Raw genomic sequence first — 144179 nt, 5'->3', positions numbered from 1 at the left:
CCTTGTTCACTCATGCTGGGCCTTGCTTATATCCACTTCTTAGCACAATATCACTAGAAGAGCACATATTTAATTTTTAGATTTAAATAAGTCCAAAGACTTTGTTCTTGGACAGACTATAGAGAGGAAATTGTCTTTCAACAATATTTTTCAGGTTAAATTGGTTAAAGAATATTAAAACAACTGAAGGAGTAGAGACCTTCTGGATACACTGCAGCAAAAAGCACATTTCAAAAATTCCACTGTAAAACTCTTTCAATATTTTTAAAAATATAACTTTCAGATTATTTCTCACATAAAAGTAAAATTGAAAGAAAACAAAAATCCACCCTGAATCTCTTAAAATATTTTCTCTATTTCATGCTGTCATATTTTCCACAACTAAATATTGGCAAATTCCCTGTGGGGAATTTTATCCAAACATTTTTCCAGGATATTAGAGATTTACTAGAATAATGTCATGGTGCTTGTGCATGAAATAGTCTTATAAACAACTTAAAAATATTACCAGATAATAAAAATTCTACTTAGATTACTTAGTGCCATGACATGTAGAGCTATTAATTCAGGTTCCTGGACTGGGCGGTGAGGGGATGGAGAAAAGACAAAAAAGACAAATAGAGAAAAAGCTGAGTCTCAGTGATTGACTTCTCCTTGGTAGAGAGGTAGTGACACACAACAAGCTTATCATATTTATTATATAGGTATAGACAACATAAAAAAATAAAAATAAAAAAATAAAAAATAAAAAAATAAAAAATAAACAACAAAAAGATTTATTGTGAGAAAGTTTCTTCAAAGTAAGCAGAACCAAGGTCACAAGTATGTGCCATCTAATTATGATTATCAGCTTACACCCATAATTTTCTACCTTCAAGCAGCTCGCATCTGAACTTCAAGATCAAGAACTTAATAGCTCCATGGGTGGCACAGAACCTCCTATTGAACAGGACATCACCATAGCAACTGGGCAGTCTCATATTTATGCCTTCTCACCAAGAGTTCCCAAGAGAGGCCTCCCCTCTGTCACAGGACAGTTCAAGACCCATAATTCAGTCAATACTCCTAACATTTTGGAAATCTAAAGACTGCAAAGGAAACAAAAGGAGACAGAAAGCAAAGTGCAGAGGCAAAGTAAAGCCTACTTAAGCTGCCAGCTTTATTTATATCAATAGGATACATTAGGTCATTGGCATCATTAGTACATATTGTTCATTGTATCACTGGGCAGGTCACAGAGTTAGCAAAATTATGCAGCTTATTCCTCAGTTACATACCAAATTACAATGTGCAATATTTGGAGCTTTGTATAGCTCTCAAGAAAGTCCACTGTTTAAAGTTACTGTTACGTGGACAGGTTTAGGCTCAGTGAAACATTGTGGTTGTCTTAACAAGAGAGTTCCTCTATTCCCAGGAGCTAAGTGTCTGAGATTAAGGTCCAGGCTCATAAGACTCTAGCACAGAGCCTCCTCATGAAGGGCATTACCACAGCAGCTAGACAGCTTAGGGATAGCTACCATAGTGTAATTTTGAGTGAAATTGCTTAGTTTAGGTTCATTTCTACCAGCAATTCTAATGGTATCTTAAGGATATACTTACGTTCATTTAAAGAAACTAAGACACATATCAGATACATTTCATTTAAGATTAGTATTTCAACTGAATCCAAATTCAAATTCACTCTTGGAATTTTGACCAAAAAAAATGTTTATCCCTTGTAGCAAATCTTAAGGTGCAATTACCTTGGAGATATTGTTTGTAGATTTGGTTCCAGATAATGGCAATACAGTGAGTATCATAATAAAGTGAGTGTGCAATAGCATTATGTCTAAAAATTCACATACCTTAATTAAAAAAAAAAGTATTGCTCCAGAAATGCTAATGTTCATCTGAGACTCCAGCAAGTAGTAATAATTTTTCTGGTGAGGGATCTTGCCTCAATATTGATACCTGCCAATTGATTAGCATGGTTGTTGCTAAAGACTGAGGAGGCTGTAGCAATTTATCAAAAATAACATAATGGGGCTGGATATGTGACTCAAGCAGTGGCGCGCTTGCCTGGCATGTGTGGGGCACTGGGTTCGATCCTCAGCACTACATAAAAATAAAATAAAGATGTTGTGTCTGCAGAGAACTAAAAAATAAATATTGAAAAATTCTCTCTCTTTCTCTCTCTAAAAAAATAAAATAACATAATGAATATTGCCACATTGATTGATTTTTTTTCTTTCACGAGAGTTTTCTGTAGCATGCCATTTGGTGTGACAGCATTTTACCTGCAATAGAAATTCTTTCAAATTAGAATCAGTCCTCTAATTCCCTTTGACCACTTTACCAACTAATTTTATGTGATATTCTAAATTCTGTGTTATCATATCAGCAATACTCCTAGCATGTTGACAAGGAGTAGAGTACACTGCAAGAAACCACTCTCTTTATTCATCCATGAGAAGGAACTCTCCATCCACTTAAATTTTATCAAGCAATTTCAGCAATTCAGCCACATCTTGAAATTCCGCTTCTAATTCTGGTTCTCTTCCTATTCCACCATATCTGCAGTTACTTTTTCCACTCAAGTCTTGAACCCCTCAAAGTCATCCATGAGAATTGGTATCAACTTCTTTCAAAATCCTGTTAATGTTGCTATTTTGACGTCTTCCAATGAATCATATATATTCTTTGTGGCATCTGATATGGTGAATCTTTGCAGAAGTTTTGAATTTGCTTTGCTAAGATCCATCAGAGAAGTCACTCTCTTTTGCAGCTATAGTCTATTTCTTAAATAATTAGGCTTGCAATGATAAGGTTGGGAATGTAGCTCAATGGTACAGCATCTATCTGCCTAGGATGCATGAAATCCTAGGTTTGATACCCCAGCACTACAAGAAGGAAAAATAAATTAAAAATAAAAAGACCTCAAAGAAAAATTATGCCTTGATTCATGGGCTGCATAATTGATGTGTTAGCAGGCATAAAAATATCAATTTCCTTATGTGTATCTGTCAAAGCTTCTGCATGACCAAGTACATTGGCAATAAACAGTCATATTTTAAGATTCCTGTTTTCTAAATAGCAAGTCTCAATGGGGGAGGGGGGTGTTAAAATATTCAGTAAGGCATGTGATAAAGAAAGGTGTTGTCCAGGCTTTTCTGTTTCCTTTATAGAGTACAGCAAAGTAGATTTAGTGGACCTTAATGCACCAGGGTTTTTCAGAATGGAACATGAGCAATGACTTTAAAGTCACTGGCTGCATCATCCACTAGTAAGAATTATCTTGTCCTCTGAAGCTGTAAAGCTGGACACTGAGATTTTCTAGCTATGCAAGTTCCAGATGGTATATTATAATATAATGCAGCTTCATCTAAATGGAGAAATCTGCTGTTTAGCATAGTCACCTTTATCAATTATCCTAGCTAGATCTTCTAGATAATTCACTGCAAATTCTTTATCAGCCCTTGCTGCTCTTCCTTACACTTTTATGTTATGGAGGTGTCTTCTTTCCAAAAACCTCAGGAACCAACTTCTGTCAGCTTCAAACTTTCCTCTGTAACTTTTTCAACTCACTCAGACTTCATAGAATTGAGCAGACTAAGGGTCTTGCTCTTAGGGTCTATGGTTGGCATAAGGTAATGCTGTGGCTGGTTCGATGTTCTATTAAAAGAACACTAAAATTTTCCCCATATCAGCAATAAGGCTATTTCACTTTCTTATTATTAATGTTTTCACAAGAGTAGCACTTTTAATTTCCTTCAAGAATTTTTCTTAACCAGGAATGGTGACACATACTTGTCATTCTGACAATTTGGGGGGATGGGGGAGGAGGATCACAAGTTTGAGGCCAGCCTTATCCTGTCTAATATAAAATAAACTCAAATTTAATTTAATTTAAAAATTAAATTATTAAATTAAATTAAACATTAAATTAAATTAAACATTAAGTTAAACATAAAATGGACTGGGGATGTGGTAAAGCACTCTGGGTTCCATCCTTAGTATTGAGAAAAGAAAAAAAAAAAAGAAAAACTTTTGCATTCACAATCTGGCTATGCAAGAGCCTGCCTGTCAGTTGATGTCTTCCTCACTTATAAGCTCAACTGTTTTTTCCTTTTTATTTAAAGTAAGAGGCCTACAATTCTTTGTCACTTGAATACTTAGTGGCCATTAGAGGGTTTTTCATTAGCTTATTTATGGTGTTGCTATGTCTCAGAGAATATAGAGGCCTGAGGAACAGGAGAGTAATAGAAAAACAGCCGGCAGTCGGAACAAAACATTTATCAATTAAGTTCACCGTCTTATATGGGCATGGTTTACAGTGCCCTCAAAACAATTATAATAATAACATTGAAGATTCTGAATCACAGATCACCAAAGCAGATATAATGGTAATGAAAAAGTTTTAAATATTGTGAGAATTATCAAAATGTGACACAGAGTGAGCACATGCTGTTAGAAAATGATTGCAATGGACTTGATCAGTGCAGTGTTATCACAAATCTTCAATTTGTAAGACACGTAATATCTGCAAAGCACAATAAAACAAAGTTCAATAATATTGGGTATGCCTACATTATTCTCAGATCTTTGTACAGTGCCAGTGACTGTGTGCACTTCAGTGTTTTCCTTAAAACTCCTGCGTCCATCTGTTGGATAAGCTTATAGGAGCTGTTCTAACGATTTGCTGGAGTAGCTATGTTCAGAATACTCAAAACTTTGTCAGTCCTTTTGATACCATGGAATACCTGCAGATTTTTTTTCTAATTAATGATTTTATCTCAATTAACATCCTTCAATTCCCCAAGAATAAGAGACCTTGACCACCTCCCAATCTCCCACCCCTCTCCTCCCATGGAGTACCATTGCCTTCTTTCTCTCTCTTGCCAGAGTCCCTTTGAGTCTTCCTGGATGGAATCTTTCTGTCCCTATGTTCAACCCCCACTCTACTACCATGTTTTGCTGTTCAGTTATATTCTGCCTTTGGGGAACTGAGATCTGCCTTTCTCTAAAAGCTACTCATTTGTCCTAGCTTTGTCCTCAGAAATGACACAGAATAAAATTTATCTTTCTTTCCTAGGGTGGCTCTTTAAACACCATTAACGTTCCTTTAAATATTCCTTTTCAAATAATGCTCCTTCATCAAGGGTCAGTATAATATGAGCTACATACTGTACCTTCCCAAGCATGTTTGCATTTGTCAGTGGTTGTCTTTAAATCTGGTCCACAAAAATGAGTATAATCTAGTGGCTGCATAACCGATAGAGAATACAGTAGAATATTCTCTTTTTGATCTAATGTAATCCTTTTAAGATTGTATTCTAATAATTTCTAATAAACACAGTTTTGTCTTTGAGATTCCACTAAGTCAATTCAGCTTTTTTCTGCTTTTTTCTTTCTCATATTCCCCCAGATTTACGTGTAAACATAGTTCATCTATTTAATTAAAGATATAGAGCCTTTCCTAAAAGTAAATGATAAATTGGCTTCCATAGCATTGCACTTTGTAGAAGCAAAGTTCTTTTTATTTTTCTGCCATGGATTTAGACTCTTTTCCAGCACTTATGATTATTATACTTATGATAAAACACATTTGTTGCTTTAAGTATTTATTAAATTCAATAAATACTTTCTAAGAATCACCTTGCAACAGGTACCGTGTTGCACGTTCTCAAAATAAAAGACCAATAAAAAAGGATCCACATTTTCTTAGATTTACATAGAGACAAATACATAATCCAAAATAATGTAGGCATTGCTATAAGATCATATAAGGACTTCCTAAAACTTCTGGTAGATCATGAAATTCTCCTAAAAGGAGATATTTTAGCTGAATTTAACAACTAAACAATATTAAGCTGTCTAATGTATTTATTTAATTAAGTGAATAGAGGACTAAGAGAAAAATATGCACACAATAAAATTAGTATATGAGCATATACCTGTTTGCAGAATTGCAATCACTTAAGCAGAAAAGGTTGAAGGAATTGTGGAGGATGAAGCAGGAAACCTAGATTGGGCTTTTGTTAAGCTGATTGAGAAAATAACACAAAGAGGGAGAAACATGACACAATTAAATATATATTTGGTGATTAATTACCAAATATTTTCTAAAATTATCTGTCGTCATAACATTAAACATTATTATTGATTCTAGTGAAGAAGGTAAAATATATGACAAAGTATGACCCTTACCTACAATCTTGATAAAATATATGAAATGTTAGTGGACAAAGCTAGTCGGGATAAAGTTGGAAAGTATACTTGTTGTAGGCCTTCTACAATAAAAACACATCAAGAAGAAACAGCTGTCTTGCAATGGTCTAGAAAGGCAAATTAGAATACTGGTTTAAAACAGGTGCATTGGAGTCAGCAACCTGCACTGAAATTCTGTTGTGCAATTGCCTACATGAACTTAAGTAAATTAAACTCTGCAAGTCCCCATGTACATCAAGACTTGTACATAAACATAATCAATGTAAAGCATTTAGCACAGTTCCTAGCACATTGTAAGTTTGTGAGGAAAAAAAATGATGATCTGTTGTTAAAGAAGCTAGTCCTTGATGGTAAGAGAATTTGAATAGGTAGTTGAGTAAAGGCTGGAATTTCGGATGAGAGGAATTCACAACTAGAAAGCCTGTACTACAAAACATACTCAACAAAATATTTCATGAAGAAGAAATGAAAAATAAAACTGAAAATCAGCAAAGGGAAGAACTACACTAAAAGAATATTCAATCAAAGGAAAAACTAATTCAAATTAAAAACCAGAAATAAGTCAAACAGACATTATATTATGTATTTATTTGCTTACTCTTTGTCTCTTCTCTCTTAATATAAGATACCAGTATAGAGTATAGTAGAACATTACATTTTTGATCTAAAGCAATCCTCTTAAGATTGTATTCTAAGAATTTATAAGAACTTTGCTGTATTTACCACCATCATTCTGGCAACTAGCACAGTGTCTACATGTGGTAGACCTGCAGTAAATACTTCTGAATAAATAAAAAATTCCACAAAACACTACTTTTAAAGGCATGCTCTAAGTTATATTATATGTAGCCATTTTTACATTATCAATGAATAATTCAAATTACAAGAGCATTAGAACTGGGCATGGTGGCTCACATCTGTAATCCCAGAGGCTTGGGAGGCTGAGGCAGGAGGATTGCTAGTTGAAAAACTAGCAAAAGTGAGGCACTAAGCAACTCAGTGAAACCCAGTCTCTTTGGTTGTGGCTCAGTGCCCTTGAGTTCAATCCCTTCCCCTCCCACCCCCCAAAAAAGCATCAGAAGACTTTTTACTTCCTTTTTATTGTCACTGTTTGTGGCTCTTCTCCTGAAGGAGAAATTCTTATTGGTAAGTGAGATACTACAGAAAAATTTGCTAGTTACACTAAAACATATGAAAGACTCTTTGATCTAAAACATGCAGCTTAAACCTGTAAAGAAGCATTGCTTTTTAGATACAAATACATGGCATAACTGTTCATCTTGGGGGTCAAATGATAAAGATATTAATCAGAACATCCTTCAATATCAAATAGTTAAACCTCTAACATGCTATTTATGATTAGATAATGTGTGCTGCCACTTGGATGCCTACACATTTTGAACTTTTACAACCTCAGCCACAAGATAAAGTATACATCATGAGATTACTTATGTATAATAGAAATAAGATCTATTATTATGTGTTAATCATTCATCAAACCATATATTTAGCATTTGATCAGAAATTTGATATGACTGAAAGTACTATATATATATATATATATATATATATATATTCATTACACACACACACATACACAAGCATAAGGAACAGAGACTATCTGAATTTTTACTATCAATGTCACATTACTTGAACCCTTGTCATGTTGGGTTCCCTGTCCTTTATCCTGACACCTGCATTCTCAAATCAATTGATTATCACTAATGGCAAGGCAATAATTGATAGAATTGCTAAAAGTATTTTATGTGTCTTAACTTGCTTCTATCAAGAATTTGATAGGATAATGTTTTCACCCTATTCTCTCCCTATGAGAGAAAAGTAGTGTGCATACTATGCTCTTTTTCCTCTAATTTTATCTATTACTATTTAAATACAGTACATTGGCAAATTTGCTTTGGATATTTTGTAATGAATGCATAGTATGCAGTGATATAAATCACAATAGCAAGCAAACGATTACATGTGGGATAATCTGTTTATCTATATTGACCTATTGCTAAATCGGAGTTATTTCTGACATGTCTATTTCTTAAAAATCCTAAGCTCCACCTCTTGCAAATCAGGGAAAATATTTTCAGTGCCAGTGACTTGAATAGTTGCATGTGTAATTTCCTTCCACCCACCATGCTGTCTCTTACATACAAAGTGCCCAAGTAGAGTCAGAAAATTCCATATGGTTCTTCTAGTGAGATAACCTTCTATACTTTTTTGAAGCTTAATTAGCATGGTTTTCATTTCTGTTCCCTTTTTGTCTTTCAGTCAATTAAGTCTAAAAAGATTGCCTTCTTATAATTTACAGCTGTTATCAATTCTTTTTAATAAGACAATACAATTTGATTCTAGGAAAAGAGACTGGTTTATCTTAGGATCACAATTATCTTCATTTGATTTCCTAGAAAAAAGACCCTGAGGCAAACAACAACCACCACTTATTTTTTTTTTTTAAGATAAGCAATTCTAGGGAAGGACTGAAAAAGAGATGGAGATCAAATGTAAATAGTAAAATACCAACCTCCCTAGAGCTTTAAATCAGGCCAGTGGGATATCGTTGGAGAGACTGTTGGATCTGCTGTGTTTATGCAGGGATAGAAAGACAGGCACATTCATTTATGTCCTCTTAAACTGCCATTGGAAAAAGTTCATCTTATAAACTTTTGATAGAACTATGACATAATTCAGGGTTGTACCACTTGGCTCTTCTTGCAGTAATGAGGAGACTAGATCTCAAAACAGCAGAGAAAACAACCACAGTAGCAGCCATACAGCATAGAGTGAGCTAGTAAATGGAAACAGGTCAGTGACACTTGACATCTGTCATGTACTCTGTAGCTTCAGACCAGTTGGTCAAGTCAATGCATCTCCACAGTGTCTTAAAGGCAGCAGGAAAACATCAGGTGGGAGGCAAGAAATGGAGCATAAAAAGTGAGGCATGATTATTGTTAAGTCTTATTTGAGACATCTCATGAGGAACTGAGAACAGTTACCTCCTAAGAAATTAGCTGGAAGAGTATTATGAAAACAGAGTCCCCACTGTTAATACCCCATTGAAGGTATCAACAAGCTTTCCCCAGCAAAGTGTGAAATTGCTCCTATATCATCTACCCTTCTGTGGTAAGTATTGTTAATCTTCTGGAGTACCATCAGGAGCATTCTACAAAAAGTATAGAATCCAAAGAATGCATAAAATCTGGGTTCAGCCAGTGACCTAGCAAAACTGGAATTGCATGAGCCCATAATGAAGGATTTAGTTGTTGTAAGAAAGAACTGCTTCTGGAAATTGAGCTTGTAAAGGAAGCAGGAGAATAAACTGTTCTTGCTTAAATTAACCTTTAAAAATGTATCAATCATTTTGCATTTTTCATCAAAGCAAAGGAATGTTAACCAAACCAAGTAAATAGTACCTGAACCAAGGGAAATGTGAGGCACTGAGAGGCATGAAGAGAACTATTTGGAAGTATAAAAACTGGATTCCAATCCCAATTATTTTACTCATATTATGAACTGATAAATATACTAATTTCCTGAATCCAGTTTGGTCTTAGGTCAACAGTGATAATAGTGTACTCTTCACATCACTGCAAGAATTAAGGAAATGAGATTCTGAAAGTGCTCTGTACAACAACAGAAAATCAGCAAATTTAATTAAATCAAACCTACTCTTGTGTCACACTTCTTCAGACATTTTTATATCTCAAATATTTGATTTCATGTGCAAATATTATGCAAGTCTTTTCCACCAACTACATAATTCCTATTATTTGCATATTTAAGTGATTTTTCTGTGAAATAATTAAAAATCTACATATGTGTTAAGAATATTTTCTGAAGAATGATGGTTCTTGGGCTGGAAATGTGGCTCAAGAGGTAGCACGCTCGCCTGGCATGCGTGCGGCCCGGGTTCGATCCTCAGCACCACATACAAACAAAGATATTGTGTCCGCCGAAAACTAAAAAATAAATATTAAAAAATTCTCTCTCTCGCTCTCTCTCTCTTAAAAAAAAAGAATGATGGTTCTTGAGTATTACTATCTGGCCACTGTAAATAACTCACTAATAATAGCATTTATCAAGCACTTAAGTAACAGAAGGATTAGCTAAGGGTTAAACATGGATGATTTTATCTAACTTTCCATTAGCTTATTAGGTAATAACAGACCAGTTACCTAACTTAGAGTCTAATGAAAAATGAAAATGCAAAGCTCCCTGCCTCTACAGGATGCATTCTGCATTTCCATTAAGTCAAACATGAGCTCATAAGGACTTTCTCTAAGTCTAACCATTGCCACATGGGACATTCTAGTCTTAAAATTTTTGAGCATTTGTAATTTGAAAAAGCCCTATTACTTTCTCAAAATTTAACCAAAACTTTTACTGGAAATGCTACTGGAGATGTTAAATGTACTTTATCAAACCTGACAACATTAGGGAAAATTTCTCATAAAGTATTTCAAAATATACATTGTAGTACATCAAGAATAAATTGTTCTCATAGAACAATTTTTCTAAAAAGGTTTAACTTTCATAAAATCAGTTTTGTGCAAGACTAAGAGCAGTAGAGCGCTTGCCTCACATATGCAAAGCCCTGGGTTTGATCCTCAGCACCACATAAAAATAAATAAATAAATAAATAAATTAATTAATTAATTAAAGTTCTATAAAAAAAAGCTTCACATGAAAGTAATATTCTTTTCCATCAAATGTGATAATTGTTAAATGTAATTTCTGTTTTTAAGCCTGTGGATATTTACTTTTTAAAGTTTCAGAACTTTTTAAAAAAACCAGAGATCCTAACCGCTTTGGAGAATTTTAATAACTTCCTGATAGGCCTCATTAAAATGCCCATTGGAATGTGATAGACATCATTATCCAAAGTACATGTATGAAGACATGAATTAATGTGAACATACTTATATAAAAACAGAGGTGTGAAAAATTGTTCTATATGTGTAATAATAATTAAATACATTCCACTGTCATGTATTTAAAAAATAAAAGCAATAAACAAAAATTTAAAAAATGCCCAGATGTATGCTTTTATCTTGTAATAATTTATCAGTCAAGTTTATTGACGAATGGTAATAGTCCCTATGCCAATATTCAGACTGGAGAGTTAATATTTGTGCAGGCACTGAAGGGACAGTTCTAGGGATGAGCTGATCTTCTATAGGTCATTTCAGCCCTGTTTTTATGTGGAGATCTGCATCTTTCTTGGGTCACTGTTAACTAACTGCTGCTGCTACCTCTGTTGCTATTGCTACCGTTGGTATGATCCATCTGGGCTTAATCTCATTCTGGCAGCTGCTCAGGTCTATAGTATCCTGAACTGCCCCAGGTATTCAAGTTCACAGAGGACAACCAGGCCCACAGCTTGCTGCCTCCTGTGCACATTGTACTCAGGACATGAGCCAACACATATGGACACTGCTGTGTGACCACACCATATGCTAATGCTATCGTCCATATATTGCCTTTATTCTATGCATGTTGAAAGATAAGATCATTATGCATTTCAGAATAGCAATAGAAGAACATCAAAACAAATAAGGGTCCTTCTGGTGGGAGGTGCTCTGGGAGATTACATGAGTTGTACTCCTCTGAAGTCCTCTCTGTGGTAGGGACTCATTAATCCCATTAAAAATTTTGGGGTTGGTGTTGTGGCTCTATGGCAGAGAACTTGCCTAGCATGGGTGTGGCATTGGGTTCGATCCTCAGCATGACACAAAAAAAATAAATAAAATAAAGACATGCTGACCATCCACAACTGTAAAACAAAATTAAATTTGTTAACTGATTCAAAAAGTCGACTGCCTAAAATTGTAATTAGTAATAACAGAGCTGGGAATTAAATATCAGCATATCCAGTTGAGAAATTAAGCTCTTAGTTGTGGTACTATGTCATATGGAAAACTCATTCCTAAAAGATTTTTTCTTAAACCTCTGGTTAATCACACAAACTGCGGATGCTTATTCTAATGAAGCAATAGCACTGTTTTCCTACAGGAAATGACTTGCTCCTATCACTAAGAACAAAATGAGAAAACAAAAAAAGAGGTATGTGGTACTTGCATCCGTTTTTTTCTCTTTTTAATTAACTAATTTACTTATTTGTTCAAATTTGTTATATATGACAGAAAAATGTATTTTGATTCATAGTACACAAATGGAGCACAACTTTTCATTTCTCTGGTTTACACAAAGTAGAATCATACCATTTGTATCTTCATACATGTGCCTAAGGTAATGATGTCCATCTCATTCCACCATCTTTTCTACCTCCATGGCCCCTCCCTCTCACTTCCTCCCCTTGCCCTATCCAATATTTCTCCATTCCTCCAATTCTCCATGCCCCCTGCACCCCCATTATGGATCAGCATCCATCTATCATATAAGAGTACAATTCATAATACCTAAATTGTAGAACCATGTAGACGCCATTCAATAGATGAATGGATAAAGAAACTGTGATATATATATATACACACACACACACACAATGGAATATTACTCAACATTAAAAGAGAATAAAATCATGGCATTTTCAGGTAAATGGATGGAGTTGGAGAATATCATGCTAAGTGAAGTAAGCCAATCTCCAAAAAACAAAGGCAAATGTTTTCTCTGGTACTTGTATCTTTAGCAAATACTTTTAGAATGAACAAATGGATGTGAATAAAGCTCATTCTCTCAATGAAAGCTTTGGAGAAGCTGTGTAGTACATACACCAGTCCTAAATCCCAGCTGGGCTGCTTACTTGGTGGGTAGTCTTGGAAAAGTTGCTTAATTTCTCTTCTTCTATCTGTAAAATGATAGAAAAAGTAGTACCTACCTCATTGGGTTCTTACTGAGGACATGGTAAGGTCATTCACAAAAATCACTTTAGTAAATTGCCTGGCATATCTTAAGTAATAATTCTAACATTTATATAGCTTTAAAATTTCATAACCATTTTATATTTGTGGATATGAGAAACAGAGTTAAGAAAAATTTGGGTAAAACCCAAAATTTTAAATGGTGAGATTTTAAAAAAGATTATACTTCATATTCTTACTTATTTTCTAAATCATACATGGACTGATGACAATATAAACTCAGAAAAATATAAACATATATCAATCTATCAATCATGCACTTTGAGTAAAATTTCCATATTAATATATATTATATGTATACATAAACATGTATAAGTAATGCTCACTTCCCCCACTATTTTTAACTTTATCTCTGATAAAGTTAAATGGGAGAAATTTCTTTCAAATATTTAAAGTGAGGTGTGAGTGAAATTTTAAAAAGCTATACATATTTAATGTATGCATCTTGATAAGTTCAAAGACAAATTTCCACCATGAAACCATTACCATAAAGCCACAAATGTAGATATCAGTAGCTCAATATTATTCCACAAAATAAAGCAAAATTCTCAAAGATTAAAACACATAATTCTGCTCACCCTCCAGCCCCAACCTCTTGTTCTATGATACACACTCAGGAAGTCATATGCTCAGGAATATTCCCCCCTTTCCCACCACACCTCTTTCTTTTCACCATCATAATGACCCATTGTCTCCATTATTTCTTGCGGTCCATAATATTTTTTCTAAGGGAGTAAGAAAACATAGCTAAAACATAATACTACGGAAGTAAAGTAAAATAGTTTGAATCAGAGTAACATATCCTGTTCTTCCTGTCCACTTGTGTTTGAGCTATCTCCAATTACCGTGTGAGTCATGAACCATGGTCCTTCCTCTGCTTTGTTGAATCATCAATGATAGTTCTTGGGCAAATGCTCTGGTATCAGTTGTACTGACAAAAGACTTTTTTTTTCTTTCAGAGTCAAGTTGAACTTGAGCTGATTCTTATATTCTTTATCTATCTGTTTTTTTCTTTATTCAGAATTTTCATTGGTTTCTTTTCAGCTGAAGGATCACCCTATTTGGGTATCAAGAGTTGCAACTTATTCTTGCTGTTCGTACTATTTATTTTAGGTTGTAGTTCCTTTAAAACTGGTCAAGAGATATTTGCCATTTGAGCTTCTCACCTGACTCTTAATCTCACCTATCACATCACATTTTTTAGACAAAAGTCATTAGATATATATTTTTTTAAATTAACTTTCAAAAAATAGTGGTGGAGCCAAGAATGAGTTAAATCTCTTCATCTGAGAATCAGCCTTGTATATCTGGAGAAGTCTCATATTTACCATCTTTGATTTAACAGTTCTTAGACCTGTGGAATTGGAGACAGAAGTGAGATATTGATAGTTACTGATACTCCACAGCCATTGTTTAACTTTTGGAAAGGAGACATATAGAAAATTTTAGAACAGAAGAAAGATCAACATATATTAATATCCCTCTCCAAATTAATAAATAAAATAATATAATAGAAAAAGTAAATATTTGCAATGTAAAATCTTCACCCTACTGTTTATTAGCTGTATGACTTCTAGTTTGTTCTTTGAGCCTTGGTTTCTTTATATTTTAAAGAGTATAAAACTTTGTGTGTGTTCTTCTGTGAATTAAAGGTGGTATAATGTGGTACATGGCACATGATAGAAACTAAATAGTTCTAATCTTGGTATTGTTCTCTCCTAATTGAAAATTCAAGGTTAAATATTTTTAATAAAATATTTTCTTGAATAAGCAAAACTATTATTCCAACTGTGAATTTTAGCTTTCCTAGTGATTTGATTATGTCCAAAAAAATTGACTTATGAGAAAATGAGGGAAGCAATGATGTTTCCTTTAGCTATTCTGATAAGGCCATATGTCATATATAATTTCATCACAAGAGAACTCCTTTGAATACACAGTGAATAATTTTGCAGTGTTACTTAAGATCCTAGTTAGGGAAAAACCCAGAGGTATTGTAAATGTCAGTCTTGTTTCTTTTTCTTTTTCTTCTTTCTTCTTTCATTCTCTCTTTCCCTATTCTTACTTGTAGCCTAACCAAGGTAGAAATTAATCACATCCATATTATGGTGGTACCTCATACCATAATCTTTGAAGGCATTTTAGGCATTTGGTTTTTAATAATGTACACCATTGCATTTTAAGAGAGAGAGAAAAAAGACATCAGATGATTTGAGAAAAAAATTCAGAGAGTTCCAGAATATAAGATATTTAAATTGATACCCTTTACTTCCTGTAAATTTCTTAATTGGAAGTCCTAGGACTATAGAAATAGGTTAAAAGATAAACCATAATTGATCACAGAAGCCTATATCCAAGTAAGTCAATAAGGATATAAAAGTATTTCCTTTGAAAACAGGAACAAGACAAAAATACCCATTTTCACCACTCCTATACAGTATAGTCCTTGAAACTCTAGCAAGAGCAATCAGGCAAATAGAAGGAAATTAAAAAGATACAAATAGGAAAAGAAGAGCTCAAATTATTCTGCTTGCTAATGATATGACCCTATATTTAGAATATCCAAAAAATTCCACCAGAAAACTTCTAGAGAGTAAAAATGAATTCAGCAAGATAGCAAGACACAAGAGCTACATAAATCAATCATGTTCCTATACTCCAATAATAAATTTGCTGAAAAGAAACTAGGAAAACTATCCCATTCATAATAGTCTAGTAAAAACAAACAACAACAAAAAAGAACCAAAAAAGAATCAATCTAACAAAATAGGTGGAATACATCTACAATGAAAACTATATAACACTAAAGAAAGAAATTGAAGACCTTAGAAGATGGAAAGAACTCTAATGTTCTTGGATAGGCAGAATTAATATCATCAAAATAGCCATACTATTAAAAGCACTATACAACTTCAATGGAATTCCCTTCAAAATTCCAATCATGTTCTTCAAAGAACTAGAAAAAGCAGATCTGGAATTCATTTGGAAAGATAAGAGACCCAGAATAGCCAAAGTAAACCTTAGCAAAAAAGAGCCATACTGGATGCATCACTATACCAGACCTCAAATTGTACTATAGAGCTATAGTAATAAAATAAGCATGGTACTCACACCAAAACAGGCACCAAGACCAATGGAATGAATAGAAGATACAGAGAAAAACCCAAATAAATAAAGTTATCAGATACTAGACAAAGGTGGCAAAAACATACAATTGAGAAAAGAGAGCTTTTTAACCAATGATGCTGGGAAAACTGGAAATTCATATGTAGAAGAATAAAATTTGACCCTCTCTCACCCTGCACAAAATTCAATCCAAAGTGGATCAAAGTCCTAGCAATAAAACTTACACCTCGTAACTGTTAGAAGAAAATGTAGGCCTGACACTCCAACACATTGACACAAGAACTGAATTCCTTAACAAGACTCCTAAAGTGCAAGTAATACAATAAAAATCAATCAATCAATGAGATGGAATCAAATTAAAAGACTTCTGCATAGCAAAGGAAACAAGAGCAGTAAGAGAGCCTCCAGAATGCGAGAAGATTTTTGCCGACCGCCCCAGGAAAGTTCGTTCATATCCAGAATAAACAAAGAACTCAAAAAACTTAACACCAAAAAACCCCAAATAACACAATTAATAAATAGGCAAAATAACTAAACAGATACTTTTCAAGAGAAGAAATACAAATTATCAACAAATATATGAAAAAAATATTCAACATCTCTAGCAATTAGGAAAAAACTACATGGAGATTTCATATCATTTTATTATAATGGCAATTATCAAGAATATACATAATAAAAAAGGTTGGTGAGAATGAAGAGAAAAAAGGTATATTCATACATTGCTGGTGGAACTGCAAATTAGTGCAACCACTTTGGAAAACAGTATGGACATGCTTCAAAAAACTAGGAATGGAACCACCATCTGACCCAGAAATCCCACTCCTCAGTATATATACAATGATATTTAAATCATCATACTACAACGATGCAGACAATTCACAATAGCCAAGCTATGGAACCCACGGAGGTGCTCTTCAACAGATGAATAGATAAGGAAAATGTGGTATATATACACAGTGGAGTACTACTGATCCACAAAGAAGAATGAAATTATGGCATTTGCCAGTAAATGGATGGAACTGGAGACTACTAAAATAAGCCAGTCCTCAAAGTCAAAGATAGAATGTTTTCTGAGATATATGCAGCTAATCCAAATTAAGAAAGTGGTAGTGGAGAAAGAGAGAATGAAAAAAAAATAAAAGGAAAGGGAATTTCACCAAAATAGAGGACAAATCAGTGGAGTAGAGGAAGGGGACTGAGAGGGAGATGAGGGATGGGATAAGGGAAGAACGATGGAATGTAAACTTTTGTATGTTTTATACATGAATATACCATCTATATTCATAAAATATATACATCTCTCTATATATTTCACACAGTGAATCTCAATATCAATCTCAAGCCAAGTATACCTTGACTCAATATCAATATCAAGTATACCTACAAGACACTATTTATTAAAAAAAACAATAAATAAATTGCAGAAAGATCAGTAAAGTAAAGAGAAGAGACCAGGAAGGGAAGAGGGGTGAGAGGAAAAGTGCTGGGGACTGAATTGGAGCAAATTATGTTTCATGCTTTTGTGATTATGTCAGAATGTAGCCTAATGCTATTTATAACTAGAAAGAATCAATTAAAAAATACAGAAAACCAAAGAGATAATATGACGAAATCAATACTAAACAAGATTTTCAAACTTGCAGATACAAGTTCTAAAAATCTAGTAAAGTTCCACAATTCAATATAAGTAGATATTTATCTGCAACATTACCATAACCAGAATTATCTAAGATGATTGAGTGGACTAGTAAACATCAAATCGTGCCAACTCTTGTTAAGAATTAAATCTTTCTTTGATTTTCATGAACTTGATACCTTGGAAACCATAAGCCACCTATTTTGCAGGATATTTGTCAGTTTGATATTTCATATTTTGACAGAAACATCACAAAAATAATGCTATTTTTTCCCTGTTATATTCTCTCAGAACACAATTTCAATTTTCCCCATTATAGGTGATGTTAACATTGAGCACTTGATTAAGAAGATGTTTTTCAGAATGTTCCATTGTCATGTTTTTTTGTAATTAATAAGTATTTTGTGGGGGATATGTTTAATCTATGCAAATTGTCTATTCTTCTTCAACCTTTTTCTTACTATATATAGCACCATTTGTGTTTGAATCAACCACTGTTAGGCGGCAATCAAAAGGTGATTTTTATAATTCCATTATTATTTTTACATTTATTGATAGAAGTCTTCCTATTTAAATACCTCTTTGCCCATTTCTTGGTTCACTTACTTATTTATAACAACATTGTTTTTCAGTTTATTGTTATATTTAATAAATTGCAGTACTATTATCATTTATTTTGATTTTAAAATGGTCCCAAATTTGGTCAGTGGGAACCCCTTCATACTGGATTTTGCCCTTTTTGACATGTCCCTACACACTTGAGTAACCCCATGCTTTCTGGATGAACAAAATGTTCCAAACTCATTTTGTAATTTCTATGACTCAACCTTAGAATCAGCTATTTCTCCAAAGAACTCCGGTTCCTTTGATGAAGCATAGGATTTAAAAACTAAGACTGGAATGCTGGGTGTGATCACCACTTTTGAGGTATTGCTGCTTCTCAGACCTCTTAGTGGACCTTTAAATAATCATCTATCTAAATGGAATTCTAGGTTCTGTTATTTCCTATTAATCTTTGAAAATATTATTATATTATTCTAGCTTTATTGAAAGCTCAGTGTTTTTCCCCAATGCCAATACAATACTGAGAACAATTTTTTTTTTTAAAGAGAGAGTGAGAGAGAGAGAATTTTTAATATTTATTTATTTTTTTTAGTTCTCGGCGGACACAACATCTTTGTTGGTATGTGGTGCTGAGGATCGAACCTGGGCCGCACGCATGCTAGGCGAGCGCGCTACCGCTTGAGCCACATCCCCAGCCCCTGAGAACAATTTTTTGAAAGAAAAAAAAAGAAAGAAAAAAAGAGAAATTTTATCGCTTTGCTAGCAAAGAAGAAACAAGGGGCTTGTGTCCCAAATGTTATGATTCTAACCATTAGGGGGAACAGAGGACTTTTATGGAAGTGATTCAAAGGCTACATTCCAGTTGTGCCTTGTCAGGGATCATAATTCACTTGAAGGCTTGAGAGGTAATTATTTCTTAGATCTTCTTGTACCATTGTAATCCGAATTAGCTCATTTCTATGGAGTGTATGCTCGTTCAATATAGATAACTCAGCCTAAGATGGAGAGGTTAACCTTGCTTCTCCCAAGGTTAGGGGATGGAAGAGGGAGAAGAGAAAACAAAACAAAACAAAACAAAAAAACCCACCCATCTCAGTTTTAAAATAAGCCACTGTGGAAGAGCAGCAAGGGTTATGTTCAAAGCATGAAGTAGACCCCTGTTACAGTTTCCCACTGTCAATTTCTACCTTCAATTTCTATGGAAAAATGGGTGATAACATCAACAAGCTGCTTCCTGCTGAAACCTGGTGATGACGGGAGTCTTAGAATGGAAGATTTTTACCTGTTGTCATTTTCTTCTTTTCAACTTTTACCGGAAGGGATGAAAAGGTGACTCCAACCTTGGTGGGGACCTGGAAGAAGCACACTCCTGTACAGTAATTGATATTTGATAGTTTTACATACCATTTTAATCTAGTTTCTTTCACAATAGTCAGATTTTCCCCTCTCCCCAGGGTACCAAAATGGGTCTCTAATATACTATTTATTTCAAGGTAAGCCTACTTCTGGAGATACCTTTATTAAGGAGAGAAATTGGCCACAATTTATCCCATTGCAGGTAGTTTTTTTGGGTACAGTATGTCTCCCAATGTCTATAAGAGAACTTTAAGAGTTGTATCTTGTTATCCATTCATAGAGTCTGAACTTCTTTTGTAAGTCAGATTGGCCTAGAATTGAGGCTATCATAAGGTTTTGTTTTAAATTCTCAAAGGCAGTTTATCATTCTGGGGTCCAAATCAAGTTATATTTATGTTCTATTTAAAGACTCTCATGAAGATTTAGCAATTAATCCAAAATTAGGGACACATATATGGCAGAATTTTGATATTCCCAGGAGCCCATATAACTGTCTCTGATTCCTGGCTTCTCTAAGGCTCAAGATGGCTTGCTTTCAGTCTGACATTCTGGTTTGCTGGTTAATCTGGAATCCCAGATTGTGACTTGTTTTCCCAAACCGAGTCTTTTTAATGGATACCTCATATCTACAAGAGGCAAGAAAGTTTAATACAACAAAAGACAGTGATCATGGTTGGAGCTGGCTAAAAGTGAATCGCCTACATATTGCAATGGCATTCTTTGATCCATCTGTAATTACATAGGTCTTTTGTTAGACTCTCATTTTACAGAGTAGGGGAGGTTTTAAATCCCTAAGGTAGGATAGTACAATAATACTTATTATTTTGGTATCAGGGTTCTGCCAATCAAAAGAAAACAGTAATGAGCATTACTGAAAGCTTGGTTCTTGTCCCAAATGACAATTTCATGATGAGGACATGAATTTGAGAAAAAGGATAAGGTTTTATTGCTTTGCAAGCAGAGAAGCACAGGGCACTCCTGTCCCAAAGGCTGGGATTCTGCCCATCAGAATCCTTTTAAAAGAGGGTTCAAAAGCTACATTCCAGATGTGCCCTGATGGTAGGTTAAATTTTACTTGCTAATTTGGGAGATACTTATTTCCTAGATCTTCTGGTGCCATCTCCTTCCTGTGGTGGGTGTGTGTTTAAGGATAGATAACTAAGTCTAGGCTGGGGAAGAAAAGATAATCCTGTCTCCCCAGTTCTATTAGGGAAGAGGAGGAGAGACAGAGAGAAGAAAGAAAAGGAAAAAAAAATGTTCTTTTAAAATAAGCCTCAGAGCAGCAAAGTCTATATCCCAAAGGTGACTCAGACCACTGTTAGTCAGGACTTTCCAGGGGAATGGAAAAGAATGCCTCCTTTAAATATAGCACTGTGAATCCACCACTCACAGTCAGTAGAGTATAGTCTTGGTACTGTGGGTTGAATATCCTAAATGAAATAATTTTTTTTAGTTCTCAGTGGACCTTTATTTTATTTATTTATATGCGGTGCTGAGAATAGAACCCAATGCCTCACACATGCTAGGCAAGTGCTCTGCCTCTGAGCCACAACCCTAACCCCCTAAACAATATATTTTTTTTATAGTTCTCAAGTCTTACAAATTAGTATTCATCAATGTAAGGTTTTTTAACAGTTAGAATAGACACATTGTAGGTTATCTGGTGAAGCCAAATGTTTTATAATTTTTAAAAATTTGTCCCAAAGCAGTTGGATCTCTATCAATACTTCTCTCTTAAAGGGGATATTGTTTTTTTTCCTGGGGTGAGTTACCTCCTCCTTAAACAAAATCTTGGTTATGATAAATTCATCTCCCTTGCCAGGGTCCCTTCAGTTACTTGACCTGCAGAAGACTTAAGTTTCCTTTTCCTTTCTCAAGTGAGAGCTAGAACCACAGCATGTATTCTAGTGACTCTTGCAAATGGAGCTGTTGCTTTTTTGGATGAGATTATGAGTATTTAATTTACACAATCAATTTAGTCTCAGGGGAGGGATCAGACAATCTGACATATATAAAATCGAACAAACAAAAATGAAAATAATCTTGAGCCTTAATCATTTTTTCCTCAGTTGCATTCAAGAGGTTGGAGGACAGAATATGTTAAGCTTGACTTGTCACTCAACATTGCCACAATGCCATCAATTTTAAATGAGTTCCCCACTGTCAATTGTACCCAGAGGGTCTTGTTGAGCCTTTTATTTACAGTGGGTATATTGATATTCAATGAAGGGAAGCCGTTTCCTTCCTTTTTGTTTTAGGCTTCCTTGAAGATCCGTTGCAGGGACTGCCAATAAAACATGAGTTGTCTGGGCTGGGGCTGTAGCTCAGTGGTAGGGCACTTGCCTAATATGCGTGAAGCACTGGGTTGGATCCTCAGCACCACATAAAAATAAACAAATAAAATAAAGGCATTTTGTCCATTTACAAAAAACAAAACAAAACAAAACATGAGTTGTTGTGTTTGTTTCTGTTCCTTCCAGGCATTATGCACCAGAAGGCATTAATCAACTAACTATGAGGGACTTAGGTCAGTTTGCACCCACCACCCACTGAAGCCTTCCTTCTCCTTCTTTTGTGCAGTGAACTCTGTCCAATGAAGTTTACATTGACTATGGAGAGAATTTTTAAGAACTTCTCTCTGCAGAAACCATCAGAGTCAAGAGGCAGGTGCCTGCGTACTTAGGGACTTCAGGAGGTCCTGGTATCGCAGCTCTGTGGGCAGTAGGTACGGGTCCACTCAGAAGTGTTTGCTGGTAGGTGAAAGAGCTCAGTGACTGGTTCAGAGCATACAAGGTAGGGGAGTATGTACAGGGGGCCTTACTTCTCCTGGGCTGCTTTGCCCTCAGGTTATAGTCAGGACCTGAGGGTTTTTGACCCTGGTGGTGAGGCCAGACAGGTGGCTCCTCTTTATGTGAGTGTGGCACCCCTACCTGTTGTTTGTGGGATAGCCACAGTATAGCCAGAGCAGTCTAGGGTCTTTAATTTTGTCATTGTTGTTGTTGTTGTTATTTTTGGTGGACTTTAGGACACTGTCCTTACTGGGCTCAATTTTCATAACTATTTAAATTGTCCAGAGCTCAAGAGTTTGCAGTTTTTTTCTCTACTCTAGCCATTTGCTTTTGAGCCATAGCTGTTTCTTTTCTTTTTCATTTTCTGCATACAGTTATTTTTCCTGCCTGTATCCTTGTGAATTTAGGTTGATGAAATATTTTCCTAGCAAGAATTGCTCTGCCCAAGTGATGGGTAATCCCTGACCAAGTGTGTTATCCTGTCAGATTTTGAAAGGGAAGACTATTCCTGTTCCCATATCAGAATCTAGCAAAGCTGGTGCTCATTGCCACATGCTTTTTGGCCAGCCACCTTTACTCTGTTCCCCATGGGCAAAAGGGATGGGAAGGCAGGGCAGAGGCCAAGTCCTCTTTGCCCATTTTTCTACAGCCAGGAAGCTTTTTTGGGATTTTCCCTTAGCCCAGGGCTGGTGTTCCTGACTCACAACGGGCTAATCTATAGGGCAAGGCTAAGAAGCAGTGCCAGGTCTACCAGCACTGCATTGAAAGGATTTAAATCTTTGTTAACCTTTTCTTCTGATGTCCTGCTATATTTGCACACTAGAGGCAGTAACTTTTTGCACAATCAATTTAGTTTCTGTTTTTTCCCAGACCTCTGACAGGCCAACCCCAACTACTAAATTATATAATTCAGAAAAACATCAAATGACCAGATTGTGTTACAATATAACATCATCATTTTCTTAGATAGGCTTATACCTAGAGGTGGCCCTTTTAGCCAAAATCTTTCCCAAGAGACTACCAGGAGGATCGCGGAAGCATTGCCCATGTCTTAAGAGCCAATAACAGATACAAACAAAAACACAGAGATATACAACCAAAGGAGATGCCTCAAACCATACCTCACAGACAGAAACCTTCAAAACAGATGGGGGATTCTACCACGCGGCCTGCGCAGTGGTTTCATTAATGAGGTTCTAGGCATAAAGTTAGTTAGAAGAGATGGAAATAAAACACACAGACAGTTACCTTATTTATATTGCTAGGTCGGAGACGGCTCCCCTCTCTGGTTCCCTCCTCTAACTGCCCAGCAGGGCAGCAAGGATTACTAAGGGCTAGCAGAAGAGAGAGAGAGCGAACACGCCTGGGAGTAGCCCTTTATTGGGGAACAAGAGATTCAGGGGAGAATTCCATCCAATGAAGGTTGAGGGGGGGCTGCACTCCAAGGTCAGGGTCAGTGATTGGGTCCCCGGGGTCAGTGGTCAGGCACACCCCCACACGGATGGGCTCTCTCATCAGGAAAGGGTCGGGAAAGCTTTGACAGAGCCAAAGCGCCTCAGGCCCTTAACGGGAGTCACCCAATCACGGGTTAGAATGGCTTCCCACAGGGGATCCCCTAAATTTCTACTCCTACTCACTTATGACTCCCACTCCAGTGGTGGAACAGATGTTCCCACAGAGGGGCCAGATGTTCCTACAAAGAGGAACCAGATATCCCTGTGAAGGTCATATGTGTGGCATCAAGGGGCTCTGCATGCATGCTGGGGGAACTTACCAGATGGCCAAGGTGTCATGACTTCAGTGAGCTCAGTTTTCTTTTTATCAAAGTAGTTTAAATGGTGGAGCAACCCATACCATTCAGGAAGAAAATATGAGAGTTCCCCAAAGGAATAGGAACCTTGGCAGCTACTAGGACTATCCTCAGTCCCTCTTTTACTTAAAGGAATATCTCCTCTGTTCCCTGTCTTCTATTCTCCAGCCATGAGCTCTCAACTAGCTTACAAGCCACCTTGTATCCTCAACATGGTAGGGGGATGCTCAGACTGCTAGACTTGCCCAAGAAGTCTGGAGTGGGGATTCTTCTCAGGCTCCACTTTAGGTGCCAATTTGTTACCAAAAGCTTGGTCCTTGTCCCCAGTGCCCATACAGTAATGAGAGTAAACTTTTGAGAAAAGGGAAGATGAAGCATTATTGTTTTGCTACAAAGGAGAAGCAAAGGAAACTCTTAACCCAGAGTTGGATTCTGATCAAGGGGAATGGAGAGCTTTAAAGCAATAATTCAAAGGCTTGATCACAGCTGTGCCTTTTCAGAGGTCATAATTCACTTGTGAACTTGAGAGATAGCTATTTCTTAGGTCTTCTGCCACCATCCCAAAGTCTGAATTACTTCACTCCTGTGCTGTGAGTGGTCATTGACAGACGACATAGCCTTAGGATGGGATAAATGTTAGGGAAGGGGAGAGGGAGAAGAGAAAGAGGGAGGGCATGTCAGTTTTAAAATAAGCTGCAGTGACTGAGTAGCAACGGTTATGTTCAAAGCATGAAGTGGACTCCTGTTGCAATTTCTTTCTTTTCCATGCTGTTTTTAATATTAAGCTGTTTTACTTTCTAAATTTTTTTTCTTAGTCATTAGTATTCCTAAAGTCTCCTGAAACATTTTATGGACGAGGGCTTAAGACATTTGTTCTAATTAAAATTCTTGGTGTCCTCTGATCTGCAAATTTACACCATTATTTCTTAGAAATCTCTTCAAACATTGTTTCATCTCCACTGTTTCCTTATATAATGCCAACGAAATATGTTTTTCATATTATTGGTTTCTTTATGGATATTTTAGCTTAATATCCTTGCCATTTTAAATAAAAAATTCTTGGACCTAGCATATTAACTCTTGCTATTAAATTAATGTATTCGTTCTAGATATTTATTTTTAATTAATTTTTAAATTTATATATGAAAGTGGAATGCATAACAATTCCTATTACACATATAGAGCACAATTTTTTATATCTCTGGTTGTATACAAAGTATATTCATACCAATTCTTGTCTTCATACATGTACTTTGGATAATAATGTCCATCACATTCCACCATAATTTCTAACCCTATGCTCTCTCTCTTCCTTTCCCAACACTCTGCCCTATCTGGGGTTTGTCTATTCCTCCCATGCTCCCTCTCCCTACCCCATTATGAATCAGCCTCCTTATATCAAAGCTAGATATTTATTCATAGTAATACTTGGAGGTGTTTTTTAACTCAAGATTTTAAAGACAACAAAAATATCTAATGAGACACTTTTAAAGTATTATTATAAAAGCAAAATATTTAAAAAGTGTATGTCATCAATTGTACATAGCTTATTAAATATTTATCTAGCAAGTGTATACAATAGAAAGTATACAAAAATAGGTCATTTAGAAAATGGAACTCTGACCCATCACCTGCAGCAACTAGCTCAGAGAGCCCATCCAATATCTGCAACAACTACTCCAGGAGGCCAAAACCCAACTTTCATAGCAATTGCCCCCAAATGTCTAGGGCTTTAGATTATACTTGGCAAAGATGGTGAGAAGCAGTCAGATTTGAAAATACATTTTGAAGGTAGATACTCTAGAATTTTTCTTTTTATTAATAAGAGGCTTTTCCCCCCACATTTTTATGAGAACTTCCCCCACCTTTGTTTTCCTTTTTTCCTCTCTAGCTTCCACATATGAACGAAAAGATATGACCTTTAACCTTCTGAGTTTGACTTATTTCACTTAACATAATGGTCTCTGGTTCCATCGATTTCCCTGAAAATGACATAATTTTATTTTTATTTATGGCTTTATATTCACAAAGCTCCGTTGTGAATATATACCACGTTTTCTTTATCCATTCATCCACTGGTAGACACCTAGGCTCCATAGTTTGGCTATTTTGAACTGTGCTGCTATAAACATGGGTATGTATGTATCACTGTACTATGATGACTTTAATTCTTTAGGATAAATATCCAGGAGTAATATAGCTGGATCATATGGTGGTTCCATTCCCATTCTTTTGAGGAACCACCACACTGATTCCCATGGTGTTTGTACCAACTTACAATCCCACTAAAAGTGTAAAAGTGTTCTTTTTTTCTCCACATTCTTTTCAACATTTATGATTATTTGTATTCTTGATGATTGCCATTCTGACTGGCATGAAATGAAACCTCAGTGTAGTTTTGATTTGCATTTCCCTAATTGCTAGTGATGTTGAACATTTTTCCATATATTCCTTGGCCACTTGTATTTCTTCTTTTGGGAAGTATCTGTTTAATTCATTTGCCAATTTATTAAATGGGTTATTTGATTTTGGGGGGGGGGTAAAGTTTTTTTGAGATCTTCATATGTTCTAGATATTACTTCTCTGTCAGAGAGTACTCTCAAAGACTTTATCCCATTCTGTAGGTTCTGTCCTCATATTCCTAATACTTAGCTTTTCTACGAAGAAGATTTTAATTTGATTCCTTCCCTTTTATAAACCCTTGACATTATTTCCTGAGCTTTAGGGGTCCTATTGAGAAAGTCGTTGCCTGTGCCGATATGTGGAGTGTTGACCCTACGTTTTCTTCTGGGAGTTGCCTAGTATTGTCAAATTTCTAGGTCTTTCATTCATTTTGAGTTGATTTTTGTGTAGGGTGAGAGAGAAGGATCTAGTTTCATTCTTCTACATATGGCTATATAGTTTTCCTAGCACCATTTGTTAAGAAGGATGTCTTAGGTTTTTGGCAACTTTGTCAAGGATCAGTTGACTGGGGATATGTGTCTTCTATTCTGCACCATTGGACTATGTGTCTTTTTTTTTATACCAGAACCATGCAATCTTTGTTACTATAGCTCTGTAATATAATTTGAAGTCAGATATTGTGAGGCCTTCAGCATTGCTTTTTTGGCCTAGATTGCTTTGTCTATTCTGGGTCTTTTATTCTTCTGAATGAATTTTAGGACTGCTTTTTTCTAGTTCCATGAAGAATGTCATTAGTATTTTCATGGGGATTGCATTGAATCTGTATTGTATTGAATCTGCTTTTGGTAGTAGAGCCTTTTTAATAATTATAATTCTGCCTACCCATCATCATGGGAAGTCTTGTGTCTTCACTTTCAATTCTTTTCTTTAATGTTCTATATTTTTCATTGTAGAGGTCTTTCACTTTCTTGGTTAGATTTATTGCTAGAGATTTTGTTTGTTTGTTTGAAGCTATTGTGAATGCAGTTGTTTTCCTGATTTCTTTCTCAGCAGACTCATTGTTGGTACATAGGAAAGCTATTGATTTTTTATGTTGATTTTGTAACCCACTACTTTGCCAAATTTATTAACTCTAGCAATCTTTTTGTGGTTAAGAGTAAATGTGATAGAAAAGATATGTGACAGCTGAGCCTGAGAATTTGAAAGACTTAGTGGCTGGAAAGCAGTAGAGGATTCATCAAAAAGTTACACTGTAATAAGCAGTTGTTAAGGAGGCTTATAACTCTTAGTTGTTTCATCTTTCAAGTATTAGATACAATCTACTACTGACAAAGTTACGCTAATAGCATAGTATGTGGTTGTTTAAACATACTGTCTTTGTTAATTAGCAATAATTTACAGCCAAAATGTAGCTCTAATTATTTTCTTGAGATGGTTGCTCAATAGCCTTTTGAACTAGAGCTCAAATCAAACACTAACAGTATTGTGAAAATTTATGTAATACTAATATCACTCGATCCTTCAACTCTTCTTTATTGTCTTAGTGCAGCTTGTGTCTTTATAATAAAATAAAGCTTACTGGGTAATTAGTAAAAAAAAAAAAAAAAAAAGAAAAGAAACTCAATTGGCTCACAGTTGTGGAGAATGGAGAGTCTAATATCAAGGAAGTCCCTTGCTGGCATCTGGTAAGGGACATCTTTCATCATCTCATGGTGGAAGGTACCAGAGAGAAAGAGAGAGAGAGGTGAAAAGAAAAGGTAGAACTCACTTTTATAACAAGCCCATTCTCAGGATGACAATGCTATTTCCATTATAGCAACATTAATCCATTCATGAGCACAGTGCCTTTATTACCTAAGTACCTCTAGAGGCTGTTGTATTAACAGTTGTTTTCAACACATGAACGTTAGAGGACACATTCAAACTATTTAAGTGACTAAAAGCACATTTTGCAATAGTAGGAACCGAATAAATGTTAGTTTTATGAGGGCATGTTTCATCAGCAGACATTTAATTACTGTAAAATCATTTTATGTACTAGCAGAAACACTCCAAAAATTATTATTGTAGAGATTACTTCTCATTCATTTTCTTTAGGAGCACAAAAGCATACAGATGAGAAACAAAAAGATATTTCTTGAAATAAAGATCCCATATCCACAGGGCCAAGGTTGTGGCTCAGTGGTAGAGTGCTTGCCTAGCATTTGTAAGGCACTGGGTTCGATCCCTGGCATCACATAAAAATAAAAGGTATTGTGTCCATCTACAACTAAAAAAAATTTTTTTTATAAAAAGATCCCATATCTAAGGTCTTTGATTGATATTTTTTTTTGCCTTTGAGATTCTATGAGATTTTGATCAAATTTTTTGACCCTTGTATAAAATGAACACAGTAATATTTCTTTCTACATTTTGGAAGCAGTAAGACCTGATGGAATATATGCTGTCCTCAGATCTTTCTGGAAGAGAGCCACAGATAATGACAGATCATTAGATGATGTCTTAATTGAGTGGTTGTTGTTTTTAGCATGGCTCTATGATTGGCTAAGCAAAGATGGCATGTGACTTGCTTCAGTTAGATAAGAACACTTTTGAATCTGTAGCCCATGGCTGAGTCAGGCTTAAAGGATTAAGTCCTGGAAGAAGGAGGGTGACTACATGTCATTCTTCTATTTTGGATCTCAGGGGTAAGATTCTAGACTTTTCATTCCAGGACATTTTTCAACTGCTACCAGCTTTAAAAAAAAAAGCAAATTCTATCTGATGTTGGAACTATTTCAAGATTATAAACTGCAAGGTATGGAAAACAATTAATACATTATTTAAAAATCTGTTTGTATTCCTTCCCTCTGCTCTGTTAAGTTTCTTCTCGTGGGTTTAAAAAAAAATATTTCTGATACTTATATTTAAACTCTCACACATTCAAAATTCATTCTTGCTGCTCAAACCTTAAATGAATAATTACACATTGCCATTTATTGTTAAGAAATGTTCTATTGTCAATTTAGAAATATTTTCAGAAGTTTATAATGGCATTTGTTTTGAGTATGAAAAGTTTAAATCAGTGCTTCTCAAAGTTTGTACCACAGTGACCTATGGATCTCTGAGATTCTTATGGACTGTTGAACTTAACACCATTTCATAATAATATTCAAGTATCATTTGAGATTTTCACTCTGTTAACATTTGTACTGACAGAGAAAACCAATGAGGAGTAAAACTACTGATATTGTAGGGTGAATCAAAACAGTGTCACCAAATTGCCAGGTATCATTAAATTTGAAGTCCAATTTCACTTAGGACTATTCTTGGTGAAGCAGTGCAAATTAATAATTTATTAAACCTTGATAATTTTGTGCAGATTTTGTTCAGTTGGTTGGATGACAAATTGAAAAGCATGTACAAACCTACATACTGAAGAACAGTGACTGTCTTTAGGGAAGTTTTTGGTCAGTTAAGAGCTTAAATATCTCATTATTTAATTTGTAACACCATCTTTACTTGAAATAACTACTGACACACCATGATTATTTAGACTTTGGGTTTTGGTAGATAGTTTGTTAAAAATGAGTGACATGAGAGTATCGCTTCAAGAAACAAATTAATAATTTGTCGTTAGTGATAAAATCCAAACTCTTATGTGAAACTTGAAATTTTTAATAAGCTTATGTACTTTCTTGTGAATTTGAGTGTTTCCCAATACTTAAAAGATTTTTTAATAATGAAATTGATGTTGATATTAAGAAATGCTATTTTTTATCATTACATAATGAAATGCCTCAACTCTTGGGATAACTGCATGATTGTAAATGAAATGAATCAGTACTTTATCAATAGCTAGTGCATGATATTACAAAACAATATAGAAGATCCACTCATTGTGATTGAGATCAATGAGTTTTAACATAACAGAGGGAAAAACATTCATTTATAGTACTTCAGATTCTGTATTACAAGTAACCTTTAAGAAATCAATCCTTTCCTAGTTTTAGGGTACAATCAGAGCATATCCACAATTATTTAAAAAAACCTATTAGAATATTTTTTCTAATTACATATCTGCGTGAATCAGGATTTTCTTAAAATGCTTCATATAAGACAAAACATTGCTATACATTGAATTCAAAAGGGAATAGACAGAAAATGGAATTCATAATTTAGGGGGGATAAAATATAATTTCCATATAAATATGATATATGTAATTGTTCATTATTATTTTAAATAAATTAATCAATACTTTAAAATTCCCTGTTGAAATTTTTAACAAAATAAGTATTGATAGCTCATATAAACTCTAACTCTTTGGAGTCCTTAATAATTTTTAGGAATATGAAGGGATCTTAATATCAAAATGGATGGGCAAACCTATATTAATTCTTTACTCTGGTCATAACAGAATTATGCAATTATAGGGTGTTCATTTATTAGACTTAAAGCCAGGTTACAAAAACAGATAAGCCCACAAAAAAGTTACTGTTATTTTTTCATTCAGTGACTCAGTTCTTCCGTATTTATCATAATGATGATGCATCTAATGACTAGACAGATCAAATGCTTTAAAAAAAAGTGTAATACTTGTGTTCTATGTGGTATTTTTTTGTTTTAATTAATGCTTATTTCCTGTCCCTAGGCATTTAACATTTTAGTCATTTCCACAATCATACTGAGGATCTCTAGCAATATATACTTTTTGATGATCAGAACTTTTTTTCATTCTCATAAAAATAGTCCTAGGTTTTTCCTAGATTAGGTTATTAGATTCAAAAAAGTATAATTGTTTTAGAACAGAAAAAGTTACCAGAAATAATGAAGTTTAAACTTGCTTTTGGCAGAAATTAAATCAGATCCAGAAAAAGGCAGAAATATATGAGGTAGTGGGTGACTAATTTCAGAAATTGGTATCAGGTTTCTTAATTAAATGCTTTTTTAAAAAATCTTTAGTGTTACTTATTGTCTATAGCTCTCCTCTGTTTGGTATGCATAATCTTTGATACTGAGTAAGAAATATTGAATCACTACTTTGTAGCAAGTCCATAGACCAAAATCAGTATTCTCTGAAACTTTCATTACTCTTTCAGCCAGTCCACTAGGAGGGGTTAATTTTATTAAATTAATGTTTTGAGGCATTAGAGTTTGGCAAATTCTGTGCTGAGAGTCAGATTTGCCTTAGTTGTTGCTATGAAACTTATTTTTTTGAAAAAAATATATATTTTACTGTGATTATTTGGAGAACATTGCTACTTAAGTTGGTGTCTCTGGGAGTTACAGGAAATAATATTTGAAGAGCTATGATCTGAAAACATTCTGAAGTTTATACCTAAAGAAAATTTTTAGTATTGTAATCTCCAGAACATTTTATGTTTTTTTTTACCTTCTTTAAAAATTGTTTCCTATCCATTTTCTTCTCTTTTTTACTACTCATCATCTTCTTCATCTTAAAATCTAGTATGAAGTTTGCATTAAAAATAGGCTGGGGTTGTGGCTCAGGGGTGGAACACTTTCCTAGCATGCATGAGACACTGGGTTCAATTCCTGGCACCAAATACAATAAACAAATAAAATAAAAGTATTGTGTCCATCTACAGATTAGATTAAATAAGTGCCTATAATGAGTGCTTGCACAAAGAAATTGTATATTATATAAATGTGTCCTTTTTGTAATATTTTTCCAAGTACTTTATTTTCCCTTTAAAATGCATGTATTTTTTTCCCTACATGGATCCAGCACATTTCTTAAGGCTATTACTAGTTACATTGTATCATTCTTTGTTCTCTTATAAATGAAGTTATTTTATTACTTACAGCTAGCTATTAATGATAAAGTTATTAAATTTGATATATTTATATTTTGTATTAAGTCTCTGAAATATTTTTGTAATATTTATATTTTAGTTTTAGGTGGACACAATATCTTTATTTTATTTTTATGTGGTGTTGATGATCGAACCCAGTGCTTCACGCATGCCAGGTGGGCACGCTACCACTTGAGCCACATCCCCAACCCTCTGAAATATTTTTTCTTAGTAGTTTTTCTCTTAAGTAGTTTGAATTTTCTATGAAAATCTCATCACCTGCAAATAATATTTTAACCTACCCTTTATTAGTAGTTAAATGTCCTTTTATGATTTCTTGTCATATCATAGTATCATGGACATGTAGAAAACTGTAGATATTTAAATTTCTCATTGTAATAATGAGGAAAAAAAACACAATTCAGGAGAAATAATAGCCTATATTAACACTAGCTAGGGAAAAAAGTATATATATCAGTAATCAATGCCTGTAATTCTTATGGACATAGGTTTGGAGTTATTGTCTCCTTGATGTAAAATAGCTGTCTTGACTATTTATATAGAACTAGGAATAAATCATCCTCTTTTAAATCTTTACCTAAAGATATTTGATAAATTTTAATTATTTATAATAATTTTGTGGAAATTATATAATAATAATTAAGACCTTGTTTACTACTGGTCTTTATCCTCAAGCAAAGAGCAGATAAAAGAAAATAATTTATATAATATTTGAGATGTGTCACTAAACATAGCTTTCTCATCTTGCTGTTAGTTGGGCATCTAACTATAGTTTTCATAAAGAAATCCCAACCAGAAAAATTGCATCATGACTGGTATCATTCATGAATTACAGGCATAAAGTAACCTCTCCAGTGACAGGTACTTGGATTATGCATAGATAATGAGAGAGATAACCAAGGAATTAGCACACTCACTGGAGATGAATGAAACAAAACACATGGTTTAGAAAAGCATAGATAGTAATGAACATCAGTTTCATGTGAATTGGAAATCAAATAGGAAATTGGCCAGAATTCAATGAGAGTAAAAAGTATATTATGGATAGGGTTTAGGGGTGGAGGAGAAATTGAAATGAAGCCCAGGACAGGGCCCAACTTGAAACAGGAACTTCAAAGGGTAAAGATGGAGAGCCTTTGGGTAATACCAACCCCCCATCCTAGGATTTGGTCTTCCTGCTTATTATCTCTGTTTTCTATGCTGCTCCTAAAATAGGCCAAATAAAATAAATCAGCATTTTCATTTCTGTTTTCGCTCCTAACTAATTAGCCTAACTAATTTCAATTTTGGATTGTATCTAGTTCAGAAGGCCCCAGAGAAACTAATTCTGGAAATGTTTCTTGGTAATTCCCATTTGGTTGGCTAAAGATTTTTCAATATTAATGCCATTATCTGCAAATAATGCAGATAACTATTTTTTGCAAACATATGTATATCTATGTGTGTATAGTTCTGTGAAATAAAATGTGGTTTTACTGTGGAAAATAGTAAAAAAAATGCTGCACTAAGATGTGTCAGAACCTCCATATTGACTAGAAAAAAATCTTATTTTCACAAAGATAAATTTAGAGCAATGACGAAGGAGGTAGGGTGGGGGTGGTTGTGGGAACTATCCACCTCCAGAAGGGAGGAACATTTTATCAATGATATTGTTTCGAACTGCTGATACAGGGTGATAATAATAACCACACCAGCTTTAACTGGTTTCCTTATAGTTTAAATTCTTTATAAATAATAGACTCCCTTATTTCCTGTATGCAGAATAGACTGCTTCTATAATACCTGACTCCATCTTTAATAACAGCAATGGAAGTTCTGTTATTACATACCAAAGTCAGTCTCTTACATCAAGTTACAAGTCTTTATTTAAGTCACTAGAAAAACCTAAATCAGCCACCAATAAAACAAGGAAACTGTTTATCCTGATCTTAAGAATAATTTATTATAAGATTCTTTTTTATCAGTTAAGAAAGAAAGTCCTTAGAGAATTCTAGAAAGCTAAGAATGTAATTTGTATATATGATTTTTTTCACTTCCTAGGCCAAAGCAGGAGAGGGAGCATATCATAGTTCCAAATTCCAGAACAGTATAGGACAAATCAACCAGAGTTAATTGATTGCCTACCAAGGTCTGTACCAGACACTAGATGACAACTAAGAAACAAAAGTTTCCATTTATGTTCTTCAGGATTTTAAATGGAGCCCTAGAGACAAAACTAAAATATGCAGAACAACAATAAATAACACAAACCTGCATATAATTCAGGACTAAATTGTGCAACATTGATTATAAGTGATAAAACAGTATACCAGAAGAGAGGCTAAGAGTTCTGGAATAGCATAATAACTGCTAAATTATTGATTATAATGTAATATTTATTGAGTGATAATTTTGTCATATAACATTCCAAGGCATATTCATTCATTATTTCATCTGTTATTAACAATTGTTCTAAAATATAGATTCTATTTTCATCTTCTTGTGCTGATGAAGAAATTGAGGCACAGAAAGATTAAAGGACTTACCTGAGGCCACAAAATTAGTGGCAGAATAAGGATTTGGGTCCAGGCAATCTGTCCCTGGAACTTTTCTTTAAAATGCTACTTAAAATGTCAGATTTCATTGAGGAGGTGATAATTAGGTTGAACTTTGACAGAATCATATTTAAATGAGTTAAAATAATAGGAGAACACCTAAATGTGAGGGAGGCTGTGATAATAGAAATCACATAGTTAGAATAAGTACTGCATATTTTAAGGATGACAAGCTTAATAAGACTTGGAAGTTTGTGATGTAATATATCATGAGAAATGAAGTTGCAATGAATTTGATTCTTACAGGATCCTGAATTTCATTCATCCAGTTCTTGATGAGTATAAAATGGGGAGCCATTAAAATATTTTAATAGTCATGTGTCAAAACCCATGTATGTGGGCAATTTGGTTTTGAATTGTTAGCATAAAGGTCAGGAAATAGAAAAGAATAGGGTCATGGAGCTCAGCTAAAAAACTGTTCTAACAATCTAAGCTAGGTTGGGACGAAGGGAGAGGAAAATATGAACTAAAGAAACCACTTGAAGAAATAATTATCCAAATCATTGAATGGATACAGAAAATGACATAGAAACCCAGATGGAGGATACCTTTCATTTTTTTTTCTTTTTCAAAATTTGTTCTAATTATTCATAAAGATAGTAGAATGCATTTTGACACATCAGCATACTACAGTGGTGCAACCATGTCAATGCTTATAGAAATTCAATTCACAATGGCCAAACTATGGAACCAACCTTCAACAGATGAATTACCAAAGAACATGTAATATATATACCCTTCAATTTTTTAAAGCAAGTGGTTAGACATAGGATGGTGCCACTGACTTACACAGACAAGCTTGGAAGTAGAAATATGGAATATGAGATACCTGACTACTGTAAATTCTCTCCGAGCGGAGTAGTGTCATATTTACTATTTTAGCTGTAGTTTTGCTCCAGGGACCATGCCTGACACATACTAGAAGAATAAAATATTCTTTAAATATGTTTTTTTTAAAACAAAGTCATGGTAAAATAATGAAACCTTAGTAGGGTATCTATTAAAACTACAACTATAGTGATTAAGTGAGATACAGATTAGGGAGTTGTCTGAAAGAAGAGACTTCTATAAGATCATAAGATTGGATTAACTCATGAAAGACACATTGTTTTTTTTCTTTTTGGAAAAGAAAAACTCAAGGGCCTAGTGTGAAAACCTCCCACTTAAAGTCTTGAAGACATGAATGGAAAAAGAGCTATCATTAGAAAGATAAGGACAACAGAGGAGTATGCCAAACCTCAGTTTCTATGTATCACTCTCCAACTCTTCGGGAGTTGAGAGACTTTTGTATGTGAAGTATATGAAAAAGTCATTTGTAAGCTACAATGTAAGTGATATTCACAATGATTGTGATCATGACTAGGATTTCATATTGAAAGCAGAGGAGATTAAAGGAACTAGGAAGAAGAAAAGGTAGTAAGAATCAAATATTGGTGGCATCAGTCATTCAGGGAAATATTTCTTGAAAGTGAGAGAAATATTACTTACTTATCATCTGATACTTGTCCAGCAAGTTGGAGGATTTTTCCTGAAGTAACTATTCATTCTTTCACTTAGTATTCAAATCTGTAGAGTAGATATTAGAATCCCTCTTTTACTCATGGGAAAACTGAGATTCATTGAGTCAGGTAAGCTTGCCTAGTTTTACAAAGCAGGTAATTAAAGCTTATTCAAAAGAGATATCTTTTGGGGCTAGGGATTATATAGCTCAGTGACAGAACACTTGCATAGTATATGTGAAGCCCTGGGTTTCTGCCATAGCACTACAACAAAAAAAAATTTAAGTGTGATATGTTTTAATTCAAAAATCGTTTTCTACTATACCACACTGGTGATTACTTACAACCTGAAAACTAAAGAAGTGGATGAAAAGAAAATGGAGAAAGAAATTATAGATTTTTTTAAGTAGGCAATACATTATATGGAAAAATAGATTACTAGATAAAATAAAACATCCAATTTACTATCCAGTATGTACACCTACTACAAATACAAAATAGCCTTAATAAATTTTTTATTCATATTCTGTTTAAACATTTCCAGGGAGTATGAAATCATGGTTAAGAAGGTAATTCCATTTTGGTCAACACTAATTATAAATTGAATAAAAACTCTTCTTTAAAAAATAGCAAATTATCTGTCTCTGTAACTTCCATTCATTGGTCTTTTTTTATCACTACAGGACAGAAGGAAAATAAGAGAATCTCTGAAGAGAGACAGGCATTTAACAGGCATTCTTTGTGGTGGGGAGGCTGAGGCAGGAGGATTGCAAGTTTGAAGCCAGGCTAAGCAACTTTTTGAGACGCTGTCTCAAAATAAAAAATAAAAAGTACTGAGGAGGTAGTATACTCAGTGGTATAGTGCTCCTTGGTTCAATCCTCAGTACCAAAAAAAAAAAAAAAAAAAGAAAGAAAAAATAAAAGGTATTATTTCTCTTCTGTATTTTGTTTTCCAAGTGAAATAATCTCAATTTATAAAAAAAAAAAAATTGTTTCAATTGTCCATAGATTTTTGTTGAACACCTATTATATCTTAAATTTTATTGTACCCATAGTGATAAAAATGTGTTGAAGAGGAAATCCTCATAAAATGGATTGAATAGTTTCAGAAGTAGGAAGATAAAGCATCTCATCAATGTGAGACTGAGAATAATATTAAAACTGAATGTTTATGTCAAGAGTGTCCAAAGTATAGCCAGTCCTACCTAGTGGCATACTCCTAAAATCCCAGCAGTGTGGGAGGCGGAGGCAGAAGGGTCACTAGTTCAAAGCCAGCCTCAGCAACTTAGCCAGACCCTGTCTCTAAGTAAATAAGCACCCTTGGTTCAATCCCCATTACCAAAAAAAAAAAAAAAAAAAAAAAAAAAAAAGAATATACAAAGTAGGGGAGGGAAGAAAAAGTGCTTTTGAGTGATATTGGCCAAATTATAGTTATATTGTTTACATGTACAAACATGTAACAACAAATCCCATCATGTACAACTATAATGCACCAAAAAAAACGTGGGAAAAAATATACCAAGTAACCATTGTAGGGAGTTTCAGTCAGAATGAACAAAGGAGGAATAAAAGTAATATTGTAAAGCAGGAATGTCTCAGATTAGTCTGTTCTTGTTTTCCAGGGAATTGTTTCCATCATTGAGAAGTAAAATTGCCCACAATATGAAATGTTAAGCTGGTAAATGTTATTTTATTGGATGTGAACACTTTGATTTTTTTGAGTTAAAAATATGACCTCAGATGTTCATAAACTTCCATTTTACCTTAAAAACACAAGTAGAAACATATGACTTACTGGGCCATTTGTGTAGGTGTTCAGGACAATTATTGTGTCTGTATATTAGAACATATCTACCCATTCACCAAATTTTGATAGCTAGGAAATTCCTTGAACCTCTTTATTATATTCTACTTCACTATTTTTTTTTTAATTCAGAGTTTACTTTATTGATGTTACAAATAAGTTTGACATAGTCCTCATTTTCATATACAATTTCATTTGTAGGCAACTTTGATTTCTTAGTAGATAGGAAACATTGGAGATAATCACACAAGTGCACAGGCACATATGCATACCCACACAGTTTACATTAGAAATAAATAATTAGTAGTCAGTACCATGGAAACAAGGGAAAAAAATACAAAGACCTACAATTGTTTGAATTATATTTTCCAGTATTGATTCTGAACACTTAAATTGAAAAACTTAAATAAAATGTATTTTGTGAGTATTCAAAGACCTCACAGTTTTTAATTACAATCAAAGGTAGCACCACACATATCTGGTAGCTTACTCTGACCACAATGAAAAAAATGGTTTTCCGTGGAAAACGACTGCTTGCTTTTTTTTTTTTTAAACTAAGATGAAAGCTTAACTAGACATAGGGACTCTTGTACTACCTTTTAATTCATATTATATTTCCACAAATTCTCTTAATACCTTTTCTATTTTGTGAGGGGACTTCAGCTAAATCCAGATAAATTTTTTTCTTAAATAATTCACTTAATCTAATCAAATACACATTAATTATAATGCAACAAAATCTGGAGAAAGCAAATCAACAAATGTCAATGTTAGCATCAGCTGAACCATGAGTCTTTCATCAGGGTATGTAGGATACCATATGTGCCACGTGACCATCTGACATCCAAAACTGCATGAAGATGCCAATGTCAGAGCATTTCATCTTCTCAATATTCTTTATATTTAATTAATTCATGTAAAAGTAAGTTCTAGGAGTTTCCTTCCACCTTTCTACTAATGACTTTGTGCCTTACCTCTCTCATTTAGATGCTTTCTAAATGTCAGTAATTAGAAGTAAACTGACAAAAATCAAAGCTTGCTCTTGGAAATGGTTCAGAATTTCTGAGAGCAGGAAATACTTTCAAGATATAATCTTAAACACAAATCAACAAGACCATGTTGAATATGGACTTCTCATGAAATTACAGCATCCTACTGAAGTCTTAATAGTTTACGTAGCAGGAGTACAACGTGGAACAGGAACCTGCTTGACTAGTACAGTGAAGATTCTGGGGTTCAGAGGAGCCAAACAAGGCACATTTCCTCTCAGAGAATACTCACGTAGTCTTATATCATTCTGTATTTAAAATATTCAAATATTACTGGCTTTGCATTTCATATTATACCAAATAGGATAGTCTTTAATCTCTGTAATAGCTCTGGGAGACACTTCTGAATATGCATCTATGGGATATTGTATAGATATAGTTTATTTATTTTCAGAATTCATGAGTTCTAATCCTGATTAAATGATTCAGTAGAAAGGATGGGGGAGAGGAATTTTTACCCAATCCTTTGTTTTATATATTGTATGCAAATAAGCTGATGGACTCATGACAGGTTCTGGAAGTAGAAGTCAGTTTTCTATTATCAAACTGTATTTACATCTTACTTGCTCTCCCATCATTCTTTTAGCTCATGATTAATTTAACTTTCTCTTAGGTAGCAGTAGCTTAGATTCAAGAGTTCAATAATAATAATTGTAATTGTTAATTATTTGCTTGGTACAGGTCATCTTTGCTCAATGTCAAGCCTTTGTAGACAGAAATAAATGTTGTTTGCTCAGCAATTAACACACTGTGTGGCACATGGCAGGTGCTCACTAAATATTGCTTAATGACTATATGAATAAATGAAAGTTTGAGTCTGGTATCTAGAAATATGCTTAATTTTAAAATTTTTAAAAATGAAAAAATAATTTGATTATTTTATATAAATGCATGTTTTAGAATGAGAACCACAGAAAAGTATAATTATTAAATACTTCAAAAATTAAAAACATAATTAGCAAGCAGGGAGGAAAGTGGCTGCCATTTGGTGGAACCCCGCCGGCCAAGCCCGCACTGACCCCCGGGCTGAGTACGGGATTTCAGACAGGGAAGGAAGCGATACAGTCCCGTCCCCCACAACGGAAACTCCACCAAGGCAATCAGCGGCCACCATCTTGGAGAGCTGAAGTATCCACCGCCACTCTCCGACAGACTGCAATAATAAAACAGGTCTGTGTCACTCAGCCCATCCCCCACACATCGGGGAATCCGCATAAAACCCCTCCTAGGCTTTCCGGGGGAGGGAGTATCAGAGTGAGCCCACATAAAGACTAGGGGAAAACTAGAGACACCTGACCTTCAACTCCCCCTCCCATCAGCAGCCAAAACAAAACCTGTCTAGCCAGTGCTGGGGGAGGGGCAAGCAGAAAAAATCAAAACGATAGAGTGCCAGGGATCCCAATAGCCAATTGTGTGACCCCAGGGATCCGGGCTGACTGATTCGCCCGGCCTTCCCCACGGCTACAGAAGGCGGGGCGCCGCAGAGAAGTGATTAATTAGCAAGCAGGGAGAAAAATGGCTGCAATTCTGTGGAATCCTGCTGGATGAGCCTGCACTGACCCCCGGGCTGAGTACGGGCTTTCAGAGGGGAAAGGAAGTGGTACAGTTCTATCCCCCACAACAGGAACAAAACAATAGAGTGCCGGGGTCCCCAATAGACACCCTCCACACCCAACAAACGGCAGGTCCAGAGTACAGTTTGAACTGCCAAGAGCCATCACTCAGGGGAAATCTGGTCTAGCAGGAGAAACCAAGACTAGCAGGAGAAACTAGGGAACTAGAGGCCAGGCCCTCGCGACTGGGCGGCTGGAAACTGCAGGCCCGCTGGCGACAGTTCACCCACTGCCCGCGTAACTGGGCGGTAGGAGAACGCCCGCCCGCCGGCTACCGACCACAGGAAGGGGTGCCTAGAGATCGCCCGCCCACCGGCAACAGCCGGCCCGCTGCCCGCGCGACTGGGTGGCTGAAGTCCACTCCCCTGCCGGCGACCGATCACCCACCCGCTGCCTGAGATACTGGGCGGCTGGAGACTGCCCGCCTGCCTCGATGGGGAGCTGAAACCAAACAGAGACAGTCCAGTCACACAGCCCCATTAGGACACCCCAGCAAGGAGCCTGGGGCCTGTCATAGCAGAGTAGTGACGTCACCGGAGCTCGGCCGTGGGAATAACTTCCCAGCAGAATCCACGTTAGCAGGCATAGTTTAACAACACAAAGAAGAAACAACAGAATAATACAGAACCAAAACAAATCTATAGAAGAGAGCAGAAACACGGCAATTAAATAGAGCTGGAAAGTAACGTGGACAACATGAGAAAACAAGGGAAAAAAGGAGTACAAACAATACAGGACAACTTAATTCTACAGGAGGACATAGAAACATCAGAAACAGGGATAGGGAATAAACTCAAGGCATACCTAACTCAAATGGAAAGGAATATTAGGGAAGACATGAGACAGCAAGTCCAAGCAATAAAAGTATATTTTGAAAATGAATTATACAAACAAATTCAAATGGCAAAGAATGAGCTCTACCAGGAGATAGAGATCTTAAAAAACTCAAACAATAATCCTAGAATTGCAGGAAAATATAAACCAAATTAAAAACTCAAACGAGAATATTACAAACAGACTTGATCAAGTAGATGTCAGAACATCAGATAATGAAGACAAGGTTTATCAACTTGAAAAGAATATAGTCAACACAGAAAAGATGCTTAAATCCCATGAGCAATCTATTCAAGAGATATGGGATGTCATAAAAAAACCAAATTTGAGGGTCATCGGGATAGAAGAAGGCACAGAGACTCAAACCAAAGGAATGGACAGCATATTAAGTGAAATAATTCTAGAAAACTTCCCAGAGATGAAAGATGAAATGGATTGCCAAATCCTGGAAGCCTACAAGACCCCAAACATTCAAAACCATAATAGACCAACTCCAAGACATATAATTATGAAGATAGCCAATGTACAGAACAAGGAGAGAATATTAAAAGCTACGAGAGAAAAGAGGCAGATTACATTCACGGGTAAACCAATTAGGTTAACGACTGATTTCTCATCACAGACTTTGAAAGCGAGAAGATCCTGGAACAATGTATTTCAAACACTGAAAAATAATGGATTCCAACCAAGCATACTGTATCCAGCAAAATTAAGCTTCAGATTTGACAATGAAATTAAAATCTTTCACGATAAACAAAAGCTAAAAGAATTCGCAGCAAGAAAACCAGCACTGCAAAGCATTTTGAGCAAAATACTACAAGAAGAGGAATTGAAAAATAGTGCCCAAAACTAACAGCAGGTGGTGTCTCAATAAAGGGGGAGGAAAATAACCAAAAAGTAAAACCAGCCAAACTAAAATAAATAAATAAAGAAGCATGACTGGAAGTACAAATCATATCTCAATTGTAACCTTAAATGTTAATGGCCTAAACTCACCAATCAAGAGACATAGGCTAGTAACCTGGATCAAAAAAACAAATCCAACAATATGCTGCCTTTAGGAGACTCATATGATAGGAAAAGACATACACAGGCTGAAGGTAAAAGGTTGGGAAAAATCATACCACTCACATGGCCCTCGGAAGCAAGCAGGAGTGGCCATACTCATATTGAATAAAATCAACTTTAAACCTAAGTTAATCAAGAAGGATAAAGAAGGACACTATATCCTGTTAAAAGGAACCATCCACCAACAAGACATAACAATTATCAATTTGTATGCACCAAACAATGGAGCTGCAACGTTCATAAAACAAACTCTCCTCAAGTTCAAGAGTCAAATAGACCACAACACAATAATTATGGGTGACTTCAACACACCGCTCTCCCATTAGACAGATCCTCTAGACAAAAACTGAATAAAGAAACTATAGAACTCAACAGCACAATCAATAACCTAGACTTAACCGACATATATAGAATATATCAACCATCATCAAGTGGATACACATTCTTCTCAGCAGCACATGGATCCTACTCAAAGATAGACCATATATTATGCCATAAGGCAACTCTTAGTAAATATAAAGGCGTGGAGATAATACCATGCACCATATCTGATCACAATGGAATGAAATTGGAAATCAATGATAAAAGAAGGAAGGGAAAATCCTACATCACATGGAAAATGAACAATATGTTACTGAATGATCAATGGGTTATAGAAGACATAAAGGAGGAGATGAAAAAATTCTTAGAGACAAATGATAATACAGACACAACGTACCAGAATCTATGGGACACAATGAAAGCAGTTTTAAGAGGAAAATTCATTTCTTGGAGTTCTTTCCTCAAAAAAAGAAATAACCAACAAATAAATGAACTCACACTACACCTCAAAAACCTAGAAAAGGAAGAGCAAAACAACAGCAAATGTAGTAGAAGACAAGAAATAATTAAAATTAGAGCAGAAATCAATGAAATTGAAACAAAAAAAAATTGAAAAAAATTGATAAAACTAAAAGTTGGTTCTTTGAAAAAATAAATAAGATAGACAGGCCCTTAGCTATGCTGACGAAGAGAAGAAGAGAGAGAACTCAAATTACTAACATACGGGATGAAAAAGGCCATATCACAACAGACAATACAGAAATACAGAAGATAATTAGAAAGTATTTTGAAACCCTATATTCCAATAAAATAGAAGATAGTGAAGATATCGATAAATTTCTTAAGGCATATGATCTGCCCAGATTGAGACAGGAAGACACACACAATTTAAACAGACCAATAACAAAGGAAGAAATAGAAGAAGCCATCAAAAGACTACCAACCAAGAAAAGCCCTGGACCGGATGGGTATACAGCGGAGTTCTACAAAACCTTCAAAGAAGAATTAATACCAATACTTTTCAAGCTATTTCAAGAAATAGAAAAAGAAGGAGCTCTTCCAAATTCATTCTATGAGGCCAACATCACTCTGATCCCAAAACCAGACAAAGACACTTCAAAGAAAGAAAACTACAGACCAATATCTCTAATGAACTTGGATGCAAAAATTCTCAATAAAATTCTGGCGAATCAAATACAAAAACATATCAAAAAACTTGTGCACCATGATCAAGTAGGATTCATCCTTGGGATGCAAGTCTGGTTCAATATACGGAAATCAATAAATGCTATTCACCACATCAACAGACTTAAAGACAAGAACCATATGATCATCTCAACAGATGCAGAAAAAGCATTTGACAAAGTACAGCATCCCTTTATGTTCAAAACACTAGAAAAACTAGGGATAACAGGAACTTACCTCAACATTGTAAAAGCTATATATGCTAAACCTCAGGCTAGCATCATCCTAAACGGAGAAAAACTGAAGGCATTCCCTCTAAAATCTGGAACAAGACAAGGCTGCCCTCTATCACCACTTCTAGTCAATTTAGTTCTCGAAGTACTAGCCAGAGCAATTAGACAGACAAAAGAAATTAAAGGCATAAAAATAGGAAAAGAAGAAATTAAATTATCGCTATTTGCGGATAACATGATAATATACCCAACAGACCCAAAAGGGTCTACAAAGAAGCTGCTAGAGTTAATAAATGAATTCAGCAAAGTAGCAGGTTATAAAATCAACACGCATAAATCAAAGGCATTCCTGTATATCAGCAACAAAACCTCTGAAATGGAAATAAGGAAAACCACTCCATTCACAATATCCTCAAAGAAAATAAGATACTTGGGAATCAACCTAACAAAAGAGGTGAAAGATTTATACAATGAAAACTACAGAACCCTAAAGAGAGAAGTAGAAGAAGATCTCAGAAGATGGAAAAATGTACCCTGTTCATGGATAGGCAGAACTAACATCATCAAAATGGCAATATTACCCAAAGTTCTCTACAGGTTTAATGCGATGCCAATCAAAATCCCAACGGCATTTCTTGTAGAAATAGACAAAGCAATCATGAAATTCATATGGAAAGACAAAAGACCCAGAATAACAAAAGCAATTCTAAGCAGGAAGAGTGAATCTGGAGGTATAGCGATACCAGAGGTCAAACTGTACTACAAAGCAATAGTAACAAAAACAGCATGGTACTGGTACCAAAACAGGCAGGTGGACCAATGGTACAGAATAGAGGACACAGAGACTAATCCACAAAGTTATAACTATCTTATATTTGATAAAGGAGCTAAAAACATGCAATGGAGGAAGGATAGCATCTTCAACAAATGGTGCTGGGAAAATTGGAAATCCATATGCAACAAAATGAAATTGAATCCCTTTCTCTCGCCATGCACAAAAGTTAACTCAAAATGGATCAAGGAGCTAGATATCAAATCAGAGATGGTGCATCTGATAGAAGTAAAAGTTGGCTCCGATCTACATATAGTGGGGTCAGGCTCCAAATTCCTTAATAGGACGCCCATAGCCCAAGAGTTAATAACAAGAATAAACAAATGGGACTTACTTAAACTAAAAAGTTTTTTCTCAGCAAGAGAAACAATAAAAGAGGTAAATAGAGAGCCTACATCCTGGGAACAAATTTTTACCCTTCACACCTCAGATAGAGCCCTAATATCCAGAATGTACAAAGAACTCAAAAAATTAAACAATAAAATAACAAACAACCGAATCAACAAATGGGCCAAGGACCTGAACAGACACTTCTCAGAGGAGGACATACAATCAATCAACAAGTACATGAAAAAATGCTCACCATCTCTAGCAATCAGAGAAATGCAAATCAAAACCACCCTAAGATACCATCTCACTCCAGTAAGATTGGCAGCCATTATGAAGTCAAACAACAATAAGTGTTGGCGGGGATGTGGGGCAAAGGGTACACTTGTACACTGCTGGTGGGACTGCAAAATGGTGAGGCCAATTTGGAAAGCAGTATGGAGATTCCTGGGAAAGCTGGGAATGGATCCACCATTCGACCCAGCTATCGCCCTTCTCGGACTATTACCTGAGGACCTTAAAAGAGCGCACTATAGGGATATGGCCACATCAATGATTATAGCGGCACAATTCACAATAGCTAGACTGTGGAACCAACCTAGATGCCCTTCAATAGATGAATGGATAAAAAAAATGTGGCATCTATACACAATGGAGTATTATGCAGCACTAAGAAATGACAAAATCATAGAATTTTCAGGGAAATGGATGGCATTAGAGCAGATTATGCTAAGTGAAGCTAGCCAAGCCCTAAAAAACAAATGCCAAATGTCTTCTTTGATATAAAGAGAGCAACTAAGAACAGAACAGGAAGGAAGAGCATGAGGAAAAGACTAATAGTAAACAAAGACGAATGGGGGGAGAGAAAGGGAGAGAGAAGGGAAAGCATATGGAAATGGTAGGAGACCTTCAATGATACACAAAATTATAAGAGGTTATGAGGGGCAAGGGGGAGGGGGGAAAAGGAGAGAGAATTGAACAACAGCAGAGGAGGTAGAGAGGGAAGATGGGAGGGGAGGGAAGGGGAGGGGGGATAGTAGGGGATAGGAAAGGTAGCAGAATACAACAGTCACTAATATGCCATTATGTAATAATGTGAGTATGTAACAGTTGTGATTCTGCAATCTGTATTTGGGGTAAAAATGGGAGTTCAAAACCCAATTGAGTCTAATGTATGAAAGATGATATATCATGAGCTCTGTAATGTTTTGAACAATCAATAAAAAAGATTAAAAACAGGGGGGCTGGGGATATAGCTCAGTTGGTAGAGTATTTGCCTCGTGTGCACAAGGCCCTGGGTTCAATCCTCAGCACCATAAAAAATTAATAAAAAATAAAAATATACATCCATCTACTTATATTCATATACATATGAATGTGCAACCATATAAGATATAATCTAAATGTGCATTTTTATTTTCTTATGAAAGATCTTAAAAATCTTAACCATATGTCCAAGAGACGATTTCTGTTGTACTCTTGATTTTCTCTTCCCCTCCTTGCCATCCATTTCCTTCTCTCCCTTTTTTCTGTTTCTTTTTCCTACTTTTCATTTTCTTGCTAGTCTCTTGGTCTTTTTATTTTACTCTTGCCCTTGCCTTTCTTCATCCTGACTCTCCTGCATTTGCTTCTTCTAATGTCTGGAATATTCATTTCTATTCACACCAGGTAGTGCAATTGCATGTACAGAATGAAAGAAAAAGAAAAGGAAAAAAAAGAAAAGAAGAAAGAAAGCATAGTGCAAGGGGACATGTGTCATCAAGACTATCCTGAAAATTTGGAAACAACTTGTTTCCCCTGGAGAAACAGTATTCCCTATGCACTTTCCTCCTGAAGCTCTGAGAGGAGAAAAAATTATTAAGCAAATAAAATCAATTAGCACATCAGATTAGTGTTGGATTGGGTACTACACACTGGAAAAATAGGACATAATTAACCAACAGAATCTCAAAGATAATCTGTTTCAATAGTTCTCTCTCTGTCTCTCTCTTTAATTTGTTCTAATTAGTTATACATGAGGGTAGAATGCCTTTTTGCATACTATACACAAATGGAGCACAACTTTTCAGTCCTCTGGCTGTACATGCAGAGTCACACCAGTAGTGCAATCATAGACGTGTATAGGGTAATAATGTTAGTCTCATTCCACCATCCTTCCCATTCACCCCCTCCTCTCTTCTCCCCTTGCTCCCCTCTGCACAATCCAAAGTTCCTTCATTCTTTTCTACCCTCCCACCATTATGGATCAGCATCTGCTTATAAGAGAAAACATTCAACCCTTGTTTTTTGGGGTTTGAATTATTTCGCTTAGCATGATATTCTCTGGTATCATCCATTTACTGGAAAATGCCATAATTTCATTCTTCTTTAAGACTGAGTAATATTCCATTATGTATATGTACCACATTTTCTTTATCCATTCATCTGTTGAAGGCCATCTAGGTTGATTCCATAGTTCAGCTATGGTGAATTGAACTGCTCTAAACATTGATCTGGCTGTGTCACTATAGTATAATGATTTTAAGTCCTTTGGGTATAAACCAAGCAGTGGGATAGCTGGGTCAAATGGTGGTTCTATTCCAGGTTTTCTTAGAAATCTCCATTCCGCTTTCCATAGTGATTGAACCAATTTGCAATCCTACCAGCAATGTATGAGTGTACCTTTTCCCCCACATCCTCACCTACAATTATTATTGTATTCTTGATAATTGCTGTTCTGATTGTAGTGAGATGAAATCTTGGAGTAGTTTTGATTCGAATTTCTCTAGTTGCTATAGATGATGGACATTTTTTCATGTTATTTCAATAGTTTAATGAGTTTTATGTCATAGACTCTATGGAGAATCTGATAAGAATGATAAAACTTTTTTTAGAAAAAGACACATACATACATAGAAACAAAATTTTATAGTTTCAGTAAATGCAACTGAAACACATCAGCATAGCCTGGACCTAGTGCAAGCCCTGAAGTTGTAATTCTTTCCCTCTCCTTTCCTCTTGTCTCCTCTCCTCTTGTCTCCTCTCCTTATCTCTCTCTCTCTCTCTCTCTCTCTCTCTCTCTCTCTCTCTCTCTCTCTCTCTCTCTCTCTTCCTCCCTATCTACTTGTTTATTCACCACAACCCTCTACCTACAAAATTTGGTCTAGAGAATTTATCCTCATGTTTAGACATACAATTCTGGGGTGGCATCCTAGCTTCCTCCTCATGGTTTTTCTATTCCTTATCCCAGAAAAAAATTAGGATTTTTTCCCCACATCTCTGACATTGTCATAGATGTACTTTTTGGGTAGTTATTGCCATCTATCAGTAAACTAATATATGTGCCAATAAAAGATTGCTTCAGTTCACACATCTCGTGAAGAAATCTTGTGATGTGTTAGATCAGTGCCAAAGGGTTCCTGTAATTATTTCCTGTGGTTCTTGGCATACTTTGCTGACTCAAACAGAGGGAACATCATCAAATGCTGCATTTCCAAAGTGTAACTTCATAAATAAGAAAATACAAATTCATAAATAAGATGACCAAGTAGATAGTATTGTACTACTAGAGAAGGCAAAAAATATCTTGCTCCAGGAGAGATAGCTTAAATTTGGCAAAAGCATTCTGGCAAGGCTCAGGATTGTCCCAGACTTGTGGTTCAGCAAGTTGCCAACTGTGATAATAAGTGGAGACCAAGTAGTAAATGACTTTAAAACATATCATGACCCTCAAGCAGAGTAAATACCAATAAAAAGAATGAAAGGCAAAGATGACTCTTCCAGGAAAAGCATCAGTTCTTGAGGAAGACTACATGCTTGGATATACCAACTTGGGAGATGAAGCAAAAACCTAGATGTGGAGTTCCCAGTTCATCACTTTGATGTATGGAAGAAATGCAATCTTGCCTGGGGGTCATGCTATCCACTTCAGAGTTTTGCACAATTATGCAAACATATTATTCATAAAGCTCTTCACTATGGGGTTTGTTTCTTGCTCCCCATGAGTTTAGTCACTCTGTAGTCACTGGCTATTTGAATGATCCAGGGCATTAACTATCTGTTCTTCCTGATGATGGAGAAGGATGAATACCCTCTCTGTGAGCCCTAGGGGATTCTTTCCTGCATAAGTCTCTGGCACAGTAATATTAGCTGCCTGTGATTTTGACGTTTGGTTTGGATGCTTTCACTGTGCTTAGAAGAGAATTTTTGAAGACAAATTCTTTTGGTAGAAGGATACTTTGCATTAGAAGTTTGTGTTAATTTGAATTTTCCTTTATTGTTTATCATCTTTTAGCATTCAAACTGCCTATAAAGTTGTATTTCATGCTCAAAATTTTTGTATAAGATGGCAAATGTTAGTCAATCAGTAAATATAGCCAATTACCATGCAACCCCAGAAACATACATTCTTAGACTACTTTAACCACGTAAAAAATGTTGTTATTAAGCCTTTTATTTTTGATACCTATTGTTTTAGCAAACCAGATTGAAAGTGTTATGAAAGGAGAAAATATATAAATATAGATCTGAAGATATAAATAATTGCCCAAAAATTCTCTTGAAGCTGAGTTCTATTACAACAGAACCCACTAATGTTTTGCAAAGAGATAAACCATTTTCACACGAAATGTTTTTTCATAAAATCACTTGATAATAAAAATAAATGGCTATTTGATTATTGTAAACATATTTTCAGTGTTACTAATATTAGTTTATTAACTTTAAATATAAAAAGTGAATTCTACATATGGGGTTACAGAAACATCTTATAATTATCATAATCACATCGGTTACACATCCACATTTTTACATAATACCATATTAATGACTGTTGTATTCTGCTACCTTTCCTATCCCCTACTATCCCCCTTCCCCTTCCCTCTCATCTTCCCTCTCTATCCCATCTGCTGTTGTTTAATTCTCTCCCTTGTTTTTTTTCCCCCTTTCCCCTAACAAACTCTTATGTGTAATTTTGTGTAACAATGAGGGTCTCCTTCCATTTCTATACAGTTTCCCTTCTCTCTCCCTTTCTCTCCCCCCACTCGTCTCTGTTTAATGTTAATCTTTTCCTCATGCTCTTCTTCCCTGTTCTGATCTTAGTTGCTCTCTTTATATCAAAGAAGACATTTGGCATTTGTTTTTTAATATCATAAAATAACTCAAATAAATATAGAGAGTGCTCAATAATAAAGACTGAAACTGTAAAATTTTCAAATTTTGAAAACTTCTAGGACATAAAAAATTGATATACCACTCATTATTGATGAACTTGATTATATTACATAAATAGAAAACAGAAACCCAAAAAACCATGAGGAGACCATCCAAAGAATGCTGTATAGGTAAGTTTTTTAAGTCTTGCTGGACTCTTCAAACTGATAGATAAGTTGTTTTAGCTACAAATACAGATATTTATAAGGACAATATTTTAATACTTTGTTTGAATGTTAATAGAATTTGTCTACAATTTGAAGGTAGTTATAAACTATTTATGTGATAATTTCAATGTGATTACTTTCTCACTTGTAAAATATACATTTTGCTTAACCATAAAGTTTTCTCAAACAAGCAATTGCAATTCAAGAAAAAAATCTACTTAAGCATCAGTGTGAAAACTCCAAGTCCTACTTTTTTTGGGTTTAAAAAAAAAAGAAAAAAGAAAAAGCACATATGTTTTGAGCTTTTCAATTCAAGAATTTAATTGAGCACATGGAAATGATCCATAGAGATAAGCTAACCTTACAGTAGTGTCCTGAAATCGAATTGTCTGTGATTATTTTCTAAACAAATAGTGTCAATTAATTGCTAAAATATATTAGATAAAGGCCACTCAGTTTAGTCTCTTTTTCTAAGGCTTATGAAACATGCATTCTAATCCATGAAGCTCATTCAGGCTAGTCTCATTTTTTCTATCCTAGCATCTTTTAGATCCAAGTGCTCACACTTGGGAAGTTGTGGTCTCGTACTAAGCTGTGATCTTATATTCCTTCTTTATTGAAAAAAATAGCATATTGATTGCTTTATAAGTAGAAGCAAAACTGAAATCAACCTTTAATTTGTAGGCTACTAGTAAGTATGAAGTTAAATTATGTATTTGCTCATTACTCATTTATTTACTAAGTTTAAAATTTAATGAATTTAAGATCTGCAATTACAGTTAAGTGTCCACAATGTTTTTATAGCTTGTGCTCTGAAAGTTATATTCTATATTCCTTTCTTTTCTTTTAGACACAAAAGAGATGTGATTCACTTTAGAGTATTTTAACTTCTCCTGATGTCTTATCATAATAGCATTGTTGACTTCTGCCCATTGGCATTTTATGACATACACTCATTTCCTTTTGAATGATAATAATATCAATCAACGATGTAACAATAGAAACCACTAAAGTACCTGCCCACATGCAGCAACATGTGTCTGAGTGTATCGAGAGCCACTTAAATAAAATTCACATGTAATAATTTCACTTTTATAATAGAAATTACTAATGCCTACCAACCCTCAGAATTAGTTATCCAGTCTTATGAAGAATATTAAAAATCTTCATATGCTACATTAATTAGCGCCTAATAAATCCATGTCTTTAATTATTTGAAACAAAACAAAGAACTCAAGGCAATATGAAAAGGAAGACATATGGCAGAAGAACTTGGAAAATATCACTTTTGAAGTCTATTGAAAACAATTAACAAAATAGTGCTAATTCTAGGCGGGGGTGGGGGTGGGGAATAGAGTTGAAAAAACAGTACCTAAGACTTTGAGGTCTTTATTATGGCCCAGACACTAATTTTAGTTCTTTATATTTATTATCAAACTAGTTATAAGTGTCATCTACATTTTACAGAGAGACAAACTAAGAGGTTGGAAGGTTAAGAATATTCCTAAGTATATTCCTACTGTCATCAATGACAGTGCCAGGAAATGAACCCAGGCCTGTCTCCCCCAGGAGCCTGGTGTACTGCCACCTGACCATGGCAAAGACTTTACCTCAGAATATAAAAACAAGTCATCTTTACATATTTATGGAAAGCAGAAGGAATGGGATGGGGGAGACTCAAGCTTTAAGACCAAATAAAAGAAAATTTGAAATAATTACTGAACAGGAAGTTTTCCTGAGATAGTTAACCTATTTTTGACCTTTTAAATATTAGACTGCTTCTGTTGCAATCTTTGAGTGCTTAAGGATGGTGAAAGTACATATTGCTGTATCACTTAAGCTCTTCTCTCATAAGTGCTATGATTCAATATGAAAATGCTGATTTGGTTAACTAAGAGAAAAAATATGTATATACCACACCTCATTTCAGAATCCTCAAAGCTGATTCTTATACTTACGTGAACTTGCTTCTTGTATGGCATAATTTTCTCCACCCAGGCCACATACTTTATTTTCTACCTCATTGTTTTGTACTAATATAGAGGGCTGGTAGTATTTTTAAAATTTTATCAAGTAAGGATTATGAGAACAATAATAGAATATAGTCATTTACTAAATTTGACATGATTTTTCTAGCACTTTTTTTGTTTGATTTTATAAATTTTACTTTTGAAATAAATCAATATTCCAAAGAGCAAAGTTATTTTTGCTAAAGTATAGTTTTCAATGTAGTTAAAGTTAATGGTAACTTTTTGTGAATTATTTGTTTAGAAATTTTCATTGTTACTAAAAATTATGTCTTTTTTTCATATTGTTGATGGTTATACAAACTGAGAATCTGCTTCATTTTTTCCATTTGCCAAAAATCTTGGGAAATGTATTTTTTATTAATACCTTAGCAGAATATTATTACAAAATTTTAAGATTAGATTCATTATGCCTGCAGTATTTTAGACAAAATTATTCTGCATGAACAACAAAAGTGTACATGTACAGAGTTTTTTTTTTTACTATCTTCTCACTCTGAATCTTTAAAAGTACTTATTAAATTTCCAGTGTCTATGTTACAGTTTTACTGATCTTTGTTGAAAGTTCATGTATTCATTCTAAAATCTCCATAAATATATACAAATATGTAAAGGGACTAATTATAAAGGCTGAGTAATTCACACCAGTAAGATGGACTAAACTATTCCTGATTATGGGAAGGTGAAACAAGGTTTTGATTTTTTTCTTTTTCTTTTTCTATTTTTTTTTGTTTGTTTTTGGGGGGGGCTGAATACATTTTTTTAATAAAATCATTTATTTCAAAGTGAAACAGGAAATATTAGAAAAGACAAATATAGCCCTGATATATTATTAAATATAAGCCCTTTTACTTATTAGGAAATTAGTCTCAACAAGCTAAGCAGCTTGCCCATGGTCACATTACTAAGGTGAAACAGGTGCTCTAGTCTAGAACCCAAGAATTCTCTCCACCACACCTTCATGATTCCCTCAAAGGGAAGAGAAGGAATATTTTAATGAGGAAGTAAGAAGTGCTATCAGTGTATTCTAATGTTTTGTATATTTTAAAACAAATTGGGACCACACCTCACCTCAATGCTGATCATACCTCCCCAACCGGAAAAGTGTGGCCTTCTGAATCATCACCAGTTGCACCTTATGAGCCCTCTACTGCTTGGAGTTTCTCTGTGCAGGTATTTACAGTTCATTGTGTGGAAACAGCTGGCACAGAATTGATCATGTTCTTATCAGACTATATCAAGATGGTAAACCTCAGTCATTAAACTGGCCAGACTTGTTTCTTTTCTGGTGCTAGTGACTGTCATTATTTTACAGCCTCCCAACCCTGACCTGGCTGATACAGATCAGATGGTGACTGAATAGAACCTGCCCCAGTCCGGGTCCATGATGTACTCGTAAGTACTCAGCTTTTCTCAGTAAGAGTTATCAATGGGAACAGATGCTGGCCACTCCTGAGACAGGCTGTGCAGATGCTGCCTGGTACAGATTACTTTAAAAATAAGATTATTTTTATGTGTGTTATTGTATTTTGTGTTATTTTTGTTGTTGTTGTTGTTGTTCAATATAAGACTTTTGAAACAAAAGGTGCCTTTGTCTTTTCTTTCCAGATAAAGGAAATAGTAAGATGAGTAATATGTGAACTGTATTATATTTAACACAGAAAAATCTGTACTTCAAAACATAAAGTGCTTAATATAGTTGATTTAATTTCTTTAGTATTGTCAATAGCATGATGTAAGTTTTATTACTTTTGTTTATTGAATTATCTCTTGAGACAGCAAAGCATAAATTGAAGAAGACAATCTATTAGAATTTTTGTTTGAATTTTACTTAAAAGAAAATGTAACAGAAATGGAATTATTGTATCATATGAATGAAATATTAAAATTAATATATAATTATTAAACTAACAAAACTAGGTTCCATATAACATTTGTCATAATTAAACTCCAAAATAATTGATAAATTAATGATCTTAAGGTAAAAACATTTATATGTATATTTACATTTAGGTAATATCCAGGTATTGTTTTCAGACTCAAATGAATAAATGATATTTAAGAGTGATTTCATTCAAACTCCTGCTTAGTCTGAACTTGTTTCTCAAAGAGATGTTTATATCTCTGCAGATACAAACTTCCTAGTATTAATCATGATTCTCTGATAATTGCAATTGCTTAGTGATTTGTTTTCAATTAAATAAAATATGTTAAGCCTGTGGGCTCTTGCGCTCTTAAATGAAGAGTGTTCTTCCCCTCCCTATTTTACTTTTCAATAACAGCACGAACCTTAACGACTGTCGATTTCATAAAGCTTCCCCCACAGACCCTTTCATGACAGCACCTTATAGCATAATATCTGTACTTTTTCTTTAATTTCCTCTTTCCCTTTCCTCTTTTCTCCCCCCCGGTCCATTTCCTCTACTCTAATAATCTCCCCTTTGATTTTTTTAAATGTTAAATACAAGAAAGTATACTTGTTATTTACCAAGATAAGGGCAGAACAAGGTAAAATGTGCAGTACATAAAAACTTATATTTAATAAACATTCATATAAATATGACATCTAACAATTTCAGTTTCAAACAGTTAACAAAGAACTTTAAGATCTTTCATGTTCCTTTATTTCAGGATTCTGCAGTATGGCTTTTCGACCAACTGGTTCTTCTCTTCCCAACTTATAGTATCATCTCTACTCACTCACTTTACCGCTCTGAAAGTATCCTTATAGATGTATGAAATGTCCATATTGAAACGTCATCAGCTTTGATTCAGAGTGTATAGGTCTGATGATTTAATGTATCCTTTCTAATTGGATTCTAGACCACTACTGTTTTTAACACACATATTTTTCTAAAGTGTACAGATTGTGCATAAAGACAAGATTCACTGAACACATTAGTAAAAGAATTTTGCCCAAGGGATATAGTCTCCTAGAATAAAGGAGTCATGTGTGCTGTAGCTTCTTAGCAAAGTAAAAAGAGAACCAGCATGATATTTAGATGTATTCTAGATCCAGTTTTGTGCTCACTTTTCTTACCTCTCTCAAGACTTCACTTTTACCTGTAAAATGTAGGGGAGAGTCTACAGCTAAATAAATAGTATGAGGAATTTGCACATTAATGGGACTTGAAATCATTTTTTGTGGATAAACAGGAAAATAGGAAACTGATTTTGGTTTATTGATTTATTATTTGGTTTCTTTTGACATTATCAACTTTGTTACATTTAGTAGTAATGCAAAAACATTTGATATTAATTTTGCTATATTTTTAGTAGTAAGTCTAAGTGTTATGTAGTGGAAATATTTCAGATTTGTAAATCTTTGCATGTACCATGTTGTGATGTCAAACATTTCTTCTGTGGGTCATGGTCAAAAATATTTTTTAAAACACTTCATTAGATAATTTTAAAGTCCTTTCAAATACTTTAAATCTATAATTTCAAACAGCTAATTGCCAGTTAATATGGAGAACATTAACTAAAGGCATAAGTGAGCCATCTAAATTATTCCAGAGTATAGACTATTTAATTTTTTTTTCAGTAATACCTACATTTGATGCCCTCCAAAAGTGAGTCACAGATAAGAGGTATGAGTGCCAGAAAGTAGATCTTGGTGTCAAGAGGCAATTGAATAAGCCACACCTAAGGGCACAATCTGATAAATCAAAAATAAGAAGCACAAACAGGGTGTTATGGGGGGTGTAACCTCATTAAAGCTTTTCTAGATATATAATAATTGAGTTTAATCTTTTAAAAAGTAGAAAATGGTTGGAGGAAAAGAAAAATGCATTCTTGACTAAGACAACAGAGTCCTTGTAAAAGCCATGAAACTTTAAATATGCTTGCAAATAAATGTTGAAAACTGTCTGCTGAAACTAAAGTGATCACTTTTATGAAGAGCTTTGTGTACCAGATTAAAAACTTCTGAACTTTTAAACAAGAATTCAGTAAAAAATTTAAGCAAAAAGAAGAAATAATGAAATTTTCAAACTATAACTGTTAGGGGTACCAGTGCACTTGGGTGGTTCCACTGTCATCCTGCAGAATTGGAGGAAGAGAGTGGACAGCAGGGAAATTACGTGTTCATGTGCTGTTTCCTCAGCCTGAAATGAGTCTTCCTCCTCACATTTAATAAGATCCCATAGTCCATAATCTGCCTTCAAAATTCTAATCAAAGTTTCCGAGCCATTTTTCTTCTGCTCTGACATCTTAAGTATTCCTGAAACCCAGCCATTCTCCTCAAACTTACGTAACACATGGTGTGTACTTATGTTGGCATTCTCCGTATGTTTAGTTACTTGTTTCAAATCATCTCCCCAGTTAACTAGAGAGCTCTCTGTATTACTAGTGCCAAAAACTTTGCCTGTAGAGTCTTAACATTTGCATGTTGCTTTATTATTACAAATGACTAAAGCCAAAGAACAGATACTAAAAAAAAAAAAGAGGAAAGGCTAGGAGTAAATGAAATTTTAAGTTTACTTTTTATTACATGTCTATTAAAGAAGGCCTATGAAATATTTGAGATACAGTAATTCAGTAGGTGAATAAAACAGTATAGACAATTTATTCCAAGTAAATTTATGTTTGGTGCTGGATGAGGATTTATTGTTGAAGAGATTAAAGCATCAAATAAATGCTCATAAACGAGATTTTAAATTTCATTCATTCATTCATTCAATAAATTCCTATTATACTAGTCTATAGTGTGCTAGAAGTAAATTTACATCTATATGTAAATACCTACAGATATTGTATATACTCATGTGTTGTGTGTATATAGTGTATGTAAACAAATGTATATAAATGAATACACATGTATAAGATCACAACAAATATGGTCACTACTTTTACAGTGCTTACAATCTTAAAGCAAATAAACAATTAGACAAATCATGTGAATTAAAAACGAGATAATTACAAGATAAAATTTTGTACTTTTTCAAAAAAAATTTGAGTCCTGTGTGGTGGCGCACACTAGTAATCCCAGCAGCTCTGGGGGCTGAGGAAGAAGGATTGTGATTTCGAAGCCAGACTCAGCAAAGGCTGGTGCTAAACAACTCAGTGAGATCTGTCTCTAAATTAAATACAAAATGGGGCTGGGATGTGGTTCAGTGGTCCAGTGCCCCTGAGTTCAATCCATAGTAACAAAAAAAAATTTTTTTTTTGGTTCATTTAATTTCTTTAACTGGTGCCTTTTTAAAAAGTAGATTTTCGGTTTTTCATTCTATGACTCATTCTTGTCTACTTTCAAATAAATGAAAGCTATATTTGTGAAATGTCGTTTTAAAATATTAGATACTGATATAGTTTCCCACTGTGCTTGAAGAAGCCTTGAGAAAATCTAAATAGAACTTCTCACCATCATTGAATGAGTTTAGCAAGACAACAATGGAAACCAGTATTTTGATGAGAAAGATACATTTCCATGGCTTGCAACAACTATCTGCAGTAGTTTTTTTAAAAAAATATTTTATTTTTGGAGTACTGTGGGATTGGATATGTAGGGTAATATAGCAAGAACATTTTCATATTTTTGAATCATAAATCATTAAGGTGTTGTAAAGCCTTAGCATTTTATAGACATATTCAAAATCCAAGTTCAATGTCCAATACAAAGACCATTCAGATATATTTCTATTTGTTGCTGCTTTGGATTCTATACATTATATTTTGTTCCAGTAGTGTGTGTGCCCAAACTGTGACTCTTAAAAAAATTCTCCATAGTTTGACATTGTCATTAGATGAGCAGCCCTCATCTTAGGTATCTTGTGTAAAGTAAAAATGCATTAATCTAAGATATAACTTTAGAAAATGCATAGTATGATGAACAAGTAATAATCATATGAAATAGTTTTGCAGATTAAAATTTATTATGTACTAGGTTCCATCTTTCACACTGAACTTATTATTTCAATAATATGTGTAAATCTGAACAGGTTGTAGAGAACTGTTGAGCACTGAGTTTGATCTCTTGGTAGAGATATCACGTCGAAGCTATATCAAAGGCATCATCTTAGCTGTCCTCTCTACTACACTGGTGAGGCCCCATTATGACCCTACTGCACGTCTTTCTCTCCCTCTATTCATTCATCCTTCCTTGATCATCTTAGCCTCTGGTGGTTACTAGTACTTGATCATAACTTCATTACCATTCTCAAACTTTAGTTGCTTTAAGGGGTATGGGTCACCATTTCTGCTAGGTAAAGGAAAGATCAATTTATTTTTTCACAGCTTTTATATCATATCACTTTTTTAAAAAGTATGAACTAATGAGATAATATAATTGAGTATTTGGAATATTGTCATATAAATTAGTTGAGGCCAGGTGCAGTGTTGCACATCTGTAATCCCACAGCTCAGGAGACTGATGCAGAAGGATTGAAAGTTCAAAGCCAGCCTCAGCAACTTTAGCGAAGCCCTGAGCAACTCAGATCCTATCTCTAAATTAAAAAAAATATATATTTAAAATATGGGGATGTGGCTGGGGATGTGGCTCAGTGGTTAAGTGCCCCTGGATTCAATTCCTGGTACCACCCCTATGAAAAATAAATAAACAAAATAGTTGAGATAACTGTCTTTTTCTCAGAATGAGCAGAATTATTTTCATAGTTAACTCAAGAAATGTGTCCTTTTTAGAGAACACAGCCTTAGATTCCTTGCAATTCATAATTTTTGGGGGGGCAATTAATTTTTTCTTAGGATTGCTCCTGTGTTTTACTCCCTTGCCCAATGAGAGAAGCAAGAGTTTAATCAGTACTTTCTACTTCTTCAAAATTGACAAAACAAATTTTTTTTTCAGCTCTTTTAGTTAGTGACAGCAGCTTTAAAAAAAAAAAAACACTGAACATTACTTGTAACTAAATTGTGGAAACCTGGAAAATATGGCTTATTGATCTCTTCTATATTCACAAACCTATAAACTTTGGAGTAGTTCTGTGTATATCTATTTGTAATGTGGGGAATGTATATCTTCTAGAGATGTCCATTAGTTAAAAATTTGAATATCTAAGGTAAAGTTGCAGTTTATTATCAAGGAAACTAGTATAATATTTTTATTACCCAACCTGAGCTAGGTATTAATTCTGATATGAATATTCCCAAGGTCAAAGTTAATCATCACTCTGCATTCTCTCTCTCTCTCTCTCTCTCTCTCTCTCTCTCTCTCTCTCTCTCTCTCTCACACACACACACACACACACACACACACAATCAAAGCAAACTGATAATTTGGACAGCACTAAAATGTCCATATCTCTCAACCAATAAGAATAAATTGTTCCATATTCATGACTGTCTTCCTGGAAGTTATTTAACAAATTTTACATAATGTACACAGGCATGTATCAAGAGTAGTTCTGGGTGACTAGAACTGGAATATCTGCGTGAATTAGGTGCTATCTATGCATTAGAATAATTAACATAAACATTATTTAGAATGGAATCTACTTATTAGAATTGCATTTTCTTTGATTCATATGCTGATGTTGAGGAAGCTAATCCTGCATTTATAATATTTAACTGCTTGAACTGCATAGGAGAAAATATATAAAAACTAGGTTCCAAATCCTACAATATAGTTAATGAAATATGGCTATCACTATTCCTACAGCTGTGAAGTAAGATTTTTTTTTTTTTACTGGAATTCCTTTTGGGATTTTATCTATATACAGATGTAGCAGTATACATTGATTAATGAATCTTCAAGCAAAGTAAATTTCTGTTGATCTATTTATGTAAATAAAAGTTGTATCTATCAGAAAATGAGATGTAATAATGGAACCCTAGGTATTCTTATACAAACTCTCTTACATTGCTTAAACTACACAGCACAGAGTTTATAAGTTATCTTTAAAAGATCAGAAGTTTAAATTAAGTTATTATGTTGTTATTTCACAATTCTTGGTATGATTTTATGTTTTTCTTTTAAATTTAAATTTAATTTTTTTGCAGTGCTAGAAATTGAACCCAGGGCCCTATACATGCTAGGCAAACACTCTACCCCTGAACTACACATTTAGTCCTAGGTAACTTTAGGTATCAATGAACCACTTAATGTACACTCAGACCTTCAACAAGTAAAAACTGATTGTTTGAAAAAATTATAAACCTGATGAAATAGCATTTGACTTGTGAGCTTGTTTAGTTAATTAGTCAAGTTAAGGCAACTCTGTATTAGAGGGGAAAATTACAAGAATGAGAGGCTCTTAAACTTCTTTGAAGGGAGCATTCTAACCTGCTCATTATCTCTCACATGACCCTTTAGTAATGTGGTGGACAGATTCTGGGACACGCTAATGTTGTTTATTTAATATGCAGATTACATGAGTTGTAAATTAGACATTGTTGATCTCTTTTATCTAGGACATTTATATCTTAATCATAGCTCCTCCCTCGGGAGGAGATTGCAAAATGCCACTAAAATACAAAACTTTATACCAGGCAATCAAACAGGAAGTTAAGTGAAGAACATTGACTGCTAACTAAAACAACTGTGTTTTAAAAACACATATTTACTTATTTTGTTATTTTGCCAGAAACTGCAGAGCAATCGCACATTCTCTTTGGCATCTATACTTCATATATAAGCACAGATTATATGCATGGAGTGTAAATAAATGTAGATGTAGATATAGAGAGACAGAGAAAGAGAGAGAACTGGGCTTTATTATAAATTTAAATTTATTGCAACTCATAGCTCTTTATATATAATTATTTAATTTTTTTTGTTTGTGACTTTTTATTTCTGAGTATGTAAATATATTTTGCATGTAATTCTAGCATATTATTTACAAGTTTGCATCTTGTTCTATAATAGTATTTGTTGATTTTATATATTTTTTTCTTTTTTTATTGGTTGTTCAAAACATTACAAAGCTCTTGACATATCATATTTCATACATAAGCTTCAAGTGAGTTATGAACTCCCATTTTTGCCCCAAACACAGATTGCAAAATCATATCAGTTACACATCCACATTTTTACATAATGCCATACTAGTAACTGTTGTATTCTGCTACCTTTCCTATCCTATACTATCCCCCCTCCCCTCCCCTCCCATTTTCTCTATCTACCCCATCTACTGTAATTCATTTCTCTCCTTGTTTATTTTCCCATTCCCCTCACAGCCTCTTATATGTAATTTTGTATAACAATGAGGGTCTCCCTCCATTTCCATGCAATTCCCCTCTTCTCTCCCTTTCCCTACCCCTTCATGTCTCTGTTTAATGTTAATCTTTTCTTCCTGCTCTTCCTCCCTGCTCTATTCTTAGTTGCTCTCATTATATCAAAGAAGACATTTGGTATTTGTTTTTTAGGGATTGGCTAGCTTCACTAAGCATAATCTGCTCTAGTGCCATCCATTTCCCTGCGAATTCCATGATTTTGTCATTTTTTAGTGCTGCGTAATACTCCATAGTGTATAGATGCCCATTTGTTTAATCCATTCATCCATTGAAGGGCATCTGGGTTGTTTCCACAGTCTAGCTATTGTGAATTGTGCTGCTATGAACATTGATGTGGCAGTATCCCTGTAGTACGCTTTTTTAGGTCTTCAGGGAATAGTCCGAGAAGGGCAATAGCTGGGTCAAATGGTGGTTCCATTCCCAGCTTTCCCAGGAATCTCCATACTGCTTTCCAAATTGGCTGCACCAATTTGCAGTCCCACCAGCAATGTACAAGAGTACCCTTTTCCCCACATCCTCTCCAGCATTTGTTGTTGTTTGACTTCATAATGGCTGCCAATCTTACTGGAGTGAGATGGTATCTTAGGGTGGTTTTGATTTGCATTTCTCTGACTGCTAGAGATGGTGAGCATTTTTTCATGTACTTGTTGATTGATTGTATGTCCTCCTCTGAGAAGTGTCTGTTTAGGTCCTTGGCCCATTTGTTGATTGGGTTATTTGTTATCTTGTTGTCTAATTTTTTGAATTCTTTGTATACTCTGGATATTAGGGCTCTATCTGAAGTGTGAGGAGTAAAAATTTGTTCCCATGATGTAGGCTCCCTATTTACCTCTCTTATTGTTTCTCTTGCTGTGAAAAAAACTTTTTCGTTTAAGTAAGTCCCAATTGTTGATTCTTGTTATTAACTCTTGTGCTATGGGTGCCCTATTAAGGAATTTGTAGCCAACTTTTTCTTCTATCAGACGCAGAGTCTCTGATTTGATATCAAGGTCTTTGATCCATTTTGAGTTAACTTTTGTGCATGGTGAGAGGAGAGGATTTAGTTTCATTTTGTTGCATATGGATTTCCAGTTTTCCCAACACCATTTGTTGAAGATGCTATCCTTCCTCCATTGCATGCTTTTAGCCCTGTTAGCAAATATAAGATAGTTGTAACTTTGTGGATTAGTCTCTGTGTCCTCTATTTGGTACCATTGGTCCACCCGCCTGTTTTGGTACCAGTACCATGCTGTTTTTGTTACTATTGCTCTGTAATATAGTTTGAAGTCTGGTATCGCAATACCGCCTGATTCACACTTCCTGCTTAGTATTGCTTTTGCTATTCTGGGTCTTTTATTTTTCCATATGAATTTCATGATTGCTTTATCTATTTCTATAAGAAGTGCCATTGGGATTTTGATTGGCATTGCATTAAACCTATAGAGAACTTTTGGTAATATTGCCATTTTGATGATGTTAGTTCTGCTTATCCATGAACAGGGTATATTTTTCCATCTTCTAAGATCTTCTTCTACTTCTCTCTTTAGGGTTCTGTAGTTTTCATTGTATAAATCTTTCACCTCTTTTGTTAGGTTGATTCCCAAGTATTTTATTTTTTTTGAGGGTATTGTGAATGGAGTGTTTTTCCTCATTTCCGTTTCAGAAGTTTTGTCGCTGATATACAGAAATGCCTTTGATTTATGCGTGTTGATTTTATATCCTGCCACTTTGCTGAATTCATTTATTAGTTCTAGTAGTTTTTTTGTAGACCCTTTTGGGTCTTCTAGGTATAGAATCATGTCATCCGCAAATAGTGATAATTTAAGTTCTTCTTTTCCAATTTTTATGCCTTTAATTTCTTTCATCTGTCTAATTGCTCTGGCCAGTGTTTCGATAACTATATTGAATAGCAGGGGTGATAGAGGGCATCCCTGTCTTGTTCCAGATTTTAGAGGGAATGCCTTCAATTTTTCTCCATTCAGAATGATGCTAGCCTGAGGCTTAGCATAGATAGCTTTTACAATGTTGAGGTAAGTTCCTGTTATCCCTAGTTTTTCTAATGTTTTGAACATAAAGGGATGCTGTACTTTGTCGAATGCTTTTTCTATGTCTATTGAGATGATCATATGGTTCTTATCTTTGAGTCTATTGATGTGGTGGGTAACATTTATTGATTTCCGTATATTGAACCATCTTTGCATCCCAGGGATGAATCCTACTTGATCATGGTGCACAATTTGTTTAATGTGCCTTTGTATCTGATTCGCCAGTATTTTATTGAGGGTTTTTGCATCTAGGTTCATCAGAGATATTGGTCTGTAGTTTTCTTTCTTTGAGGTGTCTTTGTCTGGTTTTGGAATCAGGGTTATGTTGGCCTCATAGAATGAGTTTGGAAGGGCTCCCTCTTTTTCTATTTCCTGAAATAACTTGAAAAGTATTGGTATTAATTCTTCTTTAAAGGTTTTGTAAAACTCTGCTGTATACCCATCCGGTCCTGGGCTTTTCTTGGTTGGTAGTCTTTTGATTGCTTCTTCTATTTCATCCATTGATATTGGTCTGTTCAAATTGTGTGTATCCTCCTGACTCAGTCTGAGCAAATCATATGTCTTAAGAAATTTATCAATGTCTTCACTATCCTCTATTTTATAGGAATATAGGTTTTCAAAATAATTTCTAATTGTCTTCTGTATTTCTGTAGCATCTGTTGTGATATTGCCTTTTTCATCCCATATGTTAGTGATTTGAGTTCTCTCTCTTCTTCTCTTTGTTAGCATGGCTAAGGGTCTGTCAATCTTATTTATTTTTTCAAAGAACCAACTTTTAGTTTTGTTAATTTTTTCAATAGTTTCTTTTGTTTCAATTTCATTGATTTCTGGTCTGATTTTAATTATTTCTTGCCTTCTGCTTCATTTGTTGTTGTTTTGTTCTTCCTTTTCTAGGGCTTTGAGATGAAGTGTGAGCTCATTTATTTGTTGTTTTTTCTTTTTCTTTTTTTTTTTTTTTTTGAGGAATGACCTCCAGGCGATGAATTTCCCTCTTAAAACTGCTTTCATTGTGTCCTATAGATTCCGATATGTTGTGTCTGTATTTTCATTTGTCTCTAAGAATTTTTTCATCTCCTCCTTTATGTCTTCTGTAACCCTTTGATCATTCAGTAACATATTGTTCATTTTCCATGTGATGTAGGATTTTTCCTTCCTTCTTTTATCATTGATTTCCAGTTTCATTCCACTATGATCGGTTAAAGTGCATGGTATTATCTCCACCCCTTTATATTTACTAAGGGTTGTCCTATGGCATAATATATGGTCTATTTTTGAGAAGGATCCATGTGCTGCTGAGAAAAACATATATCCACTTGAAGATAGTTGATATATTCTATTTATGTCAGTTAAGTCTAGGTTATTAAGTGTGATATTGAGTTCTATAGTTTCTTTATTCAACTTTTGTTTGGAAGATCTGTCCAATGGTGAGAGAGGTGTGTTGAAGTCACCCATAATTATTGTGTTGTGTTCTATTTGATTCTTGAACTTGAGGAGAATTTGTTTTATGAACGTCGCAGCACCATTATTTGGTGCATAGATATTGATAATTGTTATATCTTGTTGGTGAATGGTTCCTTTTAACAGTATATAATGTCCTTCCTTATCCCTTTGGATTAATTTAGTCTTGAAGTCGATTTTATTCGATATGAGGATGGCCACCCCTGCTTGCTTGTGAGGACCGTGTGCTTGGTATATTTTTTCCCAACCTTTCACCTTCAGCCTGTGTACGTCTTTTCCAATCAGATGTGTCTCCTGGAGGCAGCATATTGTAGAATTTGTTTTTTTAATCCATGTTACCAGCCTATGTCGCTTTATTGGAGAGTTTAAACCATTAACGTTTAAAGTTACTATTGATGTATGTTTTGTACTTCCAGCCATGTTTTTTTATTTATCTCTTTTTTTTAATTTAGTTTGTTTCTCCATGGTTAGCTTTCCCCCCACCGTCTGTCCTTACTGAGGTACTTCCCACTGTTGGCTTTGGTTATTGTTATTCATTTCTTCCTCGTGTAGTGTTTTGTTCAAGATGCTTTGAATGCTGGTCTTCTGGCTGCAAATTCTTTTAGCTTTTGTTTATCATGAAAAATTTTTATTTCGTTGTCGTACCTGGAGCTTAATTTTGCTGAATACAGAATTCTTGGTTGGCATCCATTGTCTTTCAGTGTTTGAAATATGTTGTTCCAGGATCTTCTCGCTTTCAGCGTCTGTGATGAAAAATCTGTTGTTAACCTTATTGGTTTACCCCTGAATGTAATCTGCCTCTTTTCTCTTGTAGCTTTTAATATTTTCTCTTTGTTCTGTATATTGGATATCTTCATAACAATGTGTCTTGGCATTGGTCTACTGTGATTTTGTGTGCTCGGTGTCCTGTATGCATCTACAATTTGTATATCTGTTTCCTTTTTTATTTCTGGGAAGTTTTCTGTAATTATTTCATTTAGCAGGTTACTCATTCCCTTGGTTTGAAACTCTATCCCTTCCTCTATCCCAATGACTCTTAAATTTGGTTTTTTTATGTTATCACATATCTCTTGGATGTTTCTCTCGTGATTTTTTACCAGCCTATCTGAGTTGGCTAGACTCTTTTCAAGATGATATATTTTGTCTTCATTATCTGTTGTTCTGGCTTCTACTTGCTCCACTCTATTAGTGATACTCTCATTTGAGTTTTTAATTTGGTTTATAATTTCCTTCATTTCTAAGATTATTGTTTGATTCTTTTTTATAATCTCTATCTCCTGATAAAGATGCTTAACTTCTTCTTTTATCTGTTTATGTAATTCATTCTCAATGTGTTCTTTCGCTGCTTGAATTTGCTGTCTCGTATCCTCTTTAAGGTTCTGTTCCATCTGTCGAAGGTGCTCCTTGAGTTCTTTATATGACCATTTTTCTGATGACTCTATATCCTCCTGAATATTTAGGCTGTCTTGCATTGTTTATACTCCTTTTCCTCCTTGCTTTTTCATGCTGCTCATGTTGCTTCTTATTCTGTTTGACTGCTGAGTTACTGTTTACTCCTATAAATTTATTTGATGCTTGGGAGGAAAGGTATTAGAAGGGAAGGGAGGAAGTCACTAAAGAGAATGAGAGTAAGCAGGTAGAATTCAAGGAAGGGGGAATAAGAAAATTGAAAAGAAATGTAAAGACAGAAGAAATGAAGGAAAGAGAAAAAAATAGAAAATTAAAAAGAATTTAAAGAAAAATAATAATAATAGAAATGAAAAATGAAATTAAAAAATAGAATAAAATAAAATAAAATAAAATAAATTGGATTAAAAAAACATTTAAAAAGACAGCAAAAAAAATTTATAAATGCAGTCCTAGAGTTCGATTAACTGTTCTTCCAGTAAATGGAGCTATGCCCTCTGGGCAAAGTTTCTCTTCTCAGTAGGCAGGATTCAATCACTGTGCAGCAGTTCTTCCTCCCGGACTGGGCGGGTCTCCACTCCTGCTGTTCTCCGTGTGGGCGGGGCCTTTTGCAGAGCCCGTCGGGGGTTGTTTGCAGCGAAGGGCTGGCAGGTGGGGGGTGGTTGTTTGCAGCTCCGAACTGCCAGAGGCGGTACACAGAGCCGGGCCGGCAGGGGCTGGGCAGGCAGCCCCGCTCCCACACTCACTGCAACGTGTGGGCAGCAGCCGCTTGGTGGCGGCCGGTGGCGGTTCACAGCGCCGGAGGGGCGGGGGCCCAGGCAGGCAGCGCCCGTCCCCACATTCGCTGCAACGTGTGGGCAGCGGGCGTTTGGCGGCAGCTGATGGCTGCTCACAGAACCGGGCCGGTGTGGGCCCAGGCTGGCAGCGCCGTTCCTAAGTTTGCTGCTACGTGTGGGTAGCGGCCGGCGGCGGTTCACAGAGCCGGGCCGGCGTGGGCCCAGGCAGGCAGCGCCTGCTCCCAAGCTCGCTGCAACGTGTGGGCCGCGGCTGTCTGGCTGCGGCCGGCGGCGGCTTACAGCGCCAGGCTGTCAGGGGCCCAGGCAGGCAGCGCCTGCTCCCACGTTCCCAGCAACGTGTGGGCAGTGGCTGTCCAGCGGCTGCCTGTGGCGGTTCACAGAGCTGGGCCGGCATGGGTCCAGGCAGGCGGCGCCCGTTCCTAAGTTCACTGCAACGTGTGGGTAGCGGCCAGCAGTCAGCGGCGGTTCTCAGAGCCAGGCCGGCGGGGGCCCAGGCGGTCAGCGCCTGCTCCTATGTTCACTGCAACGTGTGGGCTGCAGCCATTTGGCGGCGGCCGGCAGGACTGTGCCCTTGCTCTGCGTTGCCGAGATTCAGTCGTCTGGGACAAGCTGACACCTCCAATTAAACTTACTAGTTCCCGGCAGGTCTCCTTTCAACGGAATTTTGCTAGAAGTTTCTCAGCAGGACGCATGTAGGTGTATTGATGAGTCTCTCTGATCCCGTTACGTGGAGGCATTGAAAGTGCTGCCTCCTCGCTGGCCGCCATGTTGGGTCCCCCCTAATTATTTAATTTTTAAATAAGAAACAAAATATTTAAGATTTTAAGGATAGCTTATCAAAAATGTTCAACATCAATAAGTAATACAAATACTTTTCAGAAGAAAGTGTGGCTAACAGTTTATGAAATATTTTTCAGTCACTATTTTAATTCTGCCTTTGTATTCTTACATATTCACACAGACTCAGTTAACACAATTAACAAATATTAAAATTTTATTTCTGGAAAAATGTTTTATTGGGTAGGAGATGAGAATGGTTAAACTTATTTTAATTGGAACAATGGGTTTGAGTTAAAAAGAGAATGTACTGAGAAAGAATGCATAATAATGCAAGATTATTGGCCAAAAAAAATACCCAAAGAATTGGGTTAGTTCATAAAATTAAAAAGAAGTTGACATGAGGGTATGGAAGTATGGATTCAGTCAGCTTGGTGTGTCATATAGAAGAAGAGGTGAGACTTGATATGTACTTCCCTATCACTTTACGTTTTTCTTCTCAATTTTTGTTATGTCAGTATATGAAAATAAAATCTCTGAGGTCATATTCGAGGGAAAAAAATAAATGCTCTGCTTTTTGCCTTATCTGAAGTTTAAACCCTAGGAAAAATCTTGTTGTTCTCCATATTATATTAGATGGCCTGTCATTATTTGTTCACAGTCTCAGAGAACAGAATAAAACACAACTCTTGATTTGATTGTGGGAAGTTATTATGGTTGTTCTTAATTGTGGTGTGCCAAACATTGAGTTTATCTATGGGAAATTCTGGCAAGCTGTGAGCCTGATGTTCATTCGAGATTCAGATTCATATTCACAGTTGAAATTTTTCTAGTCAATAGGATTTTTTAAGTAACTGACATTTTATATATATATATATATATATATATATATATATATATATATATATATATATATAACTGTATAAAAGAAGCAGAGTACAAACCTGTTTTTCAGAAGCTTACATTTTTGTTGAAGAAATAAACTTTGCACACATAAGCAAAAAATAAATTAGCATGCAATCGAGAGTACAGTGTAATAGACTATAAAATACAAGAGGGAAGGACAGAATAATCTTTATAATATGCTAGGATGTTTATAATATAATCCTCATGGGAATTATTGCTAGAAAGTTTCCCTTTGTACAGCATCCCAGTTATTACTAAGTTTTTCTAACATTTTCATCTTTACCAAAATTTAAAATACTCAGATAAGCATGATGCAACTCTATATATTTACAGTATTATTCTTTGATGAACTCTATATGCTGTGACATTGGTAGATTTATACTGCTTATTTTCACATTCAAATCCAATTTTTTGGAATTTATTTTGCATAGCTCTTTGCTTTATTCCAGGTTGATCTTTTCTCACTCACCAGTTTTATAAACACTGGTTTATTTCAGGATATGAGCTTGTCACACACCTATTCATGTAACATAAGCTGCCTCCTCTGCATATTCTGCTCCTCCCTCTAAATTTCATATAATTAGATGCTCCTTCAGGTCATCTTAGTTTCAATGTCTTTAGAGACACCTTCCTTAATCCCCTGCTTGAGATAAATTTCCCTGTTATAGGCTTATAAGAGCAGCTTGCATTTCCTGTTCACTTTTCATTGTGATAATTAGACACAAATTGCTGAAAGCATGTACACATTTGTTTATACTAATTGATGAATTTGAAGGTTAGTATATATCCATGAGACTATCACCACAATCAGGGCTATAAGTTTGTCCACCATCTCCAAATGTTCTTTTCTTTTAAAGCCCTTTTATTTTATTTTTTTCTATTTAAGAAATTTTTAAGTGATTTTTCTTTTGTGGTCTGAGTAATGAACATAAGATCCACCCTCTTAAAACAAACTTAAAACTATAAAATACAGTATTATTAACAATATGCCCTATGGTATAGTAGATCTACAGAACTTACTCATCTTGCATAATTGGAACTTTGTACCCTTTGGCTGAAGCCTTCCATGTCCCTCCCCCAAATTCCTGACAACCAGTATTCTACTCTCTTATTCTGTAGAAGTTTGAGTACTTTGGATTCTCATATAGTGGGATCATTCAGTGCTTATTTTTGTGTGTCTGGATTATTTCACATAGCATTGTGTTTTCTAGTTCCAAATATGTTATCACAAATATCAAATTTCCTTTTTTAAAAAAGCCAAATAATCTTTCACTCTATGTATGCCACATTTTCTTTATCTATCCACTCATTGATGGACATTAATGTTGTTTCTATATCTCAGCTATTATGAATGATGCTGCACAAAACATGGGATGCAAAGATCTTTTTGATATCCTCACTTCAATTATTTATGGTTTCAGGTGTGGAATTAGTAGATTAAATGGTAATTGTATTGTGTGTGTTGGTGGAGCAGGCGGTTCGCCCATGCTATTGGCTATCAAACCTAGGGCCTTCTGCATGCTCGGCAAGAATTCTACCACTGAGCTACATTACTGATTATTTTTTTATTTTTTATTTTGAGACAAAGTCACATTTAGTTGACCAGGTTGGCCTTAGTCTTGCTATCTTCCTGCCTCAGTCTCCCAGGTGGAAGGGATTATAGGCATAAACTATCATGCCTGGCTTTACTTTTAATTTTTTAAGCAAACTTGATTCATTTTTTTTTTTTTATAATATTTTATTGTTGGTTGTTCAAAACATTACATAGAACTTAATATACCATATTTCACAGATTGATTTAAGTGGGTTATGAACTCCCATTTTTTAATAGTGGCTAAAACAATTTTTATTTACACCAACCGTTTACAAGGGTTCTCCTTTCTCCATGACTTCACCAGCACTTGCTGTCCTGGCTTCCTTCCTTCCTTATATCCTTCCTACCATCTCATCTTATCTTTTCCCTCTCTCCCTTTCTTCTCTTTTCTCTCTCTCTCTCTCTCTCTCTCTCTCTCTCTCTCTCTCTCTCTCTCAATCACATCATCATTATATGCTTAACCTTATTACAAACTTCCAAACCATTTTCTAGGAAGTACCATTCTGCATTTCCCATGCCAATGTAAAAGTGCTGCATTTATTTTCCATTAAAACAAAAAAGACTTTCACTTCCTTAGTGGTTCATTAGTGGATTGTGTGTTTCCTCTCTAAGGAATATTTTCTTGCTTCAGGGTCAGGAATATTCTCTTCTGTGTCTTTTTATAAATTTTATACTTTCAGACAATGTTGGAAAATCCAAAAGAAATTCTAAAGTTTATATGGAAAAGCAGATGACTGAGGTTAGCCAAAGTAATTTTGAAAAAGAATAAAGGTGAAGGACTCACATTTTTCTGATCACATTTTGTGGTTTCCTTCTGAGAATCTATAGTTCAATTTTGGGATAATTGTCAAATTTAACAATATTGAGTTATTAAATCAATGAACATGATATATTGCTCGATTTTTAATGGTTTTCTTTTTTAAATCAATGTTTTAAAGTTTCATATATATATATATATATATATATATATATTACAAATTTTATTAGATTCATACATAAATACTACATGATTTTCAATGTCATTGTAAATTATTCTGCTTTTGTAATTTCAGTATCCATATGTTCAGTAAGAGTATATGAAAATAGTTTGACTTTTTATATATGACCATCTACCCTGTGGTCTTTGTAAATTTATATATGAGTCCCTCTATGGTAAATTCTCGGGAATCTTCTATATAGTAATGTTAATAAAAGCAGTTTATTCCTCTGGGGTTTTTAAAACTTCTTTTTCTTGTTTTTCTGCATTTACATGAATAGAAGTAATAAGAGCCAACACCCTGCTTTGTTTTCAATCTCAGGAAAAAGCATTCAATATTTCATCATTCTATATGTTACAGAATTTCCTTAGAAGACCTTTATCAAGTTAAAAATTTCTCCTCTATTTCTAGTTTGGTGAACGTTTTTGTTTTGTTCTTTTTTAAATTTAAATCACAAAATAGTCTTAGTTGAATTTTGTCAAATACTATTTCTGAATCTATTAAGATGATCACGTTTTATTTTTTGCTTTTATTTGGTTTGATTTGGACTGTAAATAGGATGAGTGATAGCGATAAATTTTCAAATTTTCAACTAACCTTGCATTCCTAGGATAAATTCCATTTATCTTTATGTAATATCCATTGTAAACATTGCTGAATTTCTTTGGCTAATATTCTGTTAATTTTTTAATTTATTTGATTATAGGAATTTGTCAGATTTTGAAAATAATGTCTTTGGTTTTGCTGTCAGAATAACATTCATAAAAAACATGGGAGGTATTCCCTTCTTTTCTGGCAGAGTCTGTTTAAATTGTTATTATTTTGAGGCATGTAATTTGCATCTTGTTGAATGAGCTTTTGTAGTTTGTGTATTTCAAAGATTTATCTCCTTCATCTATGTGAGTGAATTTATTGGCATAAAATTTTTCATAATATTCCTTTATTATCCTATTTTCCCCTTCATCTTTTCTTGCAATTAATTCTAGGTAGTAATTTGTAAAATTTCATATAAGGTTATAAAGACCTTTTATTTTAATTGATTTCTTTATTTTTTTCTGTTTACAACTTCATTTGTTTCCAATATTTATTATTTCCTTTATTCTGCTTTTTTCTTGGTTTACTCTGATGTTTTTAATGTATTAAGGTGGAGACTAAATTATTGTTTTCTTCTTTTCTAATGTAAGAAATTTATAGGTACAAAATTTTCCCTAAACATTGCCTTAGGTACATCCAATAAATTTTTTGAAATCTTTTTATTTAATTCAAAATATTTTTTAAGGTCCTTGAGTCTTTGTTTTAAAAATAAGTCATTTAGAAGAATAATATTTAATTTCCCAATATTTGGGGAATTTTCCAGTTGTCTTTATGTTAACAACTTGTAGTATAATTCTTCTATGATCAGAGAACATATTTTATAAGATTTTTAAAAATTTATTGTAGTGTGTTTATAGACCAGATTGTGTTCCTTATTGGTGAATGCTGCATATGCAGTGGAAGAATGTATACTATACAGTTGTTGGGTGGAGTGTTCTATAAACAACTAAAGAGAAAGATGACTAATAATGTTTCTGATGTATTACATGTCCTTACTATTCTGTTCTACTTTTATCAGGTAATGAGGATGTATGTTGACTTCTTAAGTTACAAATGTGTATTTATTTGTCCTTTTTATCATAACTGTATTTGTTTCAAGTACTTCAAAGTTTTGTTGTTATTTGTGAACACATTTAAGAGGGTTATGTCATTGTTATTTTGGTGAAGTTACCCTCTTTATGATTATGTATCTTCTTTCTTTGGTTGTTGGTAAATCTGTTGATTTAAAGTTGATTTTGTGTGATTTTACCATAACCATTGTAGCTTTCTTTTGATTGGTGTTTATATAAACTATATTGTTTCTGTCCTTTCACTTTTTAAATAATCTTTATATTAAAAATTGATTTGTTGTACATAGCATATAATTGGTCTTTCTTCTGTTATAGTTAAAGCTTCATCCCAGGGTTTCATAAACTGACTTCCAGACCACTCATGTATAATCGAATCAAGCCTTTATTGAAGCACACTGGTGGTGGCTGACCAGAACATAAAGCTATTCCCCTGATCAGCCCCGAACAATTGCAAGGGCACTCCTTATAAGCCTGAAAACCGCAAAAGGGATGTTCGGGGGTCTAGTCAATGCAAGCAAGCCAGGTTACAGAAGTGGGACAGTGCAGTCAAGCGGAGGGAAGCCTAACCAATCACAGTTAGCCCAGTCACCCCAGTTACAGAAACAGAGCCCCATTACCCTAGTTACAGAAACAATGCCCCATTAGGTAGTTCCGTGTTCTTAAAGGTTTCTATAGCAAAAGGAAAAGAACATCTTGCTCCAGTCATGACTCTTCTACTTGGCATGGTTGTTTTATAGGATGAAGTCATAAAACAAAATGGAGTCACATTTGCTCCTACTATCACACTTCTATATTACTTGGACAATCTCTGCCTTCTAATTGGGACTTAAAGATCATTTACATTTAATATAATTGTATGCCTGGATTTGAATCCAAATGTTTTTCTAATTACTTATTTTTTTCTCATCTGTTCTTTATATACTTTTACTCTTTTCTAACTTATTTTGGACTAATCAATTATTTAGATTTTCCATCATCTCTAGTTTGGCCTTTAAGTTATAACTCTTTCTTAAAATTGTTAAATGCCATTATATGATTTCCTATATTTTTTTCTTAAGAATTCTTTTTAACATTACCCACATCATCAAAATTCAGTTGTCAGTATTTGAAGCATTCTTAGGTTGTTGAACATTTTATTCCCCTTATAATATACCTTTTAAAATTTTTATAATTTTACTTTCAAATAATATTATATTACTTTTTATAATATAAAAGTGTATGCTACATTAATTTTCTTTCAGTCCTTGTGTTATTCCTTGCATGCATTTTTCTTTTTCTCATATTATAAGCCTCACCATACGTACACCCCAAAATTGTTGTTAATAATTTTGCTCTGTTTATACTATTATCTTTTAAAAGTAATTAAAAATAATGAAGTTATCCATCATGTCTACCACTATTTTTTTTTATTGTTGGTTGTTCAAAACATTACATAGTTCTTAATATATCATATTTCACAGTTTGATTCAAGTGGGTTATGAACTCCCATTTTTACCCCGTATACAGATTGCTGTATCACATCAGTTACACTTCCATTGATTTACATATTGCCATTCTAGTGTCTGATGTATTCTGCTGTCTATCCTATTCTCCACTATCCCCCCTTCCCTCCCCTCCACTCCCCTCCCCTCCCCTCCCCATTTCTCTCTCTACCCCCTCTACTGTAAATCATTTCTTCCACTTGTATTACTCTTCTCTTACCCCTCATTTCCTCTTATATGTAATTTTGTAAAACCCTGAGGATCACCTTCCATTTCCATGCGATTTCCCTTCTCACTCCCTTTTCTACCACTATTTATTAGGCTCATTAGGTACACTCTGTTTCAGAGTTGTTGCATAAGGTATTGCCCCTACCTGAGAACACATTTCTCCACCATCTGCATGTGTTATTCATGCACTTAATTATGGTCTTACTCAAGTGTCAGCTTCCTAGTGAGAGTTTCCTTGACCACCCTTTAATTCCAGCTATCTGGATCACTATTAGGCTTGCTCTTTCTTTCTTCGTCCGTTGCCATTATCTATTATGCCATGTATATTTTCCTCATTTATTTGTTTACTGTTATTCTGACTTATTTTGGACTAATCAATTTGAAATCTTTTTACTTAATTCAATATATTTTTTAAGGTCCTTGAGTTTTTGTTTTAAAAATAAGTCATTTAGAAAGAAGAATAATATTTAATTTTCCAATATTTGGGGAATTTTCCATTGTCTTTATGTTAACAACTTGTAATATAATTCTTCTATGGTTAGAGAACATATTTTATAAGATTTTTAAAAATTTATTGTAGTGTGTTTATAGACCGGATTGTGTTCCTTATTGGTGAATGTTGCATATGCAGTGGAAGAATGTATCCTTTGTAAACTATATTAGGGTGGGTTTTATCTGTTGTGTTCACTGGTATTATCCTTTTGCCTAGAGCGTACAGCAGGTAACTATTTGTTGATTGAAAAAATTGGGGGAAAAAGGTTGAATGAACACTATTGGAACATTAAGTTAGCATTAAAAGCATGATTCCTGATTGTTGGTCTATGTAATGGTCTAAATGTTTGTGCCTCTGCCCACCCCTACAAAATTTATATGTTGAAATCCTAATCTTCAAGGTATGGTATTAAATTAAGCCTGTAGGAGTTGGTTAGATCTTAAGGGTAGAGTTCTCATGAATGGGATTAGTACCCTTATGAAAGAGACCAAGGGAGCTTTGTCACTTCTACCATGTGAGAACACAGAAAGAAGTTCTTGTCTATGAGCTAAAATTGGAATCCTCACTAGATGTTGAATACCTTGATCTTGGACTTCCCAGCCCTTAGAACTGTAAAAAACAAATTTCTGCTTATAAGCCACCCAGTTTATGGTATTTTGTTTTAGCAGCCTGAATAGATCATGACAATCGATATTGAAAAGTGTTTATGCTTCGTTAAGTACTTAATTTCCAAATACATAGGCTTCTTTTAAATATTAGAGGCCAGTACAACATCTGTCATTACATTGTCATAACTCTGCTTCTAATAACAAAAAGGAGGTGTATAAAAAAAAAGAATGAAAGAAAATGGCATTATTCCTGCAATTATTATTATGAGTCTATAGAGCAGTTTTGAAATAATGAGTTTCAGGGTTGATGTTATTATGACTAACTTGTGTCCATTAGTGGTTCCATGAAGTGCAATTCAAATTAGTAACTTATTATTGTAAGAAATTTTACTGAAGCCTGGTGTGGTGATGCACGCCTATAATCCCAGCAGCTCAGGAGATTGAGGCAGGAGGATTGTGAGTTCAAAGCCAGCCTTAGCAAAAAAGCGAGGTGCTGAGAAACTCAGTGAGACCCTGTCTTTAAATAAAATACAAAATAGATCTGGGGATATGGCTCAGTGGTTGAGTGCTCCTGAGTTTAATCACTGGCAGAAAAAAAAATTACTAAAATGCTCACTCATGCAACAGTTTTATTACCAGTCCTATCTATCTTTTACCCAGATTTTAAAAATATTTTAAAATTACCAACATGATGCAGGTGCTTCATAAACTGCTTCCCCTTAGAGTTAAATGTTGGGTAAATTGAGAGGAGTTAAATCTTTTCCATGTGGCTTCACTGGGCAGAACAAAACAAACAGATTAGTGTTATGTAACTTCTTCTTTCAAGATACTTACACCAAGTGACCAAAGGTCTCCTACTTAGTTATATGTCATATTTGAAAAGTAATTACATGTAGTACTTGTCTTCCTGAGTCATTTTTATTTCAGTTCATATAATGATTTTCAGTTCCATCCATTTTGCTGTGAATTTTTTCTTCTTTATGACTGGATAATACTCCATTGTACATATATATCACAATTTCTTTATCTGCTCATCCATCACTGGGCATCTAAGCTGATTCCATAACTTGGCCATTGTGAATGGTGCTGTCATAAACATGGGTGTTCAGGTATCTCTTTTTTAATGCTATAATCATTTCCTTCAGATAAATACTCAGGAGAGGTACAGCTACATCATATGGCAGCTCTATTTTCAGTTTCCTGAGGAAATTCCCCACTGGTTTTCTCTCTCTCACACACACACACAAAAAAAAAAATCTAGGGGAAAAAAACCAGACAACATGAATTAGAAAGGGAAGTATTGGGGGACAGGATGGAAATGGGAGACTGATAAGAGAATAATAGAAAGGGTAGATATGATCAAAGTATGTAAAGTATGTGTAGACAATGTTACACAGAAACCCATTATCTTGTACGATATATGCTCAATTTTATATAAAAAATTAATTCCAAAAAACGGAATATATCTTTGGCAGAAACTTGTAATTTTACCTAGTGAAGAAGTTTATATATTAAAATAGTGAAACAGCAATAGGTGATTTTTTTTTTTATGAGAAACGATTTTGGTACAAAGCTTAGTTCCCTCATCAAATAGTCACTTAACACTGACAACTGTCTGCTACTAAGCACATATATTTTTTTTTATTGGTTGTTCAAAACATTACAATGCTCTTGACATATCATATTTCATACATTTGATTCAAGTGGGTTATGAATTCCCATTTTACCACGTGTACAGATAAGCACATATATTTTAATGAAGGAGACAGAAAATAAGCAAATATATGTCAGAATTTAGGTAGTAATAAATAAAACTAAAAAGAATAAAGGCCCAGAAGCAACCTGTGCTACTTTAAGATAGTTGCTGACATCTACTCTGAGGGGATTTTTGAATGGTCACCTATAAGGGAATAGTGATACCTCCACTTACGGGTGACAAATTCTGCTCCCTCACATGTTGAAGTATAACATTAGAGAAGCACACCGAAGCAAGCATATAAAGCAGGGTTTATTTAAAAATGGGTAACATAGACTTCTCCCAGGAGGGAGAATGGCGCCATAGCTGGTATCCTGGTATCCCAAGAAGCGAGTTGTTCTGCCTTTTTATGTGTCTCAGGCTTCCTTTGTTCTCCTGCTCTCTTCCCCTTATCTTTTTTCCTTCCTGTGTAGGTGACTAGACCCAGAAGATGCTTGGTGGGATGGCCAATAGTGAGAAATAGATGGACAGGGGAAGAGCTGGATAGAGCAGCCCAGGACAACTTTAATTAATTAACAACTTTATAACTCCCTGTAGGGAGGGGCAATTCCTGGGACAGGTTGCTCTAGCAACAGGTTGGAACAGAGGCGGGTTATCTTGATAGGGTGAAGGAAGGGCTCTGAGGAATTAACATATCAATTCCTCCATTCTCTGGATCTGACCCTTGCCTATCTGCCTGTCTACTTCTGGCTTCAATAGGATGCACACATTTCTGGGGAAGGAATGTTTCAAGCAAAAGAAGAGAACTTTTAGTGTTTTAAAATAAGAATTAGTGAGTTAATAGCATTTTAATCATAGCAGTGACTTTTATAACACTTTATTTTTTTGCCTCCTTTTATTTTCACAATGAACTTATGAAGTAGGCACTGTTATACTCATTTTGCAAATGAAAAGTGTGAGGCATAGAGAAGTTAAATATCTTACCTAAAAATCACACAGCTAGTAAGCGTCAGGTTAGAATTTACAATATAACAGCTTGACTCAGGAATCTGTGCTTCTCATCACTATGCCATATTCTTTCTCATCTAATCTGTCAAAACAAACTCCATGCCAGAGAGCAGATCACAATCAAAGACAGTCCATCCTTGCTTAAATTCCACTCTGCCACATATATGTGGGTTGAACCCTGAGGAGCAAGAGTCTGAGTGTGTGGATATTACTAAGAGTCACAGATTCACTGTGCATTCAAAACTGAAATAATATGAACATTGCATTTGTTTTCTGTTGGTAACTTTTTTCCATTACCATGCATGTATCACTGTGTGTTAAGGAAGATCATTAACCTCAGTTAACCCATGCTAAAGAGATGTTAATGAAGAGATGACACTAATCACAGGCTCTCCCAGAAATGAAAGCTTTTTGGCAAGAAACAGAGAGGACTGTGCCCAAGCAGAATATCTAATGCATATCTGTACTCCAGGTTGAATACAAATATGTTAAGACATGTGTAAGACATAGAAAGAATTTCTCCTCAGGGTTGCTGCTGTGGCAACATCTGATTAGCACACCGATATTTATGCTGCACATAGAAGGGTGTATAATTTAAGTTTTCTTATTTACATTTCATTAGTACCAGGAATAGTAACACACTTAAAACTTCATCTTGGTGGCATCAGTTATCTGACTGATTTATTTCACTCAGTTCAAATTAATTGTACAGTGTTTCCTTGTAACATTTTAATGACATCAGAAACAAACATGGCAATCAGCCCAATGAGAAAGTCCTTTAAGGGTGATCATAAAGATTTGAATAATATCGTCATACTTTATCAAAGGTTATTTGCAAAGTACCCACAAAAGAGCTTCCCATCTGTACTTAAATTCTTTCCCAACTTATCCTTCTTTCCATGTTATTGAGTCAAATTAATATACAAATTCATTCAACAAAAACTCTTGTGTCTCTCTTACCAAGAGGCATTACATGGTTGATTTTAAAACAAAGCCAAACCCTTGAATTCTAAATGAGCAAAAGCAGGCATCAAGTTTATAGGGGAATGTGCTTTTCTCATTTACATTTATCTGTTACATAATTCCTATCAATACTTGTCAATTTTTGAAAGATACGTGGAAATTGCTTTCTTGGCATGTCCTTGACATTTTTCCCATGGGAGTAAAAATACTTAATCATGTAGTTTGGCTTACTAGTAAAAGGAACTGTGAATGTCCAACTGATTTTAATTTATTTGGCAACAGAGACCTTAGGTTGTTTATTAGTGAAGAGCCAGTGCCCAGAATAGTGCTAAGCACACAGTAGGTGTTCAGTTAAAACAACTTGGAGCAATTACAGAGGTCTATTCAAAAGGATTAGATCCACATTGTATATTCTAATAAAATACAGCAAGTGTAATATATGTAAACTTTGGGAATGCATGTCTAAAAAGCAGCATCAGTCTAATTGAAAGTGAGAGGAGATTCCTCATGAAGTTAGGGAGAAAGAGTTTTAATAATCATCTAGACAACATTTTGGTGGTGTTATGATAAAGGGTATTTGAGCATTGATGATTAAAGTTGATAAATTATAACATGTTTTTATTATAAATTTTATGATTATGTAGGAGTCCTGGGTAAAATCAAGAAAGGAATCCTTCCAGTCCTTAGCCCCATACTTAAAGTTCATTTATATCTGCAACCAGGCTCAGAAGAAGTAGGTCTTTTTATCTTGTCTACATCTCATTCTTTCCTTTTACATTGCTATAGTTTGGATCTCTAATGTCTTCTAAAGACCCAGGTGATAAACATTTAGACCCCAACTTGGCACTTTTAGAATGTGGTGGAGTCTGAGATGTAGGGCCTCCTGGGTGACATCAGGGCATTGTGGGCATATCTTCCAGGGGGATTATGGGACCACAGTTTAATCCTCTGGTTCTGCTTTCCATTTGTGCTAAAGTTAGGAGCTTCTCTGCCATGCCCTCCTCCCATCACGGGCTATCTTACCACAAGCCCCAAAGCGATGAAGCCAACCAACCACAAACGGAAACCTCCAAAACTGTAAACCAAAATAAACCTTTTCTTTTATTAAGTCGATTATCTCAGGTATTTTATCACAGGGATGGAAGTCTAATTAACGCATACCTCTTCTGAGGCCTCAGGACAGAGAGGAAATAAATAGCCATGGCTATAATTACTGCCTGTCTCCTTATTTTCAAACAAAACCAAGACTACCCAGGAGTTTCCTATGTTGAAAAGACTTTATAGATATGGCACCTATAAAATTAAGATGTGTTCCTTGGGTGCATGGCAGGTAAAGGTTTGAAAATCAAATGTAAGAGAGATGAGCAAAGGCTATGTGCTGGATTAGATTGATAAGGGCTCCACTATGGAGGACCTTCAAGTTTGCTAAGGAGTTTTTATCTAGATGTGAACTTCACCAGAGGTCTCACCAGTGTGGAGATCATATTCTGGTAAAGTTCAGTATACCCTCTCCATTTCAAGACAGCTGTGTTTTGAATCTGTATTATTCCATGTACGATTAATTTGAGAAATGAGTCTCATCACTTTTGAAGTGTTTCAAAGCCACTAGATTATCACATATTCCCTTGTTCAGGCTAAACACCTTGGAATACTCCTTAACAATTCTCTATCACACTCTCTGCAACCAATACATCAGCACATTCTGTCAACTATGACTTTGATCTATGTTTGGAATCAATGATATATTCTGACCTCCTCACTTAATATCCTAGTGCAAGCATCCATAGTTTCTCACCTGAAGTATTGTGTGGTTCCATAATCTGCTTTACTACTTCCACCTTTCACCCAAGACCCCCATGTATTCTTCACAGGATGATTTTTTTTAAAGAATCATTTCAATCCACTCATAAAAACCCTTCTTACTGAGAATAAATTGAAGAAGTCCTTATCATGGCCTGCTGAATTACACTCTGGTCCATAATTATCCCATTGCCTTCCTTTTTCCATTTGCCCACTGCACAATAGCCACACAGACTTTCTGTTCTCCTAAAAACTCACCTAGTTTTCTCCCACCCTGGAATCCATATACTTACCTGTTCTTTTTGCTGGTTGCACTTTCCTGTTGGATATCTGCATGGTTCCATTCTTCGTTTTGCTCATGTCTCTCTTACCTTTTCAGTGTTCTTCCCTGACCACTGGAATCCCACCACCTCCCACACTGCACCCCATTTGTTCTCTAGCTTTCTACGTGGAACTTTCATTTATACATTGTTTATTTTACATTCTGTGTTTCCCACTGGGAGACATAGGGTATAGTCTATGTCCACAGTACTTTTATATCCTTAGGACCTCAAATAGTGTCTGAAACATAATATTTAGTGAATTTTTGCTAAATGCACATGTGTTGAGTGAAGGAGATCATTGCATTCATGTAGCATGCTCTTCTGTTCTTCACAGTATGTTTGTCATGGTTACCATAATGTCTTCTTGAACTGAAAAATGTAATCATTCTAGTATAATTTATGTAGTGATCCAGAAAATTAAAGATTTTTAAAGACCCTGATAGACTTTTGAGAACATAGGAAAACTAAATAAATGTTCCTCATACTTACATAAAGTAAATCAAATCACTAAATATAGTTGCTCATGTAGTTAGCGTCAGAAGTGGAACTGACCTTTCAAATACTGTTGTATGGGTGGAGTTCGCTTCTGAGTGCTTACAAGATGGTAAACGTGATTCAGAAGGTCAGCTCCAACAGATGATGGATCTTGTCTGAATCTAGAAATCCAAAAATTAGTAAAATAAATTTTTTAAGTAATTTTTGGAAAACTCATGAAATCATTGTAACTAATTTCTTAAAATGTCTTATATTATATTCTGTGAAAATAGAATTCAGTTGGACAAATATCTTCCCCCCACCGTACTCAGCACTTTCCATATCCTAATCAATACACTAGATACCGTGTAATTTCTGTTCATACTTCGAAATTTTGTCCTTCCATTGTCTGTCATATTAGTCATTTCCAGATGAGAGGAAGCTAATTTAATGACTAAACCATCCTTGAAATTCCTACAGTCTTCTCTCACATTACCTGCTCTAGATGCTTCTGAAGTCAGTAATCATCATGAGGAAGTGGAGTTTAAAATGAAACTCCATGCACCGCATCTGTTGATGGGTGAAGTCTGTAAGCTGCAGGTCTCCGCAGTCAAGAACGCCTTTTTTAGTGTTAGCAGCTAATCACAGAAGGGAGGGCCTGCCCTCATTGGTTCCAGGGGTTGCACTGGCAAAGCCCATTCTTCTACACTATTGTGTGGCATGTGGCAGCTCTAGGCATTACGGCTCTAAATGGTGGGCTATGCCCTCCAGTATTGTAATAGAGTCCAGCAGCTCATCACCAACTTCTTTCCAGGTTCTTATCTTGCAAATTCAAAGAATGAAATCCCTGGGCCAATGGAAGGCAAGAGTGAAAGGACTAGGATTTATTTAAGCGGGAAAAGGGGACCTCTTAGCAAGTTACTGGCTGAGTGTGCTATTCCAGGGGTTTATATATAGCACTTGGGTCAACCCTATTGGTCCAAACTGATGCCAATCAGAGTTTGAAAAGCACTAATACTACTGATTAACTCTTGAGTCTGAACTTCCATTTAGGTCTGCCCCATTTCCATGTTCTCACTGTTGTTCAGGAAGGGAGTATAGTTTGAGGTCTATGAATGGTGGTTGGATGTCATAGTGTGACAGGTCGAGGTGACCTGCCTTGTTTCAGCCCTAGCTTGCCATGCCTCAGGTCTGCACTAGCATGGCAGGTGACAGGTCGAGGTGACCTGCCTTGTTTCAGCCCTGGCTTGCCATGCCTCAGGTCCACACTAGCATGGCAGGTTCTGCAGGGATGCTGCCTGTGCTTTAACCCACCTGAGCCATGGCTCCACAGCTCCAGGACAGCTTCATGATACAGAATGTGCCTCCATGTGCCTTTTGGCACAGTTTTCATAGTCCTCTGATTTATGTTCCTTGTCTTTGAAATTCATATCAAGTCCATAGGAAATTTTGCCTCATCATGAAAATACCAATGCCATCACAACTTAAATGGATGCTTTATTTTAAATGCTGCAATAACACAATTAGTTCCTCACCACTCCATACTTTTTTTTTTAATGTCTGACTGGATTATTTCAAAAGATTGTCTTTAGGTGCAGAAATTCTTTCCTGTGCTTGATCTAGTATGTTCTCAAAGGTCTCAATTGTGTGTGTGTGTGTGTATAACATTCATTGATTTCTTCAGATCCAAAATTTTTATTTGATTCTTTGTTATAATATCTATCTCTTTATTGAATTTCTCATTCAGATCAGGAATCATTTTCTTGATTTTGTTGAATTATCGGTATGCTCCTATTGCTGAGTTTTCCTAAGATCATTCTTTTGAATTCCTTTTCAAGCATCTCATACATTTTTTTTTCCCCTTTGGGGTCCATGTTCCTTTAGAAGTGTTATGTTTCCTTAATATATCATGTTTCTTGTGTCTCTATCTATGCATGTGATCAAATAGTCATTTATTCCAACTTTATGGAATACTTTTCAGCATGAAAGACTTCCTGTAGCTATGTTATGGAATTTAATTGGGTAGGGTGCTTTGGCTTTGGTTCTGTGAATATAGTAGTGTAGCCTCCATGTGATTTTCACTTTAGCTGCAAGTTTCTCAGTGGGCTAGATGCAGATGTTTATAAAGGTAGTCCTTTGATTTTGCTGGGGCTGCAGAGAGGGTTGATCCTCAAATCTTTGGAGGCATTTGCTGAGTGCAGTGGGGCTGATGGTGGAAGGGTGGTGGAGTCACTACAGGTGGGAGCTGCCTGGTGGGTAAGTCTTCAGGCCTTGGAGGGAACACACATAAGATCTCCTGGTCTTGAGAACAGCCTCATTGTTCTGCTGGATAATTGTTCCTTGGAGTTGAGGCCATTGTGCAGGCTAGGGTGCTGGGGTCATGGTTGTACTGCTGGGTCTGGTTGAGGTCATGAAGTTGTAGTTTTCTGTGTGATAGAAGAAGAGTAGAGCCTCAGGGTTGGGTGGATGTAGTGACTACTCTTCTGGGGGAGGATGTATTGTAGCAGTGGTTCCATTCTCAAGATGGTGCCATACTGGGTAGAAGCTTGGATCCCAGGAAGCTGGGGGACACAACATAAGATCTTTCTCTGAAGCAAGGCAGCTTCCAAAACTGGGCTTGGGGTCTGTGAGGACCGCAGGACTCTCCTGTATTTAGGACTATAAGTATCTGCCATTGTGATGGAGGCTGGTGGGGATTTTGTGCTTACCTTTTTCCAGCAATGGGGAGTCCCCCTGGCTGTGAGCTGATCCAAGCTAGGAGCCAGGGTCATAGATGCAGAGTGCCTCTTGCCCTTCTCTATGCTGCCATCCTGAGTTTCCATGCCACACGGAGGTCCCTATCAATCCCCTGCTCAGTTGCGGTGGTCTCCTTCAGAAGCTTTCCTTGAAGTATAATAATTTTTTTTTTGTTTCTTTATTCATTTGTTTGTTTTCATACTATGGAAAGTAACTAAGCTTGGAGCATATCTTTTCAGCTGTTCTGATGAATCACTCTGCTCTCCTCTTTATTATTCCCAGTTGCTGAGGTTCCCAACTCTTGCTTTCCACCATTCCCAACAGCCTTACCACAAAAAGAGCTTCCAAAGGGAAGCCCACAGCCTGTACCTGAGCTAAAGACTGTTTAAACTACCAAAACTGCTTCTCAGATTGTCTTAAATTTTTATTTCTGATTGTCCATCTGGTACATATGGCTTTGGTTTATTGTTGTACGGTTTTGTTTTTTTTTGTTCAATTTTATCTCTAATCCTTTTGAAGGGTACTGAAAAATACTTCTAATATGTGGGATCTGCAAGCAATTTATTTGAACTCCAAATAAACTCAGTGGTCATATTATTTAACCAGTTTCATTTGGCTAGAAAACTTCCTTTGTCCTTCAAAGGCCTGCTCAGCTGTCACATCTGAGCAGGAGTATTTATATATTATTCACTATATTTCTAATATTTTCCCTTAGTGATTAAAACATAGTAGATGGTTCTAAAATAATTGTTCAATTTTAAATAATAATAACTCTTTCATTACTTAGCCTATAGATATAAACAAATTTTCTGAAGCTAGGATTTAGACTTAATTTCTTTCACTCAACATTTGTTTATTCATTCATTAAAATAGCAGAAATATTTATGTCAGGAATTATGCTAGATACCATGGTTAGATACAAGAAAGTGCAGCACGTTGTTCTTTTTTATGATTTCTGTTAATTCTGTTCATATAGTTCTTTAAATTTTGTGAAGTACCTTGATAATTTATTCCTCGCAATAACCTTGAAGAGGGGATATCATAATCCTAATTTCATAGATGAGGGATTCTTAGAGAATCCATACATGGGAAAAGAGAATTGATACATGAACAGACTTGAACCTAAAATTTCTGATGCTAAATTTACTGCTCTTTTGAACTATTTTCATATGTACTACATTACTACAAACTTTAAAGGATTATTTCTCTGCAAAGTACCAAAAAGTTTTATTTTGTTCCTGTATTTCATTTATTGAGCAAAATTTTTAAATGACAGGGACTTCTAAAGATGGTAGTTGTTTTATATATTCATCACAACACTAATATAATTTCACAACACTGCCATTTTGCTTTGTATTTACTTTAAAGTATTAAAGAAAAAAGTCAAACTATAAACACTTCTGGGCTTATATACCTAGGAGGTTTTTAAAACAGAAATGTGAGTGTTTTTTAAAATATCGTGGGTTTGTTACTTCAGCCTGAGGCTCAAGTCTTTTAGTTCTCTCAAGTATTTGATATATAGAACCAGCTAAACGAGTCAGAGAATTTTGGCAATTAAAACTAACAGATTTATATCTTTGATGCTTATCCTTCTAGAGATCAGTTTGTTATTCATTTGGCAACAAATCAAAAAACAATAGTTCATATAAATTATGAAGAAAACTAACATACATGAGTAATTTGACAGTAGTTGTACTAAGTTTAGATTATATAGAGAAAATATAAAAATATTCTTTATGATAAGCTGTCAGGTTATCTCAAGAGTTATATTTAGAATCAAGACCAAAACCAGAACAAACCATTGCAAAACACAGCTCTTGCTTCAATGAAGGAATGAGCATGACTGCCCTGAGAGTCTACTTGCATTATCTATTTGGAACCTTCATAAAGCCCTAAAGGCTTTAATGCTGCATTTTAAAATGAGAAGATTGAGGTCCATGATTTAACACCTTGTTGATAATAACAAAGTCAGAATTAAACTCAGTTGACCTGTGTTTACATTTCCATCATTAAAGCCATAGCCAATTTAGAAGATAGACATTTAACTGTAAAGATTGCTTAAATAGAATAGTATGTTTGAGTTGTATTTTTCTTCTCCATTGATTTATACAATTCCAAGTTTTCATTATCATTTTACTTTGACATAAAGAAAGAAAATAAAGCAAAGCAAGAGAAACAACATCCCCTCCCCCAAAGAACTAAGAACAAACATGCTTAATTCCTTTATTAAAACAGATGTAATATGAAATAGCATAAAGACTGTTAAAAAGTTCCACTCGGCAACCAATTCATATTTGGATTTAAATAAACAAATAATTGTCATTTACAAATCATGGAACCATTTAGGAATATTTAAAAGCATTAAGAATTCTAAATATCCTACAAATAAAGCAATCTTTATTGAAGGTTTAGCCAGTTATATATTTAACAATCATATCTAACATGTCATAGCCAGATTCTCAAAGTTCACCACATACATAAGAATGCCTTGCAGGGGAAAGGGAACTGTTAGTGGGAATGCAAATTAGTATAATCTTTATGGAAACTAGTATGGAGTTTCCTAAAAGACTAGGAATGGAAACACAGTTTGATCCAGATATAAAACTCCCCAATATTCTCAAAAGAATTAAAGTCAGCATACTGTAATGATACATGTATAAACATGTTTATAGACACATAACTCAAAATAGCCAGGTTATGGAACCAGTCTTGGTACCCATCCACAAATAAACAGATAAAAAAAAAATCTGGTATATATTCACCAGGGAATTTTATTTAGCCATAAAAAAGAACAAAATGAAGGCATTTGCAGGAAAATGGATGGAATGGGAGAGCATCATGTTAAGTAAAATAAATCAGACCCAGAAAGTCAAGATTCATATGTTGTTGTTTTTTTTTTCTCCATTGTGGAAGCTAGAGAGGAAGAAGTTGGGGGGACAACAAACAATAACAAAAACAGAAGGGACAACTAGGACAGAGAAAGGAGATCAAGGGAGAAGGGGAAGGCAAGAGGAATTTCTGGTGAATGAAATTTATCAAAGAAAGTGATATGCATGTATTCATAGCTATAATCGATCCCACTATTATGAAAATTTTATGCAACAATAAAATTTTTTAAAATAACATTTATTTCATTGGATAAAATTGCATTGAATGCATTTTGATTTGTTGTTATGCCCACTGCAAACATTTCACAGCAGACTAACCAACAAATTGCTTTATTATTTTTTTGAATACTTTGCTGGATTTTTACCCTCCCCCTTACATTATACACCATTTCTTTTGCAATTTTTGGAAATGGTAATTACCATTTTCTTTGCCATTATCTGCATACTGCTTCTGTTGGTTCAAAACACAAAAATGAATATTTGGTAATACTTCAACTTCTACATCAGACAAAAGTTTGCATTCCAGTTATACCACACTGAAAATAGCTGATCACCAATAGAAGAAACTTATTTTAAAATTAAATGTGACCATGAGAAAAGAAAAAGAAAATCATCTTTACAATGATGCATTGTTAACATGTTGTGAAACTTGGTTATCACACCCATGAGTTTGATAAAATTTGATTCTCATCATTTCTCACTTTTTGAAGGGCTCAGGGTACAGCAATGAAATCTTCAAAGCTTAAGGGAAAAGGGAATGGGAACAAAATGAATTGCTGTAGTCAAAACATCCACAAAATAAGTAATGAAGAAATGCATTGCCATAGATTTTGGAAATAGAGATTTCAATCATGGGTGAGAAAGAAGGCAATGCATTCTTTTGCAATTTCTAGTAACCTTTTTTGGGAGGGGAGTATACTTTCTACATTAATACTTGCTTTGATTAGAATCATGAAAACAGGCATTTGTGACACAACTAAAATAAAAAGAGTCACAGAGAAAGGACATAAATCAGATTCTTTCCATTTGGCTCAGGCTCAGATATAAAGACAACAAATTTTTCTTTATTAACAGTATTGATGTCTATATTGGAAACTCTTTAATCTTCCTCATCTTGCCTGAGGACATCCAAATAAGTGGTTCATTAATCCTTTCCATATCTTACACAACAATAAATCACTCAACAAAGCTCAAGGACTAGAACTAAACTGATCTTTTCCCCTCCATCTCTCACCATGGACTTAGTTCAAGCCTCCACCCTCTCTAGACCTTCAATAAGACTTCTAACCTGGTCTGTCCTCTTAGCTCATCCTTGTCCTCATTCACCTGTGATTATTCTAAATTCACTGTCTGATTAAATTTTTATTAGCTCTGCAGCTCCTGCAGGGTAAATTTCTAACCCTTTCCTTTGGGTTACGAATGTCCTCATAAACTCTACAGCCACTTGCTCTGCCATGTCCTCTAGCAGTGTGCTGGGAAAGACTTATAGTCTGGACATACTTTGCAAAACCATGTTTTATTTTTATTTCCAGTATTCATTATTAGTAATGAATGGGTTTTCATACCCTATCCTTTTTGTTTATTTCTGTTGTTCTACATGCTATTTTCTCTGTTCTTGTTTCTTTTTTTATTTTCCCATCTGGTCTGCTTTTATTTCTCTATGTTTAGTAGTGTCATCTTATAGTTCACACTGTAAATCCTTGTTTCCATATCTTTCTCCCCTTTCCAAATGTAAATGTCTTAACGGCAAAGAGAATATTTTGAAGTCTTCATACTTCTAGAGATCTAGAACTGTTTCTGAAACATTATCCTGATGTGATAGATTCTATTCTAAGGATTTTCCATTATATAATTTAGTGAAAATTTATAATATGTATTTACTAAATAAAAATTAAAAGTACAAAACTTTTTAAGAAACTCACTTGCAAAACATCATAATATTGAATACTGTTTTGGGGATTCAGAAAATAAAGTAAATAAATGACAACTTTCAAGTTGGGAAAAGATAATATAAATGATATAAGATGTGGGAAGAGAAGGTAGTGCACAAGTGGGCATAGGTAAGAGTTGAGTGAAGATAATAGGTGTTTTTGAATAATAGAGTTCTATCAAGTATAATTCACAAGTTGTGATTTCACTGGCAGATGCTAATGGAATGCAAAGAACCATTATCTTCAAAAGTAGTATTGTTGCTTACCTAAGTAACACTATAACCACCACCATTGCAATAAGTAACAACTTAACAATAGCTTACTTAACAAGACATTAAGAATTTTTTTCCTTTTTATTGGTGCATTTTAGTTATACATAATATTGAGATTCATTGTTACATATTTGTACATGCACAAAATATAATATAATTTGGCCAACATTATTTTCAGTATCTTGAGTTTTCTTTCCCTCCTCCCTCCTCCTGGTCCTTTCTCTCTACTCTACTAACCTCCCTTTGATTTTCATGTGATTCCCCCACCCCACCATGTCTCTTTTCCTTTTTCCTCTCTAGCTTCTACATGAGAGGAAATATATGACCCTTGACTTTCTGAGTTTGGCTTATTTTACTTAACATAATGATCTCAAGTTCCATATATTTTCCTGTAAAATGATATAATTTCATTTTTATTCATGAATGAATAAAACTCCATTGTGTATATTTGCCACATTTTCTGTATCTATTCATCCATTAATGGACCCTAGCCTGTTTCCATAATTTTGCTATTGTGAATTGTGCTGCTATAAACACGGATATTCATGTATTGCTATAGTATGATGACTTTATGCTTCAGGATAAATATGGAGGATCAATGACGCTGGGTCATATGGTGGTTCCATGCCTAGTTTTTTAAGGAATCTCCATACTGATTTCTATAGTGGTTGTACTAACTTATATTCCCATCATTAGTATAAAAGTGTTCCTTTTCTCTACATTCTTTCCAGTATTAATTATTGTTCATATTCTTAATGGTTACCATCCTGACTGGAATGAGATGAAATTTCACCACTAAGAATTTTTCAAGGTCATTTACACGATAGTCATATTAAAATCTCTTATTTTTTTAACCTAGTAAAACTGGTGGGAGTATAATATAACTTTGTTGCTTGAAGTTCCCTTATTTAAATAACATCAAAATATTATTTCTAAATTACAGTTTTAAAAAGTTGAGTCTTTGCGTTTCACTACCAAAATTTCAAATTGCCAGTATGCCCGACGCAATGTGGTGGGGCAACACTGTCACTTGAATGTCAACATCAGTAGAACTTTAAAATTTGTACTGTATTGTGGTGTTGAGGGAGTATATGCAAATTAAAACCTACTGTTCTTATCCAGATTTAAGTATCCTATTGTTATTTTGCAAAGTAAGGTATTTTCAGAGGATCACAGCAAGTGGACATAAAGCAGAAATGCAATGCATTTTGTAATTGTGATACTGTTTTCTCACAGACCAGTTGAAATTTCAGAAGCTGAATATCCACGAGTTGAATATCAAAGAAGACAACAGTTTTGGGACCCAATAAGGCTAGCTCTTTTCACATTGGCGATTGTAGCAATCATAGGAATTTCAATTGGTATTGTTACTCATTTTGTTGTTGAGGGTAAGTATCCAGGTCATATTTCCATTTCCTAAGTACTCTACTATGACTTAGAGTCTTGACATTCTTTCGGGTATAAAAAATGACATCTGCGTGACATTAACATTTTGCTGTTTAACTGTATTTTGTTCCCACAATTAACTCTATGTTATGTATTTCTACCCAGTTGAGGTTTAAATATATAGTACATTGGTAAATGCCTCCATAATAAACATATATAAAAAAAAGAATAGTAAAAACAATCTTTAAACTCATCCTATGATAAGAAACATATATAAACATATATAAAAAAATAATAAAAACAATCTTTAAACTCATCCTATGATGAGTTTAATATACTGTTATCAGAATCACTATATTATTGAGTTGCCTCAAGAAAAGCTTAAGTAATATATAAAAACTTACCTTAAAAAAAGTCTTTAGTGGCTAGAAATCAAGCATTACTTTTGAAGGAAAACTAGATTTGTTTCATGATGGAGGAAGTTCAGAATTAATTTCTAGGTAATGGAGAAATGGATAGCCAATAGGACTAAGATTCATTTACCTTGGCTTTTGATTTGTGTTTTTAATTACAGAAGATCAAAGCTTTGCTTAAATTTTTAGGCACCCATGCCAGTCATAACAATAAAACCACATTTGAAAGTCCTCCAGAAAAAAATATTGTCCAACATTTTCAGCTTACCTGCTACCCACTTTTCTTGGGGCATTGATAATATCCACTTCCTAAACTGTAATAAAATAAAAACATGAATGGAGTTACGCCCTACAATTTTATTTTTTTGTTAATATTTCCTTTGGGTTAGAAAGTAGCCAAGTAGTTTTGTATTTAACATACCCCCAGACCTAATTCTATAGGTGTTTGAAAGAGAAAAAGTGAAGAAATAATATAATAACAATAATGATAATAATAATAATAATAGAAAAAAAGTGTTAAGAAGAACTTCCCATAGAAGCTGTAATAGACTGAATAAATGCCTCATTCTCATTCCAAGTTTTCCATATCCTATTACCTATACAGCAAAAGAAACATTCCAAATATCTCCAAACATTTTGAGATGGGGAGATTATTCTGGATTTTCTAGAAGGGCCCTACACATAAATACAAGGGTCTTTATAAGAGAAAGGAAAAAAGGTGAAAGGAGGAGGAAAACAGTGATATATCAGAAGGAGAGAATGGGACAATGTGATGCAGGGAATGAGCCAGGAATTAGGATAGTCTCTAGAAAAAAGCAAGACACTGGTTTACCCCTTAGAGCCTCAGAAAGAACCAACTCCACCAACATACTCATTTTAGGCTATAAAACTGACCTCAGACTCCTGACCTCCAGAAATGTACAAGGTAAGTGTGTATTAGCTCAAGTCATTAAACAGGAGCAGTAAGAAAATAATACAGAGATTAACACTCAAGGATTTGAGAGATTCAGTACTAGGACATTACATGAGGGTAAGTGAACAGTTTTCTGAGATGGACATTTAGTAAAGGAAGAAGGTGAACTATAGCAGAGGATGAGCAAATTGAGATAAGTCAGGGTCATCTAAGATGATGTACACAATTGTATAAAGGAAATACACATTTTCATAGCACAAAGGAGCCAATAAAGGAATCACATTTTAGTAACTAGGACAATAATAAAAGGAAAAATTATGTTCTTAAATATTGCTTTTAAAGGTTGTAAATGAATAGATCTGAAGATAGAAGAACAAAAATACATGTATGTAATAATTGCAATGGAAATAAGAATTTTAGAGGAATTATTGATAAAAGTTGTATCACCAGGGTTGAAGTATATCTGTTGGAGATATTTTGATCCTAAAGAGCTCAACAGTTATGAAATTGGCTTTCACTGTATTAAAATTTTGTCCAATTACTCACTATCTATTAAAAATGGGCAATTTCAAAATAAACAATAATAAAATAATCCAGTAACTTTTAAAATACATTTAGTTTATTAGTGCATTCTAGCTGTGGATCATGAGGAACATATGTATGATTGGGTTTATTAGTAGTTGCAGGGAAGAGCATATCCTATAGGAAACCACAGGACTACTATGTAAGAGATTATTTACAAGGATGCACTATAAAATTTTGCTTTGTGTTGGGTGATTTGCGGGAAAGTTGAAGGAACTATGCTTTTCCTCTGGATTGAATGCTCTCAGGAAGCTAGAACAGTGCTATTATTGGGTATTATAATAAATCTCATCTATGAGGCAAAGAACAATGAAATGAAGCAAAAGCTGCAATTAAGGATTAAAGAAGCAGCAGACACCCATATTAGCCAGCATAGGCAGTGTTTCTTTCTTTCTTTCTTTTTTTTCCTTTACTTTGTGGCTTTGAATAACGTTCTTGTCTTTGAGTTCGGACATACTTCAGAATGGTCTTATTTTCGTTTTGATCTAATATGACCAAAGAAGGGCTTTGTTTGATACTGATGTTCAACAGAATTTCAAGACCCAACTTGTAGCACCAGATTAGTTTTTGAATGTTAGGGAATACTTTTTTCTCTCCTATATTCATGACTTTATAATTTTTATGCTAATTGGTTATTACTTTAAAAATTAATTTATCTTGTTGTTGACTCTTAAGTACTTGTCTTAGTCCCTGTTATGCTGCTATAGCAAAATACCTGAAATTGGATACTTATTGGATATTTATCTTGCAGTTTAAGAGAAAAAATTCCAAGGTGGGGCAGCCCTCTTGGTTTGGCACTTGGTGAGGAACCCCTTCACTGGGTCACAACATGGGTAATGATGTCATTGCAGGAGCCCATGAGGAAGAGATCACATGAGGAGAAAAGAAGCTAAAAATTAAGAAAAAACAGGCTTACTCTTTAAAACAACACATTTTTAAATTAATTTTTAAATTAATATTTAGAGTGAGCTAGTTCCTTAAAAAATTATTAGAGTGTTAATTGCTTTCTAGTGTAGTTCCCCTATAAGTTAAGCACCTTTCACAAAACCCTCTCTCTCTCTCTCTCTCTCTCTCTCTCTCTCTCTCTCTTTCTCTCTCTCTTTCAGTGCTAGGGATCACAGGCTCCATGCACACCAGGCCCAGGCTCCAGCTCTTAAAGTTTCTACCACCTCTCATCTCACCACAGTGGAGACTAAGATTCTAACACATGAATACATTTTTTGGGGACAAACTATACCCAAATCATAGCAGTGCTTGGTGGAATTCATATCTCTAAATTTTACTACACATCATTATGAAAAGACTGATAAACTTCTTGGGTATTTTATCCTCAGGATTTTCAACTGGATCCTTATTTTATTTTGGCAAAAAAAAAAAAAGTGAAATCCCATTTGACCATTAACTATAACAGCATTTAACATATTATGTGAGGCTGGCTTCTACTGAAAGCTGTTGCAGAAGTCATACACCTTGATGTAGGCAGCTTTGGTGCATTTATTTTCATTATTTTTTGCTAGTACATTGTCTTAAATATTCCATAACTGTCTTAAACATTTCATAATTAATTTATGTATTCAATGTTTGTAGACATTTGAATTGTTTCAGATGTTAGGTATTAGAAAAACATCACTATGATCCTTCTGCATATATTTTGGTACACACATGCAAGGGTTTTCCTATGTAGATATAGAATTAATTGCTGGGTCATTTTTATCTTTATGGTTAATACCAAACTTTCTTCCAGCACCTATGGCAATTTCTATAGCTCTATATTTCATCACCCACACTTACTACTGCATATCTTTTTATACTTTCTAATTTGGTGTAGGTTGTAGTGTTATCATTGTAACTTCAATTTATATTTATTTGCCTGATCAAGAGCAATGTATCTATCAGTTGTTCATTTGGGTTTACTATTATTGTTAAGGGCTTAAGTTTTTCTCTCATTTTTTATTGAATCATCTGTCATTTCTTATTGATTTTGAGTAGTTCCATATATATATATACACACATATATTTTTTTTTTATTCATGGCTTGTTACAAATATCTTCTGCCAATGGAAAGTTCATGGCATATATGTGCATGTATGATTGTGATAGCTTCATACTGTATAACTAATTGAGGGTCATTTTAAGATTAATGAAAAAGCCAGTCACTACTACCACAATTCACATGAAATATGGCATTAACTAGGGAAGTGCAAACTTTGAATTTGCAAGTTGTCTGCTTTTGGGGTTTATTTTGGTTGTTTTATTTTTGTTGCTGTTGTTTTATTTGTTAGGTATTGGAATTATGTAATAAACTATATTTTTCAACAAACATTTTTATAATTTGGATTACTTTTTAGGATTAATTGGGATTATTATATTTCTTGTTATGGAGAAAAAGTAAACCTACTTTATAGAGTTGCATGAAATTTCTAAGAATATAGTAGTTAGAACTGGACTTTCACATTAATTTTAATCTTTTTGTAATAGAACTTCAGCTATGAAATTTTATCAAGATATGCATAGATAAGTAGCCTGGATCCATTAAATTTAATAAGGCTATACAATGGAGAGCTTAGTGTCTGTTAGGCCCTGGTAAATATTATTTAATTATTCATTCATCCATCAATAAGAATTAAGCCATAATCTTAAAAATAAAAAGAAGCAGAAAAACAACAAATTGTCACATAAGTATATATTTGTTTAGAATATATATACATATATATATAAACATATCATCCTTGGTGCATTTTTCTCAACTAATTTTGAATAAACAAAATACACTTTTTTAAGAAGAAAAAGCTTACGTAGAAGAAAGATTCAAAACTGTGGTGAAAATCCATCTCAGCCATTTCATTACTTTAAAAAGTTTAAGATACTATTCTTTTTGTTAACATTACTTGAAGTGTTGCCTCCCTTTTGAATGAAAAATTGCACAATATCTCCTACCAGAGACTGATGTTCTATAATACTACAATCTATAGATTTTTATGATGCTGTGCCAAGTGCAAGGCAAAGCTCTTCAAAAGAGAGCTCCAAAAGCTATACTTAGCCACATAGGTGAAGTCCCCATTTCAGTCTGGATGTTCCAGGGACTTTCTTGGTAGGTGTTGACATCATCGATAGGATTGGAGAAGTCCAGAGAAAGGACATTTCAGGTCAAAGTGAAAACAAAAGCAAAATCCTAAGGAAAGAAAACAGCAGAGTAAATGCAGACAGATACAGTTTGCTGAGGTTTCAACATAAAATTCTAGGGAGAACACGACAGTTTATACTGAAGTGGTAGGCAGGCTCCAGGCCTAGAAAAACTCCATAAGTCATTTCCATTGACAATGGGTAATGATTTCATTGGAAAAGTGATAGTGTCAAAATTGCAGCCTAGCAGATCATTCTGGAAAACGGATTTGAGAAAAGCAAGACTAGATGCAGGCCACTAGTCAAAAAGCTATTATATTTTGCAAAGAATGATGAGGGTATGAACTGGATCATGCAGTGGTGGTAGCAGAATGTGTGAGGAGGATGGATTAAAAAAAAAAAAAAAAAAACCTTAGTTGGCAATATTGTCAGAACCTGATGATTAACTAGGAAAGAATCAAAGATTAAGATATCTAGTCTTAGTGATGAAGTAGATTGTTATGAAGTAGATTATAATTTAAGATAGAGAACATAAATGAGAGATTTCTCTTTAATAGAAATGTTATTTTGTATTGAATAAGCATTTTGGGTGGTTAATGAGAACCTGAATAAGAGATTGGAATGATTAAATGGGCTGCACCCATTGGATTTAAAGACTGAAAGATTAGTTTTATATTGCAATAAGGATAAAGACATGCCATGAATGACCATGTGTACTGTTCACAAAGAGAAATGCAGGAGCTGAGCAGTTTGAGTAAAGGAAGCAGTAAATGATTATTTCACTCTAGGAATATTATAGTATTTGAGGTACCTATTGAATGCACAGTGAATATTCTGAAGTGAATTGACATGCAATTGAAACTCATGACAAAAATTTGGTCTGGAAATTAAAATTTAGGGGACACCAACAAATAGTGGTTAAAGCCATCCTAGTTAAGATCACTGAGAAGTGCTTAGTATGAATACCTGTACCAAGGATGGGACCTTAGGAAGGTAAGAATGAGAACAGAAATAAAGAGCTTTCTATTGTAAATGAGAAGTGGCCAAGAAGGAAGAAAGAAAACTACATGGCTTCATAGAGCCAAAGATGAGGTTTTAAAGAACACAATTGAGGTTGCCAAAAAATCAAGGAGTAAAACAAAGAAAAAAACAAAAACAGTAAACAGTAAATATTATAACTCTGTCCTTGACAATGGCTATTTGAGTAGTATATTGGGAGTAGACTGCAGAGAATTAACAGTGAATGGGAAACAAGAACATGAAAACAATAAATAGAGAGTTATATTTTATAAGTAAGCTTAACAGTGGTAGAGAAAAAAATATACTTTATTTAATACATCTTCATATTACAGTTTATGTGTGATATATGTACATTAGCAATTCTTTGAGGAAATAAATTATTTTTACATGACTTTTCAGCCATTGTGTTCAATATTCACTTTCCATTGTATGCTGCATGTCCAGTTGTATGAAAATTGTAATATACATAAACATCAATAAATGGAATATTTGGTAAGTGATTTGGGGACCTGAATTTTCTATTTTCGCTGACAGCAATGATGAAATTAGAAAAAATTTGAAATGTGTCTACACTGATTTTTGTCCTAAGGGGAAACAGATTACATCACAGTAGTCTTTTTAGCAGGGTGGGAACAATGGGCTGGTTACTTTTAACTATAGATCTTTATTTTATCTTTCAGATGATAAGTCATTCTATTACCTTGCCTCTTTTAAAGTCACAAATATCAAATATAAAGAAAATTATGCAATGAGATCCTCACGAGAATTTACAGAAAGGAGTCATCAGATTGAGAGAATGGTGAGCTCAACAGAAAATTTAAATGTTTATGTATTAATTTTTCTGTCACTTTGAGTGTAGGAACTTGGTCTCTCTGTGTCAATTTTCTTTGACTGTAAAATGGAGAATTTAGGCCAGACAGCTGTAAGACTTATACAAATATATAATATTATAAAAAATTTAGAATAGTGCTCTGTACCAGCAAATGTATGTTGCAGATTATAGAGTGGACAACTAATTATCTTCTGGAAATATAGAGTAGATAATTAATTAGCTCAGGAAAGTGTTGGTTGAAACATATTTTCCCTGTTTTTAACTCTTTGATTTGATCTTCTTTGTTCATTTTCTTTAACCTTCTTTAACAATATAGAACTGGCATACTCACCTTATCATTCTGCTTACTTTTGTCTTTGGAAAGTACTAATAGGATCACATAAAAGGATGCGATATGTCTACAATTCTTGGTATCAATCTCAAATTTAGTTATGCACCTAAATATTTTTTTTTCTTGATAGTTTCTACATTTACTGAGGCATTTCTAATTTTTAAACTATATTTGATGAGCTAATCCCTACTCCTTATGGCCAAATGTCAAATAGAATAAAATGAAAAGAATGATTATGGAGAACATTGTTAGTAAAACCCAACATATTAGCTTAGAGTGTACTCCTTTAAGTGTACAGTTATTCTGGAAAAAAAGAAGCAATGGCTGAATATAAAAGACACTGTATTAGTATGATTCTTTATGATTAGCGATAGACATTCTCTTTTTAAATTAAAAGTTGAATCGCTTCTCGGCCTTTTGGCTAAGATCAAGTGTTTAAATTAAAAGTTGAGGACTTTAGCTGTCCTACCCTTCTCTGATTATACTCTTCTCAGTATGAACAGTGTGTGTGGGGGGATATTTGCATTTTATTCTGTTATTTACCTTTACACAGGCCAATTCTAAATTTCAAAACAGCATTTTCCTTTCCATAGTTAATTTAAATAGTATTTGACATGTTTAGTACAACAGTGCTTTTGTTTTTTACAATTATGCCACAATTCTTTGCCATTCAAAGAATATCCCCAGAGTTAAATTTGAATATTTCTCTTCTCCATCTGCCTCCCCCACCCCCGCCCCACCATCTTTTTTTTCCTTCTTTTAACTATACTTTCAGATGTTTTCAAGGTCTTGATAATTCTTTATTTCTTTAAATATATTTTCTCAAAACCTCATGTTTCCTGCTCAACTTCAACTGGTTGCTCCTCAGGGCTACTTCATACAGGTAAATCTGGGCTAACACAGTCCTGCCCTTGAGTGTGGGAACCATTGCTTCTTGAATCCCATGTTTTACTTCTTGTGTTGGGTTGTGTCCTTAAGCCTTTTCCATATGGGGGAAGAAATCATGGGAGGTAAAATTTATGAATTATCTCTTGTTGGGAAAATCTTTTATTCTATGTTAGAATGAATTGATAGTTTGGATTACAATTTTAAATTGAAACTTATTTTTCCTCAGAACATTTAAGGACTTCAGTTTTTACTACTTTATCAAATGTGACAGATGAGGAATTGTGTTGCTTTTTAGATGACCTGTTTTTTCTCTAGAAGCTTTTATACTTTTTTTTTCAGTTTTCTGAAATTTAGCAATAATATTTCTTAATGTTTGCTTTTGTTTTCTGTCATCACTTTTGTTTGGATGTAATCATGCTTTAAAAACTATGTAAAACATTTTAAAGAACTATAAATTGAATACCCAATTAAGAAGTAGAACTTTGTCTACTCTCTGTATGTTCTTTCTTTTCTTTTCCTCAGAAGTAAAAACTTGTTTGGAATTACTCTTTGCAGTTTTATTACTTATGTATATTTCTCTGAACAGTGTACTACTCAATATTGCTTCTTTTGAATTTTATGTAAATGGGATCATATTCATCTGTGACTTCACTCACATTATATTTTCAAGATTTTTCTATTTTGATACATAAAACTAGAGCTTGCTTATGTTACTTCTCCGTAGAATGCCCTAATAGGAATAGAATATTTGCTAATACTTTTCATGGTTAACAAACATTTCTTTCCACTCTTTATGACTAACAAACATCCTTACATGCCTCCTAGCACTAGCATGTGTGCTAGAGTCTTTCCAGGGAATAAGCCCAGTAGGAGCTTATTGTGTCATAGACTATGCTCAGTCAGACTCTAGTGGATTTTGACCATTCTCCAAAGTATTTGTAAACATTCACACTGCTACTGGCAAAGCATGAGAGTTCATGTTGTTCTACATCCTCCTCAAAACTTATCAATTTGATTTTCCAGTTTGCCATGATGGTAACGTGTAATAATATCTTATTATGGATTTCATTTGCATTTTCTGATTATTCATCAATGATCATCAACTATTTGTAATTCATCTTCTATAAATGCTTACTTGTGATTTTTTTGTAATTTCTTATTGCATCTGACTTTTTAAAATTTATTAGAAACACGTTTTCCTGAAAATGAATCATCTGTCCATTATATGTATTAAATGCATATTTTTTCATTTGTGACTTATCTATTATATTTAGAAATAGATGAATAGAGGTTCTGAATCTTGAAATATTGAAAGGTGTCATTCTTTTCTTATCAACACGTTCCGTGATTGTGCAAGAAATCCTTCCTGATTCTGATGTTTTCTATCCTCAAAAAAACCTTGGTTTTGCATTTTGCATTTAAGACTTACTCAGTATGAAATTGATATTTGCATGTCAGTTTAATTTAGAGATTGACTTCATTTTCCTTTATACATATTAAGCAGTTCTCTTAACACTACTGATTGAATAGCCAATCCTTCTCTATCTGAATTGCCAAGCCATCTCTCCCACAAAACAAGTTTCCCTAAGTGAATTGAGTGTTACTGGGCTCTCCAACCTGTTCCATTGGCTGCCTTGTTTCTCACTGTGTCATTACCACCCACAATACTTTGACCTCTATTGTCTGACAACAAGCATGGGTCCCTGTTTTATTGGTTTTGGGGGCTGCTATAGCAAATTATCACAAAGCTAGGTGGTGAAAACAACAGAAATTTATTCTCTAACAGTTCTGGAGGCCAGAAATTTGAAATTAAAATGTCAGCAATCCCTAGGGAGACTCTAGGGAGGATCCTTCCTGGCCTACTCAAATTCCTGATAACTCTGGGCATCTCTTGACTTGTTGCTACATAAAATGGAACCTCTAATTTATGTCTCAATCTTCACATGACCTTCTTCTCTGTCTCAGTGTGTTTCCATGCTGATAAGGGCCCTCGTCCTTGGATTCAATGCCTCCCTGGATAATCCATGATGTTTTCACCTGAAGATCCTTAACTTAATTACATCTACAAAGATTCTTTTACAAATATGGTCACATTCACAGATTCCTGGATTTAGATTTATCCTTCAGGGACCCACCATTCAACCCAGTAAATCCGGGAATATCATGTTCTTCTTCAGGTGTATCTTAAGTGTTAGTGCAAACAGACTAGGCCAGACGCAAACAGATCAATTTAGCCCAGCTTTTATTCAGGAATGGAGTAACACTTCTGATGGACCCATTTTTTCTGGTGGAAAATGAGCCACCAGCCAAAGGGGGTGAGGGTTAGGCTTATATTGATTATACCTGGAGGTGACTCAATTAATGAGCATATCTGTTTGGGCTATCTTTACTGGGCCAGATGGAGGGTGTGTGGTCTGTGGGAGTGGAGTCAGTGGTCAGTACCAGGGATTTATCTTTACTGGGCCAGATGGAGGGTGTGGGGTCAGTTTTAGGGTGGGATCAATGCTTTGGCCTCTTCCCAGAAATTGTCATTTCAGACTAAATGGATATCTTCTACCCAGGGTCTGTCTTGTCACGGGGAAAGATAGTGACTCCCTCATTCATTCTCACTGGGCCACATCATTTTGGGGTTTGTCCTTTTCTATATCCAACATTAGGTATTTTTGGTTCTTTGTTTTTCTATGTCAAGTAACACACACACACACACACACACACACAATTCTTCATATTGGGATTTTGATTTAACTTGCTTCAAATCTAGAGTCCAATGTAAAGATAATTGATATCTTAATTTATTTAGAATTTATTTGATGTTTTCAACAAAACGTTTGTTTCCTTAAAAGTCTTAGTCATTCTTAGTTAGACTTAATCCTAGGTACTTATTTTTTTGTATTTACTGGTTCTATTGGCTGAACCTCTTGGATTTTTGTCTATTTTGGGAGGTACTAGGGATTAAACTCAGAATACTTGGCCGCTGAGCCTCATCCTCAGCCCTATTTTGAACTTTATTTAGAGACAGGGCCTCACTGAGTTGCTTAGCACCTCACTTTTGTTGAAGCTGGCTTTGAACTTGCAATCCTCCTGCCTCAGTCTCTGAAACCACTGAGATTATAGGTGTGTACCACTGTGCCTGGCCTCTTTTAGATTTTTTTTTAGAGCAGGTGAATTCTTCCCTTGGCTGAGTTCTCTTGACTCATAGTGCTGTGTAGTAGTTCTCAATAAGGAGTAATTTTGTCCCCAAGAAGACTTGGCAAGATCCAAAGACACTTTTTGTTGTCACACTATGGGGAGGAAGTGTTAAGGGCATGTAGTATGTAGAGGCCATGGAGCGTCTAAAGACCCTACAATTCAACAGGACAGGTTCCCTCCCCACAACAAAGAATTACCTGGCCCTCAATGTTAATGGCCAACGGTAAGAAACACTGGTCTAGTCTGTGTCTTCTCCCACTTTATCAGACTCTTTTCCCCCCCATTGACATGAGTTGAATCTCAGTATACTAAAGAAATCTCTGTTATTTTTGTCAGCATCATGAGTTTAGCCCTATTTTGATATATAATATAATTTAATGGGGTCTTCAAAAAAGAGAAATTACATGTCATTTTGTCAAAATGTCATTTTGAACCAAAATCTCTTCATTTACATGTATCAAAAATTAGCATTTTAAAATTTCCTAGTCCTTAGAATTATTTCTTTTATAATAATACCTTAATACTCCAGAATGTTTTATTTCCCTTTCTCTTTGTCATTTCTCATGCTATGCCAATGATCTTCTTCAAGGACAGTAAATAAAATAAGGTGTTTATGCAGTAAGGGCTTGTGCATAGCAAGCAAGCATGAGTTTTCTAGCTGACTCCAATATTTTTTGTGATGACAGCAATATGTTGGTCTTTCATCTTTTGTCACCAGAAACTATTAGACTAATACCTTCTCAAAATGTAAAAATTTGGGCTGGGGTTTTCGCTCAGTGGTAGAGCACTTGCCTAGTATGTGTGTGGCCCTGGGTTCGATCCTCTGCACCACATAAAAATAAATAAGATAAAGATATTGTGCCCAGCAAAAAAATAAATATTTTTAAAAAATGTAAAAATTATCACATGTTGTTCCAGTCTTAATTACTATTCCTTTTGGCAGATTCTTTTCCTGATTTTAATAGATTCTTTCCATTCCAAACAAACATAGATTTGACTTTCATGATTATTGAAGATAATGATATAAAAGCATAGCCTATAACTCATTCATCCATCTATCCATTTACCTGTTAAGCCATCAATCCATCAATTAATTTGCCAAAGTATTTGTTTAATGCATATTTAGCAGATGCTAAACTCTAGAGTTCTTTCAAATGCAGGGTATTATAAAAACCATGCTATGTTTTATTAGTGACCAAGAAAGTAGGTGGTAAATAAAATATATCCATTTCTAACAATTTCTTAACATTTTAAATTATTATTAGTTTAAATCATGTTTCTTCAGGAAAAAAAATGTTAAAGATAGTCATTGTCTTTAACATCTTTCTGTTCTCCAGAGCCCACCTGAAATCCCAGAGCTAGATGTGTGCTAGGGTTTACCATGAAACTGTTTTGCTTAAAAACTGGATGTATATTTCAACAATACTTCATTGTTTTTGGCAGACTTAAATGTGACAGATATAGTAATTAAAGATAGTAATTGTTTACATACCAAGAATTGCTCATTAGATTAAGTTTAAGGACTATATTATGATTCTAATTTGATGCAATACACAAAGGACTTACTGAGTGCTCATCCCAAAACTAGCACTGTACTAGATGTCATTCTAAAATAGCCCCATTTCCATTTTCTTCTTGGGAGCCTCAGGTAATTAGTGAATTTCTGCCAGGAGTCTACATTTCAAAGCTGTAAAAACTTGTTTGTTTAGATTAAAATAAATATAAATAGCAGTTCTGATATTTTTCCATGATCTCTATAATATATTGGCTTTGCTTTAGAAATACATTCTCAGAATAACCCCAGAACTTAATACTTAATACTATAAATGAATGAATTGACAATCAAAATGCTATGCTGCATTTTTAATGTCAATAAAGACATTATTTAGAGCCTACAGATGCTGGCTTTATACTTGTCTAACCTCATCTTTCAATAACAGCTTCCACAAAATCTTTTTTTGTGGGGTTATTATGTTAAAAAATTACAACGTAGTTTAAGGGACCATCTTTAAGTTTATTCTTTCTTTTTCGTTTCTTATTTCAAGGAAATAGCACTTGCAATACAAAAACTCCCTTGTAAACACCAAATATTAAAATTAATATTAAAGTTTATTCATCATTTTCCTAGTTATAAGCTACATCTCATCTAAAAATCAGAAATGTAAGATCTCAGATCTTCCAGAAAAAAAAAAAGAAAGAAATAGAGACACTGAAATAGATTGCTAGCACAGCATTCTCTAGCTCCAACTGAGTAATTCTTGTACAGGTTTGATCCCAAGAATCAGGATCTGTGATTGAATGTTATTGGTTAAGTGGTTCATTAACTAAGAGCTTTCAAGAAAACATTGTAAGGAAGTTGAGACATCAGAAAAGAGCAAAGGAAGAAGCTAGACAAAGATGTGGTTTCAAAAGTGCTGTCTCAGCTGATTTCTCTTGGATGGGTAGGGCTTAGAGTACATCACAGAGGTGGTTCTTTGCAAAACTATGAGGGCTGGGCTGTCTGTTTTACACTGAAAAGGTTTTCCCAGGGAAGGTGGAGCATTACCTCCCAGATATCACTGGGCGTGGTACAGGTCAGGCAAGGGCAAGCCTCTGGGGAAGTGCAGGTATGAGTTGATATCAGTCAATACTTACAGAAGCTGGGGATGTATACACACATCCTAACTGCAGTTGGGTAGAAAGCAAATACATGCTACAACTCTGTTTTCATCACAATTCATCAACATGTAAGTGAATCCAACTTCTTAAGAAATTTCTAAATAAAAAAAGATTTTCATTTGTTTGCTAAGCAATATAAACACTAAATCCTCATTGGCCCAGGCCTGTAGATCACCCCAGGTGTGATCCTGGTTTGCTTCTCTTTCTTCTGGTCATCTGTAAATGATTTCCTCCATTTCCATAATAGGACACTCTTGGTGGCAAATAACAGAAACCAAATTAAAAAGTTAAAGTAAGATATTTAGATAAATAAAATAAAGACTACTAGAAAACCCTAAAGACTCATCTGGCTTTGAGTATGACTGAGTTAAGGAGATCAAACCAAGCCTTTGGGCTTTTATTCCTCCTTTTGATTATTCTCTACATGACAGCTGTGATAGCTAACAAATATAGCTTTATATTTGAATTTTCCTAGGTTAGAATTGAAGCAAGAAAAAAAAATTCCAAAATTGGCCTTGAATGCATTTTTGAAGAAGCAGTCTTGTCAACTGGTTGGCCTAATTTGGAACACCTGCCCATCCCTACATTAAAACACTGTTACCAAGAGGACAAAACTATGCCACCCTTATGGGATGTGGGAAAGGGAGGAAAATTTGTCTCCTTTTGAACCATGTGGATAAAGCTGTGTCATACCTGTGCATTTGATAGTCTACTCGATATTTCCACTTGGATTTCTCAGAGGCATGGCAAAATTACAATGTCTGAATTTTATTGTTTCCTTTTCCATTATCTCACTCTATAATTTGGTTTCTGCTCAGCAAATGTCATCTCTGTCCACCTAATTGCTAGAATGCCTATGTTTCTCTTGTCCTCATGTCTAATTCATTCACAAGTTATGTTTCTATTTCCAATTAATTATTTCCATTCTGTACCTACCTAGTATCTTCCTTCATATGGGCAACTCACAGTTATCACTAACATCTACATAGAAGTCAGAATGATCTTTGAAAACATATTTTGTTATTTATTTGCTTAAAATTTCACAAATGGCTTCCAAATGTACTTAGAATAAAATTCAAGCTCCTCACTAACTGTGGCTATAATTTCTTCATTTTCTATACTTTGCTGCTTCCTAACTGTGCTCTACACATATTGGTCTTCTTTAGAATTTTTTGTATACTCTTTTTCCACTTGGAAGATTACTCCACGACCCTGCTTTCTGTTGGTCACTGCTCATCTTTCAGATATCACTTAAATATCACCTATTTTCAGAACCCTTCCTCTATTACAGTTTGATAATTTATGTGTCTTGATTCTGTCTATCTCTCTATTCTAGGAATTTGGGGCCTACACGTTTTTGTTTAATACTCTATCACAGTGTTTCTACGTCGTCTATCACAGTGGCTCGACATTGGAGATTCATCATTGATTGTGTTGAATGAAAAAATAAATGACAAAAATGAAAAAAAGATACACACATATAATGAAAGGATCACCAAGGGGTCCAAAAGCCAGTAATTTTTTTTTCCTCACAATGTTGCTTTAGTTTAACCACAGCTGGAAATTCAATCATTAGTGAAAATATTACTGTACACCTACCTTGTACAAAGCTGTGAAGAATGCCAAGGTCAATAAAGTTTGGTCCCTTCCCTAAAAGAGTTTATAATATTGTTTCTATATGGAAGTTTATGTGTGGGAAAGAATACAAAAAGAAAATTTAGATAATACATAATATCAGAACTGCCACCGTGCAACATATAATTGCCAAAATGAATGACTTGAATGATCAGTATTTTCTGAAATAAGAGGAGGGGAAATCCCTTTGAGGTAGTAGGAAACTTTCCTGGAGAAGAAAGGGAAAAGGAATCAGTTTGATGGTTTATTTTTTTCTTTGCTGGTATATATTCCACTGAAAGTAACAGGAATCCTAAAGAATTTGATTTACTTATTTTCATGGATGGACCTCAAAGGGATTCCCTAGTTGGCATCTAGAAACTGCCAGCATCTAACGACTACTGATCTTTCTTAAAGACTTAATGTGCATGCAGTTCTCAGCCAGAGGAAAGATGCAAGCTCAGACTTGCCAAAAACAGTAACTGGGTAGGTACCAGACCTCTTAGTCAGAACCACCCACATTGTTCCCAAATTTTTAATGCTGGAGTTCAAATCAAGGACTACAATTAGGTTCTAGTTTTAAGGTGAATAAGTGATTTTATCAGCACCATAGCCACTATCTTTTTTAAGGGGAAATAATAACTAGTAAAAGCATCCTCCCCCTCAAAAGTAGACAACTGTATTCAAGTATGTAACTAAGGGTTTTCTGTGACAATCAATGTAGTTAACACAAGATCTAAAGCCAGATTCCCTGGGTTCACATATCAGAACTACCACTTCCTGTACCACCTTAAACAAGTTTAAGCCTACAGAGCCTCAATTTCTTCATCTAAAAATAGGGATGATGAGAATAGTACTTTCCTCTCAAGATAATGTGACATTTAAAGAAAGGAATCAGTTTAATCCCTGCCATGGAGCATTGACTTAATACATACAAATTAGTGGTCACACAACATTGTAATTTACTAGGTTCTACACGTTTTTAAGTATAAGTCAATGCCTTACGAGACCAGTGTTTGATCATATCAGGGTTTGAACAGATTCTTGGAATTTTTTTATACTCTGATATGATAGATTTCTCATCCTTTCCCAAAGTGTCATATTTAAACAGTTCAAAATTTCAAAGGACACTTATCTAAATGAAGTTCTCGAGATTAAAATTGATGTTTCTTTCCATTCTTTGAAATATGGAAATAATTGAGCTCAGAGAAGTTCAATGAAAGCCTAACTAGCATGATTCAGAACTACTGGAACCCTTGGGATGACCATCCTTGTGGACTTATCCCTGGGGACTCCCACACTGTTTTGGCAACTTTACCGTGTTATTGATTCTTAATTAAACTATTTATTCATTCATTCATTTACTTATCAGCCATGCCAGAAGTGTTTACACTAGGCCTGACAATGTGTGGAGCACTGGAAATACAAAGATGAATCAGATACACTCCGACTTCACACAGCTCATAATCTATACCAGGAGAAACACTATATATACCAGTGCAAAAATTGCTATAATAGAATCATGTGCAAGATTGCCAGGGTGGCCTAAATAAAGGAGACTAAGTAGAAGCTAACTTAGTTGTCATTGGAGTTCTCAAGGAGACCAAAGTTTAATTGAAGAAATTCACTTGGGAGCAAAAACTGTGTTATTGGAAGAGGGAATTGAATGTGCAAAATCATTCAGGTGCCAACCAACCTAGCGTATTAGAAGAGAGCAATTGATTCAGTAGCTGTGCCTTCCCCACCTCATGCACATCCTGGGATTCTGTAACAGCCAGAATAGGACCAGCTCCCTGCTTGATGCAGGGAAAGGGTGAGGGAGGGATGGGGGCCTAGGTGGTGAGTGCCACTCATCCACCCTCCCCGCCAGGGCAATGTGTACACTGGGGACTTCTGCCAGCCAGGTTGTTTCCCCACCTCTGTCTCTCGCTCTCACTCTTTTCAGATGGGCATCCAGCCATTGAGGCCTCTCTGCACATTCACTTGTGGACCCCTGGAGCCACCCCAGACAGAATCTGACTGGCCTATAGGTCAGTCCCCCGCCAAGGCAGTTGTCTGTAGTATCCTCCAGGGAGCTCTGCAGAGGACTTGTGGCAGGAGGCTGCTGAGCTAGCTGCATTCACAGGCTCTGTGTTCTTAGCATAGTCCATGATGTTTGTTATTAGTACTGTCAGTGGACATCTGGGCAAAATTGAGGGGAATGTTGTTATGCTTGCTGTTTTGGTTGTGAATGCTGTTGGGATTTCCGTTGAAACCAAATTAGCTTTGGCTTGTGACACACTAATGTGTCAATTCTTTGGAGACGTGAAATGTATGAGGATCATTCTTCAAAGAGGAACCCTCATTTTGATGTCGTGTGTTCTACCTTACTGGGCTATCCTCTTCAATATGGAGGATATTCTCTAGCTCTTAAAACCCTGAAGTCTTTAGGATAGTCAAATTTATATAATTTTATTCCTGCTCTTCCAGCAGCATTTCTGTTCCAGCTGCAGACAAGATATATATGAAGTGAGGTCATCATTGTGCCTCATGACATTACCAGGATCACAGTGAATGTCCAAAATGTGAGCATGAATGTGCTCTTGTATGCCCTGGACCTTTGGTTCTGCCAAAACCACTTCGTAGTTCTTCCTGTCTGCTGTGGGGTTTTTTTTCCCTCATTGTTTGGTGGAAAAAATTCCACCAAAAAAAATTGGGGAGGTTGGACTAGGAACTGTTTCCAAGAGTGGACATCCAACATCAAGCTAGCTAATTCCCAGGTTGTTCCTGGTGTACATGGAATGGTGGACCTTTGCGATTGGACCCTTCTTTGCAGCACTGGTTGATGTGGAACAGTTAGGAGTCCGGGCCATCATTTATGAACTAGCTAGGCTTGAATTTTAGAGCCATCATTGGTTATTAGTATTATGAAGGACAAATGAGGGGAGAGAGGATAGGGTAGAACCACATAAACTTGAGTTTCTGAGGACCTAGTTTTAAAAACTGCAATGGAATAGAAGCAAGGGAGGTAGATTTAATATTTAGGAAGTCAAATCTTCTTGACATTGTAACTAATTCAGACGAATGGGGTGGGGGAGGGAGGAATCTTGTAGGAAGGGAGATAATATTCCCTATTCTTAAAGGATATAGTAATAGAGAGCAAGACTTGTTTCCAAAGTGGACCTTATATAAACTTGCATGACCATGTAAGTTCTTCTGTCTGTCAGTCCAGGGCTCTTCTACTCTATGGCAGTGCTTCAATAGTCAACTGGATTCCTTTAGGGAATCAGGACTGTTTAGGAAATTAGCTCACTGAATATACAAAATATTTCAAAGTTTCATGCTGGAAAATTGAGGAATGAAATACTCTTGGTATGAAGTGTGGTGAAACTTATAATCAACTCCTGTACCAGTTGTGAAATCTGAGAGCATAGAGATATGACTAACAATACGAGGAGTGTCAGTCACATGACAGATGCTACAAGTTATGACAAATGATCTAGTAATGGCATGATAATTTAAGAAATCAACAAACATAGAGTAGTGGACTAGATGGCATACTCAGTATTGAGTGCAGAAACAGGATGGGCTTTTTTAGAGATAAAGATGCTTCTTTTAAAAATAGCACATACTTTAATTCATTTGACAGTGATTAAAAGTAACATTATCAGTCATTTCCTAGAAAGCAGATCAGGTTGAAATATGTGACATAATTTTATTAAATTCTCAAATCAACTCTTTGAGGCAGATGCTGTTATCTCAGTTTACAGAAACTTAGCAAAGTTGAAAAATTTTGTTAAGATTGTTCAGTTCCGTTAAGAATTAAAACTCAGGTTAGACTTAACATTGTTTAAAACCAATTTATGTGATGAGTGATTAACTGAAAACTTTCTTTTCCCAAGTCTCTAGATAACACAAGGAGTAACATTTTTCTTAAGACTAATACATTTTTTTTAATCAGATGTCTAGGATATTCCGACGTTCTTCTGGAGGGGGTCGATTTATCAAATCTCATGTTATCAAAATAAGGTATGTAAATTTGGTTTGTAACTTCAAACCAGTACTGCTAAGATGAAATATTTAATCAACATAGTTTCTGAGCTGCTTTTAGCAATTCTGTGTAGCTACACAAAGATTTCAAGAAACTCAGGTTATGTGACCTAACCATTTCCCAACCACAATAGAAAGACGTAAAGTGTGCAATGACAAGAGAGTCTCTTACAAAAAAAAAATAGAGAAAAAGATACAGAAAGGGGAGGGACAGGATTATGAACACCATTGTGCCTTGTAAGCAAGGGGCTAAGTAGAACTTAAGGTTTTTTTTATTTTCCTTATTTACAGTTACACAACCATCAGACTATGACTTTCTATGCAATAGATTTTTCTTTAATGCCAGTGCATATTTGATATTATTTTAAATGTCTTTTTATTTTGATGTTTTTGTGAAAGGTGATATATTTAAATTAAACATGAATTATTATCAGAGACTAAATTTAATTACTAGAATCCCGTTTTTATATGTTTGAAAGATTCTATACTGGGTTTCTATACCTAGATTCTATACTGTTTTGTTTTTGTTTTTGATGTGTGTGTATATATTTGTAAAATTTGTTTACTTGGTGGTGATAAAGTAAATACACATATGATTAAATGATTAAAGCCCTTATCCCTTTTTTCACTCTTGCCCTTCTTCTTTTGTTTCTTTACTTTTCTTACCTTTCTCCTTTTCCTATCTCCCTTCCTTTCTTTGTTTCTTTTATCTTATAAGTTAAATTCATTCTGAAAAGGTTATTGGAGGCTTTCTAGTCCTACACATCACAATATGTATTATGTATTTGAATCATTGATCAAATTATCTCCCTTTACAAACTTCTTTCTCTAATTATTCATCTATTAACTGGTCATGAAATGCCTAAATATCAGTGCTTTAATACAATAAAATTTTATTTCACTTCCTGGTGAAGTCTAAAGAGGCAGAAGCGGGGTAATGTGTACCAGGCTCTGCTGGTGGTCATTGTGGGGTGGAACTTCCCAAAGGACCTTCCACTTCCAAAAGAACAAGGGCATGGAAAATAGTATGGGAGTTTTATAAAGAGTCAGGCCTGGAAATGGGGGAATATTGTTTCTGCCCACATCCAATTGGCCAAAATTCATTAGACCATTTCAGTCAATTTCAAGAAGGGTTGGAAATGAAATCTAACTCTGTGTTGAAGAAGCAGAGGACATTGGGTTTGTCTCTGCCACACCACTCTGAAGAATAATGACCTCAGTTACAAATTTTGCTCATAATTCCTTAAAAAGCAAGTTGTGTAAGTGCATGTAAAGCATGATTTCATGAATATGTCTTCCCAAGAATCTCTCTAAACCCATTAGCTTTGGAAGGATGGAGGAAAAGATTTTTCAGAAATATCACTTACCTAGTATTTCTAGCATGTTATTTTTCCTTCCATCACTTCCTGATCATTATACATCCATTCTTATTACCTTTATCTAGAAGTAATTTAAAAGCATTATCATATATCATCCATTATGTTTCTTTAAATTCAGTGATTCTGAATAGGTAATGTCACCATTTGTCTGCTGTTTTGCTCTTAGTCCAGATGAACAAGGTGTGAACATTCTTATGGTGCTCATGTTTCGATACCCATCTACTGACAGTACTGAAATAATCAGGAAAAAAATTGAAAGGAGTTTTTACCAAAGTCTGAAGATCAAACAATTGCCCCTGACCATAAATAAACCATCATTTACACTCACACGTAAGTCTTTTTCTTTAATTTCTATCTTTTTGGAGGAGTACATTTTTGTAGTTCCCTTCAATCTCAATTTCCTTTATTTTTCAAAAGAATTTGGTCAATGTATTCTCTCATTTAAAGAATTCACTACTGATAAATATATCAATGTGGAATTAAAGTAAAATAAATATCCACTATGAAGGGAAATTTAGTGTTACTTTCTTAACATTTTACTAGGGTTTTTTGATAAAGTTTCTATTTTTTTCCCATATAATATGATACTTGGATCCTTACAAAAGCACCAATGGGTAGCTACTGTTTTCACTACTTATAGGTAAGGAAACTGAGAAGTTCTGAGACATAGGATAAGCAAACCTTGGGGCTAGAATTAGACATAGGCATTGTGAATCTGGGGGTTCATTTTTCTAGTGTCAAAGACACAGACATCTTTATCAAGGTGTGCCTGCCTAATAATAAGTGACATGAATTGTAAAGAGGTCCTGTATCTTGTTCCCGATTAAAACTATTTTTCACTTATTTTCTTATTGTTTTCACATACGTGCACACACATACAAATATTAGGAAAGTTCTTTTTGTTTTTCCCCCAACGTAGAAGAAAATTAAGTTTAGAAAGTTTAGGAAACTAAAATGAAAATTACCTTACATCTAGTTGAAATCCAAGCCAAGAGGCATTTTTATTTTCCTCTACAACATACAATTAGAAAATAAAATGGTGTATTTTAAATAAGATTTTAAGTGTCAAGGACAGGAACTGTATTTTTATCTTCTTACCTCTGACTCCAATTGTAGCATACATCTCACATGAAATAGGTATTTCAGCTCTGTTCCTTATTTTATGTTATGTATTTCCAAGGTTAGTTATTTCAAATTTCATAAAAAATGTTTCATAAAAACATTTCATAAATGTTGAGGTAGAATCTCTCCAAATATTAGGGATAACTTTTCTTGAAGTCATTAGAAATAATGAAGATTATGGTATTCACCTTGATTGTTAATCAGCTATATTCCAAAATAAAATATAATTTTTTCTAACATTCTGTAAAGGGAGATCTCAAATTTAATCTCAACTCCTGATAACTGTTCTTAAGGCATAATCATATATTCTAAAGCAAAATATCAATTTTAATAGTTTATTTAGTTTTTTTAAATTGTAGAATTTTTAATTTTACAATTATAAAAAGTAATTTTGGGCCTTGCTGGTCATGCACAGAGACTTTTTGTTATACAGGTTGTTTTAATGCCAAAATAACTATATTCTATGATCGTGCTCAATCATTCACATGTTTTCTTCTGCCATATACATATCATTCATTAAAAACATAGACATATCCAGGAAATCCCTAGAAGGGATTGGGGCTCACATCCCTTTGTGAGATGTTATGGCTCAGAACAGACTGCCTCGAAGTATGGTGCCTTTTCATACTGATTATTTTTAACCAAAGGAAATCAAAAGGGCCTGAGAAACAGAGTATGGTGGCATAGCCTCCTCCAAAGACTATTCAGCCTGAGGCAGGAGGATCACAAGTTGGAGACCAATCTTAGCAACTCAACAAGACCTAATTTAACTTAGTGAGACCCTATCTCAAAATGAAAACTTAAAAAGGACTGGGGATATAGCTTGGTAGTAAGGTGCTGCTGGGTTCCACCCCTGGTGCCATTAAAAGAGAGAGAGAGAGAGAGAGAGAGAGAGAGAGAGAGAGAGAGAGAGAGAGAGAGAAGAGGAGAGGAGAGAGGAGAGAGGAGAGAAGAGAGAGGAGAGAGGAGAAAGGAGAGAGAGATTTTTTTTAAAAGACCTTAGAAGCGAGATCTTTCTGAAGATCTTTCTGTCCTTCTCCATCCTTTCTTTCTTCTGCTGGCCTTTCTCCTCCATGGTAAGTCATAGAAGCTAGAACTCTTCTTTCCCCAAACTAATGGTAAAACCTAAAAATATTATTCTAACCTTCCCTTGCACTTCTTTGTAGGAGCTGGCCATAAATAAATACTCTGACCTATGATTTCTAACTATAGATCACAAAACCTTTTTTTTCCTGAGGGGCCTGCCCTACACCCAGGAAGAAGGAACTCCACCTAGAGAGGTTAAGAAGACTGAACTGTCAGGCCCTGCTGGGTCGGTCCCCTGCCCACCTTAAGGCATTAGCATTAGATCACACCCTTCAGTTTGGTACACTTCTACATTTCTGACTGTTCATTCTTCATTAGACACAAGAATAAATATAGATGGTTTTCCCTGGGTTTTTCAATCTGAAGACTCCAAGATACAAGCATTTTTTTTTCCATAAATGCATATACTTTCTCCTGTTAATCTTCCCTTGTCAATTCTATTTCAGGAACCCTATAAACCTTTAACCTATGAAGGTTAAAGAAACTTTTCACTTCTTACAAGGGAAAGTCATTTTCCTTGAGAAAAGCACAGTATAATTCTCCATTTTCTCTGACAAATAAAACAAAATAAATGGCCACCATACCAACATAAATCCAATGTAGCTGAGTTAAAAAGAACAGGAAAAAAGTAACTCTGAAAGGAAAAAAATGTCTTGAAAGGAAAAGATGTCTTGAAAGAGAAGCAAAAAGTATAGTGAGAGTTTGTGCATGGGTGGGTTCTTTGGACTGTTGTATGTGAAAGAGCTCACGCCCTGCTCGAAGTACTTGAGTCACAAACTTACCTAGCACTCATCAGGAGGAACAATCCTCAATGAGAGAAGGTTATCAATTTACCTAGACTAAATCCCTACCTTTTATTAGACCAGGGCCTTGAAATTGGGCCCCAAGGGATCTATGGTACCTTTTGCTCCTTAGAGCTGCCCTCTGCACTCTGGTCATTAGGAAGTTGCTTTAAACCATATAGTTTGGTAAACACTAACTACAATGGGACTCAGGTTGCTTCTCTGACTTATACTGGGGCCTTCAAAGAAAGCAACCAGGCATATTCATTCCTATTCTTTCTTTCCTGATTTTCTGATTTCTTTTTCTGTTTCTGAAGCAAAACTAGAAAATAAAATGCTCTCTGATTTTATTTTTAAGTGAAATTTTACACTTTGAACCAAAGTAGAGTACAGGGTTATTTGTATATTCTTTGGTTATAAAAATATCTTATACCTCTTGAAATATAGATGTCTCAGATAATTAACTTTACAATTAATGATAATTAAACAATATAACATGAAAATGCAAATATGTTACTCTTCCAACTAACTTGTGTTTTTGCTTCTTCCAGCTATTGACAGCAAAAAGATGAGGAATCTTCTCAATAGTCGTAAGTTTCAAAATCCACAATTAACTATTTATTTCACTGTAAAGATAATAAGAACCACAGAAAAATCAGAAGATTTTTTTGCTCATTTATATTTTTATAAACCATGTATTCCTTTAATTATACTTTGCTATTTTTAAGAATTAAGGTTAAATTCATAAATTTATACTAAATGTAACTTGAACTTTTATGATCCATGGGATGAGTTAAAAATTACATAGTATTCCAGATATCATATTAATAAGTTCTTTAAATATTTCTCTTTTAATATTCTCTCACAACTCAAGAGAGTGTTTTAAACTGGTAATAAGTTGAGACTTTGTTAAATTCTTTCAGTTTTCTTGCATTTTAATGGAATAGCTGATATGCACATTTTCTGCCCCCTTCTCAGCCCTGCCCCCCACGCCCATGAAAACTTTGGGTCTTTTGTGGACAAATTTTTGATACTCAGTAAATTATCTATTTATTGATAAAATACAAGTCAAAATGTCTGGGTAACGGTCAAAAGAACAGAAATCTTTTTCTGCACTTTAGAGCTGCCCCCCTCACCTGTCTTGGTTAGAAAAGCCCAAGCCCATGACCATGACCGAGTGCTTGTTCAGTCTGGCTGTGTTTTCCAGGTTCTAAATCTATTCTGCACTATATTAAAACTGTCCTTTCTTGTAATTTAATCTCATTTATGATTTAGTTTACATTATCCATCTATATATGTTTCATAGAAAGATGGAAATCAATTCTTGGACCGAATGCCTCCAAATGTTGGTAATATTTCTTCTGAGCCTCAATATAATTAGTAAGAGCTGTACAAAATATAAAATAACCTCAGAGGTTGAGTGCTAGGAATGGTTTAGAGGGCTGACACAATGAATTTTCTAAGTATCTCCACACAATACAAATGTGTGTGTGTGTGTGTGTGTGTGTGTGTGTTTTCTCCTTTTTCCTTTTTCAACTAACATATATTTCTGTGTGACAGGCTGTGGAATAAGGATGACATCTTCAAACATGCCATTACCAGCATCGTCTTCTACAGAAAGGATTGTCCAAGGAAGAGAGACTGCTATGGAAGGGGAGTGGCCATGGCAGGCCAGCCTGCAGCTCATAGGGGCAGGCCATCAGTGTGGAGCCAGCCTCATCAGTAACACATGGCTGCTCACAGCAGCTCACTGTTTCCGGAGGTAAGTTCACCAGGCTGTTATGAACATTATTTCCCCAGTCTTCTCTGGCTATTGATTCAATGCATGGGAAGGGCCCAATCTCACTATTTTGTCCTCTGCTCTACTCAATATGTACCTGGCACTGTCCCCTAAATGCATCGTGCTTGCTCTATGTCCCATCCATGATGCTTGGTTTGAATTACTGGTAGTTCTTACCATGGGTTCCCCTGTGTCATCATGATCCCGGTACTATCTTTCCTATGATATCAGATGATTTTAGTGCAAAGACTAAATATTATACATGTAACAAGTTTAATCTCTTCCAAATACTCAAAGTCATCCATTTCTGGTTCTGTCCTTTCCTCCCAATTAATCCCTCTAACTTCCCTCTGTTAATATTCAGTGTGACTTTAGAAATAATAAAAAATAATAATAAATATCCCTCTTGACACTCTCCATTCTCACTGCATTATCCAAGAAACCCTAGTGGGCTTGTATAATTTGGAGAGGTGGAAGTTGGGCAAGACCTGCTATTTTGTCAGACTGCCCTCACAATAGCAAAGACTGGTCATTTATAATCCAGCGGGAGCTATCTCCTTGGGCTTTCACAGTTGTAGCTCTCAAAATTCAGCTGTGTCAATTCTATACACAGACATACACAGGCACCCTATTACCCTGGGAGATCAGGGAAATAACCATCTTTTCATCCAGAAGTTTTATCCTCAGGGTACAGAAAATTTTTCTTTTAAGTCTCAAGATAGAAAGGTTCTGAATAAAGCCTCTTTGCCTGGCCTGAGCCACTATTTGTATACCCTTCTAGAGAATCCTATCCTTCGTGATCCTAAGATTGTTTTCATTCTTCTAAGGGTAATAACCCAAATGATTCCAGGATATTTACACCATTTTTTTATGTGAATGATCTAATGAATTTATGGTGATTGTCTGTCACTCCCTCACTGAGACTCACTTATGTATATTTATGAGTCCCAAAAATAACTAGCCTCATGCCTTAGAGGTGAACTTGAATCTCCCTCACTTGTTAAGGCTTTCTGATTTACTCATGTTCTCATAGCCTACTAATCTTTGTGCTTCTCTTTTTGTGAAAGTGTCATCCTCTTTAGTTTATAGTGGATTTCTTTTAAAGTAAACTAACAAACAAACAAAAACAAACAAACAAAAATCAGAATTCTGGCTTTATGGAATGAATCTTTAAATAATGAAGAATATAAGCTATAATGATTGAAATACTTGCTTCAGTAGGTCTCTGTATGCTGACAGACATACATGGTAATTGGCTATTGAGCTTGATAAAGTAAAGATTACTGGTGACTTTGAAGAGAGATATTTGGTAGTGTAATTAGAATGGGAAAGGATTCAAGAAAAAATGAATGGAAGATAGGGTGTAGTATGTTTAAAGACCACTTTTAGGAATTTTTTTAATGAGAAATATGAAGTTGATGGTAGTTGTGATGAAAATGATGATATTTTTAAATGTGGAAGACAAAATTATAGTATAGTTTACACAGATAATAATAAGCCAAAAAAATTAAAAGGTAAGATTTGTTGTACTTAACTTTATTTTTTAAATTTTTTGTAGGAATAAGGACCCAAGTCAATGGATTGTGACTTTTGGTACAACTATAACACCACCTGCTGTGAAACGAAGTGTGGGGAAAATTATCCTCCATGAAAATTACCATAGAGAAACGAATGAAAATGACATTGCTTTGGCTCAGCTCACAACTCGAGTTGAATTTTCAAATATAGTCCAGAGAGTATGCCTCCCAGATTCATCTATGAAGTTGCCACCTAAAACCAGTGTTTTTGTCACAGGATTTGGTTCCATTGTAGATGATGGTGAGTGGTTTCAATCTAATTTTATGCAGCTATGTCCTGGGATCAATGAATTTCCTTGGTCTGAGTTTCCTTATACCAAAAATATACCAGTTGGACAAGACTGATGTGATTGATCGCTGTGAGAATCTCATGAAAACTATAGAACCTCCCCCCTCATTAAAATATACATGTGTAAAATTTGCATATATTTTAATATTTTCTATAATATACAAATATGTAAAATATATAATATTTTGTACACAGTTTTAAGGGTGCCCTGAAAGATCCATCAATATGATACAAAATTGGGTTGTGATTAGTATTTTTCTTTGTGTGCACTTACTATATAGAACATAAACTTAAGGAATAACTGAAGTTAAAAAAATAACCTTGTGATTTTGCTCCTAGAAATATATAACATTGCTGTCTCTCATGTCTTGTATACGATTATATTAGAAATACACATTGTTTGTTTGTTTGTGTAACAGGACCTACACAAAATAAACTTCGTCAAGCCAGGGTGGAAACCATAGGTACTGATGTGTGTAACAGAAAGGATGTGTATGATGGCCTGGTAACTCCAGGGATGTTGTGTGCTGGATTCATGGAAGGGAAAGTGGATGCATGTAAGGTAAGGCTAAAGTCAAAGCCAAAACTTTAAAGGAAAAGTTTTCATTATATATTTTTAACTCTGGCATATATTTTACCTGGAAGGAAAAAAATGGCGTCTACTTCACTAAGAGCTAAGTTTATCTAATATACAAATATTATTGTATTATGTTTAGTGTGTGCTAAGGCAAAAACAAAGAACTTGCCAGGGGCTGGGGATGTGGCTCAAGCGGCAGCGCGCTCGCCTGGCATGTGCGCGTGGCTGGGTTCGATCCTCAACACCACATACAAACAAAGATGTTGTGTCTGCCGAAAACTAAAAAAAGAATATTAAAAAAAAGAACTTGCTGCATGTTATTTCGTTTAATATAATGAGACATAAGCAGTACTATAATGATTCCTATCTAACAAATTAGGAAATTAAAGGCTTGCTCCATATTTCTGTTCACACAATTACTTTTATGATCTATTGTTGCTTTCTGAAAGTCATAAACAAAAGACAAGGAAACCTCTTCTCTGAAGGGCACATCACTCATGTCTTCATAACCTGTCAAATATGTTATCATCCCCCACCATCTAAGACACTCCCTTTTGTCCCTCTCATACACTGTAAACTTTGTCATCTAAAACAGGTTTCCTCTCAACCTCAAACTCTGCAGTATCCATACTGACCCATTTAAATGGTGTACTCTTAGTTCCTACATTTCCTTTCTAGTGATTGAGGCTTTTCTTCAGTCACCTTAGACCCTATTTTTTTTTTAGGGATTTAAATCTTCTTATTTGTTTTAATTAGTTACATATGACAGTAGAATGCATTTATGCACTTCAATATATCATACATAGAAGGGATATAATTTCTCATTTTTCTGAGTGTACATGTTGCAGAATCATATTGGTCATGTAGTCACATATATACATAAAGTAATAATGTCTGTTTCATTCCTATCCCCACATCCCCTTCCCTTCTCTCCGTCACTACTTAATCTAAGGTAACACTATTCTTCCCTAGTGCCCCCTGCCTTATTTTGAATTAGCATCCACATATTAGAGAAAACATTCAGCCTTTGGTTTTATGGGACTGGCTTATTTCAAACTTAGCATGATATTCTCCAACTCCAACCATACTGGCAAATGCCATAATTTCTTTCTTCATTAAAGCTGAGTAATATTCCATTGAGTATATATACCACATTTTCTTTATCCATTAATCTATTGAGGAACACCTAGGCTTGTTTCATAGTCTAGCTATTGTGAAGTGAGCTGCTATAAACATTGACATGGCTATGTCAATATACTGATTTTAAGTCCTTTGGGTATAAACCAAGTAATGGGATAGCTGGGTCAAATGGTGGTTCAATTCCCAATTTTATGAGGAATCTCCATTCTGCTTTCCATAGTGGTTGCACCAATTTACAGTTCCACCAGCAATGTATGGGTGTACCTTTTTCCCCACATCCTTGCCAACATTTATTGTTGTCTGTATTCTTGATGATTGCTGTTCAGACAGGGATGAGATGCAATCTTAGAATAGTTTTGATTTGCACTTCTCTAATTGCTAGAGATGTTGAACACTTTTTCATATATCTGTTGACCAGTTGTATTTCTTCTTCTGTGAAGTGTCTGTTCAGTTCCTTAGCCCATTTATTGATTGGGTTATTTGTTGTTGTTTTATATTTATTTATTTATTTGGTGTTAAGTTTTTTGAGTTCTTTATAGATCCTAGAGATTAATGCTTTATTGGAGGTGCATGTGGTAAAGATTTTCTCCTAATATGTAGGTTCTCTTCTCATGTTATTGTTTCCTTTGCTGAGAAAAAGCTTTTTAATTTGAATCCATCCCATTTATTGATTCTTGATTTTACTTCTTGTGCTTTAGGAGTCTTGTTAAGGAAGTCAGATCCTAGGTCAATGTGGTAAAGATATGGGCCTATTTTTTGTTCTATTAGGCACAGGGTTTCTGTTCTAGTGCCTAAGTCTTTGATCTACTTTGAGTTGATTTTTGTGCAGGGTAAGAGATAGGGTTTAATTTCATTTTGCTACATATGGATTTCCAGTTTTGCCAGCACCATTTGTTGAATAGGCTATCTTCTCTCCATGCTTTGGGCACCCTTATCTAATATGAGATAACCATATTTATGTGGGTTTGTTTCTGTATCCTCTATTCTGTACCATTGGTCAACGAGTCTATTTTGGTGCCAATACCATGCTGTTTTTGTTACAATAGCTCTGTAGTATAGTTTAAGTTCTGATATCCTGATGCTCCCTGCTTCACTTTTCTTGCCAAGGATTGCTTTATCTATTCTGGGTCTCTTATTTTTCCAAAGAAATTTCATGAGTGCTTTTTCTAGTTCTATGAAGAATGTCATTGGGGTTTTAATATGAATTGCATTAAATCTATATAATGCTTTTGGTAGTATGGCCATTTTGACAATATTAGTTTTGCCTATCCAGGAGCATGGAAGCTCTTTCCATCTTCTGAAGTTTTCTTCAATTTCTTTCTTTAGTATTCTATAGTTTACATTATAGAGGTCTTTCATCTCTTTTGTTAGCTTGATTCCCAGGTGTTTTTTTGTTTTGTTTTGTTTTGTTTGAGGATATTGTGAATTACATATCGGGCCTTGTTATCATAAACACTTTCATCTTCAAAGGCATAAATTCCTATCTTCTATTTGACTAGCAACCCTGTATTTCCCCTCTGCCCACTATCTTTCAGTTGCTCCTGGTTCCTTATATACAATCTAGAGGAAAGAGCTACCTCTTCCATCCTTTTTTGGTGTTCTTTGACAATGGCAGTTCACTATTTATTCTCACCTGGACTTCTTTTTGGGTCAGCTGTTAGTGACTCCAGTCAAGTAGTATTGTGTTCTCTAGTTGTAATGGAATGTTACCTATGCTCTGTGGTCAAGTAGAACTGCTAGCTGTGCTCTGTTGTCTAGTGAGACCATTGGCTGGACTCTGTATTAAAGCTGAACTATTATTTGGGCTCTGTAATTGCTCTATTTGGGCAGTGTTATAGGTTGACTTTCCTGGCTAACCTGTTCTGCAGTTGGATATCTATAGTTGGGCAGGGCCATGTTCTTGGCTCAGAGGCTGGGAAAGAGCTCTGAGATCATTATTAAATCTTGTGAGCATAGGTGAAGAAAAGCCAGAGGCTATGTTACACAGATACATATGAACATGGGGTTATCTCCTATCCTACTGTAGACTTAAGCAGAGTACCAAGGCTTGGTAGCATAGCATTTCAGATGATAGGCATGGGCAAAGTCAGATGCTTTCCTCAGCAGGCATTCACGGACCTGGTCTTGACTTCTGCCTTGGCAAGGACTTTTGGAGACATTCAGGGTTTGGATGTGTTGATGCTTAGCAGTTGGATATGGGTGGGGTCAAATGTTCACTCAGTAGATATTCACCAACATATTTCTGCCTGAAAGTTGGTGGAAGAGTTAAGGAGAGCACCAGAACACTGGCTGGGGAATCTGGCCAGGATCTCAAGTCTGGGAGACCCATTTACCATGTTTCCTGCAGCATGATGCTATTAGCTATGCTCTGGTAGTGGTGGTGTGCCCCCCACCCCACCCTATGGCCAGAATACTGAGTCACAAAGATTAGCCCTCTGGTCACTGTGAGCCCCACCCAAGTCCTTTTGTTTCTAACTTACCTCAGTTAGTCTAGCTTTGCTGATACCTCCAAAGTTCCAATGGGGTGGGACATGAGAAGGTCTCTTATGTTGGGACCCAAAATAGTGGGGAAGCAAATGTCTGTTTTCACCTCCTTCCTCCCACTACAAAAACAGGGTCCCTTAGAATCCCCTGTGTGTGGTGCTATGCTGGCTTTCAGAAGAGCCAACATGGCCAAAATGGAACTGCTCCTATTATACTTCTTGTATGGCTGTCCTAGTGGAATTTCTGAGGGATGGGGAGTTGAGCAGGAAAAATCTTATTCCATCTTGCTGACATCACTCCTACCTCTTATTTTTGTCTATCTGTCTTTCTTCTCTCTGTGTCTCTTGACCTGCACCCAAGCAGTTAATTGCTCCTGGAAAAAAAATAACTTCACAGAGAACCTTAGTTTCACTAGAGATTCCAGATAACAAAGCTGATGGTCCTGCTCTGTTTCATTTTTGTTGTTGTCTGCTTTCTTGTTTTGCCCCCCCACCACCACCCAATCTACCATTCTCTGAAATTTCATTAATTTCCACTTTTTCCTACCCCTTGCTTGCAGCAAATGTCTGTTTTCCAATTTTTGAAGAAACCGTAAGAGGGGAATTTCCCTCATTCCCAGAACCAAGCATGCAGCCCTTTCTTGGCTTGGACGCACTGCTTCCACTTTCAGCTTAGGTCTCAACAGAGTAGCTATCTCTTCTCTAAAGTTGATCCCTATTTCTCTGCTTATGTTCTCACTGGCCATTTGGGAAAGATTACCCTAGCAATTACTTCCTTTGTATGTTTATATTCAACACTTATCTTACACTAGATCCTTCTTTACTCAGATGCTTTAAAGTAGGGAGGAAAATCTCTTTCTTGACTGAGATGCTTCCAGATAGCATCTTATCTTGTTGCTTTATTTGGGGAGAAATATTTGGGGAGAAATTTGACACTAATTTTCTTCACACTAAATAATTTTTTAAACTATTTCAATATGATTTTTGCCTTTTTACATCAGCAAAGTAGCTCTTTCTAAACTTGCCAATGACACACCAATGGCATTCATGTTTTTAAAATATTTGTGATCCTATTCTTTTTGGATTTAGTAGCAATATTTTATGATGTTCATCACTCCCTTTTCTTTTTTTTCTTTTTTTTCTTTTTTAAAGAGAGAGTGAGAGAGAGGGGGACAGAGAGAGAGAGAATTTTAACATTTATTTATTTTTTCTTAGTTCTCGGCGGACACAACATCTTCGTTTGTATGTGGTGCTGAGGATCGAACCCGGGCCGCTCGCACACTAGGCGAGCGCGCTACCGCTTGAGCCACATGGCCAGCCCACTCCCTTTTCTTTAAACAGTGTCTTCCCTGGTTTGTAATTATTTTCAGCCCAGCTTTCCTATTCCATATCCAGTTGATTATCTAATCCCGGTGCATTTTACCTTCTTCAATATATCTCCTTCACTATCTTTCCATTGCCTTCCTCCCCTCTTTCTGCCTTCCTTCTTCTATCTTCAATAGACGCTATCAGCCATCCTGTTAATTATCCCATTTTCACTCTTAAGCTCCTCAAGTGCTTTAATCAAATGAAAGCCAGCTTGATTTCTAACAAGATGCAAATCTGATCATGTCAAACCCCTCCTTAAAATACTTCAGTGGCTTTCTTTTTTATCTTAAAATACAAAACAAAACAAAGAAACACTCCTACACAAGACCTACGGGGCTCTGCATGGACTCATCATCCCCTATCTCATCACATACAACTGGCCTGCCTTGTTCTCCTCTTTCCACACCCCACCCCAGCTACATGTAGGCCCTTGAACATTCCAGGCTTCTCTATGCACAGAATATTTGCAATACTGTTCTCTCTGCCTGGAACACATTTCATCTCCATTTTCTTTTTCATGGTCAACCTCACTTCCTTCAGAAATCAGCTCAGTTACACTTCATGGGGGAAAACATTCCTTTCTCACCCATCAATCACATTCCCCTATTGTAATATTTCCATAGCACCTATCACAGTTGTAATTTTGCATTTTGGTTATCACTGTATTCCAAATATCCCTAAAAATTGCTGGGACACGTAATAGGAACTCAATAAACAGTTGGGAAAAGAATAAATGAAAGAGTGAGTGGCAAAGGCTCAGAAAGGTAAAGTATTTTACCCAAGATTACATAGTAATTAATGGAACTGGACCTAAAACTCAGGCAGTTCAACTACTAAGTTCATACTTTTAACCTCTATGTGTATATCTGTTTATTTCTTCAATTTTCCCTGTTCCAAACAGATTTAAATGAATGTCTATAAAATTCAACAAGAAAACATGCATTAGAAAGAGTTCATTAAAAGAAAAGGAGATCAAGAATAGGTCTATAAAGTAGTCAAGCTAATAATATTCAAGAGAAATCATTGAAATTTTCAACCACAAATAATAATTTTGCATTTAGCATTTTTATGAACAAAATATTACTAAATCAAACTAATTTAAAAAATCCAGGGGTTGGGGTTGTGACTCAGCAGTAGAGTGCTCGCCTAGCATGTACAGGGCACTGGGTTCAATCCTCAGCACCACATAAAAAAATAAAATAAAGGTATTGTGTCCAACTACAACTAAAACAAAATATTTTTTTTTAAAAATCCAAAGATTATGGACCAGACATAATGCAACCATTCCATGTAAATTAGTTACATTCCATGTAAAATTTTAGCACAAAATTGAAAGAAACATTATATAGTCTAAGAATAGTCTGGCTGTATGTTTTATTTATTTATTTATTTTAATTTTATTTTTTTTATTGGTTGTTCACAACATTACAAAGCTCTTGACATATCATATTTCATAATTAGATTGAAGTGGGTTATGAACCCCCAATTTTACCCCAAATGCAGATTGCAGAATCACGTCGGTTACACATCCACAATTTTACATAATGCCCTATTAGTAATTGTTGTATTCTGCTACCTTTCCTATCCCCTACTATCTGGCTGTATGTTTTATGTACCAATTTTGTTTTATTTCCCCTGTGGAAAAGAGATGATTACAATAATCATCCTACTGAATTAAATTGGAATTAACAATTTCAAATATGTATTTGTTTTTATTCCAGGGAGATTCTGGTGGACCTCTGGTTTATGATAATCATGACATCTGGTATATTGTTGGTATAGTAAGTTGGGGACAATCATGTGCTCTTCCAAAAAAACCTGGTGTCTACACAAGAGTAACTAAATATCGAGACTGGATTGCCTCAAAGACTGGTATCTAGCATGGATGGTCCATGAGTTACACTGACGGCAAGTAGAACTGAAACATCTACATCTTGTATATTATCATTTAGACTCATGTGGTTTGAATCAGTGCTTTTGCTACATGGCAAGAAACTCTTGAGACCTGAACCAATCTAATATTCTGAGGTGGATCTTGTGAATTTTTGGACAAACTCTACCTCGAGGGAAGAAGACAACACACATGTCAGTTAGCACTGATTCCTCACTCACCTGGGAAACTGTGATAGTTCTTAATGTGATAAATACTTACAAGTGGTGTGATTCCTTGATGGAAGATGGGGATCATCATTTTTCACAGGATATGAAGTGCTGCCAGGCTGTCACAATCTTACCTTACTAACACCTGAAGCATCAGGGATTCTTCTAGCAAAAAGTCAAACAGCAGTCTTTCCTGAAGATTCAGAGTTTCAAGATTCTACACTGGACATTTCATGGCTGGAATGGAGGAGCATGGGATCTGCAATATAACTTGAACTTTAACCTGGGTTTATATATAGCAGTACAGAGCATTATCATGTATCTGAACTTGCCATTAACACTGCATTAGGCACTCAAGGACTAGCTTCCAGAAGTTGTTGTGTTGTTAAGAAGCATTTCTTATTTATTCTTCAATGATATCTTGCCATCTATACAGAGTCAGAGTCAGCCCAAAATGAAGAAGACTCTTGGGAACAATTTTCCACGAGTACAAGGAAGATATAAAGAAGGGGACAAAGATTAGCAGAGTTGGTTTTGAATGATTATTTGTGGAAAAAACACTCTAAATATTTGATGGAATGAGCCATACACTTATTTGTTTAGTGATATCTACATCAGCATATGATATCTGGTGCTTTTTTAAGTCAGCAGCTCAGCTTTCCAACAGATCAGATGTGTATCAGAACGTAGAATGTAGAATTGATTTGTATGAAGTACTTAGGACAATGCCTGGCATACACTGAGCACTAAATAAAGGGAAACAAATGCCTCAGCAAGCTTTAGATAAATGAATTCAAATTTGTCAAATAACTGAATGACCTTAGGGTTAAATATAGCTCAAAGCCTAGTGATGGGTATAGTCATACAGAGCACAGACTCTTTGAAACAGGGCTGCCGAGTTTGAACCTTGTCTCTGTCACATTTGAACTATTTCCTTCAGCAAATTACTTAACATCTCTATTCATTAGCTCTTTCAGGTCTAATTGGGACTGAAAAAAAGGAATACCTCATATGGCTGTTTATGAGGACTAAATGCATTAACTTAAGTAGAACACTTGCATCGGGGTCTGCACATAGTAAGCTCTCAAAATGGATGATTACTGTTAATCATTATTAATATGCTTTGGCCCTAATAAAACTTACTATACTTTTTAAAAATTGCCCTTTGCTTCTTTAAAGTGATGCAATCAATTTCAAATTACTTTAAATTACATTATAAAAACATTAGGTGAAGTACTATGCTAGATTACCAAAATCACTTTTATATTCCTTAATTTACTTCAAACTATGTCTACTTATAGACAAACACTCAGGATGACCATCTGGGGCCATGGTTGTGGCTACAGAAGTGCATCTTTATTTACTCCCAGCCTTCAAATGTGAGACAAGATTTTTTTTGCTCTTATTTATCAGAGAAAACTTGGCCCATCCAGTTCTTTAATGATCAAAAGTTTTGTTTTATTTTGTTAGATTATATATATATATATATATATATATATATATATATACTTTTCTGTAATATGTGTAAATAAGATAAACATAACTAAAGAAAATCTCCTAGTTGTTATTGTTTGTAAGACCATAAGCACAGAGGTTCATGCATGCATGCACACTTTACTTTTTAAAAGGAAAGTTATCAACTTTCTGATTTGATGACTAGTAACAAGTAAATATTATCAGAATAAGCAGAATAAAACTTAAATTCTCATACTTCCTTAATTCTAAGTTCCTATATTCTGCAAATAGCAAAAAAACATCTAAAGCTTTCAAAAGAACATTTGGCATATTAAAGATGTGCGTGATTGATCTTAGACATTTTTTTATATTAAAGGTAAACACCTCTTCTGGTACATAGAAGAAAGCAAACCTGCCTCAGAAAAACAAATTGCTTTCTTCCATGTAAGTTCTAAAAGAATGCATGTGTAACATTGTGCAATTTTATTTATATTTCACAAGACTGTGATAACTTTTGTGCATATATATCTGTGAAACTATACTTATTTAAATATTTCTATGCTTAATTAAAATCAATTCGATGACATTCACAAATGAGAAGAATAAATACAACAGATCATATGGAAAGCTGAGCAATGGAAAAGTGGAATTTTTAAAGGAGGATTTATGTGTCATCGAGTTTGGTATTTGACCCACTGAATGGTGTTATAGGAATTATGCAGTGTCTTTTACCTCATGTTTTCCTCTGCCAAATGGGACATTAAGCTATCTACCTCATGGCATTGTTGTGAGGCTTTCCTGCTGAGTGATAAAGATGAAAAGTCAAAACATATTTAAGACTTGCTTAAAAGTGCAATGTATATTATTGTAAACCGATATTAATACAGCTGATGCTGAAAATGCATTAAGATTATAAATAAGTTTGTTTTTTTTTTACGGTGTTGGCATTTTAATGCTTTGTGAATTTTGCAAATATATTTGTGGTTAAAAACAAACAAACAAAACATTAAAGTTTGCCTCCTGTGTGGTGATGTTATATTAACATTCACATTTTCTCATAGAAAAAAGCCTGCAATTTGTCAAACTCATTTTAAAAGACAGATCAAAACTATGATCTGACAGTAAATAATGCAAAATCTACTCCCTAAAAATCTTCACAGAATTTTGTGCAGCATGGGTACTAAAGAGTTAGTTTACATTTTAAAACCTAGAAGAAGCTAATTTATAACCTAGAAGCTAGAAGCTAGAAAATTGAACCAAAATTTTTGCTAATGGTTAACTATCTCTCAGTGACATTTTCACAACTCAACAGTAATAACAAAAAAATATATTAATGGGAATCTGCCCTTTCAACTGAACAAATTTGTTAATGTTTTTATTTGTTAATCTATTGTTTGATAGAGAATGTGTGGGAGACATTTGTTCATGAAATTGTAGAAATAAAAAATAAACTCATCATAAATGATTGACATTAATGCTGAACTTATAGCTGCTAGTACTGGGAGAAACTTAAGTGATTATTTACATCCAACTTCTTATTTTGAATAGTGTGATGTCAAGACCAATTGAATTTCTTCAAGTTTGTACAGTAGGCTATTGCCAGTGTAGGAACAAAATCTAGAAGTATTTGTTATCCAGTCCTATCTTCTCCCAAATGTTATAACCTGAGTTATGCAGGCTCAGTAGGCAGGGACATTGTGATCCCAGAAGTCACTGAAATTAATGAACATTGCCAATCTATTGCTTCTTTAATCCCCCCAATACCCCCACCACCCCCGCTCCGCCAAAAAAAAAAAAAAAAAAAAGGTGAGATAAGCTAAATGTGCCAGAGTACATTGGGGATCAAACCACAAGTCTTATACTTTAGATAACAACCTACTTTTTATACCTATACCTAAGGAAATGAAGGATGGTTTTGTGTAGGCAATACTGCTCAGCTAATTAAACTAGCAAGTCATAATACTCCATGAAAATTTATCCTCCAAATTCATATGTCAGTCATTCCTTTTCTCATTGTCTACACTAAGCTTTATAATTATGAAGTAATATAAAACCTTGATATGCTACAAATAAAAAATCCATATCATATTTTAAAATGAGGAGCAGTAAAAAATTTGAACTTTTTTAAAATAACAAATGTAAATTGCTCATGTTCTTTGTAATGATTCATTAGAAAATCTATTTTACCAAGAAAACTATAGAAACCCAAAATATGTAGAAAATTTTTAAAAAGTTTTAACTAAGCTGCTTTCATAAATGCTTATAATGAACATGCTTTTATAGGTTTTGATATTTTCCTTGCCTTAAAGTTAAGTCATCTGATTTTTGACAAAGGTATCAAAAATGCATGCTGGAGAAAAAAAGATGGCCTTTTTGACAGATAGTGCTGGGATAACAGGATATCCACATGTATGAGACTGAAACTAGATCCCTATTTCTAACTCTGTACTGAAGTCAACTAAAAATGAATAAAAGACTTAGGTATAAGACCAGAAATGGTGCACCCTCTAGAAAAAAAATCATAGGGGGGAAACTCCAACATAGAGGCACAGGCAATGACTTCCTAAATAGGACTCCTTTAGTTCAGGAAACAAAACCAAGAATTGATAAATGAGATAGTTAGTACAAAGTTTCCTCAAAAAAACTAGAAATGGAACTACCATATGATCCAGCTATAAGCACTCCTTGGTATTTATTCAAAAGTATTAAAGTCTGTATATTTTAGAGACACAGGCAAACCAATGTTTGTAGCAGGACAATTCAGAATAACCACATTATGGAATCAGTTTAGGTATCCATCAACAGCTGAATGCATAAAGAAAATGTGGCATAAACACAAGGGCGTTTTATTCAGTCATAAAAAAAGAAATAATACCATTTGTAGGAAAATAAGTGAAAATTGAGAGAATAATATTAAACAAAATAAGCCAGACTCAAAAATTTAAGTGTATGTTTTCTTTCACATGTGGAAGCTAGACGGAATAAAAGAAAACAGGAATGTCATGAAAATAGAAAGGAAACCATGAAGTAGATTAAGTGGATAAAAAATAGGGAGAATAGGAGAGAGGGGAGTTATTTGGGAGTAAACTAATCAAATTATATTCAGGTATGACTATGCCACAATGACACAAACTGTTCTGTATAATTATCATGAACCAATAAAACAAATGAAAAGAAAAATCAGATTTCAGATGGGTTTAAAAAATTTTTAACTACAACTAATAAGAAATGTGGAACATATAGTTATATCACAAAATTTAAAAGGAGTAATATACTATTGCTCCCAACTATCTTCAAGCTGTCAAATAAAACATCATCATGGGACCTCATGATGTTGTGAGGATTTTTTTGTTGAATCATAAAGTGCAAAACTCAGAGAATGTTTAATGCCTACTCAAAAATGCTAAGTATGCTATTATGAACTGATAATTAACACAAGTGATACTGCACCTGCATTAATATTGTAAAGAAGTTTTTATACAATATTTTTATTAATAGCATGGTTTTGTATATTCACAAATACTGCATTTTTTTGAAATTATATTTAACATTTTTTATGAGAAATATATTATAGCTTATATATTATAATAATATATGGTGGTTGGTATTTGTTGAAAAAAAAAGTCAAATGAAATTGTTAACTTGGTAGCGTTAAGAATTAAGAATAAATATAATTAAGAATAAATATAATCCAACTTCATTTTACTTAAAGCATATTTTACTATAGCATGTCCATAGTTGATCTACTTGGAACATTTTTGTGCTATTATTGTAGCTGACAGTGGAAAATTCCAAAAGCATTCTGGAGTCAGCAAAGTCATATTTTAGTCTATACTCTTAAATATTAACTGGAATCACATATCCATGAAAATAATGAATATGTTAACTAGATATCATAGCTTCCCTGTTGAGTTCTATTTTTATACATTTTGTTCTACTGTCAGTATCTGTGTTCCCCACTGTTATTTAAAAATGCAGTCTTGACGATAAGGAGATTATTCCATTTGATTGCTTTCTCTTCCCATCCCTAAACCCAGGTAGTTTCCATTGAAGATATTTAGATGCCTCCTTCTAAATATTTCTAGGAGAAATTTTATAAACATGTGGAATTACCAACTTAATGATTTTAATAACAATCTTTAATCTGTATTCCAAATAAGTAACTTTTTAAAAACTTAAAACATCTATCTTTCTGTTTAGGTCTAAGTGGAGATTGCTGAATCTTGGAATTTTTTTTTTTTTAATCCACGAGTAATTTGCCCTACAAATGTTAATGCTTAAGGAAAGAGGGTTAGAAGTTTGAATGAACAGCAGAGATACATTTGAGAAAAAAGGGAAATTTAAAAGTGAAGAGAAGAAATAAACAGAATTTGAGAATTAAAAAAAAAATGAAGCTATAGGGAAGAAAAATGCTCAGTCCCAGTATTGTGATGAAATATTTTATAGAAAAAAATAAATGAGCTTCACAATAAAGATTATTTTTTAATAAGGAAATGACAGCAAATATTTGTTTATCACTTTAAAAAATAGCGTAATAACAAATATTAGTTGGGGGACAGAGAGCACACAATTGTATCAACTTAATACTATTTTTAGTTTTTATTTTCTAATCCTCACATATAGCATACATATTTTACAAATTGATATAATAGCATGTTGTCTTCATTGCCTGTTATTCAAATGTCCCTACATATTCAACCTCTTTACAGATGCTCCCTCATTATTTTACTAAATTTTGGATGTCACTTTCTAAAACATTACTTTGTTTTAGCTCTCAAGTGATTTTTCTTTCTTCCTGAATTGAATACAAAATCAGAATTCTTCCAAGTCCCAATAAAAACTTCCAAATACTTATGTAATCTTCTGAAAATTTTTTCTGTATAATGGTATAAAAATATATTTCTTTGAGGCTCATGCCTCAAGCCATACCACATATTGTCCCTCCAAATTATTTCCAATCTCTAGATCACTACTGACATTTAAGGCACTAGGCATCTGGCTCAAAATAGACCTCTCTATACCCAACTCCTATTTTCATTGTGGTAAATTTCAACTTCCTATGGGATGGCCCACACTTACCCTTAATTCTTTGAGTTTATAAATCCAAATGAAGTTAATTTCTATTCTGCTCTAGAAATCTAATTTTCTAATTTACTAAATTTCCTAGGTCCCCATATTCTCCTAAAGGCCACCTTCCCCTGAATGTAAACTTGTTGGACTTCATTGCGTATAGAATAAACAGCTTTGCCATAATTATCATTTTCCAATTCCCTGATCCTTAGTTTGCAGCCTACCAATCCAGCAAACTCCCAGTCCTATCAATCCCAGAACTCAGTGGCTCTTTTATGCCTGAAATTAGTGAAAAGATTAAAAAATACATTCATTCAACCATATGTATTAATACAAGTTATAAATTTGGAAATTTATAATACCTGTTATAAATTTAAATAAGCTAATTTAAATTAGCTGTTGGTAAAATGGCACCTGACAATTCTTTACATTTTCTTTTGAAAACACATGCTTCCATTCTTCTCTTACTACAACTATTGTTCCAAGAAGTCAACATTTCCCCACCATCAGTGCTCAGCTCAGGCTTTCCCTCTTCTCTTTGGTTCTAATTATGTTGAGGGGGAAAAAAAGGACAGAGAGATTTTCCAAAACTTCCTTGATCTCACTTTTACACTAGTAAATGTTTCTATTTTTTTGCTCCTTCCTTTCTGTATCACCAAAGTGCTTTTTCTCAGTAAACCAGAATCTCCATTTTACTATTACCTCTTTCTGTTCTGGCTTAGATCTTGGTTCATTGTTTGCCCCTCTCTCTAGGGTTTTCATCCCCCAATTCCATCTAAAAAGGCTATAAACAATAGTAAAAGCTGGAGAGGAGGTTGGGGAAAAAACACTTTTACACTGATGGTGGAATGTAAATTAGTATGACAACATGAAGATCAGTATGGAAGTTCATAAAAAAAAAATGAGGAATGGAACCACTATGTGACCTAGCTACTATACCATGCCTCAGTATTTATTCCAAAGAAAAGTCAGCATACTACAATGATAGGTGCATACCCATGTTTATAGTTGCAAAATTCACAATATCCCAGTGATAGAAACAAGCCAGGTGTTTCTCAATAGATGAATAGAGAAAAAAAATGGTATATATACACCATGGAGTTTTATTCAAAAATGAAGAATAAAATTATATCCTTCAATGGAATAAGGACAGAACAGAAGAACATTATGTTAAGTGAGATAAGCTAGACTCAGAAAGTCGGGTGTTATATGTTTTCTCTATATGGAAAAATTAGAGAGAAAAGAAAAGAAAGAAAAAAAAAACTCATGAAAATAGAAGAGAGACCAGTAGAGTAGTAGAAGAAAATTGGGGAAACAGGAGGGGGGGGGGAACTGAAGACATGAGGGAAATAAACAGACCAAATTATACTATGTACACATATGAATATATCATAGTACATCCCACTATTACGTATAATAATGCCCTAATAAAATTACTAAAAAATAAAATTAAATGAAAATAGGAAGGCTGTAAAAATTTTCAAAAATTTTCTATCATAGTAAACAAAGAAAGAAGGAAGAAATGAAGGAAAGAAGGGAAAAATGGAAGGAGGAAAGAGGAAGGAGAGTCCAGAGAAGGGAAAATAATCATTGATGAGGATGAGAGTGAATCTGGATGAGCAGCCACCTGATCCTTTGATTTCAGCAACCAGTGAGGCTGACAGACCCGACTCCTAATATCCCCAACTGCATAGGCCCTTCCCATGTCTGATCCATACTTTAAAACTCTGTGACAGGCTCTATTTTAATTTTAAAAGAGTTAAATCTGATAGACACAGTGTAACAAACATCTGTAGCTCTTCTATCTCCTACTGGTGGGGATCTAATACTGGGTAAAACGCTATAAAATATTTGTTTCCTGTTTAATTTTATGCATATTTGTGCTAGCTGTGTATTGTATATTGTGTCTACATACGTGCTTGTGTCTATATATTGTGTACATGGTACCAAAATTGGCTTATAGATAAACGGGCACTCATAAATGTTAAAATAAAGAATGCCTTTCAATTCACATGACTTAAATTGGTCAAAAAAAAATCAGAGTTAAGATGTATTTAATGTTACCAACTCACACATTTTTCTAGGTGGTCAACCAATCAAGAGAGCATTAATTTCTATAAAATGTTTATAGTGGGGGCTGGGGATGTGGCTCAAGCGGTAGCGCGCTTGCCTGGCATGCGTGAGGTTCGATCCTCAGCACCACATACAAACAAAGATGTTGTGCCCGCCGAAAACTAAAAAGTAAATATTAAAAAATTCTCTCTCTCTCCCTTAAAAAAATGTTTATAGTGAATGTCCATTGCTCTTAGGAATTTTTTTTTTACCAGAAAAATGATGGCTTAAAATGTTAACTAGGTTTGTCTAATATTTTGGTTCTCATGAGTAACCTAAAATTAACCATTAAAATGGGTAAATTATAAAAGATATTTACAAGTTTTAAAAGAGTTTTGAAAGAAAGTAAAACTTGTATTATCATTTCAAATGTAATTGAGTTGACAAATATGGGCCTAACCTGGGGTAAGTAGACACCAAGGTCACATTAATATTATTATAGAAATTATGTTTCTTGGTTCAAAACTATGATACAAACTAAATATGTTTTTGCTTTTGCTAATTTAATTCTTTATTTTTCTTGTAAAACTTTATAATTGTTGCCTGTTAGTGTTATGCAGATGTACTATTTCTAACAGAATAATCTGAGTTAATTAAAGGTAAACCATCACCTACAATACAGATAGAATATTATACTGACTCCACTACTAACATTAACTGAAATTAAACAGAAGAGAGGACTGTAAATTATAGATATTAATATTAAAACCCATTACTCTCCTTCAAAACTGTCAAAACTGTCCCGCTATGCATAAAAAAAAAAAAAAATAGAGACCAAAGGCAAGGAATTAAAAGGGCTAAGGAGAAAGCAGCCAATATTTTGACCCTCACATTCTTGAGTTCAGTCAGGACTCAGGGAATGAAATAATCAATGAAAGGGCCCTGAAACTCCAGTGTGTCACCCAACCTCCTGATCATAGGGATAGTGAAGACCCTAGAGAACAGGAAGCCAACCAACACACATTCTGCAAAAAAGGAGGTTCATTTGAGAGAGAAATTTCTCTGGTGCTTCTAAGGTAAGCCACATGTGGTCAGCAAGAATTTGACCCACATTGGAAGATGACACAACTGACAGAGGAAGAAACTAAAAGAGACACAGCAGCTTCTCACAAGTTTCCAAGATTTACCACTGAGGCATCTCAGCTGAAATTAACAGTATATAAGAACAAGTTCAATTTTTGACCAACTTGTTCTTAAATACCTGGCAGGAAAGTATAACCAACACATTTATACATGGATACTTAAAAGAAAAGACAATGTTCTTTAAATGTAACTTGAGATGTATACTTGTGTCAGTCTACCCAAAAGTAGGTAAAACTAGGAGGTTATAAAAAAAATGGTTCCTGTGTGGAAGTTCCCAATAATAACTATCACAAAAGACTCAAAGTCACAGGTTTGTTCTGACTTAACTTAGCTAAATTTCATAAACTTACAAATCTTCTTTACCTCCTACACAAGAAGATTGTATTTATGTTTCTGTTTTATGCTGGTATGTTTATACAGCCCAAATATCTATCCCTCAGATGGTCAACAAGACATAAAGTGGCACACTAAATCCCTTTACCAAGAGACCCCTACTTTACACAACTAAAAGAGATCCCTCAACTGGACACAGGAATAATGCTAATGAAAACAGTTATTTTACAGAAATCACATGGCAACCTCATTACAGATTCCAAATGTGGGCTCCTTCCTGGAGCAGTGCCTTCAGAGTTCATGCACAGATTTTCTGGGAGGCAATCTTTCCCAAGATTGGGAAGGTCATGCCCATTATAACCCCATTCTACGAAACCATGAAATTTTTAGAGGCCACTTCTGGTTTGCAGGTTTCCCACTCCTTGAACTATCGAAACTTATTTTTACTATAATGGTTCATACATCCTGGAAGGCTAATGTAGCTGCCACTGAAGAAGAACAAGTGGCTATCAATTTCCTGACTGGTATAGTCCTTGAAAATTGGTGAGGATTACACTTCCTTACAGAAGAAGCCAGAAGGCTGTATGTGCTCCTCAGCAAGATCTGCTATTTTTAGATAAACGCCACTGGACAAGTCACAGAAAAGATTGCCAACCATCCTGAGAAGCATGTGCAGAGACTCCAAGTTTGACCTAGAGTCACCTAAGAAGGGGAAATCTCTGTGTAAGACCCTATACATATTACTTGAAACTCATTTTAATAAAAAAAAACTGTGAATAAACATTTGGTATGTGTGCAATAAGCATTAAGGGAAAGCCACAGGAATCTGTCAGTAACCTCTTGCTTAGCATAAATTACTCCTAGCAAAAAGTCTGCCAAATGCAAATAAAGAATTCAGAGGCACATGAAGCCCAGATCTCTGAGTCCATGGACAAGTGTCTTTGTTGTGTCCCCACTGCACCCTTACAGTGTATCTTTCTCCAATAAACTGTCTTAACTGCTTCTCTTTGTCTTGGTGAATTCTCACTGCCCATGTACCAGCCATCACCGGATCACCCAGGTTCCACCATAATTACCATATCTTATTATTTAATATATTGGTAAAGAAGTTGATTTATTACTATATCACAATTTTTCAAAATATTTTGATGGCTATAGTTCAATATATTGGTTATTTTATAATTCTATGAATTCTATTTTGTGTATCTAAAACATTATTACAGAAAGGGGTACAGAATTTTCACCAAATTGCCAGAGATAGTCATGCGTATGATACACAAAGAGATTAAGTACCTTTGTTTTTTTTTAAAAAAGGACCTTTGTTACCTAGGGAAAAGACAAAATTCATTTTTCATTTTTAATTAGAACTTTATAGTTACACATATTAGTTGAGTTCATTCTGACAAACTCATACATGCATGGAAATTGATTTCAATTCATAATCCCCTTCTTTTTATTCCCTCTTTTCCCTCCCATCCTCCCTTCCCAGACCATTCTCCTTCCTCTACTAGACTTTCTTTACCTTATATATTAATTTATATTTGATTGGTTATTTATGTTGCCCTATTCTTCCCTCCTCCTTTCCATTTACTGGAAAATGCCAAAATTTCCATTTTTTATGGTAGAGTAGAACTCCGTGTGTGTGTGTGTGTGTGTGTGTCTCACAATTTCTTAAACCATTCATCTATTGATGAGAACCTGGGTTGATTTCATAATTTAGCTATTGTGAATTGTGCTACTAAAAACACTGAGGTGGCCATATCACTGCAATATCCTAACTTTAGACCTTTTGGGGAAATATCCAGGAGTGGGATTTCTGGGTCATATGGTGGTCCCATCCCTAGTATTTTGAGGAATCTCCATACCCAGATGGCTTTACTAGTCTGCAGTCCCACCAGCAATATGCAAGTGTACCTTTTTTCCACAACCAGCATTTACTGTTGTTCATATTCTTAATCATTGTCATTCTGACTGGAGTAAGATGAAATCTTAGTGTAGTTTTGATTTTCTTTTCCCTCATTACTAGAGATGTTGAACATTTGTTTGTATATTTGTTGGCCATTGGTATTTCTTCTTTTGAGAAGTTTCTGTTTAGTACTTTTGACCATTCATTGATTAGGTGATTTGAGATTTTTTGTTGGTTTGTTTTGTTTTGTTTTGTGGTATTATTTTTTTTTTTGAGTTCTTTGTGTATTTTGTATATCAATCACCTTTTGGAAGAGTAACTGGACAAGATTTTCTCCTATTTTGTAGTTTCGCTCTTCATGTTCTTTTTTTTTTTTTATTAGCTACACATGACATTACAATGATTTTGGCAATTCATACATCTTCATATTCTTAATCAGTTACTTTGCTATGCAGAAGCTTTTTAGTGTGATGGCATCCCACTTATTGATCCTTGGTTTAATTTATTGCACTTTGGGGGTCTTTGTCTTGGTGAATTCTTGGTGAATGTTAAGGAAGCTGGTGCCAATATTTAGGTGATGGAGTTTTAACCCTATGTTTTCTTCTAGCACTTGTTAAGTTTCTAGTATAATTCCTAAGTCTTTGATTCATTTCAATTTGAGTTTTGTGCAGGTGTGAGAGAAGGGTCTGATTTCATTTTTTTACATGTAGCTATCCTGTTTTCTAGGCACCATTTGTTTAAAAGCTTGTCTTTTCTACAAGATATATTTTTGGAAGCTTTGTCAAATATCAGATGGCTATAGATATGTAGATTTGTCTCTGTGTCTTCTATTATATTTCATTGATCTTCATGTCTACTTTGATGCCTTACCATGCTGTTTTGTCACTATAACTCTGTAGTATAATTTCAGATCATGTATTGTGATGCCTCTGCTTCACTTTTTATGCTTGGTGTTGCTTTGGCTCTTCTGAGTCTCATTCTTCCAAATTAATTTAAGACTTGTTTTTCTAATTCTGTGAAGAATGTCATTGGTGTTCTGATGGGAATTGCACTGAATCTGTATATTGCTTTTGGTAGCATGGCCATTTTGACAATATTGCTTCTACCTATCCAAAAATATGGAATGTCTTTCCATCTTCTAAGGTCTTCTTCACTTTCTTCAGTGATTTACAATTTTGTTTGTAGAGCTCTTTTACCTCCTTGGTTAGGTTAATTTCCAGTTATTTAATCATTTTGAGGTTATTGTGAATGAGACTATTTTCCTGGTTTCTTCCTTGGCTGAGTCACTGTTGTAATACAGGAAAGCTATTGATTTATGGCGTTGATCTCATGTCTTCGCTATGCTGTTAAACTCATTTGTAAGCTCTAGAAGTCTTCTAATGGAGTTTTTTGGGGGGGGGTTTCTAGATAGTTTCATATCATCAGCTAAAAGAGATACTTTCATTTCTTCTTTTCCTATTTATATCCATTTTATTCCCTTTTCTTGCCTGATTGTTCTGACTAATGTTTCAAGGACTATCTTGAATAGGAGTATGAGAATGGACAGCCTTGTCTTGTTCCTAATTTTATAAGAAATACTTTTAGTTTTTCTCCATTTAGTATGATATTGGTTTGGGGTTTGTCATAAATGGCCTTTATGATGTTGAGGTAAGTGCCTTCAATCCCTGGTTTCTGCAGCATTTTTAACATGAATGGTTGTCAAATTTTTATCAAAGAGCTTTTTTGCATCTATTGAAATGATCATGTAAATTTTGTCCTCAATTCTGTTTAAGTGATGAATTACACATATTGATTTGCATATGTTGAACCAAACTTGCATCACTGGAATGAAACCCACTTTATCATGGTATATTATCTTTTTGATGTGTTTTTTTATGCATTTTGCTAATATTTTATTAAGGATTTTTGTATTGCTATTTCACGGATATTGGTCTATATAGTTTTCTTTCATTGATGCATCTTTGTCTGGTTTTGGTATCAAAGTTATATTGGCTTCATTAAATGTATTTGGGAGTGTTTCCTCTCTTTAAATTTCATGGAATAATTTGAGAAAGACTGGTGTTATTTCTTCTATAAAGGCCCAATAGAACTCAACTAAGAATTCAAGATGGCTCCTCATCAACTTTCTGAGGCAAGTTGAGATACCGAGCATGCTTTTTTTGAGCACCAGCGCACACTGAAGCCTCTGGATCACTAAGATTAAGCAGCATTTTTTATCTCAGCCTTCTCTGTACAATACTATGTCCCCGCCACCACACTCTATAGTATATCTGTAGCTGCAGTGCCCCTGGGGCAACCAGGTTGGCTTCGGTGTATTCTTTATTTATTGTACCCAAACTTCTGTATCCCTAAGCCACTTTGAATGTCCAATATTAAAATTTATGAAAATCCCTCTTTCACCCACATCACTGAAAAGCTGCACACCCACTGATTTGGTCCCACACCGTAGTGTAGCTTGGGATGCAGCTTTCCTCTACTCCACCATCTTCCAAGTCAGTCTCATTTTCTTGATGTGCAAGAATTTTATAATTATCTTTCTCCTGTTTTATATTTTAAATTCTCTTTTGCCATTTCTGCCTCATTCTTCATTTTAAAAAAGCATTTAAAAACATTTGTGCTTTTTTAAGGCCTAATGCACTACAAAATCCATATTCATAGACATTCTTTCTTCCTTATGACTCTATGCAAGTTTTTTTTTCTGAAATTATTTTACCAATTTATCATGTCTCTGAAATATGGGGATGCCAATTTTTCATTAAAACTAGCTAGCATTATTAGATGTATAGTTAAAAGCATATAAAATAGCATTTGTTTTGGTATTATAGTAGACAATTTGGAAAAAAAATCCTGCAAGATCTTCTACCTAAATCCCACTATCTAAATCCCAAAGGTATATACCCTTGATCATGTTACATTGCATAGCAAAAGAGATTTAATAAATTTGATTAAAGTTACTATTTAATTGTGTTAGACTTGCAATAACAAAAAGATAATAAACAACAAACATGTATTGCTCACAGTTCAAAAGTCTAGGAAGTATCATGTCAAAAGACTAACAGATTCAGTCTGTTATATAGACATATATGTGCACCTTCTCACGTGGTAGAAGGGTGCTGAGAGCCATTGCCAAGTAGGAATGACGTATCGAAATTTCCTTGCCAGTGTACCCCATGTTGCTTAGAGGAAGGACTCGTGGAAATGGACTTGCCTTGGACATTTGCTATGACATTGCATGTATGTTTGAGAAAGGTGACCCTGCTCAAGGACGAGGGTGGATCCGGGTTTAGGGAGGATCCTACTGGATTAGGGCAGATCAGGTTTTAGGGAGTATCCCGCTCCTTGGGTTTAGGGCAGTTCCAGGTTTAAGGTGTACCCTGCCGGGAATAGGGTGTATCCTGCTGATTAGAGCCTGGTGGAGTACGTGAATGTGGATTTCCCCAGAACGTGTTTGTAGAGGGCCGGTGTGAGTTCGGGAATAAAGAATTGCTGTCTGAATCTACAAAGCTGTGAGTGGCTCGTGATTTTGTGCCCAGCCAGACTGCGGCAGAAGGGATAAGGCAGCTCTCGGGGTTGCTTTTGTAAGCATCATTTAGAACTTTTAAGCACCTTCATATCTAATTAGCTCCCAAAGTCTTCCTCCTAATACCATCACTTTGGTGGTCAACTTTTCATCATATAAATTTGCAGCAAAGGTGGGGAACACAAATATTCAGATCATAGAAGTTACTAATAGCTTGACTTTAAGTTAATCAAAAGGGATTTTATCCAATGGGTCTAATGTAGTATAATAAATATAATTTTTTTTATAAATAAAGCAATTTAGAATTATATGCTTTTTCTAGTAGTAGAAAAAGAAATTCCAAGTGTGAGAAGATGTACTATTGTTTCCTTGAAGGGGCTATGTGTTAAGGCATATTGGTATTGGCAGCATGTAGAAGCTGAGGACAGCTCTGACTCACAGTATGCAAGGAAAGAGGGCCCTTACGCCTTCTACAAGGAACTAAATTCTGCCTTTGGCTGAATGAGTTTGGAAGTGATTTTTCACCATAGTCAGGTATATAATTTGCTTTCCAATTTCTGAGAACCTAAGCAGAAAACAAACTTGAGCTGTACAAACTTATCTATACTTCTGATTTATAGAATAAAAATAAATAATTTTTAGATGGAGAGGTTATGGTAAGTTGTCAAATAGTAATAGAAAAATGACAAAAATGTAGAATTTTAAATTTATTAGCCAGTTTGAATATTTTACTCTCTATATTAATTTATTAATTGTAATTATAACTTGTCCCTGTTCTGTCAAAAACATTTTTTCAAGTGAAGGAGTAGAAAAATAAATGGGAACATTAACTACCAGAATGATGACCAGAAGGACTCAATAAGTACAGAATGCCTTAGTATTTGCAAGAGTACTAGGAAGTGCTTTGGAAGACATGACAACTTTAATTCTCAAATCATTCACTACTGGAAGAAATGTGTTCAAAAACCCTAAAATAAGCAAACTGAAGTTAGAAGCTCCCTTGAAGG

The 144179-nt window shown here is 34.9% G+C and overlaps 1 protein-coding gene across 2 annotated transcripts; it reads left to right on the top strand.

Moving 5' to 3' along the window:
• Positions 1-29457: 29457 nt before the first annotated feature.
• On the top strand, positions 29458-127473 carry LOC308655061 (transmembrane protease serine 11F; the record flags this gene model as incomplete). 2 transcript variants are annotated; one of them, XM_081304835.1, is made up of 11 exons in its annotated part: positions 29458-29581; positions 54657-54736; positions 92269-92420; positions 99150-99268; positions 111922-111989; positions 113556-113719; positions 116931-116969; positions 117940-118141; positions 119718-119977; positions 120445-120587; positions 127315-127473. In XM_081304835.1, the coding sequence occupies 10 exons, from the start codon at positions 54726-54728 to the stop codon at positions 127471-127473; spliced, it is 1317 nt and encodes a 438-aa protein (XP_081160961.1). The 2 variants fall into 2 exon arrangements, with proteins under 2 accessions (XP_081160961.1, XP_081160960.1); XM_081304834.1 differs by lacking the exons at positions 29458-29581; positions 54657-54736 and having other exon boundaries at positions 92234-92420.
• Positions 127474-144179: the final 16706 nt, after the last annotated feature.

Source organism: Spermophilus citellus (genome assembly GCF_964194105.1).
Source record: "Spermophilus citellus genome assembly, chromosome: 8".
NCBI lineage: Eukaryota > Metazoa > Chordata > Mammalia > Rodentia > Sciuridae > Spermophilus > Spermophilus citellus.
The sequence above is the reverse complement of the archived record's forward strand: the minus strand, read 5'-3'. Positions and strand labels throughout refer to the sequence as shown.